The sequence below is a fragment of the Astyanax mexicanus genome, chromosome 14, assembly GCF_023375975.1.
Source record: "Astyanax mexicanus isolate ESR-SI-001 chromosome 14, AstMex3_surface, whole genome shotgun sequence".
NCBI lineage: Eukaryota > Metazoa > Chordata > Actinopteri > Characiformes > Acestrorhamphidae > Astyanax > Astyanax mexicanus.
The window spans coordinates 20314616-20458213 of NC_064421.1; the positions used below are offsets into that span (position 1 = coordinate 20314616).

General features: G+C 38.7%; 5 protein-coding genes across 12 annotated transcripts; all 5 read right to left on the reverse strand.

The window, feature by feature from the left end:
* Nucleotides 1–1806: 1806 nt before the first annotated feature.
* Nucleotides 1807–9484, reverse strand: exd2 (exonuclease 3'-5' domain containing 2). 2 transcript variants are annotated; one of them, XM_007253811.4, is made up of 9 exons: nt 9337–9484; nt 7360–7783; nt 7016–7272; nt 6619–6745; nt 6147–6439; nt 5561–5667; nt 5274–5409; nt 4389–4778; nt 1807–3205 (listed from the first exon to the last, which is right to left on the reverse strand). In XM_007253811.4, exons 2-9 carry the CDS (start codon nt 7759–7761, stop codon nt 2989–2991), a joined length of 1929 nt encoding a protein of 642 aa, XP_007253873.2. In that variant the 5' UTR covers nt 7762–7783; nt 9337–9484; the 3' UTR covers nt 1807–2988. The 2 variants fall into 2 exon arrangements, with proteins under 2 accessions (XP_007253873.2, XP_007253874.2); XM_007253812.4 differs by having other exon boundaries at nt 7375–7783; nt 9337–9482.
* Nucleotides 9485–10788: 1304 nt separating this feature from the next.
* numb (NUMB endocytic adaptor protein) lies at nt 10789–55682 on the reverse strand. 7 transcript variants are annotated; one of them, XM_022672937.2, is made up of 12 exons: nt 55474–55682; nt 36487–36625; nt 31849–31988; nt 25343–25417; nt 18046–18078; nt 17339–17413; nt 15902–16042; nt 15292–15496; nt 14445–14729; nt 14028–14171; nt 13544–13678; nt 10789–13166 (listed from the first exon to the last, which is right to left on the reverse strand). In XM_022672937.2, the coding sequence occupies exons 3-12, from the start codon at nt 31972–31974 to the stop codon at nt 12373–12375; spliced, it is 2013 nt and encodes a 670-aa protein (XP_022528658.2). In that variant the 5' UTR covers nt 31975–31988; nt 36487–36625; nt 55474–55682; the 3' UTR covers nt 10789–12372. The 7 variants fall into 7 exon arrangements, with proteins under 7 accessions (XP_022528658.2, XP_007253868.2, XP_007253870.2 ...); XM_007253806.4 differs by lacking the exon at nt 36487–36625 and having other exon boundaries at nt 55474–55681; XM_007253808.4 differs by lacking the exons at nt 13544–13678; nt 36487–36625.
* Nucleotides 55683–61390: 5708 nt separating this feature from the next.
* galnt16 (UDP-N-acetyl-alpha-D-galactosamine:polypeptide N-acetylgalactosaminyltransferase 16) lies at nt 61391–102668 on the reverse strand. Its single transcript, XM_007253813.4, has 15 exons — nt 102258–102668; nt 90425–90606; nt 86218–86316; nt 85924–85991; nt 81845–81910; nt 80744–80865; nt 74854–74941; nt 74506–74590; nt 73543–73646; nt 71156–71282; nt 70948–71040; nt 70695–70778; nt 69365–69488; nt 69066–69182; nt 61391–63201 (listed from the first exon to the last, which is right to left on the reverse strand). The coding sequence occupies exons 1-15, from the start codon at nt 102450–102452 to the stop codon at nt 63058–63060; spliced, it is 1698 nt and encodes a 565-aa protein (XP_007253875.3). The 5' UTR covers nt 102453–102668; the 3' UTR covers nt 61391–63057.
* A 7971-nt stretch (nt 102669–110639) lies between these two features.
* vps39 (VPS39 subunit of HOPS complex) lies at nt 110640–129709 on the reverse strand. Its single transcript, XM_007253814.4, has 24 exons — nt 129046–129709; nt 128764–128829; nt 128616–128680; nt 128089–128131; nt 127856–127950; nt 127525–127623; nt 127344–127436; nt 126411–126594; nt 124283–124403; nt 123981–124101; nt 123241–123370; nt 122776–122918; nt 122194–122334; nt 121962–122103; nt 120101–120187; nt 118811–118884; nt 118318–118534; nt 118080–118208; nt 117519–117621; nt 117377–117422; nt 116624–116773; nt 114061–114195; nt 113420–113511; nt 110640–112043 (listed from the first exon to the last, which is right to left on the reverse strand). Exons 1-24 carry the CDS (start codon nt 129116–129118, stop codon nt 111965–111967), a joined length of 2628 nt encoding a protein of 875 aa, XP_007253876.1. The 5' UTR covers nt 129119–129709; the 3' UTR covers nt 110640–111964.
* A 1198-nt stretch (nt 129710–130907) lies between these two features.
* On the reverse strand, nt 130908–142686 carry LOC103045156 (transmembrane protein 87A). Its single transcript, XM_049464119.1, has 20 exons — nt 142531–142686; nt 140890–140947; nt 140482–140582; nt 139635–139751; nt 139111–139164; nt 138856–138903; nt 138328–138481; nt 138127–138188; nt 137234–137417; nt 136537–136636; nt 136176–136269; nt 135155–135228; nt 134386–134492; nt 134190–134248; nt 134005–134108; nt 133774–133853; nt 132822–132886; nt 132671–132732; nt 132089–132119; nt 130908–131949 (listed from the first exon to the last, which is right to left on the reverse strand). Exons 1-20 carry the CDS (start codon nt 142627–142629, stop codon nt 131908–131910), a joined length of 1695 nt encoding a protein of 564 aa, XP_049320076.1. The 5' UTR covers nt 142630–142686; the 3' UTR covers nt 130908–131907.
* Between the last annotated feature and the right edge of the window lie 912 nt (nt 142687–143598).

Sequence of the window (143598 nt, forward strand, 5' to 3'; positions counted from 1 at the left end):
GCCCTGGCGGTCAGTAACTATGAAACATAACGCTAGTTACGTATGTAACTGTGGTTATGTGAATAGTGGATGACCGCCAGGGTTCTTGGTCACTCGGATTGCGAGAAGAACCAAGTTTTGAGGAGGAGCAGCGAGTGCCAGGGGGCATTTATACCCCGCTTGCGTCACACGCTGTGTCACGTGTAGTGACTTCGTTGGTATACAACTCTCGGTTCGCCGTGGGCACGGCAGGGAATACATTCACATTAAGCACCGCCCTGGCGGTCATCCACTATTCACATAACCACAGTTACATACGTAACTAGCGTTAACATGTCTCCAACATGCTTCCTCTTCTGGTGTGCAGCTATAGCGCTTTTCTCTGAAGAAGTTTGTTTCCCGCCCAAAATTATATAGTCAGGCGTTTGTTGAGTCGCAGATGCGCTCGCGACGGACAGTAGACCCAAATAATCTATTATTTAACTATTTTAATAATCGATTTAATCGATTAGTTGTTGCAGCTGTTATCATCCAAATACATTTCTGATAAAATAAAAAGCACAAAATCTTAAACATGAAGTCATCAAAGACTATTCCATATACAGATCTGGAAAAAAAATTGAGACCTTCAGTTTCTGAATCAGTTTCTCTGATTTTGCTATTTATAGGTATATGTTTGGGTAATATCTATCTATCTATCTATCTATCTATCTATCTATCTATCTATCTATCTATCTATCTATCTATCTATCTATCTATCTATCTATCTATCTATCTATCTATCTATCTATCTATCTATCTATCTATCTATCCACACATACATACATACTCATTAAGAGTTCAGAAATCAATATTTGGTGGAATATCCCTGGTTATCACAGTTTTCATGCATCTTGGCATGTTCTCCTCCACTAGTCTTACACACTGCTTTTGGATAACTTTAGGCCACTCCTAATGCAAAAAAAATCAAGCAGTTCAGCTGGTTTGATGGCTTGTGAGCATCCATCTTCCTCTTGATTATATTCCAGAGCTTTTATTAATTTGGTAAAATCAAAGAAACTAAATTTTTTACCTAGTCTCTTATTTTTTCCCCAGAGCTGTATGCAACCAATATACCACAGCGAATGAGCCTGTAAGGAGCAGTTTCTCAGACAGGGATTAAAGGAGAACTCGATGTGAAATGGGCTTGGCGTGTAGCGAAACATGATAACGAGTGTAAACTTCTGTCGAATAGCCATACTCCCAACAGGCTTACAATGCTAGCGATAGAGATATAGCGTTGCCCATGCAAAGAAACCTCTGTTTTGGAAATGCATGAATTCCAGCCGTTGCTGAAAATATCTCTAATATTTAGGCATAATAGTGTAATTTGTTCCCCTATCCTACCTCTTCATTCCTGTTCAACAGTCAACTTATCGTGACTATTTTAAAATGATGGCAACCGGAGTAACTGGGAAACGCTATGCCCCTATCGCTAGCATTGCAAGTCTGTTGAGAGCATCAGCTAAAAGCGATGTATTTCAGAATGCTGGGGCAAACAGAGGTAGGTTATTCGACAAAAAACAAAATCGTACTCACTATGTTTCACTTCATCCTAAGTCTATTTCATACCGGATTTCTGGACTACACAGTATTTTAAAGGAAGATCTTCCACCGAATGGAAAATAGTCTAGGACTATGCTTATTCTCGCCCTACGCCAACTGCAGCCTAGTCTTTAAAACGCTGCTAATGTACAACTTTCGTCTGCAAATGTTTCTTATTCATAGACTGTTGATTGAATTATTGGCAAGACTTGTTCACAACTCAATATTTTTACACAGGACACATTTTAACATTAAATAATTCACTTTTATTAACTGTTTAGGGAAACACAGCAGCTTTTAGTGGGGTTACATCTGGATAAATGTAAATAAAAAGGACAAACTGTAGTGTTTCTTCAGTCAAATCTAAAGTATTTTCTGTGCTCAAATGTGGAAATCAGTGTCCTCCTAAAGGATCAAAAGTTTCCAGATAATCTGCATTTTTATTGCTCATGGAGCCAAATCTCTCTGGTCGTTTGAACCTTTACATCCTTAAGTTTGTTACACACTAAATCAACAAGATCCTGTTGTAGTTTCAGATTAGGCCTAATAATGTATGTTTCTCTGGTTAAGTCAGGGGTTTAAAATGGTTAGAGGTGTCCTGACTGACTAGGGACCGTTGAGAAATACAAAAAAAAAAAAAAAGGAGCAGTCAAATCCTTTCATACTTACTTTCAAACTAGTAAAAGATTCATAAACCAGAGAGCCTAGAAGGTTCCAAAAACCATACATGTGAGTTAACCATAAAGGGGTGTCCAGTTTATAGTTTTGTCAAATCTATTATAAAAGACTGACAAATAGTGTAACCGTAATTCAGACATGGGGCAAAAAAGGTGCATTAGGACCACAGTCAAAGAACCTCATAAGGCAAAACAGCTGATTTCACCACACACTTATTCAAAATATTTAATAGGGCCACAAACCTGCATTAAATGTATACTCTATTTTTTATTTTAAGTTATATTTAAGAAATTAGGGGCAGGTTTGGGCTGCTTAAAATATATAAATTTCATTTTCTGAAAAGCTGAGAACTCTTCTCCAACCACAAATATTTCTCTTTTTTTCTTTTTCTAAATGAGTGTGCACTTAAATGTCTTTAACCCTCATCTTCCTTTTTTACATTTTTTTACTCCATCTTCTTGCTTAGTGATTCGTCATTCACCACAGTGACTTCTGGGTCCAGGTCCAGGTCTGAGAGCCTCTTGTTTTTCTCTTCAGTTCATCTACAGCCAATATCTGCACTACTGCTAGGCTCAAGCTCATACGGTGGCCAAGTCTTTTCTCTTTGGAACACACTGAAATGACATCACAGGTCTGTGGCTGAGACCACCCGGGTCCAACCCACACCGCAGTGACCCTCCTACCTGCAGGGAGACACTGCAAAGTCTGGCGTGCAAAAGATGAGCACAAGAGAGGAGGGGTGGACCGTCAGTTTAGGTTGATCACCAGGTCTTTTCCGTACTTGCGCAGGTACTTCTCGTGGTTGTGGTCCACAGACCATAGAGGGGGCAGGTGGCTGGGCTGCATACTAGACAGAAAGTGTTGGCGCCAGCGGCGCTCTAGGTCAATCAGACCCTGCAGCCCGTGTTCAGCGTACGCCCGCACCACCTTCAACCCGTGGGGGATGTACTGCTCATTAAATATCCTGCGGGTAAACAAGGACAGAGATAAGGGATTCTATCCCATCAAGCTATTAACTATTTACAAAGTTATACTATTAATCAGTGGTTACCAAACCTCTATATACTCTATATAGTTGTTCAAACTCTAGAGGGTGCAATTTAGTGTGTTTACTCAACACGCCAATACACAACACATATTATAAAACTTTTCACAACACTTCTAAATTTACATGACTTTCAATTACTACCTGCTGTTCAAGAGGTCAGTGAACACCAGCAAAAAATGAGAGGTTTAGCTCACCAGCATAATTAATGACCATGCAATTACTTTTTGGCATAATGTAAGGAATAGAAAGATGCTAAGATCCTGATAAACAGGATTTGGTACCAAGATATGATAACATGCAGTTTCGGCTTGTTGCACGGATTTGTCCCAAATTTACAGAAGGCAGGGCTCCAGAGTGCCTTTTTTTGTATAACTGTCTAAGAAGCTTTCTCTCGGCTGCTCTAAACTAAAACTGACCATCCTGATTTTTTTTTTTTTTTAACACTGCTGTTGCATTTACTTGTGTATTTCTTATACTACCAAAATATCATCAGTTTTAAGGATTATCTTGACTGTGTTTTTATAAATGTTATGAATTTTCTATATGCATATGTACATATTTAATTATTGGTAAAAGCAGCACAATTGCCTAATTATACAATATGTTAAATTACAGAATTTGTTTATTTATACTTAAATGATGGCGCAAGATGGAATGAAACAGATCATTAACAGTGGAGCATGCCAAGTCATCTGGTTTGACCAGTTGTTAGTTACGTTTTGAAGCTCCATAATTGACTGCCATGGCAACCCTCCAACCGGTGCTACTGGGGCCCACTAAAAGCCATGTTTGAGCATGTTTGAACTCCCATTCATATTTTTAGCATTGGCCGTTAACCACTTATAACCAAATTTTACCAGACGCGATACTATTGTCCCTCAAGTACGGAAAGAGCTTTAATATCATCCTGGGTACAATTTTTGTCTGCCCCTGACAATACGGTGCAAGTGCCCTATAGGTCTGTGATTTCTTGTGCAGTCAGTGTAATGTATATATTTGGGTCAAAGTAATGTATATCTTTTATATATGCAAGATATACATATTCAAAACATTGTGAAAGTCATTTATTCCAGCACAGGCCTCTCTCTCTCTCTTTTACCTGGTCTCCAGGTTGGCAGCGGTCTGCAGCATTTCTTCTGTGACCTTGTCTTTGTCCTCTGTGACCTCGTCTTTCTCGTTCTCGGAGTAGAAAGTGCAGATGACTGACAGGAGCTCGTCTCGTCTGGTTTCTGGCATGCTCTCTCCAGCGCTAAGGAGGGCACGGGCAGCAGAGCGAACCCGCCGTCGGTCCGAATCTTCCAGCATCCTCACCCCCTCCTCACAGCCCTGAGGGGCAGAGAACTCATCAGCCAGCTGCTGTTTCAGGAAGCCATCATAAACATTGGACGCTGCATGGCAGGAAGTGCACAGCAGCAGAATGTCATGAGAGTTGTGGTCCTTCATCTCGGCTGGAAAGTGGCGTCTGTATTCATGTGGAACAATGTTCTTTCTAATGGAGAAAAGAGAATAACACACTGAATAATTACTCTAAAATCATCTCAACAAAATGTAAGTACACATGTAAGAATATGGCCAGGTTTGACATTTATTTTATAGGCAAAAGTATGTGGACATCTCTCCTACACTATATGGAAACGTGTCGAGAGCATTATTAGTTTATCCTCCTGCTGTTGGAGTAACTATCTACTATGCAGGAGTCTACTAGATATCTGAGCATTGCTGTTAGGATTTAGTGTTAGTAAGCTCAGGCCGATAAACAACACACTACCCATCATAAGATGCTACCTCTACTAGTCAGCTTGTGAAATGTCTGCTCTGTTAGGTTTCCTTTTAGCCTTTAGCCCCAAGATTTTGTATTGATAATGGGAGATTTGGAACACTGTGCAAAGCCTTCTCCACCTCATCCCAAAAATTCTCAATGGGGTTCAGGTCTGGACTCATGCATATTCCTTCCTCTGAAATTCACACACTGCAGATGACAAACCTGATGTAGGACTCTGCTTTTCCACACACCACACACAGATTTTCTTTTGCCGTAAGATAATAGTCCTTCTGTGAGTCGGGACGGCCTGATGGCTCAAACAGCAGACGCACAATAAAGGGTTCGTCGCTGACCAGCTCTGAGAGACAGGTAAAAGAAAACAACACTTTGCAGATAGCAGACATAAGACTGTGAATGCTTTGATAATTTATTTTTTTAACAAAACAATTACAGTACATTTACACCACATCTGCTAATAATAATGATTAAAATAACTTGTCGCAATGTACCTCCTATTCCTTTGTCAAGGTACCACTTCGCCTTTTTCTTGTCACATGTACAGAGTGGCTGGCCATCAGGTGCATGAAGGAAACAGTTATCATACAGGGGGGATTTCCTGAGGGGTAGGGTGAGCAGAAAATTTTTTGCATGTTATTATAAAAGATTAATTAAGAATATACACTCAAAACAGTGTAGTATAGTTCTGAACTGAAACTGTGAAGCTTAGATTTGTTTTTATAGTTTGCACAATCTATGGATTCCGCTATTGATAAAAAACAGCAAGATGAACCAATTAAAGACATGCAGAAATGGTTACTCTTGGTTAATACTTAATATTTTCTGCAATACGTTTTACACGTCTGCCATTGAAAAAGTATACAATTGGAATAAAGTAGCATTACAGCTTATCAATACATTATTACTCATGGCTACAAATGCAGTAAAAAATATAAAATGCAGATATTTTAGTGCAGAGACCAAGCTAACCCACAGCACCAAGCTTTTAGTCCAAACCTTAATCCAAATATTTTGAAAGAAAACACTGTAAATTCCAACCTTCTGCAATCTACTGCTTTAAGCATCTATCGCTTTTACCTGGCTGAATATCCAACCCCAAGAGGCTTGCGTTTGTTTCTGCGAGGGTCTGGTACTTGCTGGTCTCCAGACTCGGGACTGTCCACAGTTGACCTGCGGTTCCTGCGCCTGCGCTCACCCTCGTCTCCTTCACTGCGTGTCCTGAAAGGTACATCCATGAGACCCTGGCAGGACGAAGCCAGCTTTGAGTAGGGGGTCTCACTGTCGCTTAAGATGCAGGGTTCAGAGTGGAAGCCCAGCATGTAGAGAAATAGGGAAATGGACACCTGGGCATCACGTGCTGCGTACACCATCTGACACAAATAAAAAGCAGTGATGCTTGGTCAAACATGGTGATTTGGTCAAACATTTCACTGCTATGGAATGCTAGATTGACTACAGTTTATTTATTAAGCTGCTGTTGGAGAGACACAACATAAGGCAACATAAAAATCCTTAGAGATGAAAAAGTAGCTAAGGAGAGGTACTTTACCTGCTGCTGGGTTAGGTGCTCAGCCTCCCAGTTACTACATCGCAGCTCCAGTGATTTGTCCAGGGTAACGTTGAGTAGGTCTGCAGCAAGGGACTTTAGACTCAGTCCATTATTTAGCACTGCATGCCTTTACCATCAAAAAAAAAAAAAAAGCACAAATTACCAATACTTTATAAGGTAAAAACATTAAATAAAAACTGTCAGTACTAAACATTTCAAAAGAAGAACCAATTGCATTAAGTGATTATTTTTTTTGTTTAAAACTTGTTTAAATGTTTAAAGATTCTTTATAAAACTCTTTAAAATAATATTAAAATGGCTTTCACTGCTGTTACAAGATGCAGAAACTGTATAAAGTGAAATGATTGGATGGGTGTATATGATTTATAATGATTACCTTTGTCTCAGGGCCAGGTATCTTAAATCAACCGTGCACACAAGAGCCAGGCCGTGGTCATGGGCCAGGCGCTTGCCATCCTCAAAACAGCCAACCCCCACCTTCATCACATGAGGGTCCCGCAGGACCTGTAGCAGGCCTTTGGGCAGAGACAGCTGGGCATCGCGAAATGCCAGCAGTCTGACCAGCATGCAGCGGCCAGAATATGTAGCCATTTGGAGCAAAGAGACCGCAGATGCTTTCCCTTTGTTGGACACCTGAGGGCAAGACAAACAACTTGTGAGGGAGGACAATTTTTAAGAGCCAGGGATGTCAACTCCCAACACTTGTAGAGCCCCTCTTACACGCATGCTCTTTACCCATTCACAGTCCAAACCCAGGACAGGAAAGATGGCCAGGTCTTTTTGGAACGATGGCCAGTGTTCCTCCCATTCTTCGGGTGAGCTCACCACCACCGCTGGCACCTTAAGCAACTTCTCAATAGCTGGTATTGAAATACGTCTTGTAGTTTTTGGTGGTGGTGGTAGTGGTGGTGGCAGAGGTGTGGGCTTTTGTTGTGAATTCTGTACTGGAGCTGTACTAAGTTCCACAGGTCTAAGCTGCTCCACAGGCAATGGGTCAGGCTTTTGGGGCGTTTTCAGGGCTTTTCTCTTCTGTGTGTATATGGTGTGCCACAGGAAAAGGCCTCCGAGCGTAGCTCCTAACATGGTTGCCAGTGCTGCAGTGAAGGTACTTTGTCTGGACATCTTTGAACTTTTCAGCAGTTCTCTGCAAGGAAAGAACAAACAGGTTGCACACAGTTAAATGTAGAGAAGGTGTTTTGTCTTTGAACAGTTCTTACGTGTAAGGCTGATCAAAGGAAAAACAAAGTGGGATGAAAAAGTGGGATGAAAAACTTTAATTTATTTATTTATTTTTGCATAATTCATAACCCCTGAAACATAAACAAGGTCTTTTAGAGTGGTATGATTACTTCCTTAAGAAGGTGATATGAAATTGGCTGCAATGTTGTTAATTATAATCACAGGTATTGCCATTTTACATATCCTATCTAAAGCCACAAATTAATCTATACCCGTACTTTTAGTAATATTAGTCAAAGATTATTTCTGCCATCTCCTCCATCTCTAAAATTGATAGAAACAGGAGATTTAAAATCCATTTAAACGTCTGGATGTTGTTTAAATGTGAAAAGTACTGATATTTAGTGATTAAATATGCAAGCTGCTGTGTTTGGGCACTTTTGGAGACACAGACTAAGTTAAGTGTAACCTGTGTGAGTGAGCCATTTACCCATCACCCATTGTGCTTCTGTCCCCAGCACCTTGTAACAATGCAGTGCTGTTACAAATGAACGATTAGTAGACAGTTCAATTTGTAGTCGACAAATTTAAATAATCGACATTGTCGATCATATTGAATAATATTTGCAGCCCTACAGTGCAATGTTATCAATATTGCTGTCTGATAATTTAAGGCAAAAATAGAAAATTTACTGTTAAACTTCTTTATTATTTACCATTTGGCATAGTATAGAATAAATGTGCTTCATCATTTTTTCCAATGTTCTCGTGTTTTTAAATCTGTAACTCAAAATTAAAATTTCAGGAAAAATAAAAATTCGATTTTATGCATTACATTTTTTGTTACAATATGCAAAAAAGGAAAATAATTTTAATAATAATAATAAAATAATACTTGAGAGAAGATAATTTTTATCATCAAAGATAAAAAAAAACATTTATTTCTTACTCATCAAAGTTAACAGAAAAAAATAAATAATGAAGTTTTATACCCAATAGTTTATTGAAACGTTACACTGACCTACACCGTCTAGGCTTGCTTATATTCATCAACATAAGTTGAAACGCTTTAAAGGACATTTGACCTAAAGTGCTCTCAGTGCAGTCTGTGTCTGAACGAGGAGCTTCGGGACTGTTCAGGACTCTCAGCCAAGTAAAGCTGTTAGCTTAGCTTAACGCTAGTACTGAATTTAGTCAGTTAACGTTAAACTAGCGCTAGCTAACCTGGCTAGGGTAACTAACGGTGTAATATGGAGTTTATCTAGTTTATTTCCCCCCTGAAAACAGTGATAATCTTGTTTAATTGTGAATTAATGTGAGGGGTAAGGGCTCCCGCACGCTTTCAGTGTTGTACCTTCAGCTAACTATAGGTATAAAGCAGCGTTAGGGAATTAACCTAATGCCCAAACACACAACTGCTGACAGATCCAGATCCCCTCAGATCCTCTCAGAGAGCTCCGAGGGCTCTGAGCGGTGATCATACACTCTGTATTAGCTCATACACCGATATTTACTCACCCGCAGCTGTGAGCGCTGTTATCCACACACACACTCTATAACCTAAATAAATAAAACTGCACACTCTCTTCTCTTCTCTCTCACTTAAAACACACACACTCTCTGTGGTTTAGGATAATGAACAGCTGCAGCGCTTCTTCTTCCGCCTCTATATCTCCCCACAGCGCCCCCATCAGCCAGTGCCACGCGTATACAAGTAGTGTTACAGAATTTGTCTATTTCTAAAGTTTTACAACCAATCTTTCTATCCTGCAATTTAGCCTCAGAAAATCCAATTAAACCCTCCTGTAACCTTCAAATTCACTAACATATTTTATGTTTGCATGTTAAGCCAGTTTAAAACTACAGAAAATTATTATATAAATACAAATTTTACCCAAGTTTTTTGTTGACTGTTTAAATAGCTACTTTAAAAATGTCCACCCCCTTATACAACCAGAATACATGTTATTTGTCTATGGAGACATAAGCACATCACCATAAAATTTCAATATAGACCTTACAGGAATTGTAATGTCTTTATATTAAGTAAAACTTTTTGTAATCTAAAACATTCAGAATTAAACATATTTTGTCATCAGCAACAGTAACATGTATTACGCTTGGGGTCAATTTGACCCAAGCTATTTTAAACTCCAGAAAATGACTATTCTTGAAAAACTGTGGGGGCGAATATTTTTGTGGCGGGTTATCTAAGGCGGTGCAGATCTTGCAATCAAGCATCTGTTTTTCTTACGCTGTTTCCACTGATTCATTTATCTTCTTAACCCTTTCTTCCAATGAAGGTCCCGGGAGGCTAGAGCCTACCTGGAGAAATGCAGCAGGAATATTACCTGGACAAGACAAGAGTTGCACTAAACCAACAAGCTCAAAAAAAGAGTGCACTTTATATCATATACCATGATTTGGATCCCAAGTCCATTGCAATATTAAGAATACTGTACAAATCTTTTGGAAATGTGTAGGGGGTGTCTGCAGTAAATGCTGATGTTTTTTCCCCCTAAAATGGTTTGTCTGTTCACATGGACATTTCTAACCGCCAGTCATGATCATTACCAGCCACTTTGTGTCTGGTTTTCAAGCCATCCACTAAGGTAAGAGTTCATGATCAATATTCATATTACTATCCATGAATATTGGCAAGTCATTGTATATCTGTCTTAACTCAGGCATAAAACTAACAAACAAATCTTGGTGCAGCCAAGAGGTATAATTGCAGGCTAGTAGTTCTGTCTAATAAATCTCTGAATCACAGAGACAATTTTAGCTGGAATCAGTTGAAATAATAAAATTAACTGTCATTATGTAATGGGCTTTGTACATGTTTTAAATATTTGATTATATGTGTCTGCTTGGCATAAATAACCTACACATAATATAGATGAAGTGAAAACATTTTGTTGATTGTCACACAATCACACAGATAACTAAATAAAAAAGTGCAGAGACATGTTTCACTGTAGTCCTCCACCACCATCATTTTATTCAATCTTTTAGACCTATTTTTCTGGAAAGAAGTGGAATAAAATAATGAAATACTTACAAAATGAGGAGAAATAAAACAAACAACTAAAACAAAACCAAATGCCTCCACAGGACCGATTTAAAGAAGAGACACTGCAATAACGCCTTGACTCCCCCCCTCCCCCACAGCAACCAGTTTAAAACCACAGGTAATTTCAGGGAGATCTCTGGTAAACCTCAGTTGTCTGTCAACATTATAGCTCACCAGTGCAGCACACTGACCGTTCTCACCTTAACTGCCGAATCAACTACAATAGTGCTTGTGCAATGTGCAGAGATATCTTCATTAAAGAAAAAATAAAACAAAATCAAGTGGCTGGAGATGACATTGTCAATAGTGTTAAAATAAGTTTTAAAAGCCCCCCCCCTAAAAAAACAAAACCCTAAAACATTCAATTATGTAGGCAGTGAAACAAAAATAAATCATGATACTGAGCACTATAGTACAAAATGATAAAATAAACCACCAGAGATAAAGAATGAGAGCACTGATCGATCTCCCATTCCATCGCTGAGTCTGTGATGATTGTAGTTGCAATGGATTATTATTTACAGAGGGATGCACATCCAAAATGGGATGTTATATATACGGCAATAAGACAAAAATAAAAACAAAAATAAAAACAAAAACAACCTCCCTTTACTCAGTCTCTCTTTATACAACACATGAGTTATACCTTGAGCTCAATGTGTTTAATAATGAATATATATATATTTTCCATTTCTCTAGATATATCTATATAATATATGCTCATTTTCTGTATACACACAAAATCATTTCCACTGTAGCCTGCACCTTTGGCAAGATTACTTACAACTTCTCTGTTATATTCCAAAGCTATTTAAAATATACTTAATGCATAAAAATAAAGATTTTGGCATTCTCTCGGTTGTTCTTCTGATTAGGAAGTTTTATGAAAACCTCTCAAATCTTGAAGCTCAGTCCTTCTCTCAGTGCTCTGTTCTTCCGATGGGAGGAGCAGTCAGTCGTTCAGCACCACTAGGCTAGGGGGCGCTGTGAGCTGGGCTTTGGGGAGATGGAGGCTGGATTGGAAAAAAAACGTGAAAATGTAAAGGGGTTCTGTTACCAAAGCAGGCTGGATTTTTTTTCTTCAAGGAGGCATCATCAGCTCTTCATCCACCTTTCACCTTAATCTTGTGGAATCCAGAGTTACACCAGACAGAGTGAACAAATGGTAGCTGAGCATCACTAAGTCCCCACCATCCTCACCCCCACGTCCATGCTACTGTGGCTTCAGCGAATTTCATTGAAGTACCTTCCTTTCCCTGTGCCGTCTCCTTAACTCATACTTAACAGTAGACAGACACAGACTGACGGATAGCAAGGAAATGAGGAAATGAGACAGAGATTGAGGGCTAAAGCGGTGCGAGTGTCAAAGGGGTCTGCCTCTGGTTTAGTCCCTCCCCATAATCCACCATCCATATATTTTCTCCTTCATGTGTCTATGCCAGCATTCTGACTCGCCCACCCCACAGTACATTTTCTTTTCTTTACAGCTGGATCTCAAAGGTCTTTTGGAGCTCGCTTGAAAAGGGGTTTGTGGGTGATGGGCTGGTGCGCTGCCTTGAGCGGCTCTCCAGGGCGGCCCACTGGGCCTCAAAGGCATCAGCCTGTGGTGGGTGGGGAGGCGCTGATGATGCAGGAGCTGCCCAGTTGTCTGCACCGTTGAATGTGGCATTACCATTGGGTGGTTGAAACAGGTGTGGATTTGCTGCTGGAGGCAAGGGAGGTTTGCCAAACGGACTGCCCACACCACGAGCATCCAGCTGCGCCAAAGGTGGAGTAGAGAACGGCGAGGGCTGCAACGTGTGTGTTTGAGGAACAGGCGCAGGCACTGGCAACGGCTGGGTTTGTGTAGCCGAACCAAAAACATTGGCCACCATTTGAGAAGGTGTGATGCCGACCACGGGCACACTTGGCTGGCCGTAGGGGAGCCCATTGGACATTGGATAGGAAGCTGGTGCCTGGGCGTGGAAGGCGGGTTGGTGTGGGGGCAGGGCGGGCACAGCAGTAGGCATTGGAGGCATGAAGGCTACGGGGGCAGGAGGAGCCATGGGGACAGGAGGAGCCATGGGGACAGGTATGGGTGCGGTGAACGGCTGCTGGCTGGGGGGAGTGGCGGTCCTGCCTCCAGGCTGCTGGGCTCGTACAGACTTGGAAACCTCCTCCAACCAGCGGTCTGCTTCAGATGGGGTTCGCTTATGAGAGGCCACAGGGACTGTGAGAGGTGTGACTGCAGCCGGAGGAGCCACCACTGCAGGTGTAGGACTGGGCCAGTCACCCCCTTTGAAGACAAAGCAAACACGATATTAGTACAAAAGTACACCTACCAATGTCCGCACAAGCACACAATAACAACTAGCTAATGGACAAAGGTGCTGCTATAACTGGCTCCCCTCTTCCAGCAAAAAAGATTTAAGAAATCCAATTAATCATAAGCGGCCACCAAGGACAATTAAAATTACAGGTGTGAAAAGCTATGCGTTTTGGGAGTCATTTGTGATCGGAACACCCAGAACGAATGTTAATGCCATGTGTAAATGGGGCCAAAAATCTTCTTTAAAAAAAAAATTATTAAACATATTCAATATATTCAACAAGATTCCATTATACCTCTTCTCTACGTCAGGAGCAGAGGGCATGAGCTTAAAGCACTCTTACCTGCATGTGTTGGAGCAGGGGTCTTGGACCATGGGTTAGTTTCTCTGGCAGGCAGTGGGGGTGGCAGGGTCGGTAGGTTAGCAGCAGAAGTGACAGTGACAGCAGGAGCAGGAAAGGCAGGAGCTGAGCCATTAACTACAGTAGCAGATATTGTAGTAGATTAGAGACATAAGCAAGTGAGCATGCATGATCACACATTAATATCAATTAGGGCTGAGTTAAGGTTTTAGTTCAGTATACATATGGTACTCATTATTTCTTTTTTCAGATTTCTCTCTCTTTATTTTAAAACATGCACTTGGTTAGTGTTTTAGAAGTGTCTATGATATGCACAGGAAAGCAACATGAGAAATAGAGATACAGTTATACTACCGGCCCTAACTTGTGTAAGTAAATCTACTTAGCTTTTTCACATACATAAAGGTAAGAGACTATCACAAGCAGAGAAGCTAAGAAGAGTGAGCACAAGTGTTTTGGTCCTCACCTGGTGCAGCAGGGGACTGTGGGGAGGAGGTGGGTTTGGGCATGGGTGCTGAGGAGAAGGGGTCCTCAGGAGGGCCGCTAAAGGCTGATGTAATCTGAGTGCAGAGAGAACTGATGCTGTCCACCTCACCTTCTACCTCCGGCACTGATGGAACAGGACATATTGATTGTATTAGCACCAGTAGAAATGAAACAACTGACACGTAGATAAATGTTTAAATCTGTTTAAATGTACAAAATTGTTAAAGAACAGGATCTACTATCTATGGCCATTATGATTGCACGATACTGGAAAAAAATTACATTGCGCATTTTTTGGTTGTGCTACATATACTTCAACATAAAAAAAAAATCAATAAATACATTTTCACCACATGACATTAAATTAAAGATTGTCCTTCTTGTGGCCAATTCTAACCTGTGTTTTTGATGGGGAAGTCAGACTTGCGCTGCATGGTGGAGGGCAGATCATTCATGCGCAGTGACATCTGCCTCTTGAATGGTGAGGTCTTCTGGCTGAGGGCCGGGAAGCCGCGGAAGGATCCCTGACGTGCCAGCGCCTCCACAGGGGCATGGCGGCGCGGGATGGCATGGGGGTTGGACTCCTGAGGGCCCATGGTGAGGGGAGGGGAAGAAGAAGGAGAGGACACTGTGGCCGGGATCACTTTGTTGTTGCCAGGGGTAACAGTGACGCCTTCTGAATCTGCAGAGACACACAGTGAAATGTAACTAAAGGTGTGGCATATTATCATAAACAATAACATAAAAAATACATTCTTTTACATACATTTTCTTGTTGCAAACTCAAACAAACTCAGTTACTGTTGTTTAAAAAAATAGTATTTTTTTCTACTGAATGTTTGAAAGTGTTATTTAAACATCAAAAAATGTTAAAAAAAATTTTTGCTGCTGTAGTATTTCCTTGAAATTAATACTATGATTTTCAGTGTATTGACATATTGCCAAGAATATTATGATTGAAACTACCCTGAAATATTGTTATCTTATCTTAGAGCCATATCGCCGTTTTTCCACAGAAAAAAAGCTAATTATAAACAATACATATAGTGGTAGTGTAAATTGTAGAGCAAATGGCACCACTGAGTTTAATAACAATCCTGCAGCACAGGGGCAAACAAACTACTGAGCCTATTTACATCTTATACCGCTGACCTGAATTCCCTTACAACTCATTCCAAATCCTGTCTACAGGATTGCCATTTTAAACAACGTTCTATTTTAGGGTCTCCCACTAACAAACCTACCTTTCTTGGCATCCTGTAATTGCCGCATGACCTCCTCTCGCTCAGCCTGTTCTGTTGCCGTGGTAACTCGGAAGGAGCCTTCGCGGGTAAACGTGGTACGGTTAGCGTCAAAAGTGGCTGTGACTCCACACTCCTTCTCTCGCTTCTGCTTCCGCTCTAGACATGCTGCAAACGCACAGCCCACTGCATGGCTCAGACGCTCGCCCTGAAACAAAAGCACATGACAAACAAGCCAGGATCAGGCTGGTGTTACAATTCTCACACTACCTGACCCATCGACTAGCACCTAAGAACCTAAATGACTAAGTGAAATAGGATTAGCACAGTAGTGGAGAGAGAGCGGCAGTCATTACTAGCTTCAGCAGAACCACAACTAACTCCATTATCAAGTTCAGGGAGAGGACAGAGACAGGCAGCAGCTAAACAAGGATCAGGCAAAGGTCAGCTCATGAAGAAACATCAATACTTTGCGATCAGACTTGAAAAGAACATCGTAATGAGATGAGAGGGCTTTTAGATCATCAATAAAAAGCAAAAGCAATCTGGCTTAGTCTAAAGAGTGTGTTTTCTTTCATCCTAAGGGTCATTTAGTGCAAATAGGAGTACTCACTGAATCTTTAATGGCCATAAAGCAGTGGCAAATCCAGCGCCGGGTGGTGCCATCTCTGCAGATGTAGGAGAACGCCCGTTCAAAGTTCCGGTCAGGAGCACAAAATGACACCTTCTCTATTGTCTGGTCCAGAATCAAATCCTAAAATAACAAAAAGCATATTCCAATGAGAGTATTGTGACAAATCACAATACAAAACTGCAGTCACTCTTCTGACTGAAAAGCCTTTAATCTGCATATGGAAAAAAAAAGGTTGTCACCACTAGGTGGCAGAAAAATCCAGAGAATTGCATATTACTCATGGCTCTTCTGGAGCCAGTATTGCTTGTGAAGATACTGTTTAAAATACAGTGTCAGTTTAGACAGAGTACAGCTTGGATTGTTTATGTTAGGCTATAGACTAGAGGCTGAAACAAGTGCCCAATTTTCCTATTAACAAGATGTTTTAGCTAGAGAGAAATTCATGAAGCACAATTAGAAAACTCCTCCAGAAGGGTTTACAGGGGCTATAACAAGTTAAATATAGCATGTTGTATTGTAGAGTATTGTATCAAACAGTTGTATTACTACTAGTGTGATAGTTTATGGCTGGTGGCTAAAACATTAACTTCTGGCAAGAATTGAGGGTAGTATTTATATCCTGCTAAAATCAATCTAAATAGTCAACAATCAAACTCAGTCAGCAGTCAAAACTCCACTTTGCCCTTAGAAAGTCTTAAATAGTGTAAACTGTCTCATATTATAAGACAGAATGCCCTAATTCACTAAAAATGGAAATAAACATATTTACATTACAGGCAATCCTGACTGTTGAGACTTGCATGCCTTACAATGTATTGGGGCACCTGCTCATTAATTGTTTGTTCTGAAATCAAGGGGATTAAAGTGAGTTTACCCTGCTTCTGTTGAAGTAACGGTCTTTATTGTCCAGGGATCGCATTCAGTGACAAAAACTTTACAGGAAAAAGGTCACGATGTTGAGATGATCGCCACCGCACCTTATCCTAAAGTACTGAATGAAGCACAGGACAGGGCCTGGCATCCTTCAAGAAAACATATGAAGCACCTTAAATTTTTTAAGAGAGTAGTAGTAGGGTTTGCTTATTTTTTGGACTAATTAAAAAAAGTATTACTTTTTAAAACATATTTTGGATGAGGCAGCATCAGTACACAATAAAGAGCCATTTATGTCATATATATAGGATATAGGTCAAGCAATCCTATTATTTCTAAATTCATATGATTTAGTTACAACATCTAAATACCCACTAAATACCACTGCAGTACTTGTATCCCTTGACTTACTGCAATGCAGAGAGAGTACGCACATGCTAAACGCAACGAGCATGTAGATTAAAAATTGTGCTCCATTTATCTTGGCGGTTTTGATAAGTAAACACAGTTGTGTAGACAAATGATCAGGAAGACGCAAGTTACCTTTGTTTTGTCATCTACAACCCTCAGGCCGTCAGCAGATACCCAGAGTACAGCCCTTACTGCCTTCTTTCCTGCCTATGGGAGAGGGAGAATAAGAGAGAGGGAGGGAGGGAGATGGAGAGAGAACGAGAGCAAAAGAAAAAAGAGAGAACATAGTGAGGTGGCTAAAAAGACAAATACGGAAACTAGCAGTATTTCCCGCAGAGTCTGTTCACACTTCAGTTCTTTCAACATCCACAACAGACACACCTTCATCTACACATAGATCCTGCAAACAAGGGACATCAATACCACTCCGAGGAGATTATTCAGGAAGAAGAAGAAGAAAAATGTGAGTCAGTGTGTTTTATGAAGGGACCAGTATAAGAGAAATGCAGAAAATGAGGGACAGAAACAGCAACACCGCAAACGGCACAGTGCCCCTCCCCCCTTTACCCCACATTCACACTCACAATCACACACTTATTCTACTGAGGACAGCCGCCCCCAGGTGTTCACCCTTACTAGTGTGAGGAGAAGAGTACTACACTCAATCCTTCTCACACACACACACACACACACACACTTTAAAAGGAGACAGAATAATATCCAATTTTTCCTGTTCTTCCAGGAGTAATTGAAGTGTGAACAATTAAAAGAGGATAAAAAACACTCACTCACACACACAATACACACCAAGCACACTAACCCCACACAGCAGAACTTACTTTTGTAAAGAAGCCCTTGAAGAACTTCCTGTCCTGGAATTGAAGATTTGGTAAAGGGAGATTTGGGGTGGGATGGGTGGAAAGGACAAGGCAGGAGAGTGTTACTGATGGTGCTACAGAAAATCCTGTGTGTCCAGAAATCTCGAATGTTTGTATACGAGCAGTGCTACTGTGGCAGGGGGGGAAGGTTTGCGAGAGAGGTTTGTGGGGACTTGAATGGTTAAGAGTGGATGAAAGAAAGCAAAGGAGTGGAAAAAAAATCACTTTACTAGCTGGTGAACAAGGCGACACTCTTAATATACAAGTCATTCATTGTGCCTTACTTATCACATAATGTGTCATTTAGTTGTTGTTGTTGTGGTTATTAGTATGGTTAATACTGTTATCATTAGGTTAGTGATGTGCCTACTGGTGGCACTGTGAACCATCACCAAGCTTCTTGGCACCTTGATGTTCACTGATTGTACACCACACTACGGTACAACGATGTCAGAGGAGTCAAAACACATGACTGACCAAACTACAAGAGTAGCACTTGGCCTTATCCTTTAGTTTGGTTAAACTTTACCTTTACACACGCACGCGCACATTGGTTTACCAACACCAGCAGAGAGATTGGATAGAGACAAGAGAAGTGGAGGTTCAGACATTGAAACTAGGGATTTCTTCACAAATTCTGCTTAACCAGATGATTCAGATGGAAATAAAGTTATTCAGAGTGGTTTGGAGAAAAAATATTCTGTTCTATAATAGAATAATGTTCTATAAAAATTGTTTAAAAGTACAGTGGTGGTGGGAACTAGACAGCCAAAACTAGAGAGGGAAAGATTGATCGGTTCTGTATTGATATTGGCAAATATTTAGCCAAACACACAATCAAGAACAGGCATATACTTCTCTAAATAGACGATCAGATCATATTCAGTAATTGGGGATTACAGCAGCTGTCTCTGTGTGGATTCCTGTTGAGGCTGCTTGTTCACAGGAAGCTGCACTTCCTTGTTTATCCGCTAGATGAAACTACAGAGCTGGAGGACGGTTAGCAGCAGCCAATCAGAACTGCTTCCTCAGAATACAGTAATCACACCCAACAAATGTAGTGTTAGGGGTTTTGCTTAAGGAATCCTACTATGTAGGGTGGTGTACAACTGAACGAAAATGTAACCCTATTCTGCCAATAAGAATCCAGTGCTGTTATCCACTACTCTAAACTCAAGTTTCCACCACCACTGTATAGAAATCAGTTGGTAAGTTTTCCAGCAATCAACTATTCTCCATTAAACCACTATGAATGGCTCAGTTCACATGTCAATAACTGGATTATGCAGGCGTTTAAGGGCGGGGTGCTTACCCCGCCCTTAAAGTGCATACCACTTTGTGCCGGCAATTTCACTGCTCACCTCCAAGTAATGGACACCACTCCGATCTGGCATTTGTTTGCTGCATTTTTCACACTGATATTGCTGCTTTCAAAGTTCAATTAAAATGAACTTTGACCCAGTTTGCCTCTGACTGTACAAACTGTATGATGTGGAAGCCCCAAAGCTTCTCCAGAGCTTTAAATTTGGCATACATGTTTTAAAACTGCATGCAACAGTCAGATGGACAGTCTGCTGTGAGTGTGTGCTCAAACTCAAGCAGTGCAAGCAGTAAGCAAAGTGGCAACGTAGGCTCAACCTAGCAAGGATCAATCCTCCTGCTTATCAGCTGAAATCACCCACAGTACCATTAATTGTAGCCAGATAATAATAAGCTATATTTTAATAATAAGTTTCAATAAAAAATGGTATAATTACAATAATATACTCAAGGCTGTTCTCTTATGCTGTATTACAGGCCTTTGGCCTTGTGCCTATGGCCACATGACACCAGTGCCAGCATCTCAGAGCAGAGTGTTTCTTCTTGTGTATTATTGCATAATTATTGCATTATTCTCTTTTTGGTGCACTAACAAACAAACACACCCTTAACAACTCGCCTGCTATCAGCTGCTACAAGGCTTGTGGTTAAGGATATGGTATGTCTAATGGAAAGAAAGGGTTAAGGAACCATTAGCCATACGCATCGAGTGATGCGTAAGTGGATGAGTCATGCAGGGAGTCACTAGCACTCAAAGCTACAGAAAAAAAGACTATCATCATTAGGTTAAGGGCATTGAGCTAAGGGAAGTTAGGGGCTGCGGGTATATTAAAGAGGCTCTTTGTGGGTCATTGTCAACACAACCTGCTAGAAAAAAATATAACACATACATACACAATTTAGAATACATAACAGCACATATACAAGGGAAGAGGCAGATATGATGAAGAATGCTACATAACACTGCCATAGAAAAGCTTTAAAAACAACACAGGTGGAACTGGACTGGGCAGAAGGAAAGAGAACTGGAACTGCGGTTACTGAGTCAGGGGTATGGAGAACTTGTAGGAGGAAATAAGGAGGAGATATTATTAGATCCCTAATAAAAGGAGATGCATGACCAATGGGAGTTTTTAAACATTAGTGCAGATGAGCAACCCTGCCTTCACACTAGTAGGCAACAGAGCAACAGGTGGCCAGTCATTTCCTATGGGAGTATGTAATATAGTGACTAGTATAGCAACATGAATACAGAGTGACAAACAAAACAATTAGTTAGAAAATTCTCATCTTTTTTTTCCCTCATGCAAATTAATTATGATGCTGAGAAGTTGCATTTTACAAAGGTCTGTAGTGTTTTAACTGTGGTATGTGTACCACTGGTGGTATGTGAAGCATTACAAGATGGTATGCCAGATGACCTCTGAAGATGTACTACGCTCAAAAAAAAGGATTGTTTTTTTTTTTGCATTTAAGATTCATAGTTAAATAATTAACTTAGAGCGAGCATAAGAGAGCATAAGCAGGCAAGACCAACACAGTGGCCACAGTAGGTGATACTTGGATGTTTTCATTTGATCAAGGGTGGTAAGTTGTTAAATAAGTTTGAGAACCACTGCTTTAGTCCAGTCATAGAAACAGGTTGCTGAGGTCCCCAGCTTTCAATTCCTATTAGCATTTCAATCTATTTTATTATATATTATATATTAATGTAATGCTAAACACTAAAAAGAGGCTCATAGCCTCTTATTTATTGTCTTATTGTTCTAATGTATATATACATGGTCCACTCAAAAAGAAAAAAAAAGGTGTGGAAGAAAGTTTTAGGAATAAAAGTGACATAGTATTTATTTTGGCTTTTAAATGTTCTTGTCAGTAGCTGGAACACACCCACATGTGACAATGCTAGTGGACTTGAACACATCCACACAAAATACTTTATTGCCTGCTAATGTGAACGCAGAGTCCGAGCTTTATTTCAGCCCCTGACCTTGCACATTTTTATACAGTAAAAAAGCCCAGTGGAAAAAAACAGAAGAACTTGTGCTAAACAGCTAAAGCTAAAGTTCAAAAGACTTCTTAATCAATACAGCACCACTTGGAGGTTGTACTTGGGCTGATCCGGCAACAGGAAGCTTGTGGGAGACACACTACAGCTTGGAGGAGACAGGAAGTTACGTGACAATTAGCAGAACAGGGAGTGACGTGTAAGACAGCAGACTATGTGATGTCACTGCAGAGATACTCTGGCTCCTTCCTCAGAGCTATGAGTCAGAGGACAGGAATGCTTACTCACTCAACTCCCTTATTCACTCATTTTCTCTCCTCGTCACACACACACACACAAACACATACGCGCGCGCACGAGTAGTAATTGAGTAAACATGCAGATGCAAATACTCTTTGGTGTCAAATAGCAAACATTCCATTACACTATCCGCACAGTCCCTTCAACCCAACATCTACATGTGTTAAGTAAGGTTACCGGATCATTTTGGGAAAAAACACAATTCACAGCTCTCACACACACACACACCCACACGCACACACACGCACCCACGCGCACGCACACGCACACGCACACACAAACACCCCTCAGTGGCTGCCCGTGACTTGAATATTCATCAACGGACCGAAGAAGCCCCTCCTTAACATGCCAGCTTGTAAAGTTCAGGAAAAGTTCAGCAGGCAGCCTGAGCTCAAAGCATGTGAGGAGTCCCTAGCATGCCAGAAACCCAAAAACACAAGCTGGATGACATCAATAAGCACAAGTGTGTGTACAGATACATGTGCTTCCAGGAATGAAGTGGCTCAGCTCCAGCGAGAGAAAATCTCATTATAGTCCATGTGGGTCAGAGAGATATTCCTACTTTAACACACGTACACACATACACAACTTTATTACGAAGACTACTGTATACCAACACTGAGTAGGACCTGCTTCTGCTTCAAAACAGCAATAACAACTTTTTTTTTAATGCATGCATGGATTTCAAATGATGTTGGAAATGTTTTTCAATGCCACTTTCATGCTGTGAAAATTCTATGCCACCATATTCCAAAGGTGTTCTAATGGATTCATATGTGGTGACTGAGAGGGCAACTGAGGAGCACTGAGCTCTTCGGCATGTCCTAGAGATCGTTTGCTGGAAGTACCCATTAGAAGATGGTAAATTGTTAAACTGTGGCCGTTAATGGATGCACTTGGTCAGCAACAATATTTAAATTGGCTGTGGTGGTATTAAAGCAATGATTGATGAACAGATTCTGATCCTATTACCTCAAGATTCATCAGACTCAACTGCCCAGTTTTATGGAGTCTGTGCCCACGGGAGCCTGTTGAGAAATCTTTTGCTATTGGTCCATGGTGTGGTTAGCAAACTCAGCACTAGCTGCCCCCTATCCAAATGATGTCTCCCAGGCACTTCACAAAAGGTGCAAGTCCATTTTTCTGATAGATGCTGACACATATCCACTGGTTTCTAATAGTGGTAAGCATAAACGGGAAGTTAACAGACTAATCACAGAAGAGCCACTTACTTAAAAAAGCCAGACTATAAAAAAAAAAAATACAATAAGAAACAGCAAGCTAGTGCACTTTACCATTAGCATCAATAGTATTAGTGTTTATACAAGACTTGTGGTATATCACAGGACAAAACAAACTCTAAAGTATCCACATTTGGGCAGAAAACTGGGAGTAGCAGTGACTGTAAGAAGGTGGTGTGAGCATAAGCGTGTGACGTGCATTTACGCAAGAATCTATGGCCTCCTGGTGGACATGTTGTGTGGTTTTATTGAGCCATGTGAGATAAACCCAAAGATAAAGAAGGAACTGAGGACATGGTATCAGTTATTTCACAATAAACTATTCCACATACAGTTGCACACAACCATACTTTAAAAGAATGACTCAAAATACCTTTGTTTATTAGGCGAAACATTCAGCCTCTTGCCTTATGAGGGGCTCTTTAAAACCATCCCTAAACATTCCCATGCAAGTGGGGGATTATGTAAAGATAGTAGAGGTCGGTTGTAGCCTGAAGACATTTTGTTTACATCTATCCACTTTGTTTCTTTACTCTACACGCTAAGGGGTCTGGAAAAGATAGTCAGGTTTCCTGATTTGAGACTTCTGCACAATACAGTGTGAGCAGTACTGAGAATAGAGCAGGAAAAGAATAAATAGCAGTACAAGGATATAAAAAAGGACTGAACAGGACATTACAGAAACTTCCTACAAATGTTATGATTGAAGGACAGACAGAAAGAGAAAAAGTAAGTAAATATGAAGTGGGAGAGAGTGAGAGTAAAAGAATGCAAAAGGGAGAACTGGGCTGCAAGCCACATTCTCCATTAACCAGCAGCAGAATGGCCTTCTAAAAGCAACCATCATCTTTAAGCCTGCAGCATTAATGCCATTAAAAATGAGCTTTCTGCCAGCAGGAGGTTCACTGCTTCCCTCACCTTCCTGGAGGATCCCAGAAAAAACATGAGAAGAGTTAAAGAGAGTGAGCCAGTCAGGAAGAAAGACAGAGAAGTAAAAGACAGTAAAAGACAATTTGTGTTCTGTCTAACCCAGCTTCTTAACCTGGGTGGAGGCGTGCAAAGCCTCGTCAATGTGGAAAATGGATAGTGCAGTGGGTTTCCTTCCCCTTCGAGATACGGCATGTCTTCCCTTTTATAAACTCCCAGTGGACTAAAGCCAAACAGGAAACTCACGCCTGTCCGTCTCCAGGGGCACTAAGCAGGATAGCACGGTGGCAGGCCGGCACGTCCGGTGAGGTGTCAGTCCGGTGAGGTTTCACTGAACTGAGCATTGCATTGACCATGGATGTGATTTCTGCCAGACTCACTTGTGTGTTTGCATGTACAAATCAATGTACAATGCTGCATATCTATTGTCATTGATTACGCCTGTCTTCTCCGACATATTATAGTATTTATGTCACTCAAAGGAAAGTGCCTAATCCCCAGATGTGATGCAACAGTTAACAGACCCCAATGGCAGCCAATATCACAATGGGAGGGATGGGGGTGAGGGTGCCATCTACCCACCAAGAGAGAATATGCCAATTGTGCTCTCTCAGACTCTGACTGCTGTTGATGAAGCAGCATGACCAGGGATTTGATCTTTAAGTCATTAGAGCCTTGGTCTTTTGAGTCACTCAAAAACCCCAGACCTCTGATAATAATAAATGTAATCTAGGTAACACTTTATGATCAATTTCCATACTGCTATCCCATGACTTGGTGTGTCAGTGTACTTACTAAACAAGAAGCCCATGTTCCAAGGATCTGAATGACTGTAATTTCAATTCCTATTTTTCCCACCTTACTCATCATCTTTGACTCAGAGACACACATGACTGCTTACACTGTTACAGGGAGTGCGTGTGTGTGGTGGTAAGCTTAGAATTGAAACAGAAGGATGATCTAGCTGTTTGCATACTAGGTAGCCAACTTAACTAAACCTTTTGAGGCCCAGGCTTTCCTTTTAAGGACTGGAATGTCTGATAAGAAGGCAACGGGGATCCTCTTAGGGTAGGTGAGAAGGAAAAGCCTGGGACTGCCTGTCTTTTTGGAAACTGGAACCCTCAAGGCTGATACAGAAAACCTGAAGGACACTGCAATGATTGATGGGAGGAAAAGAAAGTTATTTGTGTGGGAAATAAGGATTCAGGAGAAGCCTACAAAAGCCTAAAAAATTGTTGAACTTCAAACTAATGAATACCGAGAACACCCTGTTGAGGAAAGAAGAGACTACTGCAGATAAGAAAACAACAATAAAACAATGGTGAAGAATATTAGTTGAATGGGTAAGATTAATAAACAGGTCCTAGCCTCTGCAGCTAGCGTGAGAAAGAACCAGCTGAGAGGAGAGCAGCTGAGAGGTCCTGGCCTGTAGACAGCAGAGCTTTGTGCAGTAGACACCTACCGTCTTCAGCCTCTTCACTGCGTCTTCACAGATGTGCATGCCTCGAGACTCCTCCACCTCCACATGGCCCAGATACTGCAGAGAGGGAGGGGGAGAGGGAAAGAGAAAACAAAATTTAGCTATGTTGGAGGCAGGGACGGGCTGTTGTGAGTCATCTCCCCAACTCCTACCACAGTTGTCATATTGCTGGCCTTTCTGCTCTCAACAACATGACTACAGGATTAGTGGCTACTGTCATTCACAGAGAGGAAGCCATCATCAACCCACTATACCCTGACTCGAGTCCCCTCAGCGCCTCCCTCCAATGGCCTTGAGGGAGATCGGAGATCAGGCACTGAGGCACGCGGCTATTGTGTGTGCGGTGCTGAGAGGAAGTCCTATCCCTTCCCTTAAAGAACGTACAAAGCCCCCCTCTTCTCAGGGCCCCACCGGGCTCAGGCCTCCCTACAGCTATTCTAAGATTGTGACACAGAATGACAAAACAAACATGCTGGATACACACAAGCACAGATGTATAACAGTTAGGACCATATTAATGCCGAGAACCTGCCAATATATGTAGCATATTTCATCAAATGAGTTGCAATTTTTTATGCATCAACTAGAGATGTGAAAATAGAGTGAGCCAGAGAGAAAGATGTGAGTGTAGAGCAAGACAAGAGCAGAGTGATCCAAAGAGAAAGTTGTTAGCAGAGAGAAAGATGTGAGCAAAGAACAAGCCAGAGAGAAATGTGAACAAGAGTAAGAGAAAGATGTGAGCAGAATGACAAATGAGCTCAGGGGATGAGAACATGTATGCTTGCTTACTGTCTGTGGCAACATGTACAGTAGTGCCATGATCAGACTTCAATCAGGTTTTTTTTTTTCAGATGACTGTATGCACATAAATGGACAGTTTGAGGCAAAAAAAGTCACATTTAAAACATTCAGATTGTGATACAACTGTAAAAATCCAATTTTATGTGCATTTCAAACCATCTCCAAATATGGTTTGAATCAGATTCTTAAAAATCTGTTTTCGTGTGACTTATGGCTGTGCAGACTATTAAAGATCAATCTTAATACAACCTACATATGCCATAAAGCAGATTTAGGCTAGCAGTCTAAGCGCAGCCTTTGTGCAAGGTGCTAAATGTTAGGGCCACCTGTGATGCATCAAAATCAGGCATTTATTTGTGCAAACAAGTTATAAACAATATACTGAATGACCCGTTTTTTTCACTGAGAATTAATGTAAACCTAATTAAAATTGGATACTGTGGGGCACCGAGTGGTCCAGCGATCTAATGTGCTGCCACTATGAGCGGGAGGTCGCAGGTTCGTACCCCATGCAGCTTTGCCATCAGCTGCCTTGCTCCCTGCGGGTGGGTAGATGGCGCTCTCTCCACATCACACTCAAAGGTGGCGCCGGGCAGCACGAGGCGTCTGTGAGCGGATGTATCGGAACCTAGCCGCTGTGCTTTCCTCAGAGCGCGCTGGCTGTTCAGGCAATGAATTATCAGCAGCAGCTGGAAAAAAAGGGTTGAGCAACTTCACGTGTCGGAGGAAGCGTGTGCTTGTCCGCATCCTCTTAGGGTTGCAGGTGCCACTGGTGATGGGGACGCACAAAGGGGTGGGACAATTGGATAGCCAAATTGGGAGTAAATGGGAGAAAATAAATTTAAAATAAATTGGATACTGTGTTTAACAACAAATTTTTCTTACACCCCTAATACCAATCCTACAACTCACACTGACTTCCAAGAGGCATCGCAAGTTGATGCTGATTCTGATCTTTTCTCTTGTGCAGTCCTTAGAGCAAAAGTCAGGCGCTCTTCTGGAAGAATGGCAAAATAGGTCTTTGAGTCTAGCCTCATTCCAAAAAAGAGAAGCCACCCATCTGACATTGCTATTTATACCTGGCTCTGAACCAGTTATTGAGCACGAGCAAAGAAAACCAGCTGCCTATAGCCACGTGAGCAGCCGTTTTCCGCTTGCTCTGAGCAGGGACAGTGTTACAACTTACCGCAAAGAAAAATGCAGATCAGCCCACTTTCCAGCTGCTCTGTCCTAAAAGACAGACACTCACTCTGCTTTTGCTAAAGATCAGCTCAAAGAATAAGACACCCTACTTAATGTAAATTTTCTTTATTTAATTATATACAGAGCACAAGTCATGTGACTGAAGTACACTTGCTAAAATAGGTTCCAAATCCATTAAATGAAATGAGTATCAAATGTGAAAGCTCACAGGCAGACACATGCACAGTTTAAGTCCCTTGTGGTGGGATAAACCGCAGTCCAGTGGGAGTGCTGTGCTGGTGTAATGAGCATGGAATTGGGCTTTTCCTCTCCACTCGCCTCACACTGCTAAATGTTTATTAGGGGGAAGTTTCGACACCACAGACTGCTGCTGACCAATTTCACCTTCTAATCCCCACCACTTCCACTCCTTTCTCTCGTTTTCCCTTTCTCCCAGTCCTTTTTTACCACCTCCAGACCCTCTGTTAAAAGGCACTAAGTACTAATCTCACTGCAACTATTTTAGCCCACACAGATCCTCAGGGGATGAGGAACACAGACGGGGTGACAGCAATGGAGAGACAAAGATGGGGTGAGAGAGAGAGAGGGTGAGAGCACAAGACAGAGAGAAAGGGAGAGAGTGAGAGTAAAAGGGAGAAAGAGGGGAGGGGTGAACAAGCACAAGGCTAGCTAGCAAGGTAGGTTGCAATAGCACAGTGAGAGGACCAGAGAGAGAGCGCAATAGAGTGAGAGTAGCAGAGAGGGCGAGCAGAACAGTGACAGAAGGAGGAGGAAGAGGACAGGGCTTGCTGTTCCAGAAACAGCACTCTGTTTTTTTTCCCGTTTGCACATACAGGCCACAACACACAGAACTCCAGCTACTCAGATCAACTAACTGCAACCTGGTAAATCTAGTAAATCAAGGAAATTATACTACAACACACAAGTCCATAATCACACACAGGAAGAGGTACAGGATAGGGTGCAGAAAGTAGACCGTCTCAAATGTTGGCAATATAAAGGTAATTTATGATGAGCAGCTGGGAGACGATGAGAGAACCTACTACTGACAGCAGAGGAATCTGGGCCATGGCAAAATGTACACAAAGTATTATCTCTATTAATGTATTACCCACAACCTATTTAGGACTGGGTGTTATGGTTAAAATATTACATCACAATTTTTAAAAACTAGGGCTGCACAATATTGTAAAAAACCCACATTGCAATAGATTTTCTTTTTGTAATATACATTTTTTCAGATTTTTTCACCATACATCCAACCATCCAACATGGTTTAGTATTATTTGCACTCTGTGTATGCAAGATTGGAGTAAAATTACATTCTCTCACAGCAGTTCATCCAATAATACAACACTAATTACACTTGCTGTAATAAAATGTGGAGTTGGTTTAGTATTTTTTAAGCACCAAGGATTTCCTTGATATGTAGAAGAATAATATACTGTTGATAAAATGTTGTCATATTCCCCAGACCTTAGCAATTTTACATATTGAACAGCAGTACGTCCAACTGAGCAGAGCAATTATGCCCTCCTGGACTCCAGTATCATGGTGATCTCCCAACAATAGAGTGAATCCTTAGCCAGATCTGCCACCAAGGAGCCTATTCTAGAGCTCGATGCTGCAAAAGCCTTAATGACATCCATTATATGCTCTGAAAATCTCATCATAGCATAAGTTAGCCTACTAAAAATATAAGACAAAAACTAGAGTCTGCATCAGGGTTCAAAGGAACTACTACTCCCCTCCCAACAACTTCCCTGATTAGGAAAATTAACTTAAAGTTCACAGTTTCAAACAAAGTTTATTGACTTGCTTCATAAATAAAACAATTGTCCTGAACTGTTTGCCTTGAAAAAAAATATAAAATATAAATGAGCAAATATACATACATCTCTTTTATAACTTTAAATACTATATTATATTATATTATTATTAGTCACAGCAAAAAAAATATACTGATATATGCTACAGTTCATACACCTGTATAGATTAACTTGTAAAACAACTCTTTTAAGGGCTCCTGTGTAGAGCAGACGTCCAAGCACTGGTACCATCATCAGATTACAGGTTTGATACCCTGATGATACCACAACCTCTGTGACTGGGATTTCAACAGAATATAACTGGATAACTGGCCTTGCTCTCTATCAAAATCACTCAGTGTGATGGATATTTGTATTGGTATCTGTTAACTGATGTAGCAGAATTGGCACTTAGCATTCTCCTCCAACTGTGTTCACCTCTCCAATGACATAACATAGGTAGCAGTGTAAAAACATGGAGAACATGTGTGAGAATAAACATGGAGAATAAACCTAACACAACCAAATCCTCACAGCAATGCTAGGTTAAAAAAATAGGATAAATTCTTCAAGCAAAAATAACGACAAAGTGTATGAACAAAAATGTTGAGAAATCTGCTTGATGTCATATAATGCGTGGGAGTAGTTCTAACTAGTGGATGTGAATTAAAAATGACTAAATGAAGAGAAAACTGGGGGTGGGGGATTTTACTAATAGTGCTGTAATTTACTAGTTATGTCGTCAATGAAAGAACTATCAAAATCATGTCACAGGGCTAAATATAATCTTGTCTAACCATATCAACAGACTTCAAAGACTTTTCAAACTTAGTACTAAATAAAAATTACCATAATATTGCATTCAAATATTGCAATAGTTTTCTGGGACAATATACAGTCCAAATATATAATATAAGTTTATTGTTACAGGCTTAAATACAGGATTTCAGTCTGTAAAAACTAGGATCTCCTAGCAACTAAAACTTCTTCAGAGCCTTTTTTCACCAGGGAGCTTTAGTCATTTACACTTAATACTGGTATATTACACATGTATAAACAGTAGAGTGCCGCTCTAAAAACTGTTCTGACCTTTCAATCTTATCCCTGCTCAAAAATATCACAAGACTCACAGAATTACCCCTGATCACCCCCACAGCCTCTCACTATGGAGATGGCAAAGACACACACATACGAGCACACACACGAGCGCACACACCCACACACAGTCTCAACACTCTGTTGCCAAAAGCCTGAACTGTGTTGCCTCAACACAACAGGTTGTGAACTGCTGTGGACAGGCAGCAATAGGCCTTGACAGAGGGGACTGACCGTGAGGTGGAAGAACTACATGCATTCAGACTGAAAGGGGAGCCCATCAGGCAGGGCTCTCCCTCTTGGGGCTGCTCATATGACTACATTTGAACACAGCAGCACTACAGCAGGCCTACCTGCCTTACACAGGCTTCAGATATTCACTGGCCTATTCAAGCCACTGCTGTGATACCCAGGGAGCAGAGAAGGTTAAAAGACTTAAACAAGGGCCCCAACAGTGGCAGCTTGCCAAACCTGTGTACTGAACTCACTCGTCATTAACAGGGCAGATTTCTCTCAGAAAGAGACTAGAAAAAGGGTAGAATCATGCTCATTTTTTTGAGCAGTTTTTACTTGTTTTACTTTGGAAAACGGCATGACCCGCTGTGAATTCTCCAGAAAATAGACTGTTTTATTCGGGGTGGGCTCACTTAGACACTTCCCAGACTTTGTACTAGGGGGATGTCAGTATAAAGTATGAAAGACTGGGTATAAATTAACTACCATGTATGTTGGAAAGGGGCTATATAAACATTTAGATCTTATCATGGAATAAACTATTCCTATTTTGGCAAAGGAATCTACTTGGCTGGTAAAAATATGAGGCAAGGTATTAGACACGGAACTATAAAAAACTAATATAAAAGGCTGTAAGACTTCACCCAAGAAAAAATACATTAGTTCAGCAGATGCATACTGGTGGTTTTACCAGTTTTCTGAAGCAGTTGGAAAGTAAGAATGGAGAAACACATAGGTAGTTTGGTGTAGGGGTGCCTGACACAGACATAAAAACGCATTGTGCAATAACACTGCTGGATATGAATGTAAGCTTCTCTAAGGTTTTTCTGCACTTGTCTTGCCTGCACTCACTTGCTACAGGCTAAGAAGTAGTATGCATATGCATTTACTGTGGACCTCTAACTTGCTCTGCCTTCAGATGTCTGCAGCCTGAAAGACATCTGAAAGCACATGGGTAATGCAATTTAAGTTTGCTGTTATTTACAGTGTTATCCCACCTTATTTCATGTGTTTATCTTGAGAATGGGATAACAATAAAAATGTGTGTTAAACATTCGTATGACCACTCAGAAGTATTTATCTAGTGAGTCTTATTACAGACTGAATAGAATAGTAGAACATTTATACAATGAAAAGGAGCAGCTGCTGAACCACATGAACATTTACACCAGACACATCTAAGTTGTGTGATGCTGCTGGCAGGGCTCTAAAATATGACCTCATGACCTGCCTGTGCCATTAGTGGGCATCAGCATTACAGTGCATTAGGTGCTTATTGTTTGAAGAGGGAGATTTGGAGCTGTTTGGGGGAGGGGGGGGTGAATGTACTGCAACAGACAAACTCACCTTGACTGCAAAGCTACACTTTCCACTGCGCACTGCCTCCTCATCTGTCTGCCACTGGTGCGGCCTGCTGGACTCAGGCACGTACACATCTTTCTTGCGGCGGAAACTCTGCCGTAGTTTATTCATGGCTCAGCCTCCTCCTGCACAGGAAAAGAGAGAAGAGGAAGTGAGGGAGGGACACAGACACATTGCTTGGGTGGGGGAGCTTTTTACTTCCAAGTCACCCGCCTGACGTGACGTCAGAGTGACATCTTTTCTGGGGAATTCAGAGAGTTACAAACATTGCATATATTTTCCAATACATTTCTAAGAAGAAAATCATACTATTGTATTGTATTGTATTGCTTAACATCATGATTTAAAATGTGTATGTGTAAAGGTATTTTACATACATAACAAGGAAACAGCAAACTACCCTGCAGGCACACAACACTGTCTTAACAGTTGAGTTTAAATAAGAAAAATGTTGCGCAAGCATATTTTTGAACATGATTCAAAACTAAAAGGTGTTGAGGGACATCAAGTACTATTTACTGGAACCTTCACGACAAGTATGAACATGTGAATTTCCGGAAAAATACAACTTAAGGGCTGGTTGTGTTAAACATATGGAAGTAATATCCTAGGTCTGAATGGGAAAATGTGAAATATACCTCAATTCTGATGTAACTTCACTTTAATACTTAATACTTAATATTTTGAATCCATATTTCGATATTATAACTGCATAAGACTTTGGTACGGCACCCATGTGAAAAACTTTTTTACAATACATTCAGCCTAATGTAAGCTTCTTGAATAGGAACAGATAGGTAGCCTCAGCTTACTTTGCTGGCTCAGAACTGACTGCAGTCTAAATCACGGTGACAAAATGTACACATACTATCACACCCTATCTAAACAACATCGATCCGGACGCAGTGTGTCCCGCAACACACACACACACTAACAAGGAATGATGGGTACATGCAGCATAAAGCAGGGCTATCACCTGCAGAGACAAGTGGAGTCACTCTAAAGCAGACACTCTGTCCCTCTGATAGCCAGCAGCTCCCATTATACTCCAGCACAGCAGGCCCTGCCTCAGTGAATGCAAACTAAAACAGAACCTTTGGTGCATAGTGGAACAGTCTAGAGGCAAACAGGTACGAGAGTTAAAACAGGATTTAAAGAAAGAGAGTATGAGTGAGAGATACAGTGTATGAGAGGCAGCTGAGACAGAGAAAAAAGAAACCGAGGGAAAAGAGGCATAGTGTGACAGCAAGCATCTGAAGGAGGCAGTTGTGAAGGAGAGATAGATAGAAAAAGTGAAGAGAATTTGAATACTTTAGTATGGTGGGAGATTTTTAACTTCTGAACATTGGTATTGTTTTATTGTCTTGGTAAATTACGATTGTTTAAAAAAACAGACAAAAGACTAGATTTTGAACTTTATTATATACAAATCAACCGGACTTGTGCACGAATTATATCTTTTACCTTTGTTTTTCTTTTATTAAAACTCTGCAGAGTTCTGCAGTAATATTTGGATTGGTTCTTTCTACTTTCCTCTAGTAACTGCACCTTTCAATTCTGCCCGTGTGACACGCATACAAAGGGCATGTCTTTAGCACCAGGCTTCACCTCTCCCAATCCACTGTAACGTAGTGAACAGTTAGTCACATAGATCTCAGTTGCTCTGCAGGTCCAGCAATCTGTGGTTAGAGCAACAGATGCCTTGGATTACTGGACAATTTTAATCTTGTCCTGTTTATAAATATATGGCACGATCTTTGCACTGAAGTGTGCACATGAGGTTTGAACCTAGTTTGGTCTCCAGATGGCTGATGCTAATGTAAACATACCATGCTGGGGGTATCACCGTGGTCACATGGCTTTCTTGTGCAACAGTGTGTACATGCTGTATCGGTTTAATGCATCACTCGTTGTCCACCTTTAATAAATATTACAGGTAAGACTAAATGCCTTCATACGTGTGACTTAAACGATGCAGGAGACAGAGTCCATCGTCTACTCCAGCACACATGACGCAGTTCCGTTTTGCTGACATGCACAATGACATGCTACATAACATAGGTCACAAAGTAGCACTTTATCCCATGGAATTTAAAGAATGCTGCACTGACCTGCATGGATTGGATAAACATACAGTAAATGTGTATAAACAGAATAAAACAATTTAAAAAAAGAATTAACAAAAAAAAGCCCTTTCCTACCACAAGAAGTGATCTGATAGCATCATAATTTAGTTCACAACTCTAACCCAAAAGTGTACAATGATCTCCTAGAGATGCAGTCACTCAATTTGCCATCACAGCAGAATAAAAGCTGCTGTTAATACTAAACGATAAGAGCGATAAGCTGAATTGCTCAAAGTGCATTACCAACAGTGCCTGTTCAGCAGTTGTTACATTATCCTAAAGCTGAAGGCCACCACTGTTAAAATAACTGCAAAATAACAGCCTGCAGTTCATAAGTATATTGGTTGGCCTTGTTTATTATTTAATCCAGTTAGCATAACGCTGTTATTTTGTTTTGGCATGCTTCTTATTATTCTCTACCAGAGCTAAATTATTCCCTGGAAGGATGAACGCAAGTCTCAGAGAAACAACAAAATGTCCAATCTCAAACAAACATACATATTTGATTCATTTCCACAATATCCATCTGTACCAAATCCTGAAGCGGGAAAGTGCTGGATCAGCAGCTTTCCTGAAGGCTTGCACTTTTGGAGTGTTCAATAACATCGCTCACCCACAGACTGTGTGTGACTGTGTGAGTGTGTGTGAAATAGGTCAGCGAGTGTAAATCTGCAGGGGAGAGAGCAGAGGACTCGTTTGAATGAGCCAGAAGGCAAGACTCATTCAAATGCACGTACACACACACACACACACACACACACACACATGGCTGCGGTCAGCACGGCCAGTGACAAACACCTTGATCTGAAAAGGGAAAACAACAAATGCTGCATCGTAAAAGGCTTTGCCCTGCACACCTCGTGTGTAAGCTGTGAGCCAGCAGAGGCACTGGTGATGTATCCCATAAGGGGCTGCTCCCTTATCTCCCTGTCACACACCCGGCCACTAAGGCTCTGCGCACTGAGCTCACACTGCCGAGCTCGTCTCCAGAGAAATACTGCTGAAATCAGATTCTCTTCTCTCCACACACAAACACACACATACGAAAGCATGGATGTCCTTATAAACAGGTCAACTAAAACCCATTCAAACACAGAAGAGTATAAATCTTACTGAACATGTACTTTGTATTTCCTCCATTCTCCACAACAAAGCAAGGTCACACACGCGACTAAATTAGTGACGACACACACAGACCCACACACAGACCCACACACAGACCCACACACAGACCCACACACAGACCCACACACAGACCCACACACACAGATCAGAACTAAAAAAAAATGTGGACCTGCCCATCACTAATTTTAAACACTCACAATTATATTATATAACAATCATATAAGTGACCAGTCTTCTCATTTGTAAGTTCTTAAAGTAGGCCATGTGCTTAAATGCATTAATGTGACGTTTAAAGGGCACATTCATTCACATTAAAAACAGATATAGATCACATACCTTGATAGAGATTATCAAGGTATGCAAGATGCCAGACTGTCAAAATAATTGGTAGATTACTCACTATTACTATTACTCATTATAACTATTAAGTACCATTAATAACATCACTAAGCTAAAAACAATGCTTTTTAAAGTTTTGGTCAAACTTGAAATGTAAACAAAATGAAACATTAACATAACACTGCAACAAATGAGTTGCAGAACAACAATTAAACAGAACAGAAACGTTTATATGCATTCAGGCAAATGTCAGCTCGCAAACGGCAGGCCAAACAGTGTTGAACAATATATCTTACACCAGCAAAGTAGTAAGACGTAGATCAACAATTTGGAAAAATGTGTAAAGCAATCAGTTCAGTGTCTGATCAGTACATCTCCTTTCAACTCCTTCAGGACAAGCAAACAACCAGTAATATCAAGCCACCCCCGTTTTTCCTCTCTCTCTCTCTTTTATTTAGGTCATATTATATCTGTGCTGAGTGCAGGCTCCAGGCGAGCTCCTGTCACTATGCTTCCACAGCAAAGCTGAAGAGAGGAGAAGGAGGAGGAAAAAGATGAAAACTCTCCTCCCTCTTCTCTCTAACAGATTTCTGCCACCATCAATTCACTTCATTTGTCCCTTTACTCCCATTAGTCGCTCTGCCTTCCTCTCTCTCCCACAGTTCTCTTCAATGGGCTTTGTAAGTTTTTTCCCTATAATGTTTAGGCCTTTGAACCCTCTTTCTTGTACCCTGGACACGGTGGGCCCTCTGTACGATTGTCTGGCCCCCTCTCTGAGCCTCTAAAGGTTCAGATGTGTGTGGGAGGGGGAGCTGGGAGGTGTGTGTGTGTGGTTGTGGTTGTGTGTGTGGTTGTGTGTGTGGTTGTGGGAGGGGGCAGAGAGCAGAGCTGGAGGTAAGACAGATGCAAAGAGAATGTAAAAAGAAAAAGTTAGAAGAGAGAGAGAAAAAGAGAGAGAAACAGGAAAAAATGGCTGAGAGAGTGAGAGAGAGAGAGAAAGGAAGGGGTCGGGAGGGCTGGGAAAAGGACCCACAGGGCAGGCTGAGTCATGTGAGAGGGCTTTGCAGTGGGATTGTCTGAGAGGGGTCCTGCTGTAGGAGGGCCGACTGGGACAGGGCAGCGGAGAAGGGGTCAGGCAGGATCCAGCACAGCAGGGGCCCACAATTCCTCGACTATGACACACACACACACACACACAAACACTTTAATGAGACCATTAGCACAAGCCCATTAGAACTTGAACCTTTGCCAGATAAGAAGCTCACTCTCACCCCAGGTCACTCCCCCAACTTATACAGAGATACCCTCATTCACTGATCTATCCATCCACTTATTCGTTTAATCCTTCATTTATTCAATAGTTGATTCGCAGGACTTGTGTTAAGAAAATACAGCAAGCAAAGGGTGTGTAAAGTGAAATGCTGAGGGTACTGACTGGTTGTTGGCCCATTTGGGACCATCAAGCACTAGTATTGCGTCCCATGACATTGATCGCCTCCTACAGAAGCTAAAAAATGCAGCATTAACCTAAGGTTGGACCACCTGTATTGAATGTGGATGTGTGTTCTAAAAAGAAATGCTTGTCTGTTTGTAAAGACAGTTCCATCCAGACCCTGCTATTCATTAGCATGGCTACCCACTGCACTTTCCAATGTGGGTGGTAACACCTTCAATTACGTATGCTTGGTGCATGTGACACTGGTCTGAGGAATGTTAAATGAAAAACAATTGGCATGTCCCATCCACCTGGCATCCACTATCAGGCTTTGCTCAAACTCCGATAACTCACTTATCTCTTGTCATGAGCACACTGGCTAGTGTTTAACCTCACTCACAAGATAATGCCTTATAACTTATAGGGGTAAGGTGTGGGTGTACCCAAATCGCCCCCTCACGAAAACTTTAAAGTTTAAGTTATAGAAGTACACAGTCCAAACACATGCCGTCAGGTGAATTGGAGATTCCTGTGTGTGTGTGTGTGTGTTTATTAAAATGACAATTTTCTTAATTATTTATTAGTTTGCGCCAATAACAATTCAGTTCTGTCCCATGCCGCGATATATTCTGACGGGTCCCGCAAGTCCCGCGGGATTGCAGACCTCGATATAGAGGTTTACTTTTTTTAAAAATAAATTTTAAAAAGTATACAGTTCAGCCTTAAGCTGCTTTCAGTATTCATCATAGTTGTTTATACCCTTTTCTGTCTGTATGTATTTTATAGACACACTAACTCAAAGTATCTTGATGTTCACATTGTCTTGGAAAGAGTGGGCCAGAGACTAACCAGTGCTGGCCTGAAGATATGAGAGTATTTGAATAATCTCTCTAGGAATGGAAAACTGATTAATCCCTGCAGAAGGATCCTGGGGAAGAGCACAAAAAGCCTTTGAGAGAAGGGGAGGGTCTGAAGGGAGGAGAAGGAGAGAACCTATAGGTCTACCCCCCCTCTTTCTCAAAAAACAAGAATACAGGCCTCCTTAAAATTTAGGCTGCCTCACACACTCATACACACACACTTGCACACTTTAGTGATGGCTTCTTTCCTTGTCACACAGTGCAATGAATGAAAAGACTAAAAAATGCAGTTAGTGTACTAATCCAATTTTCAGCAGCGCCAGCTTACGTAAAAATGGAAAAACTCAAACGCCGGCCACATTACATAAAGACGAGTCTACGCATGCTAATGCTGGAGGAGCTGGCTCAAGTAAAGCCAACGCTGCCCAAAATCTGGCCCAGGTCAGCAGGCGCCAGTCAATAACAAAGTTATAGCCAATCACAGGCTTTATACAGCTGGCCACTTTGAAAAAAGCAGGAAGTTTAATTAGCATGGATGACACAGTTAATTAAGGAGTGGTGGTTCACATAACAGTAAAACAATTTATTCGAATTGCCATCCCTGATGAAGAGTTTTACACAATGAGCACAGTACAACACTGAGAGTTTCTGAGAGGAGAGCCACAAATGAAAGTATATCATTTCAAATATATCTAATAAATATATAATTTACAAGCTTTAAAAAAGGTTCTTACAGGGTAGGAGGTACAGGGGTGTAAAGGCATGTATTAGTACTGAATTGTCACAATATGGAGGGCAAAGATCAGTGCACACAGTCACATGGAATACACAGTAAGTGCTATTAGGGCAAATAAGGTAATTTCACAATCACATGTGCCACAAGGAGACCTTGAACTGTAAGGCCTTGGATTTGCATGATCTTGTTGGAACTCTGGTGGTTTATGACTATTGTTATGGTAACAGTAAATGTGCTTGCTTCTTTACATATTTGTTTCACATTTTTCACACATCCAATAAACAAAACAAAACCAAAAAAACTTCGCAACAGGAAAGTGATCGGTGAACTGAGAAGGACAGAGGGAGAGACACAGATTAGAAAACGATTTGTGCAGAAAATAACAGAATATCTTGAGTGTGTCACCAAGAGCTCCAGATTGGCCAGCCAGGAAAACTGGCAAGAGTTATGATCTGTGCCCAGGACTGTAGATCAACAATAATTGCACTCAGTGCTGCCGGGTGGCTCTGTAACAATTGGGTCAATTTATTGTTGATTAATTTTAGCAGACCTTTAAATGGCAATGTATTCAGAATCGACATCTATGTAGGGCTCCAATGCATATTATTTTGAATGATGTCAAAGAGGGGGCCAAGTTTTGTTTACTTAGTGTTAGTACTTCTGGTGGGGCAGCCAATCATTGATATAGATTACAACCACAGTGATAATAAATTTACAGAATAATAATATAATATTCTCAGTTACAGGGTGTTACTCTAGTTAAAGCAAGAATTGTTCTTAAACAAGTGTTTTGAACCCAACACAAAAATATTCAGGAGCTCTTCAGGAGCTCCATTAAATTACATCCACCTTCACAGGACATGACTAAATTTAACACAACCAATTCGTCTTCATTTTATAGAGGATAAACCAACACCAGAACATCCTAACCCAGAGAAATAGCTTGGTTCTGAAGCTCTGGTAAAGCAGGTGTCCTGTGAGGTTTACCTACACACACCACATGCTCCAGCGCTCGTAGATTAGCTCTACAGCTAGCATCGTCTCTGGCAGCCTCACAGCACCTAATACATCCACTTCACCAGAGCTTCAGAACCAAGTTTTCCTCCACAGAATGGTAAGAGCAGAAGCATAACTGGACAACAAGATGAGCACCTCCTTTTAACTACACCCATCATTTCTTTTAAGCATATAGACACACTTGACAGTTCTATAATGACATTATTTAGTGTTTACATTATATATTAGTGTTTTTTGCAGACACAGCAGTGCTGCTGGAGTTTTTAAACACTGTGTTCAATCACTGTCCAGGACACTGACCAACACAAAGTTGTTGGTGAACTATTTCCCAGTCCTCCAGTGACTTAAAACTCCATCAGCACTGTTACGTCTAATTCAGTCATACCAGCACAACAAACAGTGCAGTAGGGTCCTGACTATTAAAGTACAAGATGAAAGGAGGGTAATAAAGTATGCATCAAAACACAATTACAGTGCAATTGCAGTCTGTAATTACACTACAAAGTGCTCCTATATGATCATATATGATCAGTGGGGCTGAGAAATGGATGGGTGTAGAAACAAGATGGCCATAATATTATGCTTGATCTGTATATTCTTGACAGTACAATAACACATAAACCTAATTCATTATACCAGAAGAAATGTTCAAACCAAGCAACTGTCAAGAGTATCAGTTTCAAACAACATAAATTAAACAGCCAGTGAAATTAAGCATTAGACTATCTGTACCTGTTGTTTAGCTAAAAGCTCTCTGTATTTCAAAGAAACAAAACTACTATGAACCACAAGAAACAGAGCTTAGGAACAGAAGGAAAGGGAGTGTGAAAGAGTAGAATAGAACAAGAGGTATCAAAGGAGCTTCTCCCTGCTGTTTTAACTTTGAGGATACTCACTGGGTGCTGTCAGCTTAAGAAGACTCTCCTTAATTGCCGTTAATTGCATTTAATGACCCCAAGAACTAATTCAGGCCAGGAGTGCAGGAGCTAAAAGCTCAGTATGTGTGCTGTACATACACAGTAGGTGATTATGAGAACACGTTAAACCTGTTTTCTACACTTATCAAGTCATCGGAAGCATCCCAGCCAAAATAAGTACACAGAAGGGTTATTCCATGTGGACTAATTTTGTACCAACAGTAGGGCTGTGCATTGGCAAAACTCGATACATATGATGCAATACATATTATGATACAGGAGTTACAAATTAATATATTTCAATATATTGTAATACAGCAAATAAAGCATGCATTAATGCATCATCATACATGCACCAATACTGTGTTTTTTAAATATTTTCTTCCACCCCTAACCCACTTATGAACAGTGTTTGAAATGAAGGCTTTTTATTATACAGTACAGATACTGTATAATAACGAGACTGGAAATCTAGAAGGTTTACTTCAACAAAAGGCTAAGTTAATTCATTTCCTAACTTGATTTCAGAAGCAACAATAAACTTAATTTTTGTCCATTTGTCCACACAGTGCATCTTGTTCAAGTGGACCATTTTAAAAATATAAATTGCTGAAGCTCTGTTCCCCCAAAAAGTACATCATATCCTTGACACCCCTAACAAGTTTCTCACAGTTTTCCCACTTCTGATCAATCAAAAGCAAAATCTGACGCTTTAAAAGATGTCACTTGGCAACTGACCTACTTTCAAAAGTTTTTGGGCAGGATAACCACATTGGCCATCAAATATGACAGATTTGAAGTCATATTCCCAAAGTTTGATAGTGGAGAACAAACCAGAAAAGTTTAATCATTAATGCTTCTTTCTGTTTGACGTGACTTTGCATCTTCTCGTGTGGTGTCTGCAGAACGCGTAATTAGTGGTGGGGTGACTCCATAACAGAATAAGAAGGAAGCAAAAAAAGCTTAGCGACACAATTTGCATTACGCTACAGGGGTTTCGATTAAATATATTGCATATTTTCAAAGACAAAAAAATTGTGTTCAAACAGTATCATATTTGCAAAATATGACTAAAGTAAAGTTTTTAGTACCATTTAGGAAATCCACAACGAAACAAATAGAGAAGTTAGACACCATAGCAACCATCTGAACACAACAGGCAAACAACCAGTTCAAACTGTTATAAATTGAATCACTTCATAGTGGTGATGTGTCATAAAAAATTGTTGACAACCCCCCCCCCCAAAAGTGAAGTTAAAAGAACTCATTAGTAACTCAAGTTAACATTAGCAATATTAAAAGTATAGATAGGATAGAAATTCCAGTGGGGAAATAAAGATATAGTATATGGACAAAATTATTGTCAATGTCCGGAATAAAACACCTGAATTAAGTGAAGGTGTGCTCTAATAGAGTTTAATATATAATGTATATATAGTGTATATGACAACAAAAACTGTTAATTTGTTGTCATATAGCTGCCACTGAACAAGCTCACACTAGTCTTTTTGTGGTGATGTGATGCCCAGAAGCTGCAGTAGGGCAAATTCTGAAGGAAATTAACTCAGCAGACCAAGCCAAATCTCTCAAAAAAACATGGAAATTACTAAATTTCACTTCATTCTGATTTTAATGCAATCGAATGACATTTGAGTCATTTCATTTCACATCAATGAGGCTAAAGTACAGAGCCAAACCAATAAAAACCTTACAGACTGCACAGCATTCTTCATTTGGTAGTGAGAGAACTCTCTGTTAATTAAACGGATGCTTAAAGAATGATCATGCTTGCAATTATGGACACAGAGGGCAAAGAGTTCAGAGCATGGCGCTGTCTGTTTATAAAATAAACAATTTTATACGGAGCACATTGCTTGAATCATGTAATTATTAGTCTGTGGAAGGGTCAGCAGTGCTGTAACTGCTGAAAGTAAAGCTGCATTGCAGAGTAAATGGTGAGCTACCATCTGCAGATAACAGCCTGCATTTTTCCTCTTGTAAAATAACAAGTAGAGCACATGCTCTCTCTGCTGGATTTTGTGTTGATGTCTATTGATCTGTGTTTTTTCTAGGTAAGAAAAACCAAGAGCACACAGTAACAGCATGGCCAGAGGAAGGGCCTTATGGCTTCTCTGATACAAAGAACATGAATAAAACTACTTAAAATGACAAAACACACCAAATCCCTAAAAATCTAAAAGAGGAAAAATACATTTGAAGAAAAAAAAAAAAAAAAAGGAAAAAAAGTTTGTCAATATGGGTTATAGGTGCTTACAGAACCAAGTCTGGACTCTTAAACAGTAACGTTGCACTTTCTTTCTGCTTAAACAAACCTAAATCTACTGATCTGTATAATTACCAGGATCGGTAGATCCCAACAGGAAATTAAGCATGTTTAAATAATGTCAAATATATTCTTATAAAAACAGAGTGGTATGGTAGGTTTGTTTGATATAATTGCTGTCTATGTCTTGACATTATTTTATACTCAATACAAAGCATTTCACCTGGGAATTTATTTAGGCCTATATTAACCTGCTTTTAAAGTACTCTTCAACATGCCCTGTGCAATTATTATTATTACACATTCTCACCAGGGAGGTCTCTAACTATCCAAATCCACAAAACTTACAGACTTGTCGCTTTAAGGTATTTTCTGGACACAGCACTCTTGCCTCCCAGTGCTCTTAACAGTACTGGTAATATGTCACTTATTAACAGGGCTAATAGCGAGATCACTCAAGTTGTGGATAGTTTGGCTAATGTGTCTCACATAACCTCTACACACAGTCTCAGGTAAGACTCAGACTACAGTTTAAAAGAGTAAAACTGTAGACAGTGCAAGTAGAACAAACTGAAAAGAGAAATTGAAAGGGAGAGACACATAGCAACAGAGACAGACAGAAACAAAGATGTAGAACGTGTGTCTGCGCTGACTAAGTACCATCTTCCAAGGACAAGCTGGCAGACTCTGTTATCTTCCATCATAACAGATAAGTTTCAGATGAGAGCTGCAAGCTCTGCATTATGAGTCCACTCATTTCAGTCACGCTCTCTCAACCAGCAGTGGACAGACATTCAGGTTGTTTTTTTCTTCCACAAAATACAAAACAGTAACTGTTGAACAGAGAAGGCCCCACAATAACATAAAAGTCCCCAGGAGATCTTCAATTAGTATTTATTTTTCCAAACATCGAAAATAACTGTTGAAAATGTGTAAAGCATGCAGCATGGTGAAGTATGGTCAAAGGTTGTGCTACTCGAATGATGTATCATTATGAACTGCATCCAGGTCTAACGAGGACACAGATAGAAAATAAGGCCCAACAATTTGGCACCAATCGTTCATCTGTGTCACTACACTCTCAGGAAAAAAGCACATTTCTGTTCCCCTGTGTACCAACTGTGAAAATGTACCCTGAAATGTACAACATGAACTTTTCCCTCCCTTAAAAGTAGGGGGAAACAACACATGCAAGAGTATACAGTCCTTGATTAACTACACAACACAACAAAATATGAAGGTAAAACCCCCTACAGTAGCTGATACAGAATACAATGTGTTCAGCAATGAAATGTAAACAGAGAACATACATGCTTACAAAGGTCATATTTACATGTGGGTCTGATTTAGAAAACTCATCCGTCCATGGGTCACAACTGGCTACAAAAGAGAAAGGCATTCATTTTGTAATTTTGAATTAACCAGTAAGGCTTTGAATTTGTTGCAATTAGGCTGTTTATATACATTTAAAGTTTAAGCACCACCTTCCTATACAAAAGAATATCCTTGCTGCTTAGAGAAAAATTAGAAGGCCTTTGTATTCCTGTATGTCATTTGGACTCACTATAGTCAGATGTCAGCTTTTACTCTGCTTCTCTGTATGTACCAAACAGCAACATCCAAACTACAAAAAAATTGTTTGATCTGTACTCAGAAGTATAAACTTAGTCATGATTGTTATGCAAACATTTTGAGTCATATAAACCTAGTGTATTTTGGTTGCTTGGTCACTTGCTTGCGTCAGAACGTGTTTGTCCAACCTATTTAGTCAATGCAATGAATATACAGAAGCATGAAGAGAACAATGTTTTTTTAATGTCAATGAACCATAGGTCTAGCGCCTCTGCTGACTGGTTGCAGTATGATGTGTAGCTCCACCCATCCCTACAGGTTTCAATATCACAAGAGCTCATTTACTAGTTGTTTTTTTTTACTCCTCTAAACTGTCCCCAATATTCAGTGTCTAATTACAAGAGTTAGTTTGCCTGGCATGCATTTATTTTCTACAGAAATTTATATTATTCTGCTAGATCATAAGAAGGACAAGTTTCACCAAAGAACAAAATGACAGAAAGCCTTGGCTGGAACAGAGCATCTGTAGAAATTGCATTGTACCCTTTCTGTTCTGAAGCTGTTGATTTGAAAGTGGAATTAGAGTGGAGTCCTACTAAATGGGTAGGCTAGTCTGCCTCTGCCTCAGGTCTGTACTGTACAGATTCTGGTTGCAGATTTGACAGTATATTTATTTCAGAACAGAATGGAAGAGAACTATGCTTTCTAAAGCCATAAAATCACTTTTTTTTAAAGAAAGTCAGCTCTGTTGTGCTTTTATTCAAGTATTAAATCAGCCTTTCAGTACATTTGCACTGATCATACCCTTTCTATGCAGATAACAGTAAGGTGGCAAATGTGAAAATATTACAAAAGTATATAAATATCTATAATTGCGCAAATGTATAGTATAAAGCAATGACTCAAGGGTTCGATTCAAAGTTCAAATGACTCATGTTTCCTTCCTCTGAGAAGATGCACTGAGACATTAACCCGTACATGCAAAAAGAATTAGCTTCCGACACTTCAGGGGTCTAGGAAGAGTTGCAACCTAGAGCGTTTCCTCTGCACCCTTGTTCAAAGTCAACCAGTTAACCCTTATGGAGTCGGATTACCACCTTGCCTTAAATAAGAAAAAGGAAACAAGCTCAATGTCAACAGGGGTGTGAAAATGCTTAGTTAGTTCAGGCAAAGAGCATAGAGTAATGTGGTACTTTATAGGTTTGTTGTTTGCTGAGTTACAGGTCTAGTGAGAGTCAGGTCAGTGTGCAGCTGAAACTGGAGCCTTCTGGGAAGGCTCAGCTCATGCTTTATTCAAAGGCTGTCAGTCATTTCCGCCAACAGGACAAACAGATCTGGAGGCTAGAGCTATGCTCAAAATACCGTTTTGACAATATGATGATCTTACATTTTCATCTTTACATATGTAGGTCTTATGTTGACATTCTTTTAAGGGACATGGTTAAAGTCTCGTAATATTTGCCATGTACCTTTAAAGCTAAAGAACACTGCAGATCTGCAGGATTTGTGTGTGGGCCCTTCACACTGTATTGAATGTGATTGTGATTTCTCCCAGAGATAATGGCTTGGAGAATTGTAGCCAGATGTCTCTGATCACAATTATTACCACCCACTATACTGCCCACTATGGGTAATAATGCCGTCTATGTTGTACTGTCAAAACACATGCAACACTGTGGATTCATAAAACCTTTGAAAACAATTTTTGAAAATGGAATGTCTCACCCATCTGACACACACTCTGAAGGTTTGCTCAAACTTTAATAATTCACATTGCTTTGTCATTAGCACACTGGCCAGTGTTCAACCTCACTCACAGGATAACACCTTACAACTTACACAGGTGTGGCTGTTTGCCATATGGCCATTGGTGTAAGATTTCCCAATCAATTCACATATTGTCATCCCACACCTTTGGCATATGAGTGAAGACAGGCTTCCGTGTGACCCATTTATAATGCATTTACATCATTTTTTCTTTTATCTTTAACAAAAAACAAACAAACCGCACAAAAACATAGACAACATGATTATACAGGGCATCTACTGCAACCAGCAACTTATTTAAAACAGTACAAAAGTTTATTGCTCTAATAAGCCTCAAGAAGATGTTTAAGGTGCACCATATGGGTCTGGAGCATGAACAAAAAAAATACTGATCTTAAAACTGGTCAAAATAAATATCCACCCTCAGATTAGGTAGGCTAAAGAACTTCAAAGGCATATTTTAGCTACTGCTCTAGTCCATTAAGTCCATGAGCATGTTTAATCCATGTTCAGAAAACCAGATCAAGGACTGCTGTTAAAAACATGCATTAATCAACATCCTTAGGAGAAGCTCCAGAAGTTAACGTTAAGACCTGTAAGCATCACTTCCCCTGTGAAAGAGGATATTGAGTGAACAGGTAATAAGAGCCCATGTGACTCAAGCCAACAGGGGAGATTTCATCACACCCGATCAAACCAGTCTTACTGCTCAAAGAGGCCCAACAAGGCCTGTAGTATTTAACACTCTCCTCTCAGGTGACAGCCCTGCACCTGACTTGCACTCAAAGAAACTTATCTGTCCATTTTTCTCCAGCTAAACCCGAACTTTCGGTGGAGTTAAATGAACAAGGTCAGTGTGCATTTTGCAAGACAATGAGGACGGTTGTGGCACTACCTCAAACTACTCTGGACAGCAAACTATGGAGGTGCTTCAAATAGACAAGTAAAACTTTCTTGTTACACCGGCCAAATGGCAGTTCCTGAGACTGGGTGCTGAGACCCTGGCAGCTTCTAACATGGTACACTGGGGGCTGGGACCCACACAAAAGGCTGAATGTACATCTAATCAGCAGATGCTGTAGAGTCTCCAAAACCATCAGGTCCGAAAGCTTGGTTAAAGCTCTCACTGAACACTTGGCACAGACCAATGATGGCTGGATCAGCACAGCAAGGGCATTGTTTCCCCCGATGTCACCCCATTGGAGCGCCAACTTCACATGGCCTATGCCAGTTTCACTATGGACCGAGCGGCCTTTCAACTGAAGAGGTGCGCCCAGACAAAAGCTGTCTGACTCATGCGCATACTCACCTTACGGGCTGCAGCTGAGATAAATGTCTGAATGACTAGAGGCAGCCCTAGCAGGTTTCTGACGCAATCCAGAGGAAATGCACTCCCTGCCACACTACCGACTAAAGAAAAAGAACACACATGCATTCTTCACACATTAGAGAGGGGACACTCTAAGGGGGAGTGAGCGGAATTCTCACACTGTTGTTCACCCCTATCATAGTCTAGTGTACAAGGACATCATCTGTAAAGATAGTAACAAAAAATAGAACTCAAACTCTCATTCTTTTCTAATTTAGTTTCACAAATTTACAAAACAAATTGTGAAAATCTCTAAAATCATTATTGGCAACTTTCCAACTCAACGTATACAGGAACAGGAAATGTTACTATGTAGCCACAAAACAAAAAGATCACAGGAAATTTGGCAGTGTTAAATCAACACTGTTAGTGTTAAATTAACACTTATTAGTGTTAAACTTTACACTCTCAGTGTTAATTTAACACTAAAAGTGTTGATTTAACACTGCCAAATTTCCTGTGATGTTGACTTTGATATGGCACATGCATAAAAACACAGAGGTATTCATTGAAATTTCAAACATCCCCACCACAGATTTACCAATGTAAGTATGTTTCAGGCAGAAGCTACTAGTTTCTCATTCAGGGAAAAAAGCGGCCACCTGCCAGAAAGTATCCTCCAAAAAGAATACTCTTTGCAATTCACTTCATTCACTCATAATTAATTTTCCTTCTCAGTCACAAAAAGTTCTGCAATAACCTCATCACTGACTGAAGACAAACCAGACATCTAGCCTTTCTCCAATTAACTTAATGTAATTGTGACATATGTGATTAAATGTGTGGTTATGCATCCGCTGCAGCTTTTCCAAGAAGCCACAGAAGCAAACAGAAAACAGCACCACAGCAGTTTGTGTACCCCACTGTTCCATTACACAACAGTGTGTGCCGATCCAAGTTAACAGGCCAGGTTGAAGGTCTGCGCAAAACATGACTCAGCTAAAAGAACAGATTTCATGACAGCAAGGGGTAGAGGAAGGGGCCTTCTGTTTGGCTTCTCTACGTATCCCAAAACAACCCTGTTTACACACAGTGAGCCAAAAAATTTAACAGGGTGTGTTAGTTCAAGTTCCAGGAGAACAGCTGAGGCAAAAATATGAAGGGCTGGAAGAGCAATTTTATCTTACAGTGGGGTACAGATTCCTCATTCCTATAGCACACAGAAACTGCAGCTTAGGGGTGCATAATATGGAAAAAATGAGACGTGTGATAATGTTGATGTATATCCCAATGTTAATGTTGCATGTGATAAATTAAGAATCCTAAATTAGTTTAAGATGTTTTTTGGCATTTGGCTGAACTAATTTTTCAAAGCAGCTCACTCAATCACTCTGGATTAAAGTCCAGTAAATCAATAAGAATAAACAAAAATCTAATATTTTCTTTGTTTGTTTTTTTGAGTTGATATTAGTGGCCTGAACTGGCTTAGCTCTAAACAGGGATGTACTGTTCTGATCCACAGAGTCAGGGTTGATAAGGCCAATATGTTCAAAACACTTTTTCCTTTCAGTCATTTCTATCCCATACTGCCAAATTAATTAAGTTTCATTGTACTTGCGAAATGACAAAGATATTCTTGATTTGGACATTTTTACTCCAACTGTCACGGTTTGCAAAGGGTGAAAGCAGACACACTGACATGAACTGGAATAGATTTCAGTTTTCTATTAAAAACACTCCTACTTCGGAATAGGAAAGGAAACCACGTAACAAAAAAACAAACAAAAATATAAATCAAATACACTGCACTCCAATCTGTCTTCCAAAAATAGGTATTAGTTTGAATTTATGAATTGTCCCAGTCACTGCAGATTTGGAATGCTCCTTTTTCTTTTTGGATTTGTATATTAATGACAAATTGTATCATGGGCCAAAAACTCATTTACACCTGGTAACTTTATCCATTTTGAGCATCATGATGAAAACAGAATGAGGCCAAGCAACATTAAACATCAAGTTTAATTTAAAACAAAAACACCTCCATTCATTTAACCTCCACAGGAGGTAGTCAAAAATACATTTCAGCTAGGGATGTGTATTTTGGTTCTAACATAATAGCACATAATTATTGCAAAAATGCTCTAAAATATTATATTTTTGATATGACAAAACTTTTAATTTCAAGAATTTACTAGTGCAAGAAAATGAATATAAACGTTTTATTTAGTATAATCTATCTATATTACAAACAGTAAATTACCAAGACCCTGGCATAATAAAAGTGTAACAAAAATGTAACAAAACATATTTACTGCATAAACTTTACATATAGTTATAGCAAAATAAATATCATCATAGGCTGTCAAAGCTGTTGCCTACCCATAAATAATGGGATAAACACACAATGGCATGTAAAACTACAAATTTTAACCTTCTTTTTCACAGCACACAAAGAGGCTAAAAGGATAAACAACTTTGTATATCCCATCCAACAATGTAAATGGATTTCTGTCCAACTCACCAGAGATGGATTTCAATACCAAGTGTAAATGCATGTCAGAATACAATCCAGGTTCCAGTCACACAAAGAGACCAGGTGTGAACAGGATCATACAGTATAGTAACATTAGTATTATTACCCCCTAATAAACTGTGAAAATAAGGATGTGAGTATTCCAAACATCTCCTCACTTCCTTTACTTGCTACCACAAAGCATTAAATGGAAATAAAAAAGAGAAAGCTTTCTTCGTCAATAGCTATACAGACACGTGCAGCTGTTTGGAGTGCGATGCTTAAAATTCTATTAAAGAACATCCTCTATAATTAAAAGTATTGCTTGATTAACACATTGTTGCATATTCCATATTCAAAAATGCACATCACCGTCACAGGACTCAATTATATGCTGTACAGCAATCATCCCAGCTAGAACATAAGTTCAAAAAACAGGATTCTGCTGCCAGACTCATCTACATCTCAGGTTATTATCGTGGACAGAAGTTATCCACCTAAAATAGTTGTAAAATACACCAAGTATTTGAACTTAATCACTTCAAAATGTGGTTTAAGATGCATCCTAGTCCAAAGTTACAACAAATAAAACTCCACCCAATGGCATGCAATTTACATGTCCAGGGTCCACCTGAAAAGGGAACGCACGTGGTTTCACAATCACAGGAACAGAACATAAGCACAGGAGGATTTGAGCAATGTTTCATGTTTACCCACACCCACACTGACCTATGTTCCGTGCAAGCTCTGGTTGTGGTTGACACAGTGTCTTCTATTTTAAACATTTATCATTTAGCTGCCGTCTGTACACTTGAATACTGAAGATGGTGTTCTATAACATAAAGAAGTGAAAGCTATACAAATCTATAGTTATGGAAGTGACTTTCATATATCAATACACTATATCTCACATTTTACAGCTATAAAGCAGATCACAAAGGCTTGGACATGACACATAACATCACACATTAGAAAAATTGTAGATTTTATCAATGTTACAGTTCTCAGATGAACCACAAGCGAGAAGAAAAACTTGAAGACATGTTGCACGTGTTTACAAACAGAGTAGTGACAAAAGGCTTCCTATTTCAATTGAAAACCTCTGATGTTGCATCAAGTTGCTGCCTTCCTGTCAAACAGACTCTTCTTTTAGAAGAAGGAGTACATCTCAAACCTTTGTAGGAACTTCCTTCTTTTGATCATGGTGCTCTGCTGTTTATTTACCAAGACAATAGAATAGAAAGATATTGAGAATAGATTTTCCAAACAGTTCTGTTATGATAAAAATATGCTTTAGAACAGCTGGCTAGTTATAAAATATACTGACCATCCATAATGCTAGTCCTGTTTGCATTACTTTTGCTATGTCCCTTTGGAAGCTAAAAAACACTGTACTGACCTGCAGGGTATGGATATGGGGACTCCTGCATTGAATATGGAGGTGAGTTTGGACACTCAACTTTTTGCCTGGTCCATTCTAGCCAGATGCTGCTGGTAGCAATCATAACTACCCACTGCATTGCCCACTGTGAGTGCAAGTAATTCCTTATAAAACATATTCTCAGCACATGTGCCACTGTCAAACATGGAATGTTAAATTCTAGCTTTAAAAATTAAATGTCACATTTATCTGGCACCCACTATAAGGCCTCGCTCAAATCTTTCACTCTATGAGCACACTGGCCAGTTTTCAATCTTATTCACAGCATATCATACCATGTACATGTGTAGGAATTTCCAAACCATTTAGATACTTCTATGCTATGGGCTGGCATGTTAGGAGTGTATTTAATCTGGTCTAAATCACAACATAAGCTTGGGCATTACTGAACTTGGCCTTAATCTGGCCGCTTCTGCTGAAACATGGCCTAGCTCAATTTATCAATGTGGCTAAGCTGAGACACACCTGACTGAAGTGGAAGTGGAATTGCACTGTGGTCAAATCTGATCCAGAAACAAGAAATGACGTGGTGTGAACAGAGCCTGGATGTCACTCTTGTTTGTGCAGAATGTTGTAATCAAACACACATAAGCCTACATCAGCGTCTTTTAGGAAGCCAGCTTTAGTCTTGGTTCCACTGCAAGAGCATGGCCTTAATCACTTAGGCTACCTGCCAGTTTGTTCATGTCCAAACAGCTTTACAGGACTTGGTGTTCCAGCATTTTTTCTTTTACACTGGGATGTATGGCTCATCCTTCCTGTTGCAACATAAGCACTTCATGAATGCTTTAGCATGTGCTGGTGTTTGGCTGTGGGGGGTTTGTCTCTGAGACTATGTTTATGTAGGCAAGTCTCGACACTCTTCTCTGGTCAAGAGTTCTCCTCAAGCCCAGCACAGTCATTGTTTGCCTTAACAGCAAAGAAAACAGAAATCGCCCAAGTTCCACTGATTGCTAAGGGCTTGAACAATTCTTAATCACACATGTCTTTGTTTAACTTGAGCCCAACAGATACCTGCGACTTAATAAAGGAACTGTTTGTAACTCTTAGACAAATTGCTTCTTGTGATAGCTAATTCTGGAGACCATCCTGGAATCTATCAAAGCTACTAACTAGAACAAAAACTCAGGAATCACTAGAGATGCTTTTATCAGACAGTTGTCTCTTTACAGCAGCACAAATGCGAGAACTAAAGGCCCTGTCCCACTGCGATTGCATCTAAATATCCACTAAAGTACGTCCAAATTTATCAGAAAACACTGCGTCCACTGAGTGAACGCGCTGCGTCCAAATATAGACGCACTGCGTCCAAATTACGTCCATATTCCGTCTAAATTGAAGTTGGACGCCGACTTCCAAATTTGTACGTCGACTTCCACTCTTTGGACGTCGACTTCCAACTATATATGGTTGTTTTTTCTAGTGAATCATCATTTCTTCTTGAGCTACAAGAGAGAGCACATCTATTCTCTTGGAAAGTGTGGAAAAGCGATGGACGCCAGAAAAATATTTTTATGGACGTCGACGTCCACCTGTACGTGCCGTCCAAATATCCACTAAAATACGTCCGTCCCGCGTCTAAATATCCACTAAATTACGTCCATATTAGTCGCCGTCTATTCCGAAAATTTTGGGAGGTACCAAAACCACTTTTGCGTCTAAAGTGGACGGCAACGTCTAAACTACGTCCACTTGGACGGTGCCGTCCAAATATCCACTAAACTACGTCCAGATTGCGTCTAAATATCCACTAAATATCCACTAAACTGCGTCCACTGAAATTTGGACGTACTTTAGTGGATATTTAGATGCAATCGCAGTGGGACAGGGCCATAATGTAGGAACACACAACCTAAAGGACGTGTTTACAAGAAGAGTTTACCCACATTAGTTACATAAATATTTTGTGTTAATAAGGCTGTGCTTCTGTAATAATACCCATACTATCTTGTCCCACTATGTTAGCAGACTGTGTAGACATTTAAGACAAATTTAAGCAAGACAGACAAAACGATTCATAGTATCCAATAAATCAAAGGCTAAAAAGTCTATGAATGCACTGTCATTGTGCAGCAGTGTGTGTGAATGTGACGTCAGCGATCAATCACAGTGCTGGAGGCTTGCCAGAGCAGTCCCTGAATCTGGCTCAGTGGGCAGCACAACAGTCTCAGTATGCCTCACAGCACCCATCACAGCTTTTCTACATGTCACCATTCCCTTAACTGCTGCTCCGCACACCCTGCAGCTCTGATACCAAGAAATAAAAGCCGAAATCTTCCACGGATATCAAGGATGTGCATTGCTTCTTACTATTTTATGCTGTGGTGTAACTAAGAATGTCATCTGGTAACAAGAATTTGGTTAAAGAACTTAAATCAGACTTAATCCAATTAGACCAGGTGTGTATCTACAGCATTAATAAAACACAGTCAGCCAACACACATAAAACAACTTGGGCACAGTGCAGATTCCTGTAGTGATAATCATTAACTGCTTGGTATCAATCTGAGCTGGCTGGACAATCCTGACAGATAACCAGATAAGAGCCTCTTTATATTTATGTCTTAGAAACAGCGTACATTGGGTAATATGGACTGATAAAGAGCACATGGTTCTGCACGAGTAGTCTTTTACATTAACCCCTAATAGACTTAAGAAACCCAAGGACTTCTAAGAATTAGAAATTCCAGTTTCTGTTTAAGGCTTGTTGAGACACAACGTTCAAAAATGTTGACTCCTAAACAGAACAAGAGCTGTTCCATGTTCGTTTGTAAAAGGAAATGGAACAGTCGAAGTTCAGCACAGTTTGATGATATCCCTGCTCAAACAGATATATTTAACCTGGCAATTAACAGGTAATTTGAATCGGGTGTACTTAAGATGAAAAAGTATAAAACTGTTCAGGAATCCACTGCTCCAAGACTAGGGTGAATTTTCTATCCTTTTTAGGGTCTTAATCAGCTTTCTCCATGCTATTTTTACATACAAAGAACATTATCTAAAATGTGTATAACACATTTTTATAACAATGACAACTAAACTCTGCACATGTTTACATGCTCACATATCATACTGTAACCTTTTGTTAACATTTTGTTGTGTGAAACCAGATTTACTTGTTAGTTTGATCATTGTGTGTGTAATTTCTCAAAAAGAACAATATAAATATTTTAGGACAAAATACTAACTGAGTAGAACTTACTACTTGAGTACACTTGAGTAAAACATTAATAACTGGTAATTAATTGATCGCTTGTACAACTGACACACTATAAACTAACTATCTAGCTAGTTACAATGGTTTAAATGCATTCTGTGAGATCAACACCAGCTAATCATCTAACACTGTATGTTAAGGTGAGGTTATTAACTAAGCAAAGCCCAGTAGGCAATTCATCTAGCTGGTAGAAAAATACTGTGTCTTGTAAACTAGCCAACCAAGCTAAATCATCCTGGCTGGTTCATAACAGCCAGCTTTTATTATTTTAAGCTTAAAATAACAAAACAGAAACACCAGCTAGGAATAACTTAGGTTAGGTTAGCTAACCTAGGTTACAATAACTAGCTTGCGTTTGTTGTAAGTGACCTGCTGGAACAGCTCTCACCACCCTCTCCTCCGATAGAGTGTGTATGTGTGTTAGCCAGATGGTAGCTAGCTACAATTTAACCTAACATATCTTGACCATATATCTACGTACGTTAGCCAAATCATTAGACTGTTTTGCTCCACTACTAGGGTTACGTGAGCTGTCACTGCCAGCTGCTGTAGCTAGCTATCTATTCAGTTAACCCAGCTAGCTAGCTAACTAGCGCAAATAACCTCCTGGGCTGGCTAAGCCCAGCTCTGTAAACTCAGGCACGGTTTTCGAGATAAACTGGAACAGCCCTGTTAGCTAACTAGCTAGGTTAGCGTCTTACACTAAAAGGGTGTCAAATGCTAGTAACGTTAGCCAGTCTCGCCTCACTCGTAATGTCTTTTATAAAAATCTACTCCGTTTATTAACAGCCAAAAGTCATCGGGGTCGCCCAAAAAGTCCAGCTGTGGAGCACTATCCCTGGAAATTAGCTAGCTTGCTAACAGCTACACTGCTCGCTGCTAGCTCGCTAATCACATCACTGCTCTGCGGGAAGAGGCGAGTTTCAGCAGAGCTCCAGACTCCGCGGACTTACCTGTTTAACACGCACAGTAAAGCAGCCCCGGCTTATCCCAAAACACAGTCAGAAGGGGTCAATGTCTCTTGAGCTCCAAATGTACGAGACAAGATGAAACATGTAATGTGGTTAGCTCGGTAAACGTCCCCGAAATCCAGCGCTCCGAGCCCCGAGCCGCGGCTTCACCTGCTTCACTCCCTCCGTCCGCTGGTCCTGAAGCCCGGCTCAACCAAACCTCGCCCTTCCTTAGCAACGGACCGCCTACATTTACATACTGGGCGGCGACATTTCAGCTACAACACACGACACTGGAATATATGATCCACAAAATACAGCTCTGGAAAATATTAAGAGACCACTTAAAATGATGGAATATAATCAAGAAGAAGATGGATGATCACAAGCCATCAAACCAAACTGAACTGCTTGAATTTTAAAAAGTTATATAAAAGCAGTGTGTAAGACTGGTGGAGGAGAACATGCCAAGATGCATGAAAACTGTGATTAAAACCAGGGTTATTCCACCAAATATTAATTTTTGAACTCTAAAAACTTTATGAATATGAACTTGTTTTCAATTTCAGCAATTTCTCATTTTCTGCAAATAAATGCTCTAAACGACAATATTTTTATTTGGAATTTGGAAGAAATGTTGTCCGTATTTTATAGCATAAAACAACAATGTTCATTTTACTCAAACATATACCTATAAATGGCAAAATAAGAGCAACTGATTCAGAAACTAAAGTGGTCTCATTTTTTCCAGTGTTGTATGATACACAGAATATGTAACGAGCTGCCTCTGAGCAACATTCCTGGCATTTATTCCAGATAAAAAGACTGAATAGCATTTTAATTACTTTAATTGTGCAGTTTCTTCCAGCCACGAGTATGAGTCTTAGTAGTACAGTTAATACTAGGTCTATCTTACACTAAAGATAATTACTGTCCAATAAAAAACATGTATCTCCAAAATAGCAACAGGAAAAATATAAAACCTTTTAAGTCAATTTAACAATTTTGTATTTCAGGTAATTTTCTATTGGTCTATTTATCAAGAAATGTTGACACAGTGTGAGGGACAGTTTGTGTGTTCAAGATATGTAAGAAAAAATAAAAATAAAAAAACGTGGTTTTTTGGACAGTGACGATTCTACAACAAACATTTAGACAGGGCTTATGTTTTGGCAAGAACAGTTTTATCAATTTAATATATTGCAATATAAAAAAAACGTATAGTATAAAAATACTATCATAGTTTTTTTTCTAAGGATAATTCATTCTTTTAAAGTATGTACTTATAAGCTGACACTTTTATTTCAGAGTTTTATTAAATCTGTTTTAACCTTTTTTCATTGTGGCCTGGTGTGACAACCTCAGGATGATAGACAGAAACAGACTTAGCCTTTCTCTCAGTGCAGGTCTGGGAAACTATCCTAAAGGTTCTTCATGTATATTGGCTTTAATGTATGTGGCCTAACCTTGTCTACTAAACTCAAAATTTTTTAATGTACTAAAATTACTTTTTATTGTGGAGTTTAGCTCAATCATGGTCTAGGAAACTAGCCCTTACTAGCACGCCAAAGGGCAGTGAGTGAAGAGGGGCAAGTGGACACATCATAGCTATTCATCTCTAGTCCTTCCCACTGGCCTGTTTCTGTCAGTGGCTCATAGTAGACCTTGTGTTGTTTAAGCATGACGATCCCTGGGAGCTCATTCTCTGCGTTTCCTTTTTTCCCATTTTAAAACACTTGTGCAAGCAGGATAAATAAATGTACTGGAACAAGAATGATTGAATGATTTTATTCAGTCATACGCCAAGGACACATATACATATTATTTTACTGACATATTTGATCCATATGTCACTATGACCTCTATGTTGACCTTTAAATATCAAAGCATCAATAGTCAGCTTTGACAAATGACAGGTTCTTGAGTGGAGGCGGATGTCTGTTGAAAATCCTGTTAAAATGTAAGAGGAGAAATGGAATGCAGAGGATGGTGAAGCAGAGGTTGCAAAGCGTAATTAAAATGTTTGGCAAGGATGTGTCAGGGCTGTCATGCATTGGTTTATAGGTCAATATTAATAGCTGACTATCACTAACTCTCAATTAAAAAGGGATTTAATTCAAATGTAATAAAATGCACAGTAGAAGTTATCGGCTCTCAACATGCACTTGATATTTAGAACGTTCCCTGTCATTTAATTGCATGTTTGATAAATACCAGCTTCAGGAGAAGCATTTCTCATCTGTTCAAAAATGTTTCAGCATGAAATCTGAATCTGTTGATGTCGAGGTGCTGTTGGACAGAATCCACGTTCCATTTTTTATGATGGATTTCCACCCAGTGGCCACATGCTGAATTGCAGTCAAAACACTTTTTCTAATTTCCCAGCAGCATAGATGAGTATAAATCATGTCTGATAAACAACAGTGAGTGTTTCTCTGAATTCCTTTTTTTTTCATATATTGTGTAGTAGCAACAGTGGCTGTGCCGACTGCCTACACTACACAGTTATGTGTGAAAATTTGGATACCAAAATTTCCAGGGCAAAATTATATATTCATCCATGCATTCATTCACCTTTTTTTTAAAGTTTTTTTTATTTTGTACCCAAACGTTTACTGCAATTTAGTAGAGTCAATTAACCCCCCTCTTACTCGCTAGGACACACCCCTCACTTGCAAAGCTACCAACACTATGAGGTCAACCACCATCTTTTGTCAAAGTACCTTGTGCCAGCCAGCGTTGCAATGGGAGTGATATGGGCAACAGAGCACTATCACGGCCAATACATACAACTCTCTACTCCACTTAAACATTTTAGATCAGAAACAGGTATCAAACCCAAATTCTGCATATTTGAAAATAGACATAAAAACTAGACAACCTTAACAAAACGAAAGGTTTGGAGGACATGAAATGTTTGATTTTTATTCAGGAAAATACTTAAATTTTAAAATGAGGTTTAGGAAAGTGGCAATTTTATCATTGTTCTTCATCATATTTGTAAAGTTGCACATTTAATTACATTTTAATTTCTATTACATTTACAATAAGATTGTGTAGTAACGTTTTTTTATTAAACACGAAACCTTTTTATGTAATGCTTGATTTAAAATATTTGAGATCTAGCTGTGTAATATCAGGCAGAAAATTACAAAAAATGCTGGCCTGTTATGGGGTTAATAGTGTAAAAAAATATTTTGCATAGGGAACGCTATATACCCTTATCGCTAGAATTGTGCAAACCGGTTTTGGGCAAACCGGTTTTCCGGTTTTATGGTGAGTGTTGGTGTGAGGAACCCTGGCGTAATTTATGACTCCTAGCGCTAGTCTGGGGAGAAATGTGTTTATATTCTGTTTTTTAAGCTGCAGTATGCTAAAAAAAATCTGATAAACACTGAAAAAGAAAGAGAAAGAGTATTGACTATAGACCCCGCCCACAGAGAACACTGATAGGTCTATTAGCACAGAGACTGACCAATTAGGATGCTCGCTCTGATCCATACTGGGTAATAAAAGGTGAGCGAGGCCTAGAAACAGGTTAGACTTTTAAACAGGTAAATCGCGAGGTGCGCCTCCACTCACTACAAGTAACTACTCTGGGCAGTTTTTTTGTACTGTTTTTTTGTACCGTTTTTCAGTACGTATTATAACATAATTCAGCCTTAATTTAAGAGTCTTTCTATTCAGTTAGGACTCCTTTGAATATCTGTGTGCTTGTACATCGAGTAGCCAGTTGCTAACAGGTGAGTTAGACCACTATTCGCATGTTATTTTGCTTTGAGTTAATGCAGGATTTTTTTTATGTGAATATAAGAGTTAAATGTATAAGCTACAACTTGAAGGGTTAATTCGATTTTTATGTATTTTAGTATTGGAAATGGGTTGTCTGTTTTTTTTTTTTTATTACAGGATTAGGAATGAAAAACCTAACCCAGAAAAGCTAATGGTATGCCCAATGTGACGAAGGCCCTTTAAAATCTGTGTAAATTTCTTCACAGCACTCGGTCCTTTACTTTAACTTAAGTTCCTAAGTGACACACACTAAACATCCCAAGAGAATTATTATGGACCCTGTGTTAATGTGTTTTTGTCTCACCTTATTTACAGAATGAAGGTGTGCTGGATTATTGCTGGAGATGAAACTAGCTCATTTTAAGTGTACTTTTGTTTTTACAGCAGCTCTGTTCCAACCAGTTTAATAATGTAACTGCTTTAAAGGTTATAGGTTCTATATAACTAGTTTAGACACTATTTATAGAGCAAAATGTTAAAATAGAAGTTATAAACACTGGCATTTGTTACATCAGTATTTTAACCAGAACACTAACAGTCATATGTCCAAAACAAGAAAAAAACATTGAATTTCAGATTCAGTTTAGAATTTGGGAGCAGTATTTGGGGTCCCCAATCTTGTGCACAATCAGGCTGACATTTTTTTTTCATTTCAGCCAAGCAGAAGAAGCTTACCCTGTTTAGGTAAGCACATGTTTAAATGAAAAGACTAGATGACAAGTAGTAGATTGATGTGTGCTTCTGCTTCTCATTGGAATTAAATTTTGCCCCCCCCACACCGGGCTTATTGTGTATAATATTGGTGACCCATATTTTAGTTAGTATGGTAGGTTAACCATGTAAAATTGTCTTTACGCCAATGGTTCCCATCTTATTTTAGTGTGGGCTGAAGAGCAGTGTTTGACTTAACTGATTTTAAGACAGACCCAGTTATAGTCACATGATTAATTTATCATGTCTTGCTGTTTAATGTTTTTCTCTAGTTTTCACAACTTTTTTTAATGTCAGCACTGCAGATGTAAGTCCCAGTCAGACTTCTCACCATCTGAGCTGCTTCGTTACCATGCATTTACATGTACACACACTATCTTATCGGCAAGTCCGTGGCAGCAGTGGATCAAATCATGAAAATACAGGGCAACAGGTTTAGATTTGGGTTTCCACAAGTGACTGTTCTAAGTGATCTTGTAATATATTGAAAATAAATATTTGGTGAAAGTGTTCTGTGTCTGTTTTTTTTTTTTTTTCTCTCCCTTCCATGGGGAACCTTGGGTGAAATATTTAAATCCAGATGGAGGTTGGGTTCTAGAAGTTGACAGATACATGGGTTTGAGAGGAACCGGGTCTGAGTAATGAAAATGCAATGATGGCTGATCTTAAGCAACACTTCACTATACAACCTGGTACCCAAATATTTTAACTTTACTATGGAGGGAGAGGAGCTCAATAGCCTGTGGGACATGGGTACCTTCTTGAAAGTGATTGTAGTCAACCACACAATCTGTAACATCAGGTAATAAAGCAGAATTGGACTCAGTTTAAGCGTACTAGTTAATCCACCTCTCCCTAGAGTGCAGGTCTGCAGCTGTACAAGCCAACCCAAATGCCAGACCCTACTTTTGAACTTGAATGGTTGCTTTCCTAAAATATGATTAAGTAATTCTGGACTGCACAGTATTCTGCTTGGAGAATCAATTCAAGGAAAACTTGAGCCACATCTCATTTCTCTGGGTAGTGCAGTTGCACCCTATGTCTACAAGTCTCACATCCAGATCCTCTATTAAAACTTGGACAGATACTCCAGGACCCATGGCCATGTTTGTAAAGCTGTTTGACAAAGCTCACATGCATGTCTTATGCAATAGTTACTTTATGGTGTCACTCATTGTGTAGCACCTAATTTTAATTTCCAGCCCTTACTCAGTGTGGGTAGCTATACACTAAACTGGTTAAGACCAGCTGAGCAACACATTAATGCTGCAGCCTGTTTGAGTTGTTGCTGACCTGACCATGTGCATCCTTTCATGGCCACAGTCCATTCCCAAAACTGTTTTACTTAATTAGTTCAGTGCTCTCCACAGGCCTGTACAGTGGCCAAATATGAATCCAACAGAACACACATACACACTTTTTCTGGTGATAGATACTTTATTTCATCAAATGATTGCTCATTTTGATCTTGTTTCAAGTATTTACAACTCTTAAAATGGCAAACGAACAAGAAAAACAGTCTTTGGACTTTGGATATGTCACATACGCGTTTTGTGGAGTTTCACAGTACCATGCAAAATCATAGATCCTTAAAAGTGCTCACTTGATCGAACATTAAACAGAAAAAATTTTTAGCCCACATTCTCACATCAGTTCATTGAATTCTACTCTGCTCTTTTCCTCAGTCCACAGCCTTGAATGAATTTTATGCTCAGCAAAGCTTCTTGTTACTCTTTGCTCTTAGATGCAATTCTAAGACAAAATTTCTAAACTTTAAACCACAAGCATGGCATTTACACTAATCCCAGATAAGTGGGATGGTGAGCACATTATAAAAACAAAACTCCCAAAAGCTACAAACCTACTGCACACTTACAAATAAAGGAACAACAAAGTTCTCTGAGCAATGCCATATACCATCAAGAAGAAGAAAGAAAGAAAACAAACAAAAAAAAAACATTTCTGTAAAAGAGATGTGAGAAAAAGATTATATGGTATCACTCAAATAATGCTTTATAGCACCTTTACTGCAGGGTTATGGATCTCAAATTAAAGCCAGTTTGGTGTTCTGAGGGAAAAAAGGCAGTTTAACTTAAGAATGACCTTCTATAATATGTACACTTTAGTCTCAACATGTAAATTGCCCCTAGTTCTGACAAATAAGTTAGTGTTTACATGCACTTCATAATCCAATCTTATCTGATCAACACCTTTACATTAATTTAGGTAGTCCAGTAATAAGAAAACAGATTTTACATGAGTAAGCTAACAACTGGATTTTTGCTTTGCAACCAGTAAATGTTCTTTAAACATTGTTAAACTCATTATTTAAAGCAACAAGAAGGACTTGCATCAGGTAAATTACTTAGATTTGAATTCTTTTTCCAAACTTTTTTCCCCAAAAGTGTTTTGTTGCCATCTCACTGGTGGAATCAGATTCGGAATTGCATGTAAACACACTGAGTGATCAAAATGTTAAAACATTTATTAATGGTGTTTAACAAGACACAGACTCCAATAAGAGCTTTATGAAAACTACAGTGTGGGGCCACAACAACTGTGAAAAATGTGTTTGTACAGGTGGGCACTCTGACCATTCTGAAAGGTAGTAAAAGGCATAAATATACATAACTAGTCTCTCTCCATTTGTGTTCTTTAAACACATCAAAATAGAAAGCTCAAAGACGTCACAGGATTCTCCTGCCAGCCGTGAACAATGGCATTAATATTCTTCTTTTAATGTAAACGTTGACCATGTTCAAACATGTGACTGAATGCAAGTAGCCTAGACAGAGAAAAGTCCATTTGAGGACTGCAGACTGCTTTAGCGGGGTCAATTTTGAGGTGCTGCTCGTTGCTTTTCTCTATCTGGCTACTTAAGATCAGTGGTATGAGCACAGAAGCAGGATTACAGGTGCTGAAGTGTGGATTTCTGGACATGGCCATGGTCTACTGGACTGAAAGCAGCACTTCAACTAAAACAGTGTGCAGACATTGTTCCTCTGGGCCCTAAAGCACCACAATCTTCTCCTCCTTCTTTCTCCTCTTCTCCTTGCTCCCTCCTCACGACCCACCTCTTTAAAGTCAGGTGACCAACTGAGGCTCCCAGGACTGGCTGGCCATCTGGGGGCGGCACTGTGCAATTACCGGTGGGCCTGCTGGGGGCTGGCTGTCCAAACACAAACCACTGATCATATGCTGCAGTGCTGGGCCTCTGGGTTTCCATTTCTGTTGGCCAGAAGAAAACAAAAAAAGACAAATTAGTCTCATATAATTAAAACCAGTTGCTATCTGAGGACAGTGATTCACACTTATGACAAAAGGCAGAAACTCATAGCTAATCTAAAAAAAAACACACAAAAAAAAAACTCTAACCAAATAAAAGATTTCACCACATTGCACAGCCTTTCACTTAAATAGCACCAAACAGTAAGTGTTGTGATGTCATCTCCTGCCATTTTGGAGGGAAACCTGTCAATAAAAGTCCCCCCAAACAAACACAATAGGCTTGTTCGAGATGCGGCTGCGCCTCGCCTTGCTGGTCAGCGAGAGCAGCCGCGTGCAGGTGGGCGGGGTGGAGGAGCGGAGAAGTCAGGTCGGACAGTCTCCACCTGCAGCCCACGTGAACAACACAGGATCTCGCGATGAATGCGCTGTTTGTTTACTTCTGGTGTGAATAAAATCGCAAAAGTAAAACAGAGATAACATGAGTGTTATTAAATTGAGATAAAAACTTGTTATAAATATTTACGAAACATACAGTCATGTTACAGATGTATTGTGTAGCACTAAATTAATAATGAGATTAATTTTTTATTTGCAGACCAGCTTTTCTGTCCTTTGTTCTTGGAAATAAATACATCATGCTCATTTACACAGCTTTAATTGTTTAGCGCATTTCACAACACAAAAACAATAGAAGAAAAGAAAAGTAGATCTCAGTATAATAGTTATGTAGGTTTAAAGATAATTAATAAGAGCAGTTCAGGGCGCTTTATAAAACAGTAAAAATGATAGCAGTTGAGCTTTATTATGATATAAAATGCAGATTATGAACAAATAAATATTTTTGAATACTGCATGAAAATGAACTGTCTTGCTACTAGATATGACAGTGTAAATACTGTGTTTTTTAAGGGGTTTTAGAGGATATATTTTAAAATAAAAAGATTCACACGTGATAGGTGTCGGTGGATCTTCTAACCAATGGGGATTAAGCTCTGTCGTCATCAGGGCGGCTCTAGGCTCCCGCAGTTGGTGGGAAGCAACTGCAGCGCCTGGGTCAGACGGCTGCAGGCAGATTTCACTCGCGGGACTATAACGCCGGAAGTCATCGTCACGTGATGAAGGCGCAGACGCAAGTCGGACAAAAAAACTAACCAGCATGCACCATACCGAGCCAGGCGGCGATCGGACTGCGCAGCGCCGGGTTAAGTCGAACAAGCCTAATACTTTTTGAATGAAGATGGCACCTGCCACTGCAAACGACCACAGATAAGTAGATTTTTTTGTTTTTTGTTATTCTTAGATTTCTAAAGCACATCTGAATTCCACCTATTCAAACATTAAGTCTTGTATTCTAATTACAGTTTTCTATCCTTGTGGGTTTATTCCCTTCTGTTTTTAATTTTTTTTAACCAATATGTCTGTATCTAAAATGTACCTTTTAAATCACAATGTCCCTATTTCAAAATGGGCCATTCCACCGAGAAGGTGCCATTTCGCTCCCCAAGAAATTACATGTAAAAATACAAAACAAATGTTCATTTGTAAATAAACTAATAAAAACTAATTCCAGTAACTTTCAGTCCTGTTACTCAAAACATAAAAAGTAATGGGAATGAGTTTCAGTAACGGGAATGTTTTTCAGTAGCAGGAATTAGTATTGTCCCCTGGTTTATTGATCTATTAATGTAAACCACTGTTTTCCAATTCTTTTTGGTTCATCATTTATCTATTTGTTTGTCCAATTGCATGATCATAAACTTGATCAATTACAGGTTTGGGAATTCTTTGCATATTTTTGAAAAATATAATATAGCTTATATTTATATAATATAATATAGCTTATAAAAATATAGCTTTGCATATTTTTGAAAAATATAAAGTGCATGCATATAATTTTTTGTCAGATCAATTATTTAAACATGCAGTCATCCATTTCTTTAAAATAAACACGTTCTTATTTAGTGGACTTGCTTTTAAGCATGCTTTTTAAATGTCGCATAAGTTTTGCAACCATCTTCAGCTTAAAAACCTTGTAAAACGTTAAGTAAAGCTGCCTGAGATTGACCAGTACATGTTTTGAATAGTTAAATATGTGTTAAGTATCAGGGTTGAGAAAAGGGGAAAAATAACTATTTGGAAGAGTTGCAAGCAAATGGCACCCGGTGGAATGGCCTATATAGTGGGAGAGAATGGCTCTGTCACAAGCCCACACCTGGCATTAAGCATGGTGCCAAGAGTTTATCTCCTCCAGAGACTCCTATTCTACAAGCAGTACTTCTCTACAACTATGTACATTTGCCACATTTGAGTCAGCAATTAGTGCAACTTAAAGTAGCTAAATGCAGTTATTAGAATTGTCCAACATAATCACTAACAGTACTAAGTCAGTAAAAACATGCTTAATGTTTATCCGGCAAGGCCTTCGGTAAGATGGGGTTAACCAGCCCTGGCTGAGTTTAAGTGGGTGTGTTCCTATAAGGGAACTCTCCAGGCCCAGGGTTAGGAACTACTGACGTATATACATATACATTACAGACGTTAAACTGGGCGTATGGAAAACACTGCTGGAAAAACTGCTGAGTGCATATTATAAAATGACCTCATACATACACATGGAGCATGGTTGTATTACAGGCACTTACATCAGAACAATGTTACAGCAATAAAACCCAGTCTGGGCTGGGCTGGACGCTGGGTGATGTAACTGGTAAAAAGCTTGGGCAGTGTCAAAAAATGAAAGGCTGAGAGTGTGTTTAGTATGTATAACCCAAGAAAGCTTTCTAAATGCTGCAGAGTCCTGTGTGTTTATCTCTCTTGGTGGCTGAGAGGAGCAGCAGGTTTTGGTTAAGGATGAGCAATGAACTCTACACAGTGAGTCACAGAGTGGTGAAGTGTTCTAATCAGAGGGTTGATTGAGCTCTGCGCTGTGGAAAATCAAGGGCGGGCGAGCCAATGAACATAAACTCTCTTCAGTACCGACAGTGACCTACGCTGCCTCTCCAAGCAGTTCAATTACCCGTTTCATGCAGGCAGCTGCTCGGTCCTGTTTGTTGATTATAAATTTCATTCACTCCGGCAAAACATGCATTTCTTTTTTTCCTTCACTAAATTTAAAGGTAAATAATGGTCCATGCACCATTTATTTCTAATTGCTGGGACGTTGTTTCCTAAGGACAGTGATTCAGTGGGAAGACTGGTTCTGAGAATAAATCTGCTCTCTAAGAAATGCTCCCTTGGTGCCCATTACAAAGATGAATCCACAAAGAGCTGAGCGGTGTCCTAATGGGGCTGGGGCTGTTTGTGCAGGGCACGCTGACTTTGGGAATAACTTTAAATGGGTGTACTATACAAGTCACTTTGCAAAAAGCAAGCTCAGACTGATGATAGGTCTTGAAAAAGGGCAAACTAAAAAGGTCCAGCAAGGTCCAGCAATGGGGCCAGAGACATGAGTGAAAGAGAGTGTGTGTGTGCTAGTGCTAATGCTAGCAATTGTTGGAAGAGTGGGGAAAGAAAATTGTCAATAATTAAACTCATTTGTTTGTGGTTTTAGGCATATTGTATATCCCTGCTGTCTCTCTCAACAAAGTAAAACACATTTTAATAATTGCTATTTTTCTTTTTTTTTTAACATTGTGTAATTTTTTTTATGATGAATGGACAGAAATGTTCTTAAATATTTTTTTAAGATATTAACTTCTATTTAGAGTTAACTTTTTCCCTCCTCCTGCAAAGTGAGAAAACAAGGTTTTTCTGGGGATGCACTGAAACAAAACATTGTTGTCAAATTAAATTAAATGAATACTAAACAGGGGTTTTGCCAGTTTTCATTTATTTTTTATAGTTTTTAAACACCCATTAGTTGTTGAATAGTGCTAAATATTTAGTATAAAATTGTGTAAAACCCATCTCAACAAGAAGCGTGTTTTTAAAAACACTATATAACATGAGAACAAATGCATGTTAAATTTCAAATAAACTTTAAATGAAGTGGTCGGTAGTAAGATTAGTATCAGACACCTCCAGTCATTGGCATATGTTTGGTGGATTTTCAAAGTGAAAATAAATGAACAATTCTTCTGCGGGAGTGAGTTTCTAACTAGTCCTGAGGGAGCCAACCCAACTTGCAACACAGAGACCTGGGGTTCCTTGAGGACCAATTTATAAACCACTGCTCTACAAAAAAAGCTAACTTTCGGAATTGCACATATATGGGATAAAAATGAAACATAAATATGTCAAAACATTACCATGCCATGCTATCTTTTCCTATATGTCAAAAAAATAAAAAAATAAATAAACAAGTTTCACCAGGGGTGCCCAAACCTCCGTATGTGAATGTTGAAGGTAAAATGTCTCTGATTAACACTATACTCTGGCACCACAAAGCCAAACTCCCAAAGCTAGACCATTCACCAGAGACCACTCACCAAAACCCTTAGTAGATAATGTTCTTTTCCTCACCGCAGAGCTCTGTGAAATCAGGCACTGTGTGTGTACACACATGTGCACAATGCGCGACCTCATTCTCTAAAATGAGTGCTAGTACAGATACACACACATATCCAACACACTCTCACACACATGGTCTGTGTTTAAGCCCAATCTCCAAGTCGTAAATCAGGTTTGGGACAGCGCCAGGGTCTAGCTGTGCCGGATAAAGAGCATGCTCCCCTGTGATGGATGGGGAAAAGATACGGGGATTACTGCGACTCCACTTGATGTTTTAGGACTCGGGACACTAAGTTCCACAATAACGTGCCAATAGTCCCTCAGCATTTTTATATTTACATGAGCGAAAAACAATGATCAACAGAGTGATGAGTCTTTAAACCTTAAATCTAACAGTAAGACGGGGACCAGGTGGGTAATTTAAATCAATTTCTTACATTTTTACAATTACATATCAAAACAAATTACAACACAATTTAGTTTGATACAATTTTGTTTAGCTTGCTTGGCAACATAGACTTATATGTAAATATTCTCAGTGTCTTATTCTTACCCACATCTGTTTTTCATTTTTACCACGTAATGTTTTGCTGACAAATTGGTTGGGATAGCAACATGAACTGTATCGATATGTGTGTTTGCATTTTGTTCCATTTTGCAAGCTCAAGCAGTGGGTTATTAATCAAACGCTGATGAGTTTAAAGCAAAGCAGAGCTGTTGTTCATAAAAGTCTTATTTAAAAAAATATATATTTAAAGATTGTGGTTACTCTGGTAGGATTATTTAGGAAACAGGTAGGTTGTTTAGTCACTCACAGGATGGAGTATCAGTGCACTTTTTAATGCCTATGTCTGAACTCATAATTAGTGATTGCATTGCCCCAACTCTTATTTTAAGACCTATTATTCACAAAATGCAATAAATTATGCTACATCTACAATAAATGAATCAACACTATAAATAAATTTTATGGTATCTACTATAAATCATTCAGTAACTGCTATAAGTAATCCTTTGTCTACTATAAATGAATCAGCAAGTACAATAAATGTTTCAATATCAACTACAAATAAAATACTAAATACTCTAAATGATGTAGTGTTCATTTAAAACTTTTCTGTATCTCTTAAAAATAATTCATTTCAATAAATGATTCAGTATGTTTGAATAAATTATTCAGTTTGCAATTATTGTTTCAATTTAAATTACACATGATCAATCAGTAATTGCTGCAACTGAATATAATTAGTTCATAGTCATTTTTAATGATTCTGTATTGATTCTACATCATTCTGTATAAAGTATTAGCAGCTCAGCATTTGTCAGCTTTGCCAACTGCCAACTGCTCCACCATGACATCGTTTCATGTAATGTAAACTCCATCGTTACTGTATTTGGTATATCCTGATGCTCACCTGTCTGGACTCTTTAGGGCTGCAGGGCTCTAGCCTGACCTTAGACCCTGAGGAAAAGGCTGTGATGGCCAAGCACAGGTCCTGCTGGCGAATCTGTGGCTCTATCAAAGTCCATTTCTGAGAAAAAAAGAGACACAGTAGGTGAGACAGTGAATCTCAGGCAAATTCTCCAGTGTATTTTAAGCATGATAACATGTTATAACATGCAATCAGACCAAAAAGACTGTCTATTTACTCTCTTATCTTTATTGACACAGACAATAATAACAATGCGTTAAACAGTTAACATCAGTAATTACCTGTGAGGCAGGTATACTTGACCCACTCTTGCAATCAGCCAAACCCAGACTGTCTGTGCTGTGGCTTTCTAGGCAGAGCCCACCCTGTTTCAGCAGACTGTAAGTAGCTTTCTGTTCTGGAATCCTGACAGAGACAAATAACAGAAACACATGCCATGGAAACCCTTAACCCTTAAATGCACACCTATCCTCACCTGTAGCCTTTTTCTCCTTTTTCTACCTTGTCTAACCCTTTTCCAAAAAAAAGAATAAATGCAAAAATGATGGATATATGTGATATCATGAAAAGAACAAAACATTAAAAACAGGCTGTTTCTGCTTTTTTTTTAGCCTCCACAATGAAGCTAAGTAAGAAACACAATACATTTCTTATTTTAACATATTTACAATCCCAGGAAACCAACAGTGGGTCCAAGCATTTATTACATACTTAGTGAGTAATTAGTCAGTTTGTTTGCACTGTAGTCACTTAAGTTTTAAGATATATATATATATATATATATATATATATATATATATATATATATATATATATATATATATATATATATATATATAGATAGATATATATATACACAGTTATTATATATTAAGAACATTAAGAACAGGTTCCTATTTAAAAACAGTGGCCTGGCAAGTGTCAAACAGACACAGAAGGGGAAACAGAAAATAAGAAAAAGGTGAAAAAGCAACCACACAATTCTAAAATTACACTCAAAATAACATACAATTGAAAGGTCCAGTTTTAGAATTTCTGGTAGTTTTTTATAGTCCTTAGCAGCAACAAAAGAAAACAACGCAGATGGCAGTGCTTGATTTATGGATTTTTAATTTCAACTTTAAGAGATGACCTGGCGTTATATGTCCCAGATTCTAGTTGAAGTAAATATGAAGGTGAAAGACCAAGCAGGATTTTATAGTTGAGAGTAAACCATTGGATTTTACGTTGAGTACTCAAAGAAGGCCAATTAACCTAAGAATAAAGGGTACAGTAATGGCTTTGAAAGGAGCATTTGTTGAAAACCATATAGCAGAATGATAAATTAATAAATCAATAAATGACCACACCACAGAATCACCACAGTCAAGCTGTGAGAAAGCATAGTCATGTGAAGTTTTGCTTTAACATCAATTTAATAATATGCCTAATATAGCTGGAATTTTAATAAGTTAAATAAAAAAAATAAAAGTTGTATGGGTTAAGAGAGCTGCATTGTACTGCATTCATTCAATTAACTGAGGAGTGTAGGGAACATGGAAAAAAGCACCTAATAATTCACTCCTCTCTGAGGCTGGTACGGTAGCTGTAGACATGGAGAGGCTGACTCACCTGAGCTCAGGGTACACATTCTCCAGATACCAGCGGAAAGAGTTACAGTTCAGTTTCCTCCTCAGAGCCAAGCGATCGGCGATACTGCAGAAAGAAGAGCAGATAAGATGTGAAGGATAAAAACAAAGGACAGAATGTGATGATTTCATTATAAGATAACTGAGCACATAATAGTCAGACTTGTTGAAATGTATCAACAGCTAGAAGCCTATTTTAGATTTCTTTTTTTTTTTTTTTTTACAAGACTCCTGACCTTCCGAAAGCCTTGCCCTGAGCAGAGGGTCTCGCAGCATAATAATACTGCTTATACTCGTCCATCCACACCTCCGCAGCTCTCCGTGTGTTCCTACACACACACACACACACACACACACACAAATGTATATATAATGTTAGAAATAAACGCAAAACAGTGTTATTATTTTATTGTGCTTTAAGAGAAAGGAAGAGATTGCACTCACTTGATGTAGGTAAGAGCATTGCCTTCTGGGAAATCATACGGATGGCGCTTTCTGAAGACGTGACCCACACGACTGCAAGGCAGAATCTCCAAACTGCCTCCACACATCCACACACGGAATGACAGCTCTATAGGAGCCAAAAACAGAGAAAATTATAGACAAAGAAAGACAGACATTTGTAACAGATAAATACAGCAAAAGAATGAGTAAATGAGTAAAATAACCATAAAAAGGTGAGCAAAAAGCATCTTGTTTTTGCCCCTGACATTGATTGTAATTTTAGCATGCTCATGTTTGATGTATGTAGGAAAAGCTAGCAGTATTTTAAGTCTGGAGTGTTAAAACAACATTAAAACATAAAATCAGTTTTTCTCAGATAACAAAATCAACACTGTCTCACTTTCCCACAGAGACACAAAGAAAGAGAGAGAGAGAGAAACAGGGGGAGAGAGTTTGAAAAAGAGAAGACAATGAAGACGAATGAGAAAAACAGCAACCCGAAATACAATTGTAAAGATGAATGGGCTGTACAGAAAATGAGAATACAGATCACGGATATCAAATCTGGGATGTGATTTGATAAGAGAGCGATTAAGAGAAAAATAAAATGTACAAATGCACCACTGCTCAAAAGCTCGCAGTCCCTTGTAACATTAACATGTTTTGTCATTTCACTTTAATTTTAGTTGATTTCTGGGATGCTGAGTTTTTACACATTATAAATCACAATATTAAAATGTACACTAAGTTTATATGTAAAATAACATATATGTTATTATAATATATGCCTGCCTGCAAACCTCTGCTACTGTATATACATACTGAAATAGTCTATATTAATGTTACAAATTGATTCACAGATGTCACAGATATTTTAATGTGTTTAATGACTGTGTAGATTTTCTATACATTATACATGCTAATTTATTTTGTAAAGTCTGATCTCAGGATCAGATTACGATTTGAAATATGAGGCACTCTACATATAAATATAACATTTAATCTTTCACCACGTTGTAAAATCATTTTTAAATAATCCAGTGCTCTAATACCATATACTTTTACTAATAGTAGCTTGCTTTATAGCTTCATCTGAAAGCATTTTTTTACTCTCTGGATATGGAGATTTTTTTTTATTAATTTTGTGTTCCGTATGTTTTAGTTGGCGTGAAAAATACTGGGAGCTGCTGTGAACAACACTTTTCAGATGTATCAATATGATACAAAAAAGTCAGACATACAAAGTGATCATTTTACATAACAATAGGATGTCGAAATCAATAACTTGATGAATTATTTGATGAACTAAGTTGTAGAATGTTAAAAAGTACTATATTTATAGATGCTACCATATATGTGAATATTCCTCTCTTAGTAAGTGCAGCCCTCTCAATATAATTAATTACAATTTATCCAAAGACCTTTTATTAACATGCAGAACTGACCACACAGTAGCAGTCTTTTACATTTTAATGGGAAGCAGAACTCTTTCACTTTGAGAAGGTTGTTGGAATATTTTCAGATCTCTGAAGGGGATTTAAATAATAGATTATTTCTTCACCCATAACTAGTTCAGTGTGGATACAGCTTACAGAGCACAAGTTCCCAACTCTAATGATTACAGATTAGCATGGAGGTGAACAGCCACAAAGGCTTAAGGCTTTAGAGAATCCTCTGTGACTAATATTACAATATCCTTCTCTCAGCATTGCTTCTGTTAAACTGCAGTAATATTTCAGCGGTAATATTTCTGTTCCAGCCAGCAGAGGGCTCTGAGCATGCACACACATTAACCTCAACACACACTGTATGCATGCATACACTTGCAGAGCACACAAACTTGTGCATGCATGTGTTCACATACGCAGAATCTGATCCCTCTCTGGCATCACTCAGCTTTAAAAGACTGCAAATAATAGCTGAAGATTTCCTTGCTTCTGAACTTCCCATAAATTATACATTTTACATTAGTCTGATGCTGAGGAGATTAATTGAAATGTCTCAGGTATTGAAGGAGCTTGTTTATCAAACCTGACAGAATGAGCACACTACTATCGGCTTCACCTCCCTCCAAAGACATTCAAGTAGATGTTGCACTATAAAAAAATACTCAAACAAACACACACACACACACACACGAGCAGTGCAGCCACAGCCTGACAGTTTAATGTTCCCAATTAACACTCACAAGAAACTCTGTCACTCATTTTGCTGTTCGAAACACCATCACTTCCTCCATACTAATACGTTCCATTCTTTACGAGAGGAATTTCAACTTAATGCCCAAAGCAAGAGAATACACAGTGCCCGTGCTTGGTTGTCACACTGTGTGCTGATCACAGTGCAGTGTGCTGATTCCAGAAGACAAGAGTGTCTAGAGGACTCACCAAAGTTTTCACCACCCCAGATATCCATGTGTGTGTCATACTGGCCCAGATGATTAAACCAACTCTTATCCATAACAAAGATCCCACCAGCAATCACTGGAGTCCTGAAGGAGCACATAACCAAAGAGAGAAAAAAAGAAAGAGCATGTTAATAATGATATAATAATAAATTATACCGTAAAATAAATAGTCTCAAAGTGAAATTAAATATTATGGCTCGAAACCAATAGACATTTAAGATAATTTGCAACCAGCAAGAAATTATCAAATGCTAAATAATATACTGTAATTGCACTATATGACCAATTGCTTGTGGGCATGCCTTCTAATATATGCAATGATACATACATAATGCACTTATCTGCTGACACAGATGAACAAATGCACACAAAAAAAGTCTTATCTAGTCTTTGTAGAGAAGTACTGCCATTGCATCTTAAATACACTTCACACTAAATGTAATTTTATTATTTCCACAGCTCTGTCAGTAATTAGTATTTGTATCCTCATCTACAGCTGTGCTCATCATACTGGACATATCTTTATAACTTCCTCATTTTAGAGCTTCTGATTAGTTCAATCCTAAACAGTACATTTGCTGCTGTTTGTGTTAAATTAAAACTAACTGTTTGTGTTAAATTTAAACACTTACATTTTTTATTTAACCATAAAAATGAAGTAAATCATGTTTTACATGATTTTGTTGGTACAAATCCAAAGTGGCAACTTTCCAGAAAAAGGTAAAAAAAAACTTTAAATGGTCAAGTCAACACAAAAAAATTATATTACAAGCAATGGGCCATTATAAATGTTGAAATAATGTATAAGAAATATATATTGAGTGAAAAAATGGAGACACGTGGTTTTGTTTGTTTTACAAACATATGTTTTATATAAATGTATTTTTAATATATTATTTTTTAATTTTTTTATCTTTATATTGAATTATTTACAAGACTTTACCTTATTGGCTGTGTAGGATCGTTTCTCGCCATTTTCTGCTCAATAGGAATCTGCTCCCATTTAAAATGTAAACTCCAGTCAAACCCTGCATTCAAGATGGAGAGAGAAAGCCGGAGTAAGTGTACACTCACAAGTCTTTGCACTTTACAAGCCTTAATGTTCAAGCCTTTAACCCATGGGGTCTTTTAATAATATTAGGCACATTACTGGTAAATGACACCTCAGACACATGTCCATAAATTGCTCTGAGTTATACTGGTCAGATATATTCAGTACACTGCCCAGATCGGTTAATCCTATGCTTTCGGTAGAGATTATCCGTATTCAGATTACAGATCCTGCCCTCACCTCCCCTGAGGTCAGCAGAGGCTGCAAGATAAGCAAAGTTATCCAGGCTGATGACATCAATGATGGGACTGACAACACGAGTGTGGTCCTGGGGGAAACAGAGACAGTGGAATAAGATTAAGACTGACACTCCGAGACACTTTCTCTACATAAAATTGACAAATATAACATAAGAAATAAAATGAGATAAAGAAGTTAATCATGAAATATACACTCATATACCCTCAAAACAATTGGTGCACCCATGGGGAAGTGTTGGATTGCAATTCTATTTGGAAGGAAAATGACTGGAAGACCCTCTTGAATCCTTTCTACTGTTCAAACTGTTTTTGAACATATTTTGCATATTTTGTTTATAAAGAATAGAAAGCACACTCAAGTGGATGACCTTATATAGTCAGCCAGGTATAGTGATCAGTAAGGCCCTTTTTCTGTTTACATCACGTGCACGGCTGAGAGTGAAACTTTAATCATTTGCACAAAGTCAAACATACCCTTCAAGTTTCATTCCTGTTGGATGATTAATTCTGGGTGCAACTATTTTTTGAGTTCAATGATTGCATAGTAATAAATTACCTTACAAAATAAAGTTAATATAACTAAAAAAAGACGGTTTCATGGTTTTATTTCATCCACATGGGCTCGGCCTGCGTTTAACCGGTGGAAAACATTATCTGTACAGCGGAGTAGTATGAAGTTCTCAGTGATAATAAGCAGTCACATTAAATGCTTGAGTGACAAATGCTCCAGCCATATCAGCAGTGAGTCAAAGATGACTCCGTTCAGAGCTTTCAGTGGTTTCAGAACAGAGAAAAGAAACGGGCACATTTCCGCTTCGGGCCATTGACTAAACGCTACTCACTCTGCGCTGAATGCGTCCTTGATTCTGAGACTGTTCATGCTTACTAAAGTGGAAAGGTTCATGCTCTATCACATACTGCAGCACAGTGGCTGAACATGTCATCTCTAGCAAGAGCCAGCAGAGCCAGTGCAGAGCAGGTCAAGGTTTGTTTATAGGAAGCTCTCTGTGGAGAAGTAGATATACCTGAACTACAGAGTAAACAACAGAACGAGTTAACGTGTGTGTATTTGTGTGTGTATAGCAGGTGGGTGGGTGGTTGAGTGGATGGATGGGTGGGTTGATAGCTACATGTATGGTTGTTTGGATGGATGGATGGATGGGTTGGTGGGTGGATGGATGGATGGTTGGGTAAATGTATGGATGGATGGATTGGTGAATAGATAGTTGGATGGATGAATGGTTTCATGGACAGACAGATAAATAGGTAAATAGGTGAGTAGGTGGACAGATAAATGGGTAAGTGGATGGTTGGGTGGCTGAATGGACAAGCAGATGTGGAAGTGGATACATAAATGGCTGGTATATGAGTGGTTGGAAGGGTGGGTATATGGATAGACAAATGGCTTGATGAATGGGTGGCTAGGTGGATGGATGGTGTAATAATTGCATAGAAGCTGATAAACAGAGAGACAGGTTACCAGTCTATCAAACATATAAGACTAATGCGGTACACAGTAAGACAGATAGACAAACAGATAGATAGATGTGAATATGAACATAGAGTATGTGACAGTTTAATACAGGAAGGATGCCAGGAAGTGTTTAAGCTGGTTAAAGGATATTAAAATTACAACAGCGTAATAAAAAACACATGTTGTAATTTAGAGCTGTGGTTCGTTTTAAAGTGGCTAACCCTCTGTTGAACTCTGAATGCAATTCACATGATCTCACAGCACCAAGTCTCCACAGAGTCACAGCTCAACACAGCAACAAGCCATGACCATTAACCTCAACTAAATGAGGCAGACCACACAAATCTAATGAGTGGATGTTCACTCCCTTACACTTTTTTTTTGTCTTTCTGAAGTAAAAGGTGTCAATTATGTGATCAAATCTTTGTCACATATTTTCCATTTCCTCTCTTTGTCCCTCTGTTACTCTTTCCCTCGGTCTCATCAACACCTTCTGGAGTTCTACACAATGGCACTGTCACCCTGTAAATGGGGTTGTTAATGTGTATGTCTGACTAGAGCTCATCACTACTTTCCCTTTCCATCTGACAAGATGTTATCAGCTCTGCTGGATCGCTATCTCTGTGTGTGAACGTGTGTGTGAGTGGCACAGGGCACATCGTTCGGTACGGATCATTAGTTTGCTTGTGGTCCTGAGCCACGTGTCTAATTGGTGCTCCAGCACTGGCCTGCAGCTGATCTGCAGCCTCACACTGATCCGATTAAGCAGGACAAACACACCGAGCTGCAGCATCTGCTAATAAACACCTGATAACATAGACATACACCTGCTAATGTCTAAACACTGACTGACAGCACGATTTCAGTGCTTAATTCACACAATCCCTGCATAAAACCTGATCTGATGTTCATTTTAAACAACAACCAAACTTAAATTTAGCAGTAAAGGTTCTACTGGGTCACTAAACTGACTCAGCACTGCAGTGACACTGACATGGTTGATGGTCAGTGATGTTTGTGTGTGTTGGTGGTGCGCTGGTATTTTTTAAAACACCTCGGTATCACAGTGAATAGTGGACTGGGAATAGTGCACCAAAAACTATCCTTTTGGCATTGTCCAGTGACCCCTGATGAAGGGCTAGAAGATGACCTTCTATCTCTGACTTTATATCTACAAAGGGGAGCAGCTATTGTCTAAGGAGTGTCTTAGAGACTGTACACAGTGTTTAAAAAATCCAGTAGCACTGCTGTGTCTGATCCACTTGTTCCAGCACACATTAACACCACCACCATTTCAGTGTCACTGCAGTGCTGAGAATGATTCACCACCCAATTATAATAGCTGCTTTGTGGTGGTCCTGTTGGGTCCTGACAACTGAAGAGCAGGGTGAAAGGAGAACAATATAATACATATACATATAAGTATGCAAAGAAACTGATAATGGAGAGAGGGTTCATATATGCACAGAGGAGCTGAAAAATTGATTTTGTATATATATATATATATATATATATATATATATATATATATATATATATATATATATATATAAACACTTTGTGGGTCAGATATTGGACCAGACAAGTCAATAAAAAATATAATTCAGACTTTTTTACAGGCATGTCACACTATTGTACCAAAACTGCCAGCACAGATATATGTACACAGGGATCATCTCCATTACTTATTCAGGGTCAGGTCTGCCAGATGCTCAAAGAAAGCAGAGTACCAGATCCCAAAGAACAGGACTGGGAGGCTCTGCCATAGTGGGATCAAGACTGAGGCTCGTGGCCATAACTGCACAGCATTATGTAACCAGCAGCTGCAGGGAGACTTCTGTGTGTAAGTGTCACCTCAGAAGTGAGAGGGGTCACTTGAAAGGCTGTAGATTTAATTCAATTATTTTTTTATTTCTATATAATTTATAAAATCCCAGCTGTTGGATTAGTAAATGTTTTATTTAAAAAAATATGTTGTAATCTTAATATTAAATACAATAACAATGTAAAATAATTTAAAGCAGTAAAATCTAGTATTAGAAGTTGAAATATTTGTATATATGCACTCAATTCTGTGACACATTCTCTATGATACTTCACTGAGGATAAAATACTACTTAATGAGCAAATACCAAAAATATTGGATTTGTTGTCAGTTTCACAGAATTTGGCAACTGCTATTCTTTAATGCAGGTTTACCTTATTCATTTGATTAGCACCACCAGTGCTTTGCACTGTGCTTTAGATTTTTGAAAGGCATATTTCTTCTATTAAGCAAAATACTTGCTTTTTTGTACGTATAAAAAAACATCATCGGCATCAGAAACCAGTTTTGTTGGATTTTAAGTATTTTACCATAACTCAGTACTGGCTGGTGAACACTGTCTGCTCAAGCAGAGCTCAACACACAGCTGCTGAGCTGCAGTCAGTTCTGCATGACTTGTGCTCTGCATGTCCTGTCAACAGGGCAGCTAATTAGAGAGTTCAGTGTAAATTCACAGTTAAGAGAACTCTCACATGTCAACATGTCTCATTCCCTAATCTCACACTGCTTTCAAACCCACCCAGTAAAATCTATATGAGGTTGTGAAAATGAAGTGCATACAGCAATAAGAGATAAGAGAAAAGAGAGGGGGGCTCTTCCCCTGTGCATGTTTATGAAAGAGACAGTTTAGCTGCAGGGCAGAGGATATTAGATCATATATCAAAAGAATGAAATTACTGTTGAGATATATTGAAAAAAAGAGAAGGGCTCTCTCGGAGCTGAGCGGTTCTCTGGGAGAACAGGACTGGAGAGGATAATGGTCTCTCAGTGATTTAGTTATCTTTGACAAAGGAGGGGAGAGGCAGCGTTTGTTTGGAGCAGCTGTATGAGGCTCTCTCCTTCTCTCTTTCTCTCTCAGAGGAAGTATAGTTGAAGGCCATGCTGGATCTCGGCCATTTGTGAGTTATAAATGCCTCTTAACACACAAAATGTCAAAGTGCTCTCATCTGTCACAAAGTCATCCAATATGTGGGCCGATGTGTGTCTGTGTGTGTGAGCATGTGTATTAGTTGGCTGAAAATATCCCAAAGGTCCATTTCCCACATAAGAGTAGGAATCAGAATCACTTTATTGGCCAGTGAAACCTCACTTGCAAAGAATCTGTCTTGGCAGTGGCTCACTCTAAACATAGAGGTCAGAGGGTGTTGTTTAAAAAGCTATATAAACATTGCTTAGAAGTACACAGTTACACAGACAGACAAGAACACTTATGAACAGTCAGATGAACAGTTTGATAGACAAAGTAAAATGAACACAGTTAGAAGGACATAATTATCAATCACAGTCAGAAGGACACAATCAGAAGAACAGAGTTAGAAGAACAGATTTAGAAGGACACAGTCAGAAGAACAGTTGGAATAACAGAGTTAGGAGGACACAGTCAGAAGAACAGAGTTAGAAGAGAAGAGTCAGAAGGACACAATCAGAAGAACAGAGTTAGAAGAACAGATTTACAAGGACACAGTCAGAAGAACAGTTGGAATAACAGAGTTAGGAGGACACAGTCAGAAGAACAGAGTTAGAAGAGAAGAGTCAGAAGGACACAGTCAGAAGAACAGAGTTAGAAGAGAAGAGTCAGAAGGACACAGTCAGAAGAACAGTTGGAATAACAGAGTTAGGAGGACACAGTCAGAAGGACAAAGTTAGAGGAACAGAATCAGGAGGACAAAGTCAGAAGGAAACAGTAAAGAGGACACAGTCAGAGGGACACAGTTGGAAGGACACAGTTAGAAGGGCCTTGTAAGGGAGACACAGTCAGTAGACACAAACAGAGGAACACAACAAGAATGTCACAGTCAGAAGGACACTGTAAGAAGGACATAGTTAAAAGAACACAAAAGAACACAGAAGTATGCAGTCAAAAAGACAAAAAAGAGCACTGTCAAAAGGTCAAAAAGAGCACAGTCAGAAGGTCAACAATAGCACAGTCAGAGGGACACACTCAGAAGGACAAAGAAGAACACAGCCAGAAAGTCTCAGCTACAAAGGCTCAATCAGAAGTACACAGGCAGAAAACAAAAAAAGACACAGTCATAAGAACAAAGAACACAGTTATACGAATACAGAAGGACACAGATGAATACAGGTTTGGTTGCTGTCTTTCGGTGAACACTAGCCACTGTTTAAATGTGTTAAATTTCATCAGCAGCTTACATGGTTTACTGTGGTAAAAAATTATACAATTAAAGTGGATGGGGATATAAATGCTGTGCTTCCTGATGAAGAGCAGTGAAATGATCAAAAACCCCATAAATTTTATTAATGTAATTTTAGTATAACAAGAATGGTACACTATACTACCATAATGCCAAGTTTTAGCTGTGTGAAAGTGTGTTTTGTGTGGGCGCTCACCTCTTTAACTCTCTGGATCATGGGCTGTAGCCAGTCTGTGTTGACCTCACAGTGGCTATCCAGGAAGGTGAGGATAGAGGCAGAGGCAGCGCTGGCTCCCCTGACTCGAGACCTGATCAAACCTGAACAACAAACAGAACAGATTTTACAATAAGATCAGTTACAAACTCCAGAGCACTTCATCCAATACTCACATGCAGCACAAGTGCAATACATAGCAATACATAGATGTGAAATTCTGACTGTGAAATAAAGCCAATACAAAGATTCTGATCAAAGCTGATGAAGCCTGGAGGGCATTCTTTTCCCACCACTATTTGCCAAATTGGCAAGTTTTAGACGTAGAGTGGCCAAATGCCAATTGACTGAAAGAACAAACAGAGAGGTCTAGTTACGTCCTTCTACATTTCCACTGATAATCAAGAGAATTAAAGCACCAAAGTCTAATCTAATCCAGGCCAGAGAACCTTTTGTGCGTGAACGTGAAGGCAGAATTTCACTGATTCGCAGATAAACAGCTTGAATAATTCATTTTCAGAGTTGCAGTGTTGCTGTTGTGACTTCTCAAATGCTTGCTGTGAAAATGCATCTTTTCTTTTTTTGCAACAAATGCATTCATTTTAGGATATTATGAAAGAAATAACTGTCGTATCTAGCAACCATCACTCTGAATTACTCATTCAGCCAGTGAAAACAATTATGCCATTCCAATAACCAACCATACATTCATTATTACAATATCCTTTTGGTGTTATTATCTTTAATTAATTTTAAGTACCTTCATGAATTAAGACATTTAAGTTTAAATAAAGCACTGCTTTCATGTAACAAAATTGTCCAATTAAAAAAGAGAGAAAGAAGAAGAACTGTTTTCTCACAAAAGGAAGAAATGTTTGATACATGGTTTTTCATTGCAAGGGCTCAATTATTGTTAGAGTGGATCACATCAGAGCTTACTATCACAATTTAGAAAAGGCCAAAAAGGTGTGAGTATATGGGTGTGCTGGATACAGGCAATAGCCTGGAGACAGAACATGCAACTGTGTTTTTTATGTGCATCACTCCCAACCCCCCACCATCCCCCATGAACTAAACACTCACCCTCTCGCTGATCATTTCTGAGACACCGCACCTTTGGGATCTGGGAGAGCAGCTGGCAATCCTCAGCTAATGAGAGAGGGGACATCAGATTACACAGAGAAAACACACTCACACACTTTAATCAACACACATCTTCCACAGTCAGTATTCATCTCACACACGCACAATGCCCACAGACACGTTTGTCTGCCTATAGCTGTGAACAGCAAGAGATGGAAACAGGAACAGGATAAGAAGAAATAATACATTCCAGTTCTGTTTCTATTTTATGTACTGTTTACCTTACATTAATATATTCTCCTCTGCAGTGCATTGCACTTTGTTAGCTTTCCAGTAAGCAAGGTGTGAGTTTCCGTTAAAATCACAACACAAAATTGACAACACAGAATCAACAATTCTGACTGTTTATAATTCTCTTCTATGTAATTAAAATTGATATTTCTACCAGTTTAGCTGGTGACTGGATTGAGATTTGAGGTTTAAGCTGCCAACTGGCACATGTTATGTGTTTGTAACAAGCAGGGTTGTGTTGGGTGTGTTGGAGATGTGCCTGTGTTGAAAATTCACTGCCAAGAAAGCAATAAAAGGATAGCAATTTACCAGAACACACATCATTTCGAGACTGCGACACTCATTGGCGTAGATATACCGTATTCATAAGCACCATTGTTATTGAACTGTTGCAGGTGCACAGAGTGAAAATAGACTGTTGGGGATTGGGGTGTAAGTTAACAATGAGCATCGCAACCCACCTTGCTCAGGGTGTAAGATAGGGCCTTTTGTGTTGATGGTCATACTGGTCAGCTAGGTCCACTATTTATCAAGCATGGTAAAGCTTAACCAAGCTTGACCAGCTTGACCTGTTCATGTTTTCAGCAGGACTATATTGTAGATTTTTTTCTTCTTTTTTTGCTCACCATTCTGCCTTAGCATGGGGTGTGAGTGGGGTGTGGGGCAGTTTAATTAAAATGACTTAATAAATAAATAAATAAATAATTCCCAGTAGGTTGTTAGACGGTTCAAGTGTGAAATAAGATAACTTCCACTTTAAAGATCTATATGAGTCGGCAGAAATTTCACAGAAAGTTTTGTTACTTTATTTTGTGAAAGAATATGCTAAACACACACACACACACACTGTATAGTAAGGCAGGCCTGTTAGAGTTTAAGATTAATAGCAGTTGGGTACAGATTCTGCAGAGCAAGATAATCAGGTGTGTGGACTCACATTTCTGGCAGAACCATTAACACTGATACCCAGTGTTTGTGTGTGTGTGTGTGTGTGTGTGAGAGAGAGAGAGACACTGTGTGTGGTAGTGCATCTAAAAGCTTGTTTTTGCTGGCTGTAAGAATATCAGAGTATCTGCTGTTTGTGTGTACATGAATGAGTGTATGAGACAGAGGGATACAGAGAGAAAGCGTCAGTGCCAGTGTTCGTAAGAGACAGAGAGAGAAGTTAAATGTATAATGTCACTCCTGAATCAGAGGGGAGGGTAGACAGATGGTGAGGGGGAGGAGTAAACTCAGGATTACCGTGAGGGCAAAAGTCAAGCGTACACTATCATCACACTGGCATGGCAGACGCTGTATGGAGTCTGACAGAAGCTTTTCACACTACGTGCTCGTGTTTACGTCCGTCTGTATGAATGTCCAAAGCTAATTCACATCTTCCATCTGCTCAGATATGCATATATGTTTTGCAGATGGAGTAAGAAGCAAGGCAGGCAGAGCCAAAAACATGGATTGTGTGTGAATGCAAGAGTGGCTTTAAAGAATTAGCTTAGCATTTCTTTTCCTCAAAGTCAGTCAAGTTGTTTTGTTTTTCTGTAGTTTTTACTTTAGTGTTACACTTGTTTCACAGTGTTATTTTTTTGTTTTGCACTTAGTGTTGAGCTTTAATTTTGCATTTAGTTATATTTGACCTTCTATAGTTTGCATGTTTAAGGGTCTTTAGTTTTGCATTTAGTTCATTTCGAGCTTCTTCAGTTTTGTGCTTTTCTTTTGGTTAGTTTTGCACTAATTAAGGTTTGACATGCTTTTGGGATGCTTAGTTAAATTTTAGCTACTGTAATTTTGAGTTTAGTTCATTTTGAGCACATTTAGTTTTGGGCCTAGTTCATGTTAAGATTTCTTTAGAGTTGCATTTTTTTTAGTTTTGAGATTCAGTAGTTTTTAGCTTAGTTTTGTTACTTTTTGTGCTTGTTTTTGTTTGAATTAGTTTGTGCTTGTTAAGGTTTGAACATTGTTAGTAGGGCTGGGCGATATATATATATATATATATATATATATATATATATATATATATATATATATATATATATATATATATGGGCGAGATACGAAGCTCATTCAGACGCTGTTCTCTATAAAAACACACAGTGACGGCAGAACCCGACTTTTCAGCCAAACAGCAGCAGGTCTCATGTTCTGAAGCATCACCACTGAACTAAAAATGATCTTTAGAGCAGACACACTCAGTCTAACCTGAACTGACTGACCAATCAGCTCCTTCACATGGGTGTGAGAATACACCTGACACTGTTTCAGCCCAGATTTACATAAAACTCAAACTGCACTTTTTATTTACTTTTTTTAAAGCACTTTAGATGCCCTTTTCCATTTTGTTTATAAATCCCTTGTTTTTAGGACTTGTCTCAAAAGTATCTTTTTGATATATATCGAGATATATATCGTATATCGCAATTCAGAAAAAAATATTGAGATATAGTTATTGATCCATATCGCCCAGTCCTAATTGTTAGTTTTGTGCTTTTACAAATTGTATTTTTCTTTTACATTTTTTTAATGATAAAAATAAATGTTGCAGGTTACCAAGGATCCATTTGATCCATATCGAATAAAAACTATTACAACCAAGAAGATGAACTATTAAAAACACTGGTCAAGAGGACTTGCATGTCTGGTTGGTCAAACTGAATGACATGTTCAGAAATCCACAACTAATATGAATCTGATTTAAAAAAGGTGTGATGCATTTGGCTGCTTGCCATTCAGACTACAAAAATATGTCCTACAGCCTATTGTAACATCAAATTTGAACCGCTTGTCTGAACAAATCCTTGAATTTTCCTTATGGCATTTTCTGGTTTTAGAGTCATTAAACATTTAGGGCGTTGCAATCACAGTTTCTATTTGTTTTCATATTAATCTTCAAATTAAGTAGACAGTATAAAAATCTGTAGAATTTCCCCTTTAAGCACAATAAGGTGCCGCAGGTCTTAAGGACAAAAAGAGTCACATGCAAACTCACGGCCAGTGCAGAGATCACGCTGCTTCATTAGGAACAGCATTAACAGGATTTAAAGGGGGTGAAAAATCCTGCCTTCCCACAGATGTCCTGAGAAGGCCTGAGCTCATTCACCACAGCTCCTATTTACGCAGGAACATGCTCTCTGGCTTCTTACATGCAGTTCACAGCAACGGGACAGCATGCAGCCTGGAAGACTGATTCCTGCTTCCACATGCATCCTGGCAGGCAGGAGCCTACTATCGCATGCGGCCTGGCAGGACTGCTGACCTGAGTAATGAGTACAGCCAGGCCAGCAAACAGATTAGCAGCTTTCTAGCTAATTTGTAAGCAATAATGAGTATGGATAAACAGACACCCACTCATTTATCCTCTCTCTCTCTCTCTCTCTCTCACACACACACACACATACACAAACATGCACGCGCATATATTATTGCATATTGGCAAGCTGTGCTTGCAATCAAAGTTCTTATAATCCCTGTGACCCCTCAATGTTTATATGCGAGTGTGGGTGTGCGGCTGTGTGAGGTGTATGTAGTGCTAATCAGGGTTGAAAGCAATGGGGAATATTATCCGCTGCGTGAGATCAGACTGTTTATTTGACGTTTGCCAGTGCTGTCCAAAACCAAATGTATTTGACCAACATAGTCCATTATAACATAGTCAGATCCACTCATGCATTCGTAAATCCAGCCTGGTTACATAAAAGCATAATATGAGAACAACAGCAACGTTCAACAAAGCCATCACTGTATTACTTCCATCTGTGCGAGTGTGTATACAAGAGGGAAATAAATGTACGACTTACGGTCAGAGCTGAAATCATCCACGAGAATGATCTCCTGTATCAAGTGGGGCGGACTTCTGAGGAGAACACTGAGAAAGAAAGAGACACAGAGTTACTGGACATGGCTTTTAATGTCTCATGTTCTCATAGGTGCAGCTGAGAAGTAAAACCACTGTGATGTTTTCTCTCCTCCACTGTAATGTTAACTGACCTCCTCTTTCAAACACACTTAATTTCTCGTTAAGCCACGAGAGCTGCAGAGGGCAGAATGCAGAGTGTGATAATTGGTGTGTTAAGTTAAATCTGGATAATTACCTTTTAATGGTACGCAGGAGCGTGGAACGAGCTTCATTGTGGAAGGTGATGATGATGCTGGTGGACGGCAGGTCAGGGTCAAAAGTCATCGAGGCACACCTGAAAAACATACACAATGCACAATTTTCTTCTCTTTGTATTGAAAATTGTCCCTGCTTTTATTGTAAATAGATATTTGCTTTATAATTAAGTAAATAGATAATAATAAAAATTAGATTTACATCTGGGGGAAGTTAGAAATTAGACTGTTAAATTGTAATGGGAATATTCTTTTAATATTGTATCTAACTTGAAACAAAAATTGTATTACCATTGTTATTTTATTTTATATAACATTATTAAGAAAATTGAGATGTATGAACATTGTAAGCATAATGAAAGTTTTTGTAGTATCTGTTTTTCTTTGATGGACTCCAATAAAAAAAAAATATATATATACAGAAAAGGGTTCACAGACCTCCTTACATTAAAGCTTTAATTTGTTTTACCATTGTTACTCCTATAGCAGTTGCCCTTAAATCAGTGAATTAATAACTACATGCATTTTCACAGCCAAAAATGTATGCAGACAAAAATGCGTAAGACAAATCATTTTAAAAATGACTCTCTACTTATCAGTCTGAGCTTTCTGAGACAGGAGCAAGAAAGTAAATACAGCAAAAAGGTCCTCTGTTCTGGATCAGTGCATATTGTTGTGTAGCTTACCATGAAGTAATGGTAGAGATGGCATTTGTTCATACCTTTGTACCATTATCCAAACAATATACTAGGTTAATATTAAACTTGCAAAGTAAAGGGAGAGTCAAAAGTCTCAGGACTTTATTTATTACAGGAAGTAAATATGGCAACTTTCAAGATGGTGATCATATTCCAGATAGGCCTCTTTACCTATTACTTGCTGGGGTATTCGGATATGTCATTTTTACCTTCCTTTTCTGAAATAAATGGCTATACAGCTGATTGTTGATTGAGGTTTTATCATGTTTTCAGTACAAACTGACCTCACAAGAGTTCATTTTTGACTGAATTTACAAAATGAATCACACAAAAGGTTATATAGCAGCATGGTACTGTGATAGGATGCAGCACCTGTGCAACAAGTCCAGTCGTGAAATTTCCTCACTACTAAATATTCCACAGCCAACTGTCAGTGATATTATAACAAAGTGGAACCGACTGGGAACGACAGCAACTCTGTCACAAAGTGGTAGATCATGTCAAATGACAGAGCGGGGTCAGCAGATGCTGAGATGCATGATATGCAGAGGTTGCCAATTTTCTTCAGAGTCAATCATAATGCACGTCCACACTTCATGTGGGCTTAGCTCAGAGGTTTCCATGGAGGAACAGCTGCACAGCTGAACAAACAGCTGGTTGAAACTTCAACATACGTGATGAATTCCATGGGTAAACTTTTTTACTGTCAACTTCCTACATAGTAAAAACAATTTACTTCCAGCAGTCTTAATTTCCCTTTACTACCACTTATTTGAAATCTCACATAAAATGTCCAAATTCCCTGTGTAGACTACTTCACAGAGAATTACTTAAGTGACTGGAATGCACTTTAAATGGCTTTTTGACTTACTTTGACAGTTCAGTATCTGTAAAGATGAATCAGAATAAGAATTAAAGAATTAAAGGACCCTGGCCAATATGAAGCTATCATAAAACAAAAACACTTTCTCCTGCAGTTGAACTTTCCTCCACTCTGTGCGTTTTTGACACAAGCAATATTGAGAAATAATGAACAGAAATACTGACTGCACTGCTAGAGCTTTATTAAACGTGGACACATAACCACATTACAGGCCAAATGTAGCTCTTACTCATAATACACAAACATGGCCAACTGGTGTGTAATTTAAACTGCTAAATTATTAAAGCGTAAAATCAGCATTTGATTGAATTCTAAGTCTGTTTGTTTTTTTCTCTATTATTATATTACCCCCAAGGGCGTAGGAGCGGGCTTGATATTGGGGGGGACACATTTGCCAATATGAACCCAAGCCCACCCAATAGTTTCCTAGAACAACATTTGTGGAAATTACTTTTAATTAAAAGTAAATTATTATTATAAGGTGATTTTACAACCTAAACATGTTACTCCACATTACAGCTACTGTTGTTAGAAAAATTATGCAAGCAATGTCTGAGTTATCACCTAATATTTAAAATAATATAACAGATTATTATTATTGTTATTATTATTATTATTATTATTATTATTATTATTATTATGTATTGGCATGTCAATTCTGTTGTATATTTACATTTTCTCCTGCACTTTTATTTTTTTCTACTGAGAGCTCTTCTTAAGATGGTGTCCTTTTATGTAAAAGAATGTAACTTTACGTTTCACGGAGACTTTTATAAACGTCAGGCTATGTGGTCTTACTGTGAAATACAAATGAACAGAAGTCACGTTACAGCAGTATTTCTCAACCCAGTTCTTATATATTCTACTGCATATTAAAACTGTTCTGCATATTCTAGAGCTTCCTCTGGTGGATATACATGATTAATTTAGGCTCCATATGGGGCTAAAGGATTTTAACAGGTAAACTCTGTTTATTAGCTGATCAGGTGGAAAACACTAGTTTAGGGCAGTGATCGGGGTTAAGTAACTGCTTTAAACTACCAACTTAAAGTACTGTACGAAATTCTGGCGATCATCTACATCCAGCTTCTAGATAACTAGTTAGTTAAATCAATTTTCGTTCATTATAGCTCACAGTAAGTCCTGTAATCCTAAATGAATAAACAGTTTGAAAATTAAAGTGATTAGCTGATCAGGTACAGGGAAACATTACATATATATTTTATTTTTTTCCTTTAACCCTGACTCCCAATCTAGCTAATTCCAAAGATAAGCTTACACACTAACACAGCTGCAGTTTATTAATCACAGTGGGTTTAAACTGTGTGCTGATTCAGAGACGTGTATTTTTAACCAGCTATCAGAAACATATCATCACAGTTGAAGTGGTTAGCCTATCGTTACCTTTCTTTTAGAAAAATCTCTGTATATCCAGATCTGTTTTAAAATCAGCTGAAGCTGCTGCGTCCCGATCCCGCTGCTAAATCTCACAGCGAGGGGGCGGGTCTTCCCCAACAGCAAACTGCCTCTGCTCCGCGCGCCGCAAAACCAGCAAGCCGATTGGCTGTTTCTACTGAGAGGCGTGACTTAATACCTGAACCGGCTCCGTGATTGGTCCGGTCTGTCTCCTCATTAATAGTACAGCTGACCTGAGCGAACTGATATCATTTTTGGGGGGGACAAATCCACCTGTTTCTAATATTGGGTGGGACATGTCCCACCCATCCCCCCCGGTTCCTACGCCTATGATTACCCCTACAAGGCAATACAACAATACCTGAATAATGATTTCAGAATTTAAATACTGGCAGCTAGCACAGTTTACCCAGTCAATCCTAATGTCTCACTGGGGATAGAGTCAATGAGAAAGCACATCAGTACAGAATTACATTCCGATCAATAAGTGCTCATTACTGTCTGGTTTAATCTGATTAATAATAAAACTTAACATCTTAACAACTTAACATGCCTGATGTGCAATATATATTCCTGTAAATATGTTTTATTAATCAAAGAGGCAGTTTGTAACTTTAATTGTTTTGCTTTATTAGGCTATGTAATTTAAATGTAAAATATAAACAGATTAAAACATTAAAATACATCTGTTTTTTTTGACACTGGCTTCACATCCCACACTCCTACACAGAATTTAGTAGAGAAGTTTAATTAACCTAAATAGACCTCTCGAACTCAACGCTTATTATTCAGTTACTAATCTTAATGCTAATTATCCAGCAATTATTTTAGATACAAGTTCCATATTAATTATATTAAAAAAGCGATCAAGCCTGATCTGCCAACAATTTATTTCAGTTTATGATTGTGTTTGTATTGTGTGTACAGCAGTAACATGCTGTAATGTATTTTATTGGCCATTTGTGATCAATGTACAGAATTATGTCAAAAAGTAACAAATGGAAAAATGGAGATGGAAAAAATTGACAGTTTTTGAATGTCGTGTGTTGAGTACAATGTTGGAATTTGGCTTGGGTGATAATGTAAATTTAGACACAAGACACACAAACAAACTTTAAACAAACTGACTTTCTGTCTTCGTAGACCAAGGTGGAACGCTTGCCAACTGTGTGTGAATGTGTGTGCGCGTACCTGTAGTGTCGAGTGTCCCTAATGGCCCTTTCACTGCCCAGTCTGTCACTTTCCTGCAGGTTGAAAGCATGCTCTCTGTATGGATCCTCTCCAGCTTTCAGCTGCTTACTGGCTAAATAGGCTCTCTCATCAAAAGTGCCCAACAGCTGCCCCTGCTGCTCTCCCCGCGGAGGGTGGGTAACCTGAGAAACAGATAGAGAGAAACAGACAGAGAAAGAGAGTTAATGAAAAAAGCTAGAAAAAGTCAATATTTGTGATACTGCGTTTGAAACTTATTAAAGATCCTCACCAACTACAGGCTAAACATTGCACACATTTGTTTTAAAAATTCTATTATTTTCCCTCATAAGCATTACTGTGTCATTAGTGCTCAGCACGACGCACTACAGTACAAGCTAATTAGCAGCACCAGATGTATCTGCAACCCTAATACTGTGTGAATAATGTCCATGTTATACATTCTCTTGCGTCACGAAAGAAGCTTTGAAATTTTAGATCACCTAAACTTTATTTCTTGTTCCTCAGACTTTATGCAGTCTGCATATGTTGCACTGTTGTTTAAGAAAATCTAGTTTAATTTATTGTCACATCCTGGTCTCGTCTCGTGTCTCTGTGTGTCTTCCCCACGTGACCTATGCTCCCCTGTGTCTCCCGTCTCAGTACCTTTCCACCACTTGTCTCATTTGTAGCTCCGCCCCTTCCCCAGGTGTTTCCAATTATAGTGCGTTTCCTGTTTCTTTAAATAGCCCTCCTCTGCCACTTTGTCTCTGTCGGTCTTTGCACCTTCCCCTGTTGTTTTGTCTCTCTGTGTTCACTCTGGGTTCACTCCCTTGTTCCTTGTATATATCTCCCTGTTCCGTATTTAAGTGTTTACTTGTTTCTTGTTTCTTTGTTACTTGTTATTTATTTATTAAATTATTATTTATTGATTTCACCCTACCTGTACTTGTGTCCGCTTTCCTCGTCACCCTGCCTGGGTATTCCTGACATTTATTTGTATAGCACTTTATATCTTTACAGAGATCCAGTAATAGATTTCTTTTAGACAAGAGATCCCTAGAACATAAAACATACACATAACAGTGACTAAGTAAAAACTCCAACATTTATAAGCAGGGCCCAGAATGTGAAACATTATCAAAATGTGGCACACCAAACTATAGCAGCCTAACTAATAGAAGAAAGCCAGAAGGTAACACAGACATGAAAGCCCCTTAAAACACTGGCATCAATCTGATTCACCTTCCACAATCCTGTGTGATCCATAATTTTACCATAATTCCCTGTGGTAATGTATACTGTGAGGGGAAACATGACTGGAAATAAAGATATGCAGCCATTAATTGCATTTAGGATTATATTATCACACCCAGTTAGTCATGCGAATGGTAATCTTTGCTGCAGTACTTTCACATTCCACGTTATGCCATTATGTAACATGACACTTCATTCTAACTATGCTGCATATTGAAAAATGCTAATGATGATACTTGAGAAAAAAAGTAGGGTGCTATAAATCCTGATATGTTTGCCATTACCACCCCGCCCCTACCCCAATAGCAGCTACGTAAGTGTAAACACCAGGTCCTATAATTTTACAGTGTATACATAAACACGCTGTGTATGGATCGTGTGTGCATGGCACTTCAGTACACTTGGCTCTGAAGCTGAAGCTGCGGTGGGTTCAGCGCTGATCACCGCCGTGCTGCATGGTCAGACGAGCAGACTGGAAAAGTAGAAAGTTTCAGACAGTTTCAGAAATTAGGTGGATGGGCAGGAATAGAAGTAGAGCAGACAGAGGGGAAGGATGTAAAGGCAGAATTTGCGTAAGATGAAGTTGGGGGAGAGAGTGATGGTGAAAATAGGGGAGGGAGTAGCATTCTTTAGCTCCGTATTATTAACGAGCTGTCGGGAACAGCTTAACCCGCATGCAGGTTTTCAGACTCTATGACTTCACTTTCCAGTTCTGAGGGAAAAAAATAAATAAATCTGCTGACGAAGTTCTGCTGCTCTTAGGCCGCCAGATTACAAATGAATTGGCAGTCAGAGAGCGCTGGAAGTGTCTCCGAATCTGATCTGCCACATGTCACACGAGAGTGCCCTCTGTACTGAGCCATATGTGGTCCCTGAACAAAACTTCCCAGGATATGAGGAACTGTATCATCTCCACAAATATAAACACAATTCATCCAAACTCAGGGATCACTAAACCTATATATAAAGAGCTGGTGTGATCCATCCCTTAAAGCAGCACTGTCACAATACCAGCAGAATCAGGTGGGTTTCTGGTTCAGTGGAATAAAAACCTGCAGCCACACCAGCCCAATGTGGATCACCTTGGTAAATCCTGATCTAGACTACAGAGACATGCATAGCAGTGTCTGCAAACCGCAGAGTAAACTTATTCTTCATACTGAAATAATAATGTGCGAGATCAAAATGCTGCCTAAGCATTCATCTTTTTTTGATGTATCCTTCATAAAATAATGAAGACTAAAAATTCTTTAAAATAGAGACCAAACTTAAAGGAGGACAGCTAATGCCACATTCATAGCAAATGAAAATTAAACACAATATCAAATTAATCACTAAATTTACAGGAGAAACAACTGTAATTACTATTTTTCCAAATAAATACTTAAGAGAAGTATCCAGATATGGATAAAACTGACATAAAAATAGGCCATGTATATCGATTGATTAGCAAGATTGGATTTGTTTTTTTGCCTCAAACTGCTTCACATTGGGAGAAACTTCTAAATAATTGCATAATCAGATTTTTGCTTGTTGTGTGATGGTAGATTAAGGACTATTTTAGTATGTCTACTACTTTTAACTTAAACAAGATTTATGTTTTTCACCCTTCTTTCATCTGCTGAAATAGCTTTGTGTAATTCAGTATTGCGTTTTAAGGTTTAAATAATCAGTCATATCAGAGGGGATGTACGTAATAGACTAAAAAACGCATGTGATGTATAAGGATATGAATATGTAACAATGCTGTTAGATATCTTGGTTTTAGTTTGATATTAGTCAAAATTTTCAGCATTTGGCTTGGCTGCACTTAAGCAAGAAGTAGTTTGGTTCACTGTGGACCTCAATCTCACTCTACCTCAATCTACCTCTGTTTACCTCACTCTGCCTTCAGCCTAGTAATGCAAGGTGAACACAGTCTGCAGCTTGAAGAGCTCCCTGTGTTGTTGCACATGTATAATGCAATTTGAGTTAGCTGTTATACATAATGTTACTGCACCTCTTTTCATTGTTTATTGTGAAAACTTATATTGCAATAACAACACACAAAACACACATTCCAGAAGGCATCAGAAGGTGTTTGGCAATTGTTATGGAAGTCAGCACATCGGAAAACAATCCCCAGCCCTAGTTACTACCCACTTCTGCCTGACTGCGTGAATACAATTTACTAAACAGAATGTAAAGTGCAATGTTCTGTACATCCTGCAGGGCAAAATCTGCTTCTAGAAGCAGATATTCATGCCTTTTTTAATCCATGCAAATGCATAATTCCCTCTGAATTCCGAAATCGAGATAATGAGATGCCTCTCTCCCTGGCCTTGTTAAGAAGCATCTGCCGAGTCAGATAATAGATGCACCGTCAGATTGAGAGTGCTCATGCACTGTTAATTTTCACCCACATTAATTCAGGTAAAGAGTAGAAAAGCACCTGGTGCCTCCGATGCCTGAGGAGAGCAGGTGAGATTTCCTGTCTGAAAGCTCAAAAACGAGAGAACACCAGCTCCATCAGTCCTCTGAGAACGGTGTGTTCTGTACAGATGGGGCTATTCAGGGACGATGGAGAAATATTTGCTTGGAAAAGTTACACAGGTGCAGGTATCTACACGTCTGCAGAGGTGCGAAGCGTGACTCCATCATTTGGAATGAAACCACATTCTTTAAAGCAATAAACACACACCTGCCCTCAGAGCAGCACTAAGTAGGACTGCTGACAGAAGCTTAAATTTACGATGATTTTAGTCTATTAAGATATCCTAATTCAGCTCTTTTACTTATGTGTTTTGAGTACCTATCCAGAGCCTAAATACCAAAGGGGAACAACATGGTCAGAGGATTTACTGTTCTGTCATTGATGAGAGGGAGTCTTGTAGTTATCTCATCACACATTGTAAAAAAGACCATGGCTATAGGAAATTAAATATGTGTCTCTGGGGGGATTTTATTGTGTATTTACTCATCCACTTGACCTTGAAGTCAAAAGCTGCATAACAGTCTCTTATACTTTAAAAACTACATGTTGGTTATTGTGTAATGATACATGCACGACCTCATTGTTTCTCCATTATCTGTGGTCCATCTACTTCTTTGCGTACTCAACAAGCCTGTTCCCTGTTCTTCAATGGACAAGACTCCAAGGACCACCATATTGCAGGTATTATGTGGAACGTGGATCAGACAATGTTTAAACACTGAGAATCTACATCCATCAGTGTCCTGTGCAGCAACAGATGAGCTTCTGTCTCTGACTTTATATCTACTAGGTGGCCTTCAAAGCAGAAGTGTCTAAACGAGTGGACAGTAAGTGGACAATGAGGCTTTTTTCAATGAGGCTTATAAGAAAATGATGTTTGCTAAGTGTGGACCATGCTTGAGAGAGTTAATGGACAGAAATAAAAAAGGGGGGGGGACTCAAACATTTTGGGCTGAACTGCTTAGCTGAAGGAGCCTGCAGTTATTTCCCCCCCTTGAGGAAAGTGGTAGTAGATTGGATGAAGGGGGATGCTGGGGAGGTGGTAGGTTTGCAAACTTTTGTCATGAAAGGTAGGTAGTTAGAGCTGTTTTTTATAGTGCTGTTGGTTAATAAGGGGTGGAGTTAGAGCATAGAGTTAGAGCGTTTATCTTCTCTCAAACTTTTGCTATTGCATAACTCCAAATAATGTAATGTCTGATTGGTGCATGTTAGATGATAACTGAACAGTTGGTTTTCATAGTTTTCCTGTTAGATGTAGAAGAAATGGTCAGGTGTGAAGACCTGGCGGACTCTAATAAGGCCAAATTAATACAGTCAGGGCACCACTTATAGTCCTGGCAGGGATGAATCACAAACTGCTGGAAGGGTGTCGACTCAAGGCTCAAGGTTACAATGTGTATTGGTAACAAAGACTATCCCATCTGGTCTAAACCAGCAGAAAAGCACAAGTCACAGCAGGACACATGGCTACATGACTTGAGACCAACCACTTCGTTCAGACATGAACAACGGAGAAGGTCACCTGTCCAATTAAGTTCCAGTTTCTTTTACATCATGTGGTCCTCCACGTACATTTATACATGTTTCCTTGTGGGACGTGCCTGAATTACCAAACAATGTGCCTGATACCACAGCACGCCATCAGAGGTGTAATAGGTTGAGCCATTTTGGTGGCAGACAGAGGACCACCATCATGTTAGGGGATAGTCAAATAGCTGTATACAGCTGTTCGACTGCATGAGGAAAGTACATACTGAAAATGTGCATTATTAAGCTCTGAGCACTGATAAACATGACGCTGGCTGTTTATCATTTGTTTCCTCATGTGGAACAAATCTCATTTAAATTTCAGCCTGATTTACAAATCACACATACTGTATCCATATTAAACAAGAGCTTAGGAGGTCACAGAGCTGGTCCTGCATTTTCTGACTAGAATATAAGAGAAAGCCCCAAAAACCAAAGCCGAGGTCTATACACAACCTCCAGCCAGAGACCAGAACATCTAATCAGCTTAGTTTACACTGAAACAGAGCATAGAGTTCATCTCTATGGGAACAAAACTGCCTTCAGCTGAGGAGCAGAAATGAGAGAGGGGGGGGGGGGGGAATAGAGAGAAAAAGAGAGGAGAAACATGAGACAAAATAGAGAAAAAAGAAAATGTAGAGAAAAAAAGAGAGAGAAAGAAATAAAAATGAGAAATTTAAAGGAGAAAAAAGCAAAGAGAAAAATCTAAAGAAAAGTGAAATTAAAAAGAGAACAGTGCAAAAGAGATTGCAAAAGCAGAAGAGTATTACAGAGAACTAAAGAATAAGAAAAAAGAGATAAAAAAGAAAAAAGATAAATCATAATTGCAAGAGAAATTAAGCAAAAGTGAGTAGAGAAACATGAGACAGAAATAAAGCAAGAGAGAGAGATACAGAAATTAGGTAAAAAGGGAGTAAAAAAGACAGACAAGGCAGAGAGAGAACTAGAAATAAAAAAGAAAACAAACAGAAGAGACAAACACAAATAAATCAAGTGATGAATAAAAAAGTAAAAAATAAAAAGAAAGAAAAACAAGAGATAAATAAAGAGAAATAAACCAAAAGGGAGATAAGGAGACCAAAAATAAAGAAAAGGAAATTAAGCAAAATAAAAGAAGAAAAAGAAACAAAAGCAGAGAGAGAGAGAGAAAGAAAGAATAAAAGAAAGGCAGCTACACTGCAGGCTGTGAGCGTGTTTTCAGAGTAAGCTGCAGGTAGAAGACAGTGTGAGGTCGTTTCACCCCGTGTTCAGGCTGATGCAGTCAGAGCCAAAACTAAAAAAGACAGATCAAACATCAAAGCTCTGGCTCGAGCGGAGGAGGGGGGTTTGTGTTACAAGTGCTGTTTGGCTCTTGTGAACACGTCTCTTATTAAAGTAGAAGCCATGCTGATCTGGATCACTGCGTACAATGAAGTCACATGAGGAGTGAGGGCGATCTACTGCACTGAACGAACATCGAAACAACAAGCCCAGCATCAGTCCAATGCTACATACACACCAACAATGACTAACATAACTAATACACAGCATTAGTACACAATATTACACTGTAAAGTGGAGGCTTTACTGTTTATTCATTGAATGTGAAAGTAAAATATGCCTTAGTTAGTAGCTTGAATCGCTCTTATCCACTTCTGCTTATGACATTTGTGTGCTTTAAAGAAACATTATGTAGCAGTTTACCTTAAAAGAACAGCTTTAAAAACATTGTGACACTCCACTGCCTTCTAATATTGAGAACGATGTCTTCAACTGGATAACAAGGTAGAGTGAGAGGTCCGCATGTCAAAAGTAGGGGGAGCAAAAATACCAGGTGAAAAAAAATGTACCTGCGTGTTTTAACATTTTGGGTGTGTAAATTTACTACTTATGACCGAAAATGTGAAACTGCAAAAAGTGCTGGAAAGTGGGTCGCTCAAGGTGCTAAACCCGGGGTAACAGTGGCGGAGAGTGGTCGTTTCACGGTGCTGAAAACAGACTAACAGAGCCGGAGAGCAGGGTTGCTCCAGGCGCTGAACCCGGGCTAACCCATGGCACTGAAGTGTGGATTTTAGCATAGGTAGCTAACTCTCCTGCTGTCCTTCTCTGCCCTCCTCCGGCTGTTGGTAGTAGACGGTCCGTCACAAACCCTGGAGCTATCAGCCAATAGCATTTACTGAGGGAGGTGACTCTGACTCCGCCCCCTAACTGTCAAAACCGCCTCTTTCAAAACTCATGCGCAAAAGCCTCACTCGAGCAAAAAGAGCAGCCACAGGCAATTCACATATCATTACACACACAAAATGTTAAACACGCAGGTTAATTTTTTTCACCTGACACTGATGGGACACCATAACAGCCAACCAAGTACCGAAAAACAAATTTCAAAAATGTAGATTCTTAATTTACAGCATAGCCCCTAATTTGAATTATAACAAAAAGATATATAATAGAAACAATGCAACGTTCTGAAACTGACAGGGTATACATACTCTATAAAATTCCTATTCCATATGTTACAAAATGAGCTCTTTGAGAGTTAACAGCAGTGTGTACGTTTCCATACTGTGAGCACATGTTGTAAACACACATTAAGCGTATGCTGGACTAATGGCTTTTCTCTGTGGTGTGGAGCTGAACACATTAGTCACTGTGACATGCTAGCTGCGCTCTGGTCACTGCTGCTCTGTTGCTATGGAGCTGTAGGATGTGGCACATGGAGACAGGATTCATTACAACTCTCGCTCTCTCTTTCTCTCTCTCTCTCTCTCTTTACTGTCTCGTTGTTTCTTCTTTCTCTCTCTCTCTCTCTCTCTCTCTCTCTCTCTCAAACACACATACATTGATTTATGTTGATAGGGTTTTCTGGACGTACTGAAAACAAGTCCCCTGCAATAAGTGTGTGTGTGTGTGTGTTTGGACGACTCGTCCCCTGCCCCTGTGTTTAAGCTCCACTTGTCTTAACTAAAATTGGCATACTGGTATTGATAGTACTGGGCCAATAATAGAAATGGCTGGATCAGGTTTCAGAGGGAGAAAATAATGAATCTGATCCAATTCTGTAACAAAGCTGGCCTAAAACAGCTCATACACACACACACAGACTCACACAGAGTGATGTCATGCTGTTATCTGTGTGTTTCTTCCTGTGGGGCAGCAGACTGTTTGGGTAGTTGCAGCATGATAGTCTACTTTTAGATGCTCTTCTCTGGAGAAATGCTCATTTCAAAGGGTTTATATCATGAAAACCTAAATTTTACATGTAGCTATTTAAACATCACTGAAGGTATTCCCCCAGTCCACATATGGTAACTAAGAATATTTAAAATTAATTGTAAAAATTCTGATTTACTTACTTATCCCTACTATTTGATGTTAATGTTTTTTACGTTGTGTATTGTTGATCTCTTTTTCTATTATTAGATTCCTGTAAAGCTGCCTTGTAAAGGGACCATACAAATAAATTTCATCTGACTTGACGACGATTCAGGCTACAGCAGTTTAGTTTCCATCCACACAGAGATGAAAACACTTGCATGAGCATGCTAGCTCTGTATTGGTTCACAGTACCTCATAAATCAACACACCATGAAGAAGGAACTACTATTAGTACCTATGTAATGTACTATGAAACCGATGCAATTACGTATTTTAAATCTAAACAGAGCATTATATATGTAACAGAACAGTATTAACATTCTTTCATATGTGGAAAGAATATCTGAAATCTAGTGTTATCTGTGTGTAGACATTGTAGCTGTATGACATTTAGTTCACTATATAAGAGGAGGTATTTAGGTTCTGACTAGCATTTTCATAAAACACTTACATCGTTTTTGAAAACCTCAATTAGCTGAATAGCGATGAGGCAGTTAAAATGGGCCACTTTTTGGTAAAAGAAGACAATAAAATAAGTTTTGTATGGGATCTAATTATATTTTCATAACTTGACATGAGTTTTAGATATGAGTTTCATTTGTTTAGAAAATGTGAAAAGGTTTTATTTGTTTTGGAATTATGAGTATGAGTAGGTTCCCTTCTGAGACATTCTGACATTATTTGGAAAGATTTTGCTTTGTTGGTAAGCTTACTTTTTGATGAGTGAAATTTGCTATGTTGTCTTCACTTATCATACAATTTCTCTGATGTACTTCCTACGATGCTCTGCTAAGCAACCTCAGACCAATCAAAACGTTTGTTACATGTAAGGTTTGCTGTTGCAAAAATGCAACAATGCAAGAACACTTATTGTGGTTGGCTGTAAAATTAAAAATTGAAAAGCTATGATGCTACAATCTTATCTGGCCTATTTTATATCATGGCTTATTTTTAGCTGACACTACCATACAAAAAATATTTTTAAAATATACAAACATGCTGACAGGACCATAAAGGCACAGTAATAAAAACTGTCTGACTACATGTAAAAAAAAAAAAAAGTTTGAAATTGATCATTGCGTAACTTTAATCAATGACACTTAAAAATTGAGTGGCTATTAGTCTCAGAAAAGAAAAAAGCAGTATTTCATACCAAGATGTAAAGATGCCTAAGCAGCATTCCTCCAAACCCAAACAGACAGAGACTCCTGATCTTGTCAGATGCCGATTTAAAAAGAAAAAAGAAAATACTAATCCAGACACCCTATTCATCTGAGACACAAAGCAAAAGCCGGTACACACACAATGTCAACTTTATACAAACTCTTTTTTCTCCTCCGACTGATGAATTTGGCATTCAGCTGTGAAGCGGCAACCAAATGCCAGTCATGTCCTCGAGCGCAGCTGACACGCTTCTGCTAGACTAATAAAAATCCTCACACAAAAACAGTAATGCTTCATTTTAGACCACACTGTATTCCCAACTTCCCTTTTATGCCTCAGCCACAAATCTTATTATACATTTTAAGGCTAGTATTAATTGGGGTAACTCTGCAATGGGACAGCCCAAAGGAATCATGAAATTGTGCTGAGTTTGCACTTAGTGGAAGAGGTACTTCAGCCAAAAAGCTACAAAGCTACAAAAAGTTCCTTTTTAATGATGAATTGGGTACTCACCCTAACAGTGACATATTCTAAAAGTAAATGGTATTTCAGGTACACTAGTAATCTGACTAGTAATCTGACTTCCACTGCCTTCACACGCTTTCTAATTGTTCCCCCAAATAATCTTTTACGTCCCACTTACAGGATACACCATCAGAAGGCTAGAGTGTCCATTTAATGCAGTGGTCACTGGTTCCCAAAGTCAGCACATTTTTGTTTTCCCTACTTTTCCCAACACATTAGACACGCCACACAAGGAGTTGATTTGTATAATTAGATATGCAAGGCAAGGGAAGACACAAAAGTGTGCAGAGTGTGGGATTCACATAACTGTAATTAGGGATGGCCTGTTGAAGGGAAATTCAGGAAAAATCTATGTACATCAATCCTAATGTATATTAATCATGAATGAATAAACTCATTGAGATTGGTTTTATGAGAAATGCTCTAATTTAGGGATTTAATCTAGAGTCAGGATTGTTCACAGGGGTGGTGGGGATATGAACCATCCAAACATTTAAAGCATGTAATGCTTCTCATACTAACATCACATGAACACACTGCAATACACCCAATGAAGGGACCCGCAACAACAGATCTGAGGTCTTGAGGTGTTTTTTCCATTTTTTTTCCCATTTAGTATAGCAAAAACGAAATGGTCATTCATCCATTGTTTTCAATTATTAGATTATACAATTCATTTCAGCCTTTCGCAAACAGAATAAAAAATAGAATTGTCCTTTTATGTGTCTTGTAACACATATATGGTGTTATAATACAACTTGCAAAATGCAAAAATTGAAATTGCGATTGTGAGGGGCAGATATGAAAAAACTGGAAAAATGTATAAAAACTTAAAAACTTAAATTTATTGTACACTACACTTGATAAAAAAAGAAAAAAATGCATTAACCCTCAGGCTGTCATAAAATTACATTAATAAACGTTTCACTGACCACTGACGTTGGTTGTTACCAATGTTTGATGTCCTTAAACTCCACACCAACACTCGAGAGAGCTCCAAAACCCACTATAGTTACTTAGTGAAAATGTTGGTCACTGTGTAAGTAATTGGTTAGGTGTGTTTCCTGTAGCCTCCAGCGTGTAGAGAGAGAGCTGTGTGGTGTTTCTGAGGGGAGCTGGGGGCGCACCTGCACGGTAAATAAAGCCTCTTAGCGCGGATATGAGCTATAGCCACTGGGCTCTGGACACTAAATACACCACAGCCGAACCGAACCGAGAGCAGCGGCTCTCAAACACGCCTTCCCCGGCGCACCCCCTGCCTAAACGCCTAACACTGTACGAGTCGCTTCACCCCGGTCACCTCAGAGCGAGACAGAGGAGCGCCCGAAGATCCGACCCGACGCATCCCGAGCAGCGCCGATTACAGAGCCGATTATCAATCAGCATGCAGAGCACACGCACGCACGCGCGCGCGCACACTCATGCACATACACACAACACACAGTCTAAAAGCACTGCAGCTCATATACATCCTTCATACAGAATAAATAAATAAATAACCCCCCAAAAAACACCCCTCTCTAGTCTCCTTACGATCAGCGGGATGGTCCTGTCCTCCCGGTGCAGCTCCAGCATCCCGCCTCCAGCCTTCCCCCCGTGGCTCTTCCCCCCGGTGGCGCGCGGCTGAGCCGCCGCAGAAGGCTTGTTGTCCTGCCACAGGTAATAGAAGGTGCCCAGGATCCAGGCGACCGTGAGGATGGCGATGGCGTTGGCCCTGATCCTGCGCATGCTGGGTCCATAGGGAGGGCTCGCGGGCCCTGTGCGATGCTGGCGGGGGTCGGGTCAGCTCCTCCTGTCCGCTCTGTTCCGCGGCTGCAGCCCGCTGATGCCCTGCCTCGCGCCGCGCTCTAGCGTGCACGCGCTGTGGCTGCAGGCTCCTCGGACCGAGCGCACATCCCCACTCCAGCAGCAGCAGCAGCAATAGCAGCAGCGGCTCGAGCGCGCGGTCCTAGCGCCCACGGATTCAGTGTGGCTCGAGGGCGCGCGGCGGGTTCGTCCCCGTGTCTCCAGCACCGCCAGCAAACCCCTCCCACTCAAAGAGCCTCCGGGGCCACCCACGTAAGTGTGATTTTTGGGGAGGCATAGCAAAGGCATAGCATCAGACATGCTGGACATCAGACAAGATAATAGAAACACGGTTTACAAAGGGATCTATGGATACCCTGCAGAAAAATCCAGCTCAAGACCAGCTGCTCTTCCAGAGAAAACATAGACATAGACTTTTTATGCTTTCCTACCAGCATCTTGTAAGTTTTTTTTTTTGTATGACCAGCTGATCTTGAGCTGGATTTTTATCAGGGTAGTGATGCTATAATACACTATATTGTGTGTCAGTGACACTCAAACCCTCTGAATCTTCACTAAATATGTCACAATATCAGAAATGTCATGGTTGATACCAATACCATAAATTGTACTCTCTGATTTCATTTTGATGCCACGATTATAAATAATTAAGAAAATAAAAATAAAAGAGCCCTTCCAGTGAATAACCATACTATATATCAGCCATTTATCCTTTCTTCTTATGTTATTTGTTTGTGCTGTCCTGGTCGAACAGAGAAGGATGGGTCCCTCTTTCTAAGTCTTGGTGCCTCCCAGCATTTCTTTCTTTTAATGTAAGGGAGTTATTCCTTGCTACTGTCGCCACTATCACTATTGTGGTGCTTACTCATAACAGGCTTGTCCTTTTACATTTGTTGTAAAAAGCATTGAATTCTTTAGTTTGAATTCATTTGTTGAATTATTTTGACCATTTAATTATTATATTCCTGTATTTGCAAATATAACATAAAAAACATAATAATCTTAAAGAAAACAACTATGGTTATAATAAATAAATACTGCAACAAGGGTGAAATTTGCTTAATAGACTATTATGAGTGGTAAGTAAAAAAAATCACAAGACAATTAAAATGCAAAGCGGCATTGCAGTTTTACTGCTGTAATCAGCTCAGCCACTAGTACATAATAAGACTAAATATTAATATTACAAAAACAGTGGCATGTAGGCTTTAAGTATTTACACCAAACAATACTGTGCTACTAAACTCACTCAACCTGTTGTGGTACAGTATGTCAGCAGTGTACCCAGCAGGAACACCACCACTTAACCAAAGAAGCTAAACAATGTCTGATAGTGGGTGCCAGATGGATAGGACATTCCATTTCCAGGAATACATAATAGAAGGCTGTCCACCCACACTGAACAGGGCAGTGGGTAGTAATGATCGTGACCAGTGGCATCTATCTTACTATACAATCATCTCTGGCAGAAATTATATCCACATTCAATGCAGGAGGTCACACACTCACATGGCAAAAGTCATTGGACACAATGCTCATTCCTGTCCCATGACACATGGCATATAACTGTATACTGTAAATAAAACCCATAATAAACCCTTGTATTGTCTTTCTTAGAAGAGCCAGAGTTTCTATTTCTACATCTGCTCAGTGCCTTTCCAGCGGTCAGGATTTCCAGGCCACTGGATCAAATATGGACTGGACAAGCAATCCAGTCATGGGAACGGGAGTTGTCCCATTGGGGAGGTGAAGCGTGCTCTAAATCCAGGCCAGTCATTTTTTTTTCTAATCACTGGAACATGATGAGGTGGGTGGGATTTATTAGCTTCTCCCTTCATGCGTAGTACAAGCAATCAGTCATACCGACTCTCCTCAAATACACTGTAGAAGTGTGCCAAATCCAATGCAAAATCCATGATGGGTGGGGATAGCTGAGACTTCTGCTCTCTAGTCTTAGAAAAGAGAAGTGCTGACATGTGCAAAAGGATCTCAATATCTGAGCGAAGATGATGGATTTTTGCCTATTCATTCTACTAAATGAATAATACAATGTGCCTTTTAGAGATTCTGGCAAAGACGGCTTTTCCCCTTCTTTTGAGGAGCCTGTTTTTTTTTCTTCAGATGAGATCATTCAGACTCCACCTTCAAACCTAAGACTTTGTAATACCCCGCAGCTGTCTCAGCTACACTAGCAGAAACAACACTTGCCAAAAGTTCAGAATGAAATCTACACCACGACTCTACAATGTGAAGGAGAGGATAAAAAAAAAAGTCAAATGACTGATTTGTTTAATTAAACTTAATACAGAACATGTGCATTTATATATATCCATCCATTCCAAAGTCTTATACATCCATCTGCTTTGTATCCTTAAGTAAAAGGACTGCATGAGACTGTGCAAAGAGTTCACTTCTGTCACCTTCTTGTCGTGAGCAGCACTGGCCTGCTCTGTTTGCTCTGTAAATCCAATTATAGCTTCCATGTAAGCCCAAAGATCACATCATCACAAGAAGACTCTGACCTTCAGCCAAGTATTAGCGGTCTACTCTAGACAAAAACCAAGCACATTTTATTAACACCCACTCATTCTTTTTACATTAGAAGTAGTTAGGGCATAAGCCTTATAGCAACGTTTCTATGTTCAATCATAACATCAGGAATGCAAGTTTGCAAAATTCAAATTCTAGCATGCATGGAGGCATTTTCAAAAAATGTAAATAATGTTATTTACTATACTACTATTATATTACTTGAGTACTGTTAAAAAAAGAAAAATTGCTTTTTTTTGCCTTTTTTAAAGACAAATGATATTTTGAAAACATGAAAGCTGGGAGACTATTCTAGTCTATTCATTCTATTCTCATTTCTATGAATAGGGGAATTTTTAAACACTTAAAACTAAAGTTCAAAGTACTGTTTAAAATACATATTTTAAATGTACTTAAATCTGCTTATAGGCTTGGAAATAGTTTGTAGCATTTGACTGAAATATGCCACAAAATTGCAGTGTAAAAAGCAAATGCCATCCTGTGCGTTATGAGAACATCCATTCATATTTCAATCAGTAACCAGTCTCCTTATTTTCATATCAACTAATTGTTGGCTCTTTTGCTGGAAATTGCAGGTTTGATTTCATACTGCAGGCCATCTGGCTGAGAGTCCCAGTAAGCACAGTTGACACAAGTGGGAATCTATTAGTTAATGCAACTGAATAGGCAATTAGTGCTCTCCTCCAAGTGTGTTCAGCTGCTCAGTGGGGCTATATTAGCGACAGTTTGCATTAGCTGTGGCTTGCTTCTAGATTTAAAGAAAGCACATGTTAACTTTCTCCATCCCAAAAGAAGGACATTTTGTGACACTAGTAGTCATACGTATTGTACAGGGATTGGACATCACAAAATGTGTCCTATTGTAGAGTTATACTGCCCACAATGAAACATTTACTGTGCTAATTTATCTTTGAGTCATGTTGGTTCTTACCTTTAATCACCACACCACATTCCTGTCAAACAAATACAACTTTTTCCATTTTCTTTAACATATAGAATTTTTTAACAGATGCACCATACACAGGGGAGTTTGAACACTTTTAAGATCCTGTAATTGACAAAAAATATTATAACATTCATTTATTTTTTGCCCTAAATTATACTGTAAAACTTTAATAATAGAACTTTTTATTGTTAAAACCTTTCTTGGCCACAAAAAAAATCCTGATTTCCTATGAATGTACTTATTCATGTGTTTTGAATGAAGCATCTCAGCTTACATTATTTATATAATCACAGTGTTTCCATTTCAGTACAAGTTGTTCAGCATAACCGCATCCAAAACAAACCCCTATGCTGGTTATGCTGGTGTTCAGCCATGCGGGTATGTTCTGTTTGAATTTTCCATTCAAAGATCTTAACAATAAAATTATATTTATATTTATAACTGTAGTATTTTTTTGTTAATTAATTTATTTATTTTTAGCTTATTGCCTATATCGGTCTTGCAAGAAATAATAAATTCCACTTCATTATGAAGAAAATCCGCATCAAAATATTAGCTGTTCCAACACTGGAAATGTTTAAATCTGTAAAAATGCATGTTTGAATCCATCAAAACGCATCCATACACAGAAGCAAATGCTGGCCTGAAAACAATATAGAATTCCAATGTGAGTATGCATCCTCCAAAAGCAGCCATGTCTGGTGAGAAAGCATTTGAGAATGCATTCCTGGCTTTTCTCCTGCCTATGTTAAACACCTTAAAAGAATGTTAAATAACATCCACGGAAGGCCGCATACAGTAATTGCATTACAGTTAAAGCTGTAGTGTGCTGTCATCAGCCCATAGAACACAGGAAGAGATCCAGATTTTCAGGTGGTAAGAGGGAGGTACACATGCTGTCTTTGCTGTGCCTTTGGGAAAAAGGAATTGCCAAGAGAGAAATCTATGTCGAGTGTACATCTGGAATTTTAGCCATGGACTTCGGCAACACTGCACATCATATGCTGACATTTCCCCTAAACAAGACCTTGTCTAGCCTCAAACACACCCTGTAATGAACTACACCAACCCCCTAATCCCTCACACAGCCACTCCTCGCTTTTCAGGCTCTGCTTCCAAAATGGTACTTTCCAAGAAAGTCAGCAAACGCAGGTCTAAAAAAAGACAAACACAGATCTATTTCACTGTCTTACTTTTTCCTTCTCCCGCCCATGCAAACAAGAAAATTCCAGGCTTCCACAGAACTCCACAATGATAACAGTGAATACGCCCAAGCTCTAAACAGTGGTCAGTGGACATCTGTCCACTCTCGCAAGAGTTAGAGCCCAGAGGAAACATACTCACCGTCTAACCCAAAATTAATCAACCGACAGAATTTATATCTGGTGGGTAGTTGTGCCAGACCTTAATGGATTGACTCAGAATAGCAATTGGTCATCTTCAGTGATGGGTCCCACTTTTGTCTTGGTGGAAATGGTGTGGAGTGCATTTTTTTTTTTAAATAATAATTTTATTTCAATTTTTTCCCATTTTCTTCCTAATTTACACGGCCAATTACCCAACCCATTCATTAGAACTCCCCCTATCACTAGTAATGCCCCAACACACCAGAAGGGTGAAGACTAACACATGCTTTCTCCAATACATATGAAGTCAGGCACGGCTTCTATTCGAGCATTGCCGAGTAGCCAGCGTGCTTGGAGGAAGTAGCCAGCGCTCAGTTGTGGTAAATCAGCTCACAGACGCCCTGTGCTGCAGACATCACCCTAGGAGTGATGTGGGGAGAGAGCGCCATCTGCCCACCCGGAGGGAGCGAGGGCCAATTTTGCTCCCTCTGAGCACCGGCAGCTTGATGGCAAAGCTGCATGAGCTGGGGTTCGAACCTGCGACCTCCCGCTCATAGTGGCAGCGCTTTAGACTGCTGGAGCTCTCGGTGCCCCAGGAGTGCAATTTTTAATGAAATTGCTGGATCATCTTTGGTCTACAGACACATCCTGCAACTAGCGGTCCTATCTTTTCAGAATGCTTACTTCGCTGCTCTATTCCAACTTGACAATGCTCGTCCCCATACTGCTGCTGCCTAAAAACCTTGTCTTGAAGACACCAATACTATGCCATGGCCTGCAGCATCGTTAAACCTCTCCAGGATTGAAAATCAATTTGAGAGATGCTATTGCATGTTTTATCACTCCACCCCTATTGCAAAATCTGCAGCAATTGCATAAGAATAATCACACGGATGATCACAGGACAGCATTAGGAACCTCTACATGTTTGTGCTGAGATGTCTGAAATGCTGTGTTACACATGTTATGCACATACAATGTCTGTAGGTTAAAAGCTCAAACATAAAACAAAGAGCCTGGCTCTCTGTCTTCAGACCCTGGCATGCAGTTCCTGGTAACTGTTGGGTGATGAAATGCAGACTTAATTTAAACTGACCTTTACGATTTTCTGCTTTTGGAGCATACATATTTTTTAGAGACCTGTCACAAAGGTTTGTGCGAGAGCTAACGTCTCCTCTGAGGTGGAAACGGAAGCTGGAAGTGAAGGATAGATGGTCTGTACAGAAAGGTCATCTTGTGCCTGCGTTCAGTCTGCCCATAAGGCCCTTCTGGGGCTTTAGGCTAAGCAGTGTCAGATTTTACTGAATCTATAAATGACATTGAGAAGCATAGGCTACATAGTGCGCTAATGTCCACTGCAGCCAGCAGGCCGTGAAGAACAGACTTGATGGGATACGCAGTGGCATGTGTTGTTTTGAAGCCTGCAGACAGATGTGAGGAAAATACAGAATCTTCTGCTAGTGTTAGAGCTACGGAGTTAGATGCTAAGGTCATGACATGGTTTCGCTCCGGGCCCCACATCAAAAATACAACTGCTGATCTGAATTTCTCCTTCAAACCTGAACATTTGATGTTACCCAGCAGAATATCATCCAGTCTCATCATAGCATTTTTTGAGTTATGCCTGGATTACTCAGATGAAAGGTACTGTCTAGCATCTGCAGACAACCTAGAAACCTAGATACAGGAAAGGCAGAAGATGAAAGAGAACATGTATGAAGGACAAACACTGACCAAATCTATTTGTAATGGTTGCTTGTTACTAAGTGTTCACTATAGTATTAAATTTGGTTGCTGATGTGTTTTTAAGTGGTTGCTATGGTGAATGGTAAATAGGTGCAACAGTGTGGTGAGTTGAATGCTATGGCATTTCAGGCAGTTTTTATGGTATCCCAGGTGGTTGGTAATGTGTTGTTAATTTTATGTGTGGTTATGTTAATAGTTGGGTGATACAAGTGTATGTGTACCTTTGTCTCCATTCGTCTCTATGAATAAAAAAAACTGCAAAAAACATTTAAACTAAAAGCTATTTAAAAGATTAATCACAAATGTAAATTGTCATAAAAACAATATAAATACACAATGCAACAAAAAAAAAAAATCACACCATTCACAACTCTTAGGCTTTAAATTGAGCTAAAAAAAAAAGAAAGAACAGTCCAGGACATAGAAACCTCCAAGCACAATATACAACAAGACCAAATCATTAGTGAAACACCTCTTTTCAGGGTGTTGATATGGTCAGACAGTGTGTCACAGCTGACCTAAACACTTTGACCCAACATATTCTGCAAGGAGGTGTAATAATGGAGCTGGGTTAATCAGGTCCAGCTTTATATCCCCGCTGCTCCTCTCACTGGCTCGTCCAATGCCATGAGTCATAGTGTACTGTAACAGAGTAATGCACAGTGACTAACTCTGGTCTGGAGCAGGCGGCGGTTCTGTTGCTTAGGCTGGCTCACATTAGCAGGAACATCCATTAGGGAGACACGTAGCACTCAAACACACTCCTACAGGCTCTCAGGGGTGAAAAAAGGGACTTCAGTGTGGAAGAAAATATCAAAGCAGAAACAGGAGGACAAACAAAACCAGAGGACAGCCGCATTCACAACAACCAGAAAGAGATTGTAGGCAAGGAATAGGAATCCCAAGTTGGTTCATGTTGTCATGTAGAGAAGCATTTAGTTTTTGGCAAAAAAAATACAATAAAAAAAAAACAAAAAACATTTGGCCAAAGGCTGAATGCCAAATGTTTTCTTTTTAGCAGGTTCTCAGAACATTTTACTCAACACCATTTTTCTATTCCATCAGGCATATCAAAAAAGCAAAGTACCTCAGCAATGCAATTCCAAGCAAAAATGTACCTTAGCTGTGCTAATTTTGTCACAGATTTACCTCAGCAGTGCTACTCAAGTCACATGAGTGAAAAGTAGAAGTCTTGTTAATCAAACATCCTTCAGCTGGAAAACAGAACATTTGTGTAGAAATAGTGAACAAATAGTGTTATAATTTAAGTCATGCTGTGTGCCTTTGTTCATTTATAAATGTATATATTATTTCAAATATAAAATATTTGTTGTCTGGCTGCTCCCACCCATGTTGGAACTGTATCTAGCTATACAACAGGGTTCCGATGAGGAGTGACAAAGTACAATTTTCAATGTTTGGTAGAAATTTAGTCTTTCTACATGTTTAGCCAAACATCAAAAGTGCTTTTACCTTTTTCAGCTAAATTTTGATTTCCACATACTTGAGACCACACAGCACTTGACAAGATGCATGTTTATTAGCATCAACATATCCCCCAATTCATATGTAAAATGGTGTAAAATACAATCTATACATGAAACATTCTTCAAACCCCACCACATATCATTATGGTACACAGCTTACAAACATAAGCAACCGTCATTCATCTCCTCAGTTTTAGCAACAGTCATGATCTTGGTTGAATAAACCATAATTGAAGGAAACAGGGTTTACTGATCCTTTTTAAGGACAAGTATTTGATGACTGTTATTCTGACAGATCACAGAACACATTTTAACAAGAAGCCAGAGTGCTGGTGCCCCCTAAGGGCTGCTTTCCATCTGTGAGAGATTATCAAACACCTGCGTAGAAGGATCCACTCTAATCATTAGTTACTTTTGTTAGAGCAAATCCTCTATGAAGAATAAATTAAAGCCATAAGTTAAATAGAAGTCAAAAAGTGCCATGCTACTGTGATTGGTGAACAGCTGCTGTTATTATTACGCTTCCAGCTAAAAAGATAGAAAAACAAAAACACTGCTTTTGCTTTGTATTAAAAAGTTACAAACTGAGAAACCGCTTTGTTTGCAACTTCCGTATGGTCTTGCTACATGTCTGAGACCCACCAAAAAAAAAAAAAAAAAAAAAAAAAAAAAAAAAACAGAGCAAGTGCAAGGAAATAAGAAACAACAAATAATTTACAACCTACTAATTTGTGCAGCCAATCTATGATAAAGGGCCCTTGTGAGTGCTGGCCCTTGCAAGAAGGCTCAGAGAAAAGTTTTGAGCTGGTGTCTGGTATACCATCCCCCCCCAATACGGCAGCCAGGACATCCTAAAGCTAATACAGTGAAGCAGAGAGCCCACTCACGAGCTAGGCTCAGCATAACAGTCTGTGTATACTGTGCGAACTGGAACACAACAGAGGACAAGCTTAACACATGAAATACAGGCATTTAATTTTACATATATAATTGCTCATAGTAAACTTTGACAAAAACTGTACCTCAAAATAAAAGAACACAAACAAAGAAGTGAAGGAGAGGCACTGAGTTTTTCCTCCCAAGAATGCAAGATTCTACAGTATGTGCTGTGCATCAACTTAATTATCTGAGCAGAACGTAACAAGACCTTACTTGCATTGCTATACAGATAGGTCTCCATCCATAGCCATCAAAAGAGGAATCAGTCCAAGGTTCAGTAAGTTTGACTCAAACCAAATACCATTCCAGATTGACATTTCCTTCGATAATGCAGTGAGGTCGTTCTTTTAAGTGTCAATTATAATGGTCTTCGAAATAGTCAGAGATTTGTATAAGTGCATCTGTTTGGAGGGAATCTTCCTATTCAGTAGGACACAGACTGCGATCCTTGCAGCAGAAGTAATGGACCACCACACCATTTGGATACCTGGCAAAGGCACTATGCAAATAAAAGACAAAACATTAATATACTCTTATATATATAAATATATGAAACAAAAACGATTTAGTCTTACTATATACATGACAAAGCAATGCTTAATATAAAAGAAATACTGTATAGATATTGAAAAAAACCATAAGATTACATACACTGTATGAAAACAGAACCTTTTCTTGCCTGAAGGTCTGATCTTAATTCCTTTCTGGTTTTAAGTCAGTCATGATTACCAAAATTATTTTTATTTGCTAAATGCTAGACTAGTGGGACAATTTCAGTTACTTTCTACAGTCACAAATGTGGATACATTTTGTTTATGTGATAGCATTGCCTATAAACTTTATGACTTGGGTCAAACATTTTGGGCATCCTTCCACAAGCTAATTTGCTGGAATTCCAGCCCATTCCTCCTTAAAGAAGTGGTTTAATTGAGTCAGAATCATATGATGCCTTACTCCACAGTTTGTTTATGATGGCCACTCCAAAACAATGACCTGGTTGTGATTGTCACTGTGTAACTAATAGGGCAGCATGTTTAGGGTTATTTTGCAGCCAACTTCTGGCTGAAGTCTTGAGCTGTTGCTTAATGGAACACCCCCAAAAACATGATGCTGCCAGCCCCATACTTCACAGCAGGGATGGTTTTCTCAGGCTTACAAGCTTCCCATTTTTTCCTCCAAATGTATAGATGGTCATTGTGGCCAATCATTTCAACTTTAGTTTTATCAGACCACAGGAAGAAATGTCTCTGTCCCTGTGTGCTTTTGCTAAATGTGATCTTGCTTTTTTATGTTGCTTTGGAGTGATGGCTCTTTTATTGCCTTTCAGTCCATGACAGTACAGCACTCTCTTACCAGTTTTAGCAGCATCTTCACAAGTTTTATTTTTGCTTTTGTTTAATGTTCATCCCAATTAAACCAAAAGCTTCCAAGGCCATAATTTAAATCATTTTAGTAATGGAAAGGTTTAGTCTGATTTTACTCAAAAGAACCTATGGTGCTATGTGTCACAGAGCCTTTAAAAGCTGTGTAAAATTCCTTGCAGCACTTCTGTCCTTTACTTTAACTCATGAAATTCCTAAGAGACATACTGAACAAGTGCATCACAGGACAGTGTGTGAATGCGTGTTTGCTCATCTGGCCTTATTTACAGAATATATGTATATTGGGTTAGCGATAGAGATAATAATAGCTTGTTTTACATTTAACTTGTTTTGAACTGACTTCTAGAACAAGATGTTAAATTACATGTTATGAAATTGTGGTGTCATTTATGCTACATCAGGACCATCAGGACCTTAACATATTTACAGTCATGTGTCTTTTTATACAATGTATGTACACATCTGGTTTATATATTGACCATTTTTGACATACCTGTTTCCAATTTTTTTCTTGCACACCCGGCAGGTCTTCTCCTCAGTAATAACACACTTCACCTGCTGATGAAAGATCCGCTCCTCCTGGACCTATACAAACACAGACACACAGTTAGAATGTTACCGTGAGAAATGTTTATTGACAAATAATTAACACTAACATTTAAAACTGACTAATAAATTTAGCCTATCTAGGTTATTTCTAGTTATGGGCAATATAACTTCAAAGCAATATCACAATTAATGTAAGGCAACAGACTGCTCATATTACCTCAATTATGATTCATGCAGAAGTATTATAATAAATGTCATATAGCATTTTTCCTTTGTAGAAGCTGCTTGAGTTTTCTATGTTGCTTCTATGTAGCAGTCTGTGTATTCACACATAGTGGATGAAATATTCCGTGAACGAAAAAAAATAGAATTCTACAAAAAAAAAAAAAAAAAAAAAAAAAAAAAAAAAAAAAGATTATGTTGGTCAAAGATTATGAATGTATGTTTTGATTAAATTCCAATTAATTGCCCAGTTCTATTTTTTTTTTCTATTCAGTGAATACTTTCCCCACAGGAGCACAAATGCGAGATGTGGGAACTAAAAATATGCATAAAGTATGCCTCTCAACCGCTCCAGTAACTCACCCGCAGGAACTCAGCCTGGAGCAGACTCTTAAGGACCTGGTCAAAGCGTTTCCTCTGAGCTTTCTCCTCCAATACACTCTCCAGAAACACGCGGATCTCCCGTATCTGAGTGTTCGCTGGGAGCAGGTTTATGGCCTAGCGCAGGGGGAAGACGGACAACAACATGTAACTGCATGCAGCTGTGATTTATAACAATTTTCTGAGTAGTTATTTAGAATGGTAATTGTCTATAAAACAGATACACAGCGGCCCTGTTCAAACCTAGCATTAAAATGCATCCTGGGAGGTCTGTTCACAAACGATTTTAAAAAATTCACAGCCGGTTATACCTGGTGTTTTTAAATTAAATCTCCTGTGACCCCTATGACAGGATTTCTGCTGGACGAGGGTCCAGTTATGCTAAGAATCTTCCAGTTTTTTCTTGAAAAATTCTCAATAGAGATGAGTCACGTAGTTTCCCTTGGTTTCCCTTGTGCACTGGCCCTGAGTATCACCTTTATCCATTAGCTTTTTATTGTAGCACGTTGAGCTAACTCAGGGAGAGAGTGAACCATGTGAAAAGCAATGCCTTCCTTTTAGCGACACATTTAGACGGTTTGTGACCAATAGAAGCACTGTATCCTGTTCACACCTGTACAATGTGTTGGCCAATTACAATCTGACCATCCCGGATGCATGTTAATGTCTGCTTTGAAAGGGCAAACTGTCTGCAACTTCAATACTAAATAAAAAATACCTTACTATAACTCTATTTGGAATAATCCAATTAAAAGTGTCCGTGTTATATGTATGCTTGTTTTTCTGCAGAAATTTTCCATGTGGGTTAAATATAATTTAAAATCTCATTAAATTAATTTAAAACATTTGTCTACACTTTCCAAGTCCTCCTCTGGTCTGTCTAAAGTTATAAAGGCTAAGCAAACTTTGGTCAGAAACTGTGGACGAGTTCAGAATTTCTCTCTCATAATTTTGATTTTAGTTTTACAGAGGTTAATGTATAATTCATAGTAGTTACTGAATAATAAAATGTATAATGATTAATTAAACCCTTAAAACAAGTCTATTGGAAGAGTACCCGTAAAGGGTTAAATCAGCTGCATGCAGCTCAGAGCTGTGTGGCACTGTATTCCACGTTGCTCACAGCTGAGTACAGCACTTTTGAACTCACTCCACTCTCCAGACATCCTCAGTTGTGGTCTTTCTCTGCATGCTGCCTGGCAAAGGAAGGCCTTGGGCCAGCAGCCAGGGGAAATGAAAGCAACATCACATAAAAACAAATGAGCACGAGCCGGGGAGAGCAGGAGGGAGGAGTGCTGTTCATAGCATACCCATGCTCTACATTCTAAACTGCAAATACTTGGCGCCTTAAACACCTGAAGGTTTATGGGAGTCATGTCCTGCGGTGCAACAACCATTGTGCGAAGTAGAGAGGGAAGGGACAAGGGCTAATGAAGTGTCCTGCTGGAAAACAGCTCTCAATGATGCTTTGTGAGCTCATGTCTGGAAAAGGCCATTTACACAGTGATCATAGATGGTTGGTGCAGTGTAATGGGTAACAGTATTACCATTACAGACATGTTTTTATATTTTATTTGAAAAACAGGGATCTAATAAAGGTCTGGTCTTCACAATACAAGGCATTTTTTCACAGGACCCAAGAAATAGAGGTGTTGATGTACAATAGTTTGGAAAAGTTTATTTCTGGACACCACCAAACCACAGCCAGGCAGACAGGTTGGGTTCAAATGGAAAGAATTCAACCCAAAAGTGGTTGACCAACAAGACCATGCCAGGAACAGAGCATGTAATAGTCCACAAGATCACAAAGGAAGCCATAAGATTATTGGAACAATGAATGATTCTAAAATAGATCTTATTAATGTTTAAATGATAAATGTTTAGAGAATGGAAACAAGGTGGTGTCATGGTTTGGTTTTGCTGCATCTGGGCCAGGACAGCTCAACATAACTGATAAAACGATGCATTCTGAATTATAGCAGCACATTCTTAATAAAAATGTCAGGATATCTGTCCATAAAGAAGGTGTAAATCATGCAGCAAGACAATGACCCTAAGCTCATTTTATACGGTGTACTAAATAATGAATAAGGACAAAATATCAGATTCTGGAAACATTTAGTTGCTGTTATCACTGCTTTAAGTATCTGGTGTGACCCCCTTGTGCAAAGGTTCACATCCTTTTGCCACTCACAGATTTGGATAATTTACCTCAATGAACAAATGACCAACTCTATTAGTTTTTGTCTCCTGCATTTGAGTTGGTTCTGCTTATTTACTTTTAGGACTTGAAAATCTTACGTTTTATGTTCAATTTTTGCAAAAAATATAGAACAATCTAAAGGGTTCACAAACTTTCAAGCACCACTGTACTCACGTAAGATGACTCAAATGTAAGTCATTCTGGATTTCTTTCATACTGCTTTTTGTGCCAGAGAAGCAGTGCCCTAGTACTGCACTTGGACTTGCGTTGGACTCAGAGAAGAAGTGTAATGGACCGAATTCATCATCCCAAATCTTTAAGTAGCTACAAAACAACTCTCACCTTGGTAGTGTTGAGCTTGCTGTGGTGCAGCTCAAGGACCTGCAGGGCAGCCTGGAGATTTGCCTGGGGCTCAGATAACTCCATCTTAATGGGACCAAGACAATGCACATCTGGAGGAGACAGGTACATGCGGAGCAGAGACAGGTACACCTGCAGAGACAACACAGCAAAAATGCACTGTTTTACACTATTCATTAAAACCTGTGGACACATTAAATGTCAGTTTAAAAATAAGACTAAACAGAAAGATACAGATCAAGACGATCAACCTCTGAACAGATATACAATCTAAGAAAGGTCTGAACACAAAAAAGAATAGTTGTATTATATATTCAATGCTTATTTTAATGTGCATTGCATGGGTGTATAGGTTTGTTAGGTGCTGGTTTTGTTAGGAACTCTGGCAGTCACTTTGACACCTGTGATAACACAAAACTTGAGGTATAGCAATTAACATAACGCTTAACACACTGTAGAGTGGGGTATAGAGAATGGGCAGTTGAAATATAACTGTCAATACCAAGAAAATGAACCATAATATTCATTACAAATCCAAGTCAGTATGTAGTTTAACTAAAAGATTTTAAGCCTATCAGAAAAAAACAAACACATCAAACAGCTCCTCCATGTGTTTGATAGATGTTGTAAGCTTTTAGTCCCAGCATGCCAAACCTATATATAAACTTGCAACTGTGTAGAAAAAACAACTTTACAATGTGTGAAGCATGTGTGTATTTATGGAGCCGCACTCACATCTTTACTTCCATCTGCTAATTTGTCATAATGCCTGTGGCAATACCTACAAAAAGGAAATTTACACACAGTTAAAGCCATGCAAAACCAGTTTAAAGTGCACAGTTAAAATGAAGAAGACAATAGCCAAGCAGCTACTTACTCCTCTGCCATGTATGTGTTCTTCAGTATGTGCACATAGATGAATAAAGCTTGCTCGTGTTTTCCCATTCGGCCCAAGAGCAGAGCTCGTTCTTCCAGCAGACCTAAGATAAGATGAGTAGAGAGACATGTGCCATGATTATCAAATTAAGGGCGCTTTCAAACTTATCCTGAATACATACTTTTGCATCCAGGACTGTTTGTTGGTTCATTTGGGGGAAGGACTCGTTATTTCTGTTTGCTTTCACGCTGTGGACTGATTGCATCATAGATACAGTTAAGTTGTTGCTGTCAGTGCTGTCACTGTGCAGAAGCTCTTTCAAACAGGGAGTCTTTCTTATATGGGATTTTTATCCATGCGGGACAGTGCATAGACAAAGTCGTGTATTACAGTAATTTATATTACAATATTATTAGTATACTAGGATATACTGACAGTAAGAAAAGTAAAGCTGTCACACTTGAACAAACATACTAATACCATGGACCAGTTCTTTTTTTGAGTCAACAGAGAGATGATAACCTCCTTAAGCAAAGGCTGGAAGGTTTGTTAAAGACTCACCATCAAATGGGAAGTCACTGATGAGCCTTTCTGGTTCATAGGCCGAGGAAACATCCAGGAAACACAGCAGCTTGTTACGAAATTCTCCAAGCTCACCTTCCTCTTTTCCTGCAGCTACAGCTGGAATACCTATGCTCAGTAACAAATAAACAACATTTGGCAACCTGAAGGAAACAGCATTATTCATTTTGAAATCGAGTACTTATATATAAACAGCACACACAGATACAGCACCCACCTTCAGGCAGTGAGTTGAGATACTCCTTCATCAGGGTCTGTACTCTCTCCAGGTAGAGCTGGATCAGTACGTTGTGGAACTCAGGGCCCATTTCATCCCACACATGGATAATGTGCTCCAGATATGGCACAGCCAGCTCCTTGAAGCCCTCCTTTAAGAAGTCCAGCACTTTGTCTCTTGGAAGCATTTCTACCTCTGGCAGGTCCTCTGTGAAGATCTGTTGGCAAAAAAAGACCACAGTAGAATCAATTAATATCCATCAGCACTCTTCATCATAAATGTATGCATTTAGTGTGGATAACTCACTCATTGTCAAGCCCTTAATCCATAGTGTGGATAATCATATTTTATATGTATTTTAATCTTGTAATATGTAAACGGAAGAAAAAAAGGCAAAAGCTGGCAGAACATGTTTAACTGCAAAGTTAACCTTAAGCACCTTAATCTATAATTAATGATTCAAGAGCAGTAGGATGCTTATTTCAGCTCTCACCTTCAGACCGTCCTCTGGGCAAATCTTCAGCACCCATGGGGAGAACTCAAAAATGATACCCAGATTCTCTGTGCCTTATTAAGATAAACAGATTCATGTCAGCATGCTTAAATTATAAATGTAGAGGTCACAAACATGTTACAAACATTATTAGAACTTTCTTATACAGCCCTTCATAAACTGATTATAAACAGATACATGCAGTTTTTTATGAAGTTGTCATGTAAACAGCATACGATTAGGAGTGGTGGGTCACCCTTTTATTGGACACTTACTTGTGACCAATAAAATGGGTTTTAGTGGTGTGCTAAGAGACAAGCTGGTGGCTTTTGTCCTGTCTGTGCTCAGGAGTATCCCTCCAGAGTATAAAGAATACAGGCTTTATTTGTTTTCCTCACTAAGCAAAGAAAACTGAACTAAACTAAAAGTAGTGGCGTTGTTGGTGGAACTGGCCTGAATTTAGTGCTGCAGAGCAATTGGAGCAAGCCATTGTTAAGCGGACCTCTCTCTCTGACTTGAACGTTTCTTGCAACAAATTAAGACGTAATTTCACGTTATAAACTGACCGTAACTATATTTGCTGTTTCCTCTATGCAAGTAGCTTATCTGTGTAGCTAATACAGGACTCAGGGAGCCACATAGAACTGTGTGGCTTTAGTGATAACTACACTCTGATTTCCTAGATCAGGGTAAGAAACCTGATTATAAAATCTAATAAAGAGAACTGGATTTTAGCCCAGTAATCAAATTTCACAGTTCACATATACTTATAACTGGAGCAGTCTCAGATTTTTCAGTCTGAGCAGACCCTGGTACCAGAAATTAGCAAGCATCGTTTAACACAGCACGCGCAAGATGGGGATAGAACACTTTCAGAAAGATTGTGAAAATGAAGGATTTTAATAATATTCTATCTGATTACCCTAGTTCATCTAAATGCATTGATCGGATTGCTGACAAAATGTTCAGCAGTAAAGGGAGTATAAATTGCATGTAAACACATTTACTAACGTTGCAGCAATATTTCAAATCAAAGTGAAAAATGCGACAGATAAACACAGCGACATTTAGACTTAAAATTCAGTCTTAACCGTTGAGAGTGTAAAGTTAAGCAAAGAAAGAAAACACTTTTAGACAGCAGAAACCCATACAAACTTAATCTCTAACTGTCCTGGTTTCGTAGCAGCACTGTATAATGTGATAATGCTTTCTAAATCCTAACCAGGTGTTCCCTGAACAGAAAACGAAACAGGAGACAGTGTGAATGGCTGTAAACGGTCACACACCCACCTAGCCTCTGGAGATACTGCACTGTCCTCTCATGACCCTTCAGAGGGGAGTTGGCTTTAGTGGATTGATCCAGAAGGACCTGCAGGGCTACAGAGAACCATTTCCATTAGAACAGAGCTTGAAAGGCCTCTTCAGCACTTCAGCACATTTCAGAGATATCACTGACATGACGAACAGACAGTTTTATGATCGATGTGTTTATACAGAACACTGCCTTGGCAGAGACACAACTGTAGCATGCATAGTGCTGTGACTGGTTTAAATAAGCATGGAAAGAGAAGATAGAATAAAAGACAGAGAGAGATTGTGAGCGAGAGTGAGTGTAAGAGAGAGTCATTAGCAGCTGCCTTGTCTGTAGGGCATTACGTCACTAGAACAGCTTGCTGCAGCAGTCTGATTAAAAACACTCGCTGTGAACATGAGCACATCTGAATGCTCACCAAATACCATTAACATCCAAATGACTTAAAGATGCCTGTGCTTTCATGAAAGCTGAACAAATGTTAAGTCTCTGGGGAGCATTTACGCGAAGGCAACATGCTGACAGTACTGCGGGAAACTGTTCCAGGGTGTTATTTTCAGATACTGCCATGCTTTATAAGCATGCTGTAATTTCTACAGCTACTCTCACATCTCATTACATAATTTCAACATCATTATGTCTGAAAATAACAGCACAGCAAGGTTTAATTCATGGAAATAGAAGATTTTTTTGTATTCTGTTTCTACAACAAAAAGAGTGAACCAGGGACGCACACTGCTACTTCTCATAACTAAAATCATGAACTAGAAAATCCAGGTACACAGAAAGAGCTGAACCGCTTTCAGCTTTTGGGTAAGTATATGGAACTGAAAGCATGCATTTTGGGAGGCTTTTTTGTAGATCCACAATTCTGCAACATGACAACAACCTCATTCGTATCACTTTCTGTAATTTCATCACTTTTTTTAAGTAAGCTAGTACCAACCTGACACAGCATTCTGTTCACATTTTTAAAAAGGTGAAAACAACACATAATACACAATTTTTTTCCAAAATAAAATGTTTCAGCCAATAACCTATATAACCTGTAATTTTCCGTAGATATGAAGATATATGCGATGTCCCATTATCCTAAATACTATGCAACAAGTATAAAATATTTTTGGTGATGTAATGCTATATTGTATTATCTCAGTATTTACCGACCCTTCATAACATACAGAATGAGGTTATTTGTATACACCTTTGTAAATATGCATATCTCTCATGGAACTCATTTTGTGTCATACAACTGATACGATTATTTTTTTCTAAATTCAATATAACATTATATAATATTACAATTAAAAGTTATAACTAAACATTTCTCATACAGAAACAGTGTGCATGTTTATTTTCTTTTAAATGCAGTGCTTCCACCTGATCATGTCATTTATTAAACCATACTACATTGCACAGCACTGTGAACCTCCCCTTTGCTTCTTTTGCCATCATTATATATTTGTATGTATTTGTTTATGTAAACCACTTAGAAATGATTAAGTGTTCAAAACAACTACATAAACCATAGCATTGGTATCTGAAGTTCTAAAATTGTGTAAAGCCAAGTGATTCATGCTGATCCATTATTTGCAAGAATAAATTGCTTGGAATCAAATGCTTAACCACAGGCAACAGCCTGTATGGCACTTTGCTGGAATGCATAATTGTTTAACAAGTGGTAACTTTATCCATTAAAACAAAATATTTAAAATCCAAGTACCACTGAAATGGAGAGTGCTTGATGCTGAGAGCAACAACAGCATCTGTTAAAGTGTCAATGTTTGTGCCACAAGGGCACTGAAGCCTGTTGAAAAATGAACAGAACGCTAGGCTTACCTTTCTGATGTAAGCCCTTCTTCTCATAGAGGATAATGAGCTCGCTGTATTTGTGGGCTTTCTTCAGCACATACTCACTCTCCTCTACATGACAGTGGTTGTTCTCCAGGCGCAGGAGGGGTGATACTAAGGCGACATTTGTCTAGATACATTGTAACGAATAGATTAGCATTCACACAAATACGGTCAAAACAAATTACTGACAAACTTGGACAGATATAGGTGGACTTACATGGAGGTAGCATTTAAGCAGGGTGGTGTCTATGATCTGAAGGAGCTTTTTACGGCTTTTGATTGTGGGTGTACCTTCCATAAGAGGGGAGGTGGTTGAGGGGTCTGAGTCATTCAGCTGCTTTACTAAATGGCTGCGTTTCTATGAAATTAAACCAAGGAAAATGTGTTAGTTAGTACACAAATATAAGGTATTCAAAGTCTTTAAAAAGCAAGACTTCTAAGACAGTCAGATTACTTATGTCTAAATAAAAGCATGGCCAATAAAAAATAAAAGAGCTAGCGGAAATTTCCATTTGATAATCCACAATTTACAAAATAAAAAATTCTGCTTGATAAAATACTAGTTTTTTAGATAATGAGTTATTATCCATACAATTGTGGATTGTGGATTTCAGCGTGAACAATACGTTTTAAAACTTAAACTTTAAACATTTATTAAACCACTTCATTGAAGAAAATGGAGATACATTTGGTTTAAAGTAGAGGAATAAAAAAAAAAACACAAGACAGAAATCTTTTGCTTTATTCCTGCTCAGTGATATGTCTGTGTATGTGTTTGTGTACGCATGTGAGTGTATACCTGTGTTAAGTAGTCAATGAGAGCTAAGTGGGCTTTCTCGAGCTCAGCTCCTGAGAGAGTGGGCAGTGGGTTGGGGTAATGCAGCTGTTTCCGATAGTCAGAGGGTAGTAGGTCTGGATACAGTCCAATCACATGTGTAGGATCTGTAATACAGAATAAAATAGGAAGTCCAGCAAAACAAAACCAGTACCAAATCAGAACTGTTTGATAACATTCTTACAATAATCTACCCAACCTGGATTTTAACCTGATTATAATAATCTCCTTACAAACATTCAGAACTCAGAATGCCAAGTTTCTTATAAAATTAATGTCTAAATTTACCAGCTGGTCAGTTACCCATACTCTACATATTGTTTCATGCTTACACTACATCAATAAGTTCAATAAATATATAAACAGAACTTTGGATGCTGTTATAGGTCAAATATTGTTATTGACCAGATATATAATTCTCCACCTCACCTGTTCCAAGCTTTGCAAACACCTGCATGGAGTCATCGAAGCGCTTCTGACAGAAAAGATTAAAGGCATATAGGTTCTGGATGTGGTGAATCTGCTGCCTTTTATCACCATCGGAGTCATCCTTCATTTTCTACCAGAGAGAAACAGAGCAAAAGCTGGTGAAAAGGGGCAAGGTATATAAACTCAGCTGGCCAGCAACGTCAGTCAACGTTAATTTCAGGTTGGATGTTGGTCAGGAAGTCAGATGACAAAAAATTAACATCAGGATGACGTCTAATACAATCTAATAACTCTCCAATTGCTGATCTAAAATCTTCCCAGAACACTGCTCCATGTCACATATTACAAAACGTCGCTGTCAGTCCAAAACTCTCCAAATTGGAAACTTTGCAATAAAAGAAAATATATAAACATGTAATGGATGTCAATGTAATCATTTTTATTCCTGTTCATTTTGGAGCATTCCTATTGGTCCATTCATTGTCAATTTCAATATAAAGGACAATTGCCTAAAAAAGGTAAAAAGTTACACAAGGTGTTTGTGTAAAACTTATAATAAACAAGAATACACTGAAAAAAAACAACACATTTTCTTTGTTCTTTGTTGTTTGATTTTTAAATAATTAATTATTTCCATTAAGTGCATTTATTTGACATGACACCTATTTGTAATCATATGAGTAGCATGTGGTCCATCAGGGAAATTTAGTCCTTACTGTGCTTGCGATACATTAACTCACCGCCAACTGAAGAGCCAGCTCAAACTGCTTGTCTTGCAGGAGCTGCCGGATCTGGCTGGCTATGGAGACTGGCACAAGTCGCCAAACAAAATGGTTGCTGGCAACGTACACTATATTGGGCCTGAAAGCAAAAAACAATGGGCAAGGAGAGAAAATTGCAGACAATTAAAAACACTATTTTAAGACAGCTCATAACTTGAATCAATGATGACTGCATCAGTTTTCCAGGCTACATTTGCTGTGAAGTTTATTAATAATACATTCTATTAAGTGATTCACACTGTGAGCTGTGAATATCTCACCCAGCAGAGGTGATAAAGCGTGGCCTCTGAAGCTCCACACTCTGCACCAGCAGCCTGGGCTCAAAGGTACGGATCTCCACATACCGTGGCAGCACTGCAATAATATATGGGGGCTGGTGCTCTGATGGTGTAAAGAAAAACATTGACAAAATGTGAGACAAAAAAAAAATGTAAAACACATTATTTATGATATACAGCACAATCATAAATGTAGGAAACAATCAACTAATCAACATGACGACTAGGGGTGTAATAAAACATTGATACGTCAAAGTATTAAAAAAATAATACATTAAAATTTTATTTTGTACTGATTTTCAAAAACACAGTATACATTTTTAAATATTAGTTTATATGTAAATATTAGCGGCAGACAGTGGTTCATTTAGTGGTGTTTAAACCCTGTTCGATAAATAGAACTGTTATACTCTCACTGTTATTTGATTTAAACCATTGCAATATATTGCCTTGATTACAGAACCTCAATATATTGCGATATATCAAATCATAACCTGTGCGCCCTCATATGTATATAAGTTCTTGTCAAAACACAGCCCTAATGAGGACATAATAATCTTTAAATAGTAGGAAACATTTGACATTAATTACTTAATTATCTTCTCTAGAGGCATTTGACATTGCACCTAATCAAAATCATTTCAGAAGAAAAGGCCGACTATTCCATTTAAAATACTGAAAACGTGTTCCATAAACATGACCATGGGTAATATGTAGTCCATCAGCGAATCTAAAGCCCCCAAGTCACAAGGAGCAGGAAATCCATCTGGAGCCAGAGTCCAGGAACGGGCAGGTCTCTGATCACAATGAAAGACTAACTTGAAGCCAGGGCCCTAAAGGTCTTATTTGTGCACAAGCTGTGCAGAGAGGAAACAAACACTGAGGGCATGCTTTGCTGCAGCCTACCAAAACCAGTGATCTACATTTCAATGAGAAATTACTCTCTATTTAGCTTCAGCTTAAAGGATTCACTTCCCTTTTCAGAGTGAATGTGCCTGAAATGTTAAAGTAGGGACACACATGAATAATGTTGCTGTACTTTTTACAAAACAGCACAGCTACACTATGAGAATGAACAAACATTTAGTCATTTCAACATTTAGCCTTCTCAATGAATTTACAATTTAGCAATTAAAGGTCATTGAAGTAGTGAAATAGTAAATTAAATTAACCATGTGATGCAGTCCACAACCCCATTTTTTTTTCTTCAGTTGGGATGCTTGTCAGTTTAGTTTCACAGGGAATTAAATGTATTTGTAAATAAACATTTCACAGTTACATTTTCATTTGTAGCACAAATGTATAGGTACTTTATATAAAAATAAATGCAGTACAACAAAAATCTACCCTGCACTGTCTCAATTGAATCCCTTTTGCTCTGAAAGCAGATATACTGCCTCTGCTGGTAGATGAGTAAACTCCAATTTATGCATGCTCGTCTAGATTATTATGCAACATACACTGTATAAGTAATTTTCAAGCACTATACCAGGGTTAGATTTATGACCACTGAGTGCATTTTTGGTTGGATATTGTAGGATGATGGGCCAATGATAATAGCTTTTTTTTCTCTACAGAAGTGTTTAAAGCTGCTGTGCTCGACACTCACTAATAAACAACAGACCGCAAGGAAACAAAGGTACACAGTACTTCCTCAAATAGCAGCTAAATATTAGGCAACATGACTTGCCTTATCTGTGCACCAGAGGGCTCAACTTATCATATATTTTTGGGCATACACTTTTGAAATATAGGCACTAATATCTGTTCTAGGGTGTATATCAAGATATGATGGCTCAAACAGGACAGGTGACAAATTTATCATTTTATAAACAATTATTGTAACGAACAATGGACACTAAATTAAGCATCTATGTTACAGACTAGATGAGGCCTTGGATCACACATGCTAATATGTTTGTAAAGTAATTGTACAACCCACATTGGTGAAAGTTCATAATTAAAGAAAAATAAAAAATGATTAACAGAATTTGAGCAAAAAACAAATAACATACACGTGTAAGATAATGCTGGTTATTGGTTTCGATTAATTGCCCAGTTCTAAATTAGAGTGAAGAACAATTAAGGAAGGAGACCTGTTAATCCTTACCCATTGCAACAGGGATGTCGGTCCAGTTGAGGGCACACTTTTGAGTACACACTCCTTCTTCATTTAAAACAACTGTGAGGTCATCCTGACCAACTGCCACTTTCCCATCAGCCAATGGTGCAACCAGCGGCTCTAGCTGCTTTCCTGTTGGAAACAGCTCTTTGATTGAGCCACGTCCATCCATCTAGCAATGGTCAACGAAAAAAAGAGTAAAGACTGTTGGTAGATATATACATGTCATGCTGGGCTTGGCATAAATCTAATTTACGCAGTTGTCCTCTTACCCCAGACAGAGTTATAATGTTTGTCTAAATGTGTGTATGATAATGTACTTGTAATAGAGCCAATGTGGAATGCAAGACAAATTTTAAGGAAACTATAAACTATAAGTTTATATAAGTGTATCGTATTGTATTGTAGTGTATTGCAATTATCTAACATGTTTGGTGTTCACACGTTGCTTCTGTGTTTGTGCACTCATATACAATGCTAATGTTGTATGAATAATAAAAATTTATCTTAAAGTGCATCCAGGTCATCAATAAGAATACTTGATTTAGTTTATAGCACAATATGGTTTCTATAAACAATAACAATGAACAAAGTAACTAAATGCTAGAGAAACCTATTTAAACACAATGACTGTTTGTTATGATCCTTTTGACAGTAAGTCATAGTGCGTCCTAAATTAAATCATTAGATTTGCGCAACCTTAAAGAAGGTTGAGATATGGTTTGAAGAGGTAAAATATTTTTTAATGTAATGTTAGCTCATAGCTGCAGCACTAAACTGCAGAACCAGAACAAACATACCAAATATGTCTTGGATGGAGCTACTTTGGGGTAAGAATAGAAACTGGGTAAATCAGATTCTTTTTCGCTGAGCTATTTAAAAAATATATAAATGCACTTTAAAAATATGGATTCAACATACTCGAATCAGGTAGTAATCACGTTTGAAACCAACACATATGGAATTTTCACACCAGGCCATGGACTTGGGAATATCTGGTACTGCTAAATCTCCCTACAAGACACAATACATTTTTAAGAAACAGCAATATGACATTATTTAATCAGAAAGACAATTAATAAATTACCACCTTCAAACTTACCTGCAGCTCATGGAACTCCCTGTCTTTCCAGTAGTACAGCTGTAGTTTCTTTTTTACAGCAACACACATCCGCAATTTTGCTTCACCGGAGGAGGTTTGCTAAGGAAGGCACAAGAAAACTCAACTTCATGCAGTAAGAATGTGAGGGAAATATGTATTAATAAAGACTGGTTTGTCAACACTGGTTATATTATGTAGTTTAATAAATACAATGAATTATTCAATGTGCAGGAAAGATTTAGAGTCATGATTGACAACAGCAGAGTCATGAGTCATGATTGACAACAGCACACACACACACACACACACGCACGCGCACATCCATACAGACCTGCAAGTCACAAGCAAAGAGTGTAGCTCCTCTAGCCTTTGATACAACAGTAATCTGCTGAAAAGTGAGTAGGTCATGGACGTGGATGTTATTCTCTGAAACAAACAAGGATACAAAACTGATTATTACATGATGCACAGTGTGTTAACACTACTGAAACTTGCTAAAGCAAAATTTATAGTGAGAACACATATTCAATAACAACAGTATACAAAATAAACGTAAAGTCTTACCCAGCAGACTGACCAAAATCTTGTACTGGGAAACAACATACAGCTGGTGGTGGAAAAGAGAATTGTCAGAAGTCACATGTTTATATTAAAGGGGGCACTCCAGCCAAAAGGAAAAAGGTAACCATCCTTACATTTGTTGTAAACACACATACTCCTGCACAAAGATGGGCAAACCACATTTCCCTGCTGTAACAAACCTTCTAAACTTGGCAGTTAACAAGTGAGTTGAGTTAGGAGTACTTATGCAAGAAAAATAAAAAAGCAGGAATCCAGCACCCCCAAGACTGCAACTTCCCACCATTGCTGTATAGTGGTAAGTAGATTTAAAGACAAGTATAATTCACTTCTATATTCATTTTTATTTGAAATGTGCATGTAAAACAACACTAAACAACAACTAAACTACATAGCATTTTGAATAGAGACTTTCCATTCAAAAAGGAAATATAGTCCACAACCTAAATTAATCTCTCCCTGGGAAACTGACCCAAAATGTCAAGTGCCTTTTTAGACAGAAACAAGCATACCTGCTGTATCTTCTTTGAGAAGTTCTTGTTGGATTTCTCAAGTGTTACTTCAAATCTATTCGTACCTGTATGAAGTGAGATCAAAAGAGACAGAATTAAAAATTATAAATAAAGTAATCAGAGAGTCTTATGCCTCTTAATGTCCTACCTGCATCCTTCTTGATTCTGTAGAGAAGGAGGTGGCCTGGTTTTGTACCCACAAGCAGCCAGTCCTCTGCATAAACAACATGAACATATTGTAGAACATTTTCAACATAGGTGGTTTAAACACAACGTCTGTTTAATTGTGTTAATGAACTGGGAAAACCTTTTAGCTACAGTATCAAATGCAACTGAAGCAAGGGAAGCAGACGATAAGCAGATGAGCAATGCTATCTGATAGTTGTAGCATTTCCTCACAAATTCCCACAAGGATAAAGATCAATCTTACCCCAGGCCGCAAGGCAGTCGATCTGTAGGGGCAACTTCTCCAAAATAGGTACGGGCTCATAGGCGTCATGCATGGCGGCAGATTTAGCAATCAAAAAGCTAGAAAATAAAACGACTTTAAAGAAAAGTGGAACTGTAAGGTTTAGGTGGCATCTGCGAACCGGGAAGCTGATGAACTGAAAATAAGCCCTTATCGAGCCTAGCTATCGTTCCCTAGCTCACAGCAACAGTGCTCAGAGCTCACATACCAGTTACACAACCCCACTAATTCTAATTAAACTTTCGGCTAACCCTTCTGCTCCATCTCCCGTATTTCCACCACGAATGTAAAAAGTGTGACAGCGTCAGAAAGTGAATATATCACGGGTACAGTGAGCGCTAGCGGCGCGGCTAATTAGTTAGCTAGCTAGCGCTGCTGTATAGAGCTGCCATGGCTAACGCTAGCTAGCTCCTTTAGTCCGAGTGTCAACAAAGCCACAACTGAACTAAATACATTTCATCCCATATTCCGACTCAGATAAGTTCGTGCCAACCTCGGAACCCCCTAGCTATTCCCAGAGAACACCAAACCCCCGGTAAAACAGGCCAGTTCGGGGTGTTGACAGTTTGTAGGCTCGCTAGCTAGCTAGCCAACTCGCAAAGAGCTGTGACCGACTCGTAAACGATTCATTCATTTCAACCGATTCCTTCCAGTAAACAGACCGAACTGGTTCAACTGCATTACACACTCACAAAGTCACACACAGAACAAAGCGGATTGAATTTACTATTGTATTCATTAATTATGATTAAAATAATATTAAAGAAGCAATGCAACAAATGGTCTATTTAATCTGTTTTTGTTTGTTTTGTTTTGTTTGACTTAAGAACTAGAATAACACGAGACATTTTCCACTACTACTTACTATATACAGCTCCGGAAAAAAAAATTAAGAGACCACTTTAGTTTCTGAAACACACTTTTAGACAGTACTTTGTTGGTGCTGCACTGTCTATTTTATTAGTATGTCTCATGTCTGTTGTATTTATTGTAGTATTTTAGCTATGTTGAACAGTTTGTGGCAGGTTTGCCCTTTTGTTGTCTATATTGTACAAGATAAAGGAACGTAATTCCATTGTACTGTACTCAGATAAAATTACAATAAAAGTTTCTGGACTTGAAAAATCATGTTGACATTTTTGAACTACCCAGCAAAATATAATTATAGCTATATGAAGGAATTGAGGCTTCGAGAATTTTAGGCTTGGAAAGAATCGGTTCCTTAGACTGAATCAAACTCCCCGTGACTCTCGCTCAGCTGTGTGAACGCTTTCAGCGCCGTGACAGGCACGTGATATACGTCAAAGCTCACGAGAGCCGAATTACACGTTACACCTCAGCCTATACATACAGACATACACATGTTATGCTGTGTTTGGTTTGCAGTGTTTCTTCGTGTAATATTTTATTGATATGTTTAAAGTAAAGTATGACCAAGAATGCCTCTTTTCATCAACTCACTTATTGTTAAACACCCCAACAGACAGTCATTACAGCTATATGAAATTATTTTGTGTAAGTTGGTAAATATGCTAAATGTAAATATGTTAAAACTGAACTGAATATAGTATTTAGCTGATTATTTACAGGCCATAGCAACATTGTTAAGCACCATTTTATCTTTCAGTGTTTAATTTCTTTTCCAAACGTAACAAACTGAATTAAAATACATAATTGGTGGATTCTGAATACATTAACATAATTCTTAACATCTTTTTTCCCCATTAGAGCTCAGCATTAATGTACAGTATATATAAACACGTATGTTCTAACATATATTAGTGTGTATAGTGATGAATATACAGTCAACAAAAGCACAATGATTAAAAAGTCAAAGTAAATTTTATTATTTTTCAGCCAAACCTCAACAGAGACAAACACAACACCCCCTTCCCATGTCACCAGTAAAGCTAAGGCAATTAAAAAAGAAACAAGCTAACAAGCATTTGATGTACAAAAAATATATCTTTCCACAAATCTTTTATGTAAGAATGATTAACTTTAAAACATAAATATATGCATATAATTAAATGCTTAATAAATGTGTAATTTCAAGTGATCTTATACACAAAAAAGACAAGCTGTGTCAAATTCTTTCCCAAAATAATTGAACCCAACTGTAGACACCCATAGCCAGTGTTGAAATGTTATGCAATCTGCCTTCTAATCAGGCATAAAAAAGATGAAAAGTCAAACCTAGGATTGGTTATCGTAGTTAGATACTTTCATGGCACGGACTGAACAATATCAATACTTGAGAGAGTATTGGCAATGCCAAACTTGAATACCTAAGAAGCGAATGTAATCAACAGCACTGAACCAATTAGTCCACATGTTACCAAATATAACTGCAGATTGTCTAACATACAATCTGTTTGTACATTCTTGCAGTTTTAAGCCACATCCACTTTCTGTTTGTAATTTGAAACAAGATATTGGAAAAAGTATTGTTTAGGAACTGGTAATGACATTAAGGTATAAGTACTGATTAGGTTATTAAAAAGGTTTGGATGGTATTGAGTCAAAATTAAATCTGTCCACATGCTTAAAGAAAGCACAAAAATACTTAAATAAGAAAAGTTGCACAAATAGAATCCCAGCAAAATACCCAACAAAAACAATAAGAAATGGCAAAGAAGATTGACAGATTTCACATTTAGCCTGAGACATATTTCCACATTTTGCCCCAGACCAGAAACTGTCTCAAATGAAAACACAGTACTCCAACCAAGGGTTTCAACTGAGTGACATTTATCATCACTTTATAAGTTCTCAGCTGAACTGGAGGAATAAATATCTTGCTTTTATGCACCTGCATGAAGCCTACTCCATTTTGGATCTCTCCATCCTGGTGTTTAGAATTTCCTGTTAGGAGGAAGGGTGGGCAGACACATACAAGATTAAGGCCTGTTGAGTAATGCTACTGTGAATCATCTGACTGTGAGCATATAATGAGTAAAAATGTGACCATGATCATGAGACACAAAAAAAGCAGTCACTTTACCTCTTCGTCATCCAACACCACAGGCAAAGCTCTGTAAAAAGAGGGAAGCGTTGCACTCAATTAGAATCACAATAAATAGGTTCACTTCCTATAGCAAAACACAATGATTTACCACAGGTCTGGCCAGTGCTTCAACAGTTTGTAGATATTCTGCCCTGCAGACCTTAGCTCCAATGCTAACACACCTGACCCAGATAATGGAGGCCTTGAGAAGCAGTTAAATATTAGAGTCAATTGTGTTTGATCTGAACTACGTAAAACCTGACAAAGACTGGACACCAAAGAATAAAATTAACTAGACAATATAATTTCTTGGTAAAGAAATCATTGCTTGAGAATTTACAGCTACCGGTCAACACTGCTGCATGAGTAATGCCACCATTTTCTCTCTTTTTTTCCCCACAGTATTCATAGTCCTGTAGGTAGCGTTATACAAAGTGACATATTTTGGGAGAGTAAATTATGCTTTTTCCATACCAGGATTCATATTTTCTAGGGTTATTTCTATGGTTGTAGAATTTAATTGTTTAATTGTAGGTAACATCTTTATATTGTGCAAGGTGTTAGTGGAGCTCTACTCACACATCGACTACAGTTGTAGGAATGTTATCTTCCACCCATTTCAGGTCATCATCTTGGGAGCTCTAAAGAACACGGAACAGGAAAGAAAAGAAAAGTGAGGTGACGGTCAACCATCATAGAAGTATGTGTAACATGGATATTAAGTTCTCACCTCTTTGCCGAGTAGTTTTTGACTTGCGTGTGTGTCTGACTTTGCTCCTCTCATTTTCATTCCCTCTGAAAACAGAGCACATGGCAACACGTGAGACATTGTTCCATTTAAAAACTGTGGGCAGGGTGGGCATGACAATAAGAGGGCAAAATATCTTATTAACATAATAAAAATATCTACATGTGTTTTGTCTGATACAGACTCTCAAACACTACAATTCCTTGCTTTGTTGAACAGCATTATTCTGAACATCCACATTTGCACATTCTGAATTACTGAATTACAAGCCTAACTGATCTCTATATTGTACAACAACCATTAAATCATCTTTGTATATTTTTTCATTCTTTATACTTCATCTGTGTGTGTTATATTCATATCTTATTGTTTTGTGTTGTTATGTCACTGCTAGTTGTACCATGTGTGACTATGTATGTGACAATAAACAAACAATAGACAATAGACAAACATGATCAACATATTTATATCAGATTTTCATTTTCTGTTGCACTATATCAGCTTGTTCTCTGTTTCTATCTTCTGTTATTGACATATTTTTCCTGTTTCTGACAGTTTTCAGCATGTGCTTTTGCATAGTTTTAGTTTCTGTCTGGTTCTCTGTTTTCTTCTCCCTTTTTGCTTTTATTTTGAATCTAAGGTTTTGTTTTTTGGAGGTTTTGATTCTCATCTGTTTTTGGGCTATTTTCCTCCATTTGTCCTTAATATTAACACCTTTCCTTTTTTAATCGAGAGTGTGAATTCAATCTGTAATGCTACAAATGTCACAATATTTTTTTTCATAATAAATAAGTAACATCATGTTGTAATATACTGCCCATCCCTATGTTTTTGTCCAACATAAACAAAACAAATACTACTATGGGTATAGAACAGAATTTCCTTTTTTTGTATTTTGTGGTTGAACGAATTCTATCAATATACTGATATTTACCAAATGCTTCATTAAGCATAGGTTCCTTCGCTTCATCATCCTCATCATCTTCCTCATCAATAAGGGGCGAATGGGAAAATCTATGCAAAGAATATGGTCATTTTTCATTAGTTACACTCATAAGTTACAGATACATCATGCAAGCTTTCAGACAGTGTGAAAGGTTACATATCACTCAAGGTTACATATGCATTCAAGGTCATTGCAATAATACACAGTAATTCAGCTAACCTTTGGCTATTGACAGAGGGCCGCAGTAGCACCATAATCACCAGCAAGATGGTGGAGAACAGCAACCTCCAGAAAGCATCATCCACCCACAGTTCTCTCCAAGCCTTAGGAACCAAAAACAAAAGCACAATCTCAGCCACAGACATCACAAACTAGAAAGAGTTTTTCACCGATATCCTACTCACTCTCTGACACTCCACAATCTTGAACTGCTTGGTGGTCCATACGATGAAAATGATAGATGCTACAGTATAATATAGAAGTATAATATTAAGTAGAACATTAGTATAATGCATTTGGCTTGTTATTACTTGTATTGGCAATTCTTTTAAACACGTATTCCCGAATGCTACCAAATGCATGCAAACACATAGCACTTACCCAGCACAGAGAATATGAGGGTGTTGGTAAAGTGCTGATATAAGGAGAGCTTCACCACATTTCTGCGAAGCTTCAGAAGGCGAGTAGTCTGAGACAAACTGATGAAAATGTGGAATCCAGCTGTTAAGGACACTGACAGGTTCATTTTCTCATAAGTGGTGGACACAATAATGAAAAAAATGCCATAGCCTTAACAGATTCATAATGTATGTATATACTTGTTGGCATATTGAATTGTTCCCATCCTAGGGCTATAATCATAACTTTTTAGTTTGAACCATAGATTGTCCCAAACATTATTGCATTAAATGTAATATTATTGTCATTTTAAGAATATTTTTGTCACCAATTTAGTGTTAATGGCACAATAATACATCCTATTTACATCCTCTTAAAGAGCAATGAACTTTTAATTATTAAGAATATTCAGACAATTCATTATTTTATACTGTTTTTCCTAAATAAATAAAACTTAAATAAAATAAATACAATTGTCCTATTTTAATGTTAGCATACCAGCTCCCTCAAACCAGTTAAAGGGTTCTCCTTGCAAACAAACACATAATGGGGCAAGAGTGAGTTCAGAACAAACTATTTAAGTCATGTTTATTACTTCCTAATTACCATGACAGTGCAAGTCCACCCTTGTAAGTCTATATAAATGCAGTATTTATAAAGACACACGTCTTCATACATGAAGTTTCTACAGCATGAACAGTTCAAATATATTGATTTGCCATAAAAAAGGCCTTTGCCTTGCCAAAAGGATATATACCACATGACGCAGGAATCAATAAGAGAGAGACTGAGATTAGCGACGAGAGCCACAGTGCCATAGAAACCCTGCACAGAAAGAATATTAAAGACATTAACACATTTAGCACAAACTAATATCATAACATAATATAAAACACTAATTGTCCAAAAAAAAGTGCACCCAGACGGAATCAACTGACAGAAAAGACTTGGTGGGCAGTTGTGTCAGACTGTCAAAGTGTGACTCTGAATGGGAGCAGGTCATCTTCAGCCACAAGTCCTGTGAAGATGACCAACGAGTCCGTGTGGAGGCACTGGGGTCAGCACCAAGGTCATTTGTTCACTATCATGCAAGTCCAGAATGCCTGGTGTCCTGATGTGTGGTGCAATCTCAAACAATGCCAGTTTACTTTAGGACACGCAAAGTAATGCTAGTGAGGTCCTGCAACTAGTAGCTCTACCTTTTCCAACAGTTTGATTTACAGTTTAAGCAGGACAATGCTTATCCAAAAACTACTACCACTTTAATAGCTTTACATGATAAGCTATGGCCAGCAGCATCGCTAGACCTATCCCTGATGGAAAATGTGTGGGATGCTATTGGATGAATCACAAAATTTGCAGGAAATGAATAACTGCATAGGATGGATAATTAAAGAGAATATCATTAGAAACCTGGAATTCAGTGCTCCTGGTATTGTCCCCTACAAACAACACTGCAATTCATCACTGTCTACTGGGTACAACTCTTCTTTTGATAGTTTAATAAAACATTTTATAATATAACATTTTAATCTCCAAATGGCCAACTTCACTTTAGATAGAAAGACCTTCTTAACTCTTAGTGAAAGTGAGTGTATGGAAATGTTTTACTTCAAGAAATTTGAGGATTTCTATTGGCTCATTCATCATTCTGACACAATGCAAAGGACAACTCTGAATTTTAAAATTACTTTAAAAAGGTCAAAAACGACAAACATGGCGAGGTCAGGTTTGTGCTCTTATTTACAAAATGAAAAAGTTCAGTCACTCACCCCTGTTACCCTGAGAACCCCCTCTACAGAGGAGAAGATGAGATACAGCAGGCCTACCGCCACCAGCCTGGGCACTGTAGTCCCCAGCCTTGGTCTGAGAAAGACAAAAAATATTAAAAACAGACATCATGTTTCAGATTTACACAATGTAGAATAACCAGGAACTTTTAGGGTCTCCCACTGTAACTCTTAAATTATATATTACAGCCACAAAAAGGGGGAGCTTTGGGAAGAGATGCTTTATGAGCTACAAAAACAGAAATGAGCAAACTGCACATGCTGTGTGTTATCACTGTGACATGTAATTGTTCCCCAACATGCCTGCTGGGAAGACAAGGGTTTTAAATTATGGTAACTCTACCTGACAATGCCATAGCCCAGACTGACTATGATCACCAATATTCGAGCCAGGGATCTCTTCAGTGCAGACAGCAGCTCAGCAAAGATAACAGCATTTTGGTCTAAAAAAAAAAAAAAAAAAAAAAAAAAAGATAAAAAATTAACATTGATTTAAAAGAATAATACGCAGCCTTTTCAGTTTAAAAGTGACAGTTTTGGATATCACTTCTGTAATAGGAATAAAAGAAGTACGTTGCTATGGATAGGAGTGTCTGCTAAATGCCATAAATGTAAATGTAAATAAAATCATAAAACAGAGGTAAAATTTAATTTATGGCAAATTAAATGTATTACCTAAAACTATGCATATATTGATTTTTAATTAAAATTTGAGTAAGAACGACAGTATAAAAACAACCATAATACGCATAAAATCAAAGTAGAAGAAAAGTTTAGTATACATGCAGTCAGAACAGTGGCATCTAAAGACACTGTACAACATTGCATTCTAGCAGTCGGGGCCTGAACACAACACAACATTAAATCTGCACATAAACTATTAATTTATATTTTATATACTGTATTTGGAATATTTTGACACAAAACAAAATATTGTGATACTTCAATATATCAAGTATAAATCTTTTCATAGACTATTTACTACTCCACATAGCTCTTTTATAGTAAAGAACACTAATTCCTAAGAAGAGCTCACTAACCATAGTCTCCTTGGTATCGGATGCTCTGGTACTCAGAGTAGAAGACAGCTTTCTCCAGCATGCCCAGGATGATGACAGCACCGATCCAGAACTGGATCCTGAGGAGGTCTCTCCAATAACAGATCAGCCAGAGGAGCCACAGAGCACCAAACAGCACGTACACGATGCACATGACCATGAAGAACTGCAACAAAAAGTCATACTTCAGTATTGCCTTCTAAATTATACAGATTATACAAATTATAAGGTACAATCCCCCAACCGCAGATGTAGTACACCAGTGAAGACCTATTGGCTTCTTTTAAAGATTAATGCAGATAACAAGTGATAAAGTGCATAATACAGTAGCATGATTACATCACCACAAATTTGCTCCAACTGTGTGTTGTAACATAAGCTCCAACGATCTTAAACAGTCTCTGCTGAACATAACGTTTTACATTACTAGCAGTTGACTTTTACATTGTGCCTTATTCCCTGGTTAATGGATTAATGGACCAATTTAAATACTAAAAAAAATACTTGATATATGTTTTGGCATAACAATGACAATATGTTTTTTTCTGTTATTGATATAAATTATTTATATTTATCTCTAAATAACAAATTTAACTGAAAGACACTTAAATGCAATAGGAATATTTTTGACTAAACATAAAATTACTTACTAAATTTAGCCTGTAAACTACTTGCAGAGATGTTTTTTGCTAAGTGACCTACTGTTATGTAAATATATACAACAAAAATACAAACAGAATATTTGAGTTCAAAATGTTGTTTTAACATCAGACATTTGATCAGACTTCATAAGGATGTCTGTGATTAAACAGAAGATACAGTGTAGAGGGAGAACCTGATGCTGATTTGTTGCTGTTTGTTGCTGTTATACTTACAGTCATTAGAGGCCAATCAGCAGGTGAGGAATAGTCATTATGACGCTTCATTTCTACAGTCACTGCAAACACACAGACAGAAATGAATGCGCACACACACACTGCAATATCTGGATTGGTCAATATATGTACTGTATCTAGTGCTGTACAAGTACTGAAAGCATGGTACTGGTAAATGTAAATGTTTCATGTGTGCTTTACTTGTAATTGATAAACGGTTGTCTAAATCACTGGATACGTTCTTGTCCTCTGCCTCTCTACGCCCTCTACTGGCATCAGGTTGCGGTTCTTGTTGAAATTTCAGAATAAACATGTAGGGGCTGTTCGACCATGACTGAGCAACTGCTCCAACATCCTGAATGGGAGACAAAAAAAGATCAGGATAATACAATTAATAAAAATGGGCATGCATCTTTATAGGCCTGATCAAACTTCTTGAGTTGATTGTTTTTATAATCCCAAAACAAAATCACAAGATACAGCTCTGAATGTGTAACAATTAACAATAATGCAAACAAACAAAGGTAGAGACAGATTATTATTTCATATGATTCTGTTGTTATTTATCTCTTTACTTAGACATAAACAATAACTATTCAGTTTAATTTGCCTAATGCCAAACTATACTCCATATAAACAATATGAAACCTATGATTATAGAGAGACAAATCTATAAAATGTTGTATTTTGTAAAACAATTGAGTAAGGTGTCAGTAAATGGGTTCTCACCGGTTTGCTATCCCACACATTTCCTGTTTGGTTTGTGGCTTTGTCCTCCTGTCAAAAACATTAGTTTAAGAAGGTCAGCATTCAATTGCTTTTATAACTCTTTTTAAAATCTCATGGACTCTTATGAAAGCATGAAAATGCAATTCCGAAAGCAAACATTTATCTCACTACACACTGAGACAGCAGAAAACTTTTATTTTAATATTTAGGATAAATAGTGTACAAGTGTACAAACAAAACAACTAAGCTGCTTACTTGAGATGTTGAACTGACGAGAGGAAGAATTGGCTGAAACTCTTTATAATAAACCTGAAGAAAAAAAAATAAACAAACAATTGAACCACTTCACCCCCTGTAGCCCACATCTGGCTTTAGGCATTTGATAATGTTCTATGTGATGATTGATTAGGCAATTCTTTTCTTATGCACCTGCTTAGCAGTTATTTAACGCCAACAAAGCATAGTACAATTAAATTATGGCAGTTATTTTACTTTAGACCAATCAGAGCAAGTTCTGAGGCACTCACTTAAATATGACAATCATTACACTTTCTGAATTAACAAACTGTACTGTGCATTTTAAATAGCAATAACACAAATAATCAACATCTGAAGAAGAATTTCACAGCAGCACCATCACAAGTGAACTACCAGTGAAATCGTGTGATAACAGTTGTCTGCAAATATATTCATCTGCAACTTTCACTAGGCTATAATCGAAAATATGGTTTATTTTATTATTCAACTATTTGTGTAAGTATGTGTGAACCAACACAGACCTTTGGTGTGAACAGAGATGAGCAGTTTTCAAAATAGATGTAGCCCTGGCTGTAGAAGCCAGGCCAGCCATCCCTTGCTCTCTGATGCTTTCCAAACATGGTCAAAGCTGTATTATCCTACAGGAGAAGGAGAGACACACCGTCAGATAGTAAATGAACAAAAAAGAGCATGATAACTTTACACTGTAAACAAATGAACATTTAAAAAATATTGAATTTCTCTATTTTATACAAGATATAAAAACCATGTGTTTGCTCCACAGGTTACAATCTATGTTAAAAAAATAACTTGTTTGTTTTTAGAGGGATAACAGACAAAACACACACACACACACACACACACACACTTGATATGTTTACATATATATTTATTTCTCAGATACACAATTGGATATTTAGATTTTAAATATACAGTGTGTTGTGTTTTAATATGTGTGTCATAATATAAGGTTTTTATAATATTGTATCACTTATTGCCATTTCTCTTAAGCCTATAAGGTACACATTCTTTTTGTCATAATGCCTGAGCCTAATGATTACTACATTGATTCCTGTGTAAGAGTTTAGAGCTTCACAAATTACTGACTGTTTGCAAAGTATGCATCTAAGCTCCTGTTAAACAACTAAGCATTGAATAATGAAGTTACGAGGAAAAAGGCACTGGTCATGTGAAAAATCAACATAGTAGTTCAGTAGTTTATTCTGAAACTGTCATATTTGATTAGGACACACCCAGACTGTGTGAGATGTGGCTCTAGTCTTTGCAACTAGTTCCTGATGGGGAATTTAGGTACACAAAGCTAGTGATACTTCCACATATGAGGTGATTTGGATACATAATACTTACTGGGGTGTTGAAGACTTCATTATAGCAGATGGAGGAACGCAGGTACCAGCTCACACTAAAGGCCATTTTCTTCTCTTCACATGCCGCCACATGTCCCTGAACTATACACAAATAGACATATGTATACTGTTTTAGAACTGTTCCCATTCAGCAGCCTTAAAATATATTATCATGATAACTGAATAAATTGTATAATCAAAACAAACAAAAAAAACTATACAGAATAAAAAATATCAAATTCAGAACAACTTGAGGAGTAATACATTTGTTGGGATTTTTGAAGGCATTACATTTAGTTCCTCACAATGTACACTGTTTGTTTTACTTTTAAACTTAATTTGATATGCATAAAAGCATGCAGATTGGTTGTCAAATATTATGTCCAATGAAAAGTTTTCCAGAACTCACATTTAATGAAGATTGTGGTGTTGGCATACAAGGTCTTGCGAAGCACAATTTCTTTTTGCTGCAAATAAACACATAGTTAAAAAACATGAGAATAAATGTCTACAAAGTAGAACAGCATGTAATATTAGCATATTAAAACTGAAATATATTTTACACATAACTTAATCTTTGTTTCTACACTTACTGGTCATCTTATCAGCCCCACTGACCCCTGACCTATAGGACCACTTGTAGTTAAGGTTGCATACTTTATCATCCTGTTACCTTTAATCTTGTTCTTTAATGGTCAGGAACACACAGGACCACAGTAGAGTAGGCAGCTATGACTTGGTGGGTTATTCTTAGCTCTGACATGGTGATAGTGGTGGTGTGTTATTGAAAAGTATTGAAAAGTTACTATATTTCAGAAATTCAGTTCAAAATGCATATAGATGTATCACACACAGCTTGATCTATTTTAAGCGTTTATTTCTTTTATTGTCGACGATTATGGCTTACAGCCAATGACAACCCAAAAATCAGTGTCTCAGAAAATTGAAATATTATATAAGACTAATTGGTACTTTTGGCAGAGTGGGTTGCCAGTTTTCCTGCTGGAAAGTGAAATCCGCGTCTCCATAAAAGTTATCAGAGGGAGGCATGAAGTGCTTCACTGACTTTGGACTTCATGTAACACAAGGGATCAACACCAGCAAATGGCATGGCTCTACAAACCATTACTGACCATCAGTAAGTTTTGCATTTTATTTGGAAATCAAGGGACTAAAGTCCGGAGGAAGAGTGGAGAGAGCTGCTTGAGGTTTAGTGTGAAGTTTCCACCATCAGTGATGGTTTGGAGAGATATGTCATCTGCTGGAGTTGGTTCACTGTGTTATATCAAGTCCAAAGTCAGTGCAGTGTTTTCCTGGAAAATCTTACAGCACTTGATGCTTCGCTCCTTTTATGGAGATGTGGATTTCATTTTCCAGCAGGAATTGGCACCCTGCCCACACTGCCAAAAGTACCAACTAGTCTTATATCATTTTCTAATTTTCTGAGACACACAATTTTTTTTACTGTAATCCATACTCATCAACAATAAAAGAAATAAACAGTTGAAATAGATCACTTTGTCTGTAATACATCTATATAATATATGCGTTTCACAAATTGAACTGAATTTCTGAAATAAAGTAACTTTTGAATAATATTAAAATTTTTTGAGATGCACTAGTAGTCCACTACATTAACACTACAGTTTCTTAGATGACCCATATTTAGGCTAAATCATCTTCTGTTTCCTCCTTCTGTTTCTCTTTCTTTCTGCCTCTACTCTGATCAGTCTGAACCTGGGGTAAATAACCTAGCTAATTTAGTTAGTTTACATACAGGGGTGTAAAGAACTCTTAAAATACATATTTAAGACCACAGAGATCTACTGGAGTGCTGTGTAATAACACTAATAATCTTAAAACTGTACATATTTCAGCCTGTCAACACTTCAGCTGCAGCTGGAGCTGAACCAGGAACTGATGATGCGCCCTGTGTGTGTACACGCTGCTGGAACTAGCAGCTACTGAGCTAACTGGCTAACCCATACACTCTGTATATATTACACGGGCTAAACAGTTACACAGACGAACAGCTAATTCTGACACTTACCGTGGAAACATCTACATTCCACAGGGAAACCTCCGCCCCGAGCGCGCAGCATGACCTCCATAAGAATAAAACAGACAGAAACACACGAGCATATGTCATTTTCACACAAACACAGCCGGCAAGTGCCACCCACCAGCACGACACAACACAGGCAGGGTTGCCAGGTCCAACAACAATATCCAGCCCAAACTCAGTCTAAAACCCGCCCTTCAGAAGCTTAAACTAGCCAAAAATACATGTCTGTCACATGTTAAAGCAAATGGCAAAACAACTATGAGTGTTCGACGCAGTATTTTGTTTATAAGAGATTTATTATCAGTATTGCTATTTATCTTTTTTATAACAGTTCAAATCCCAGTCCAGAACATTTAATAGTAACATCATTAGCAAAAAAGACAAGAACTGATTTTATTTCCTCATTTATGTTCTTGCTACTTTCGAACTATCATCTCCTGTTTAACATTTTTTAATCGCCTTGTGATTTTTTTGTTTTTGGTAACATTGTGATCTCTCTCTCTCTCTCTCTCTCTCTCTCTCTCTCTCTCTCTCTCTCTTTTTCTCTCGCTCTCCTATTCATGCTGTCCTTTATGTCGTTATGTATGGTAGGTAAATCCTGCCAAAAATAAAACCGAAATGAAAACACTAAAATGTAAATGCAAATACCGTTTGGCGCTTTATTGTTCGAAATATGTGTGAAAATATTATGACAAAATTAAAAACAACATTAAACCACTTCATTTGCATTTAATTTTTCACTTTAGCACGGGCCATATGTGACAAAGATAAAATATAAATTAAAAAGGCTTTTTGTCATTTTATTTTCATTATCATACGGGAATTTCATTTTTATTTATTTAGTCCTTGAAATTGGTTACCTCCTAGTTATGTTGTCCTGGTTCTTATTGTTGTGATCCAAGAATGATTGATTTTAGTGTCGATTTATACACGTTTGCCCGCCGTGTTGACTAACATCCAAGGCAGCCACGGTAATTTTTAAAAGTAGCCCAAAAAAATGCACTCCGCCACCCCTGAATTTTCACCAGCCACTGGCTTTTCAAACAAGCCCAA

Coding starts and splice junctions, on each gene's coding strand:
- LOC103045156 (XM_049464119.1), bottom strand. CDS start 142,629: ATGACATATGCTCGTGTGTTTCTGTCTGTTTTATTCTTATGGAGGTCA. Junction 137,418..138,126: donor CTGATTGGCCTCTAATGACT/GTAAGTATAACA, acceptor TTTTTGTTGCAG/TTCTTCATGGTCATGTGCAT. Junction 134,109..134,189: donor AGATTGTGGAGTGTCAGAGA/GTGAGTAGGATA, acceptor TTGGTTCCTAAG/GCTTGGAGAGAACTGTGGGT.
- exd2 (XM_007253811.4), bottom strand. CDS start 7,761: ATGTCCAGACAAAGTACCTTCACTGCAGCACTGGCAACCATGTTAGGA. Junction 6,746..7,015: donor TACCTGGCCCTGAGACAAAG/GTAATCATTATA, acceptor TTGATGGTAAAG/GCATGCAGTGCTAAATAATG. Junction 6,440..6,618: donor AGCACCTAACCCAGCAGCAG/GTAAAGTACCTC, acceptor TATTTGTGTCAG/ATGGTGTACGCAGCACGTGA.
- galnt16 (XM_007253813.4), bottom strand. CDS start 102,452: ATGCGCAGGATCAGGGCCAACGCCATCGCCATCCTCACGGTCGCCTGG. Junction 81,911..85,923: donor GGATGATTTCAGCTCTGACC/GTAAGTCGTACA, acceptor CTCTCTCATTAG/CTGAGGATTGCCAGCTGCTC. Junction 73,647..74,505: donor GATCCTACACAGCCAATAAG/GTAAAGTCTTGT, acceptor GTGCTCCTTCAG/GACTCCAGTGATTGCTGGTG.
- numb (XM_049463303.1), bottom strand. CDS start 18,354: ATGACTTGTATATTAAGAGTGTCGCCTTGTTCACCAGCTAGTAAAGTG. Junction 17,414..18,045: donor TCAAGGGCTTCTTTACAAAA/GTAAGTTCTGCT, acceptor CCTCTCCCATAG/GCAGGAAAGAAGGCAGTAAG. Junction 14,730..15,291: donor ATTACAGGATGCCAAGAAAG/GTAGGTTTGTTA, acceptor GTGTCTCTGCAG/ATTCAGAAGGCGTCACTGTT.
- vps39 (XM_007253814.4), bottom strand. CDS start 129,118: ATGCATGACGCCTATGAGCCCGTACCTATTTTGGAGAAGTTGCCCCTA. Junction 118,885..120,100: donor GCAGTATCTCCAGAGGCTAG/GTGGGTGTGTGA, acceptor TATCTTAATAAG/GCACAGAGAATCTGGGTATC. Junction 117,622..118,079: donor CAGTGACTTCCCATTTGATG/GTGAGTCTTTAA, acceptor ATCTTATCTTAG/GTCTGCTGGAAGAACGAGCT.